The 144,179-nt window shown below is 37.3% G+C and overlaps 2 protein-coding genes, 1 long non-coding RNA gene and 1 other non-coding gene across 4 annotated transcripts; 1 reads left to right on the top strand and 3 right to left on the bottom strand.

Moving 5' to 3' along the window:
• Positions 1 to 833: 833 nt before the first annotated feature.
• On the bottom strand, positions 834 to 62,858 carry WASL (WASP like actin nucleation promoting factor). The gene is given in 12 exon segments (XM_053896633.1): positions 834 to 3,481; positions 5,926 to 6,034; positions 9,765 to 10,285; positions 15,610 to 15,763; positions 16,776 to 16,818; positions 18,091 to 18,259; positions 24,798 to 24,821; positions 28,136 to 28,232; positions 29,464 to 29,550; positions 31,358 to 31,492; positions 62,622 to 62,669; positions 62,671 to 62,858. Coding segments are annotated over 12 exon segments (1,518 nt in total). The 5' UTR covers positions 62,740 to 62,858; the 3' UTR covers positions 834 to 3,419.
• Positions 62,859 to 100,083: 37,225 nt separating this feature from the next.
• On the bottom strand, positions 100,084 to 143,519 carry LOC109268921 (uncharacterized). Its single transcript, XR_002080840.2, has 5 exons — positions 143,344 to 143,519; positions 140,720 to 140,880; positions 115,907 to 115,992; positions 110,230 to 110,349; positions 100,084 to 100,149 (listed from the first exon to the last, which is right to left on the bottom strand). It is a non-coding gene; the product is annotated as an uncharacterized LOC109268921 (long non-coding RNA).
• Positions 112,945 to 113,149, bottom strand: LOC128775827 (small nucleolar RNA U3). Its single transcript, XR_008420787.1, has one exon. It is a non-coding gene; the product is annotated as a small nucleolar RNA U3 (small nucleolar RNA).
• LOC109268920 (hyaluronidase 4) lies at positions 121,163 to 129,140 on the top strand. The gene is made up of 4 exons (XM_019452613.2): positions 121,163 to 121,330; positions 122,030 to 122,981; positions 126,587 to 126,676; positions 128,612 to 129,140. Exons 2-4 carry the CDS (start codon positions 122,061 to 122,063, stop codon positions 129,056 to 129,058), a joined length of 1,458 nt encoding a protein of 485 aa, XP_019308158.2. The 5' UTR covers positions 121,163 to 121,330; positions 122,030 to 122,060; the 3' UTR covers positions 129,059 to 129,140.
• Positions 143,520 to 144,179: the final 660 nt, after the last annotated feature.

Below are 144,179 nucleotides of genomic sequence, written 5' to 3' on the forward strand. Positions count from 1 at the left end.
ATAAAGTAAGTGTGCCAAGTAAAAATTTTCTTTTCCATAGAGTTTTCTATTGTACTATAAATAGACTTTATCTCTATACTTGTCCTTTAAGAACTCCATTTCTAAAGGGCAGTAAGTTATTTCAGGAATTTCTCCTTTGATTAGATAAATATAATGTGACAAGCCCAATTCTGAGGCATTTGTCTCTTAAAAATCTGTTTTAAAGTTTGGTTAATACTTTCCTAAGTATTCACATTGTACGACAGAAAGGAATTTTTAATAGAACATATAAATTTGGCTAAAGCTCTTAGAAGGCGTTTTGTAGCATCCTACACACTAGATTCCACAGCTCAGTTTAATCTTCAGACACCCACTTGTGCCAGAGTCAGCAGAACAGCAAATTCTATTTCTCACAACTGAGGTTCCTGTTTAAAGTACCATCTTTCATCCATTTATGAAGAACCATTGCAGTCCCACGTGAACTGCTACATCTGGCTTCCACCGAAATTACCGGTAAGCTTCAGCATCATTCTGATTTTAGGGAACCTCAACATTTTTGGTGTGCGAAACAGCTGCGGTGTGACCTTGCGATGTGACTGCTCTGTGCCGCACGGCGGTGGCTTCCCGGGAGCTGCTGAGCAGCTGGCACGTTTCCCGGCAGAACAGGGAGGAACATTCTTTTGCTCACCGGTGTTTACTTCACGGCACACTCTCTCAGGGCGTGCGGTCTGCTGAACACTTCGACTGTCATCACTCACTGCGCCGTACCCTTACTCTGATCTACGGTTAAAATTTCTTTTTACCCATTTTATTAATCTCTTCACATAAATAAAGAAAAACGCTTTTTTCGCCTATTTGGGTCAAATTAATTTTATTATGCTCCATGATGAATTGCCACCAGTGCAATATCCTATCACTATACATTTCGAAAAAATTCACATACTAAACAAAATTTCAGTTGATAAATGGAAACGAATGATTGAAAAGTCTTTATGAATCTCACACATACAATATGTGGCTAGCTGAAATTGTCTATCACATAGCACTTAGATATAAAAAGCCTCATGCTAGTCTGTTAAATGCGAAGGCTGTCAGACAATCGTTTAGCTGCGGTGACCGTGGGAGGCTCTCAGACAAAGCACAGGTGTGGTGCCGCCCACAGAGAAGCTGGTGAACAAGCTGGTGGCTGGAACATGCGGCCTGCACACCCGCAGTGGGTTCAGTCTTCATGCCGGGACTGAACCCCACAGCTGCTGTGTTTCAGCCAATGGGAATTTAGACTTTGGGCAACAACAACAGAAAGGCTTTTTTTTTTCTTTAAGAAGAATGAACCTGATTACCTTTGGCAAATTTTATACCCATCTTACACGTTAAAAGTTGTGTTTCCAACTCAAGGAACTGATATCCTTTACTCAGAGCAGCTCCTGATAAATATAGATCACACCAAAGTTTGCCGGAAAACCCTGAATTCCTGGGCCAAAAGTTAAGAGAGATCTTAAATTGGCATTACCTTAAAGACATTTCCAGGATGTTTAAAATGTTTTTTTCAATAATGTCACAAAGAAAAAAAAATGAAAAATGTTGAATATTACTTAAAATAATTATAATGCTCTATTTACCATTTGCACAAATTCCTAATTCTATTGGTTAGTAGCTGTCCAGCCTCATCCACAGCAGACTCGGCGTCACTGAGCTCAAGCCACAGTAAAAATGAGAGTAAGCAGAAAAAGGTTTCCAGCAGCAGAGGGCACTGTTTTTGCAAGAAACAAAAAAGTCTAGAGTCTTTCCCGGGTTTAAATTACTCTTGAAAGAAAGGTAACATTCTTTGAATAACTTAACTATTTTACTGCACCACTTACTGCTTTCAGCAACAAAACCTTTTAAATTATTTCTTACGATAACTAGATGCATGATCACTAGAGATGATGTGATAACTGGTTAAAATTCAAGCCCTATCTTGCAGGTCCAGCCTGTCAAGATCATGCCAATACTAGATTTTGGTCGGTACAATTCTAGAGAGCTTAATTTTTAGTTGGATATTGTGATTATAGTAATGAAATACATTTGGAACTACATTCTGCATATGACTCAATGTGAGAAAAATACGTGTCTGTATTTAAATCAGATCATTTTTCTACCTAAAATTTAAAATAGGTAGGTATGATAATTAGCACTATAAATATGAAAAAAACAACACCTTCAGGCAGATTAGTGTATTGCAGAGAGGCAAGGAAACCCTAATTTTAAGACATCATTTAGTATACATAACAAATGTGCAGGTTGTAAAGTTTTATTTATTTATTTTAAATCTAGCATTCAGTTATGTCTCTCAAGAAATTTGACATTGGGACCACCAATCTTTTAAGAAAAATGCAACTGTTCACCTGACAGTTGACAAAAACCTTGAGAAATTATAAAAAAGAGAAAAATTTTAAATAGTGTACTAAGTTCAGCATTACAGTGTTTACCTTGGCCAGCTCAATTACATTTATATGGTTGGTATTTCTGAATACCTCAACCCATACAGACTACCCGATAATTCCACATCATTTCCATAATGTTCTGATTTTATAGCGTACTTAACCAAAACTGAAGTAACCATTATGTATTGCCTCCTTCAGTTCATGGAGAATATTACCCCTAAAAATTCCCAAACTGCAAAAACTTAAATAACCATCGAAGATTGATACCAAAAATATTTTTAAATTTTTGCCAAAAAGAGCCTGCCACATTTGCTATAGCATAAAAATAATCTCAGTCAAGTACAGGTAAGCAAGGTCTCCTTAGGATCCCAGCCTCCACATACCGCTCTGTACAGGAACAGGCAATATTGCCGGAAGAGGAGTGTTACGGGTTTTCCCGACTAGGGCCTCTGTAGTGGTCTTCCGTAGAGCATCCTGCTATAATTTGAGAACCTGCATCGGTGTAGTGATGTCTAGAGAACCGTGCAATGTGTCTGCTTCAACATTCATGTAGCATGGTGTTCAAAATGGAGGGGCTAAATAAACTAAGGTCTGCATCACTTAAAAAAGAATGTAGTGCTATACTAGATTTTAATAAGAAAATTTAGGTACAGAAAAAGTAGGGTATGAAAATAGTGTTTTCCTTCTGGCATTATAACTAAATTACATTAAGGTTTTTGTCAGTCTCACATATAATATTTAAACTCCCTTGTTGATGGAATGACAAATATTCACAAATTTAAGTGAGCATCCTGGTGTAAACTTGCACACAATGACAGGGAGTAGCTTTGTAGAGGATTTTGACAAACCTTTACAGATTAAATGAGGTATTGCACAGATTAATAAAAAAAAAAAGCAAAAAAGGCAACAAAAATATACAGCAAATTGGTAGAACATTTACATGATAATTTTACAGAATCCATAGACAGAAAGTAGTGTTTAGTATTTCACCTTAAAAATATATATATAATATATAGATCAGTCTTCCCATTCATCATCGTCCTCAAAATCTTCTTCATCATCTTCATCCTCATCTTCATCTAAAAGAAAATCATCAAGTCAAACAATCAAAATATATGTATAAATAAAATAACATTACAGAATTCTTGGGTGATTTCTCCAATCATTTAACTTCTGACACACAAACCATTCCATTGACACACAAACCAATCGAGTGACCAGGGTAATTTAAGAGGAATCAAATAGAATACATATAAAGGGTATGATGGTCAGTTGAAGATTAGAACAGGAGTTAAGAAGTAAGTCCCTTAGTATCTATGTAAGGAATTTCAACTAGTGCTTCTTTATGTGTAAACCCTCATTTGGGTTGGTCTCTCTGAATTTTCACAGATCTCAAATCTAAGAAAGACCCATTTAATTGACTACCTTTAAAGAAAAGTTGTAAAACAAACAAACAAACAAAAAAAAACCACCTGACTGAACAGATTGTTCGGCTAGCAATTCCACTTATAACTCCAGTGATAGGCAGGAAACTCACTGACACTGAGCCACTAAGGAAACAGAGCAGGCAGTCCAAATACTCAGTGTCCCTTTCTACCCTCCTATTCTCTCCTGAACTCAGTGACATTGCTTTTTCCAGATCACCAATGACCGACCATTGCTAAAACTAAAGCTTGACTTCCTGTTCTCATTTTCTTGACCGATCATACTTTTGACCCATATCCTGACTCCATCCTCCTTCAAACACTTCATGTGGCTTCTAAGATACTGCACTCTCCAGCCTTCAGAGCCTACTATAATCTCTTCTTCTCTATTTACATGCACTTCTTTAAGGATCCCAGCCAGTTCTGTAACTTTAAATACCATGCCTGTCTCAATGACATGCAAATTTCTATTACCAGTCCAGACCTCCTCCCTCAACTTCAGGCTCATAATCAAATGCCTGCACAACATCTACATTGAATTTTTAGTAAGTATCTCAAATTTAGTATTTACAAAAACCAAACTCCCGATCTTTCCTCTCAAACCTGCTCCTCCTAAATCTTATCCCACTCCATTAATGAAAATTTCACCCCTTTCATACTCAAGTCAAAAATCTTGGGAGTCATCCTTCACTTTCTTTTTTCTAAACTTCACTCCCAATCCATCAGCAAACCCAATTATTTCCTCATTCACAATATACCTAGTATCCAATCCCTGCTCACTGGGGCTACCAATCTCATTCAAACCTCTACTATCTCTTGCTTGGATCATTGCCATCCCTCTGCTAAGGACCTTCCAATGACTTCCCATCACATTCATGGCCTCCAAAGCCTTACTACTGGCCTCCTGTACCTCTTGTACTTCAATGCCTTACTATTCTTTCCCCCTCTTCCTTACTCAGCCATACTGACCTCATCATTATTCGTCAACCTCAGGAACTTTGCACTTGCTGTTCTTTCTACCGGAATGAACACACTTTCCCCAATTTTCTACATGGTTTACTCCTTGAACTCCTTTTGGTCTTTTCTCCAATGTCACTTCAGTTAGGCTCATCCTATTTCAAAATGAACTTCCCTCCTACAGCTACAAGTCCCTATATCTTCCTTTTCTGATTTATTTTTGCCCTTAGCACATATCACCGTTTAATATCTGTTTTTCTAATTTACTTTATTGTTGTCTCTCACTGAAATGCATGCTCCATGGAGGCAGGGATTTTTATTGTTTTTTAATTATTATCCTACAATAAATACCTACAGAATGAACTAGCCTATTCTATCTCTGTAACAGTGTTGGAATAAATAGGTCTATTTAAAGAAAATAAATATTAGCAATAGATCTTAGATATGACTCATGAATTCTCTCCATAAAACAAATAAAAAAATTGAGGTCCACAGTGAATAAATAATAATTCAATAAGAACAAAGATCAGATTCTAGTACAGCATGCTGGGGAAGCTCTTTAGTAAACCTCAAGCACTACATCAGCTAGACCAATTGCTTTCTCTTTTGAAAGTAACATCTATTTATATGGTGGTGTACATATGCTTAATAATGGCCTCAAAATAGGGAGAACTAGTTTATTCAAATAAACCTTTTAGAAAATGACAAAAAGGAGGACACAAAACACTTCAGGATTCTTTAGCAAACCCCAGAAAACCTAATTTCTCAGCCCAAATTCTTACAAATCAGGGAAACCTGAATTTCTCATGTCACAAGAATGTCACAGGAATGGGATCCAGAATGTCAAGCTTTGTTTAGAGGTTTGACAGGCATTCTATTAGTATTCCCAGCATAGGAAATGAAACTGCTACTTTTCTGAAGTTGTTCTTCCAATTTATGCTTATGGCTTTGGTGTACTAGAATCCATTCAGCATCAGATAGACTAATCATGGTGGCAAAAACTTTTAAAAATTTGCCCTAATATCCACATCAGTGTTATCAATAGCAGGGGGAAAGCGAGCAAAGTCTACCATAAAATAAAAAGAAAACAGAACTTCAAATATTAAAATTAAATATAAATGTACTCATATAAATAAATATACCTGAAGAATGAATGGCTTTGCTCCTTTTCTGCATCACTTCCATTAATGCACCCACAATTCCTGAAGTGGGTGCAGGTGTTGGTGGTGTAGACTCTTGGCCATCAGATACCTTGGAAAGGAAAGTGAGCAAAATTTAGAACTAAATCCTTAGCAAACACTTTTTGTCTCCAGAAAGTCTTACTTTTTTAGAATCACTTCCTATTTAAAAAAAGAAAGGGGGGGGGGGGGGGAAGAGCAAACAAGCCCAGGACAGGATTAACTAATTTAAGAAGAAATAAATTGTGCCTTAAAATAATTATTCAAAATATACATCCTCTCCTTAATGTATAAAGCCATCAACACATTTCCAAATTTAAAATAACAAACCTTTTCCTAAATAATACTTGCCTTTGCAGTTGGATTACTTCTGTTCATTCTAGAACATAAAACCTTAGCTGATGAAACTTTAAAACTATTATCAAGGATCAACATTTTATAAAAAATTAAGGTATATTCAGATTCTTAGAGTTGTTAGGTGAGAAGGACACTTAAGATATCTAAGAGCAACTGAAGAAACTTCTAATCTCCTAGAAAAACTCAGCTTCACCAATAAGCTTTATAACTTTGTATACTATATTTATAGTTCATATGGTACAAACTTACAAATATGTGTAATATATGTAGATATATTATTATAACTCAAAATGAACTTTCCTTCTCATAGCATATAACGTCTCTTCAAGGAGCTCGGCCAGGTAACTTTCAAAATGTACCTACCTCACAAGGCAACCACTATCCCTAACTAAAGTACTTCTATCTAGTATCAACTACTTTTGGGGTGGGGGAAACAATATCAAGGGGTCTCATTAAAGTCGAGTACCTATACAAAATACTCCAATTCCAACTCTCATTAAAAAAGAGAAAATACAGGAAATCTGTAGAGATTCAGGAAAAAAAATACATAATTTGGAAATTACTGCTCTAAGTGTACTTTGACTAAAATGAGCAGTCATTTATCCAAAATAACTCATTTTGTTAATTTTGTCTCTGGACTTATGTGACCCATGTAAAGGTAGAATATTAGTATACTTAAAAATGAAATTGTACAGCTGTTTTACTTGGATTCTTATCATTTCCCAAAGAAAAACTACTTTTTTAGGACAAACTTTTTATTTTGGTCTTTACAGCTCTTCTAATACTACTTGTCTTTCTGGAGACTTAACAGGTCTTTTTCTTTTAAAAATATTCAAAGTAATTCCCCCATAAGATACTGATTCATTCATTACTATTTAGGTTTGGGGAGGCTGGGTATTAACTACTACTAGTATGGAAGTGCCACAAATGAAAAAGACAACAGAAACAGTTTCTGAGGTTTGAAGGTCAGCATGAGGCTCTCAAAGAAGTGTAGCAGAAGTAAGAAGAAACACTTAAGACACCCTTGAAGCAATGCGAGAATACACAGCAGAGACCACAGGAGCACAACACTGACACAAACACGTTTTTGAAGGTACTTACTTGGATGGTGCTATCCAAGGTACTATGAACATGGAACTCAAAATCTATGTAAGTGAATAGTTACACCCTTCCTGCCAACTGTGATCTTATGTTAGTCATATTCATCTGTGAATAAGTGATTTACATAGACTGTTTAAAGAAACATAGCTGGAGAAATTTCAACCACAGAACGGTTTTCTTAAAAAACGAGGTAAAGCTATGGACTCAGATCACATACAACATGCCAATAATTCACTGATTTATTCCTCTAGGATATTACTCTAAAATTAATTTTAAAAAGTGATTATTTAGGGGAAGAATGACCTACATTTAGAATAAAACATACTTTTCTCTCTAAAAGAAATGTAGAGAATGAAGAGAGTTGGGATGGGACGGGGAAGAAATGATGATGGGGAAAATAGGGAACTCAGTAATTTTTTTAATTAAGAAAAGAGGACAGACAAGGAGTGGGATTAAAAAAATGAGAACACAATTTAATTTATTAAAAATAACCCCTTATTAGTAACAGCAAATGAGAGAAAGCAATAAAAGTTGATTGTGCAAGAGAGAGGAAATAGACAAGAGAAACAAAAAGAGAAGTTATGAGTGGCAGATGCAGGAATGAGTGACCCTGAGTCTGAGGTAAAGTCCATTAAAGCCTGCTACTCACCTGGGCTGTGGTCATTTTTTTTTTTTTTTTTTTTTACATAAATGTTTATTTATTTTTGAGAAAGAGAGAGAGAGAGAAAGTGCGTGAGAGAACGCGAGTGGGAAGTGGCAGAGAGAAAGGGAGACCGAGAATCCAAAGTGGGCGGCTCTGTGCTGACAGCAGAGAACTCCATGCAGGGCTTGAACTCCTGAACTGTGAGATCATGACCTGAGCCGAAGTTTGATGCTTAACTGACTGTGAGCTACCCAGGCACCCCTTTAATTTTGCCACTAATTCCTCCCACTAACAACTATTCGAAATTCTTCAACTGTTCCTGAGAACCCTTTAGTCTAAACTAAATGGGGAAAGGGAGCAGAGACAACTGCTCACAGGTTGATCACATGGCAAGAAAAGACCTAGATACATTTTAAAGATCAGAGTTTTTAAAATCTGTGCTATGCCAATGTTCAAGCGTTTCCATTCAGTCAGCTGTGTTCCCTACCCATCGTTCTCCTCCTAGCCAAGCGTCAGAGATTTAGTTACCATAATTCCCTACATCACAAAATCATTTTCAATTAGAATCTCCTTTCACCTTCATTTACTGCACAGAAAAATCCATCACCCTCACCAACCCGAAGCCCTGGAGAGCAAATGTTCCTCTTGGAACTGAGAGACCATAAGTAAAAGCTCAGGAGTATGTGATGTAGGCAATTTAGATTCTAGAAAAGGGGTCAGCAAACTATTGCCCATGGGTCAAATCTAGCTCATCCTGTTTTTGTAGAACTTTTAAAGTGAAAAACGATTTTTACATTTTTAAACGGTTGGAAGAAAATAAAAAGAATATTTGTGACATGTGAAAATTACATGAAATTCAAATTTCAGTGTCCATAAATAAAGCTTTATAGAACACAATCACGCCCAATTTTGCATCATGTATGCTGCTGCATTTGTAATATAAGGGCAAAGCTGAGTAGTTGTGACAGAGACCATACAGCCTGCAAGTCTAAAATATTTACCATTTGGTCGGTCCTTTAAAAAAAACCAGTTTGCCAACCTCTGCTCTAGAAGACTATATGATCACCTCTTCCAATACACAGGATCCAAAATTCTCTACCAACATTATCCAAAATTCTATTAGAACTCTTTCAAGTTTCTGCAGAGTCGGATTGTCTACGAATCTAAATTTCAGAACACAGAAACTTTACAATATTGTTTAGTTTTCATAAAGTTAATGGTATGAACTTACCAAGATGATTATAATTGGTTACAAGCAGGGCTTTTACTTCTCCACAGTTTAAAGATTTATCTTTAAATTCAAATAAATTTTATTCAGAAGTGAAGTCTAGAACACAGCAAACATACTATATATAATACTCTACTTACATGAAGTTCTAAGAACAGGCAACACTAATCTAACAGTGATTAAAAATCAGATTAGTGATTTTTTTTTTTTTTTTTTTTTTGAGAGGGAGACAAATGGAAAGAGGCTGAGGGAACTTTTTCTGGGGTGATATTCTAATTATAGAAGTATGGGCTACGCAGGTATAGGGTATAAATGTGTGTGGTTCTAGTTTGTAAAAACATCAGAAATTCAATGGGTTAAACACCTGCATACCAAGGGAAAGAGCAAAAAATAAAGATTTTCCAAGTTGTCTCATAAATTACTTTAAAATTCGTTAGGACAGAGCGTCTAAACTGAAACGAACAGATTACTTACAGATTTCAGCTGAATACCCTGTCGTATCTGGTCTAAAAGTGCATCCCTTCCGGAGCAGGACACAGGTCGACTGTTCTGTTCCACCTTTTTTAGCTGAGCACCCTCTCTAATTTGATCCAAAAGAGCTGCTTTGCTTCCCGCAGGAGGTGGAACCTGATGGTCACCGTCAGAAGGGAGGCCAGGCGGAGGTGGCGGCCCCGGGGGAGGCGGGGGCGGAGGTGGCGGGGGCGGTGCCGCTGAGCCGGCCAACGACAGAGGTGGAGGCGGCGGCGGAGGCCCCGACGGTGCTGAGGAGGGAAGGGCTGGAGGCGGAGGAGGGTACATCCTATTTGGTGGCGGTGGAGGGGCTCCCACACCTGGCCTGGACGGAGGCGGTGGCGGAGGCGCGGCGGTGGGAGCTCTAGAAGGTGGTGGAGGAGGAGCGCCTCTCCCCCTGGCGGGAGGGGGCGGGGGGCCTGAGCTGTGCGGGGGTGGGGGGGGAGGAGGCGGCCCTCCCCTAGACGGCGGTGGCGGCGGTGGCGCTGAAATAAAAACAGAAAAAAGAAAGCGTGCTTTTCTCCGCCCCAAACATCACACTGAAGAAAAACTTACTTCAACACGTGTGAAAAGACACACGAGGGGGAAAAAAGGCCTCGTCTTTGTATTTTATTTTACAAGGACATGTGAGCACGGATGATAGAATTCTATTTGGGAATACTCCTCTAAAGACCACTTTTCCTGTTTTTCTTGAAAAATATTAGCTGAAACTGTAGAATCTAGTTTTGAGGAATCAGCACCACTTCTGAAGGTATGGGAATAAACACTTCCTTATATAATAAAAACATCACAAAATCAAATACTTTGGTCAATTAGCATTATTTAGCATTTCAATAAAAATTAATGGATACCTTCCCTCTTTAAAGAATTGAGTTTATTTAATTTATAAAATTAATTTACATGCGGAATAAAATAGCTGGTGTTGCATAACCTATCAGAATTTATTCAAGTTAATCTGAGTTAAACCCAAATTGAATTACTTTTTCTTTTAAAATTTAAAACTTTGTCACCTTACATTTATATTATATGGTCTATATTTTCTAAAAATATAGTATATGTTATAATGAAATATACTATAATATGTAATAATATATATAATATTCTATATTTCTAGAAGATGGTCATTAACTCTAGTGATGGCAGTAAAGGGAGGCTGGTTGCTCAAGTGAAATGTTCAACTACTTATTCGGGAGATGCAACCAACTATTAATAAATTAACTGAGAATTTCTACATTGAAAAACTGGACTAAGTTATTGATAAAATATTAATATTATTCTAGTATTAATGATTTTCCCATTCTTATTCTACTTTAATAAAAATAAGGAAAGAAATTCAAAGTACACATTTATTATTTTTGGAAGTATGATTTTACTAACAGTATGTACAAATTTACATAATAATGAACTTCATTATTTCTCCATTCAAAGACTGAAGAGGCAAATTAACTATTTTTAGGAGTAGAGAAATCCTAGAATTCATAAAAACTCTTTGTGTTTACTGATGTCTCCTTGTATACAAACTTTTACAAGTGAAATAATACATAGCTGCAAACAGGAGAGTTACCCTACTCAGATGTCGGCCACCACAGAGGGAAGTTCCTATGATTATATCAAGGCACCCTGGAGGTCTCAGTGTTGCAGGTTCATCCAATTTTCTCATTGGATCCAAAGTGAGGACACTTACACTAACCTTGCTAAAAGCAAAGTCTTTTTCTAACATATTTTGTAATAAAAGAACAAAACCAGGAGGATATGACATATATGTAATCTGTGTACTCTCTGAGTAAGACAGTACCTCAAATCCTTCAAGCAATTTTAATCAGGCTAAGGTTTCTATTTCAAATAGGTATGATTTACTTGTTTGTTAATCAAGAGGAAAATACCCACCCTATTCTACTTTAAAAAGTATTAGTAAATCATTTCTCATAGTCTCTTTGAGGACTCTGAATCCACAATCTTTTATACGTAAAATGATGTATTTCTTCAGTAGAGAGAATAAAAGTTCTTTCAAACTTGCAGTAAGTACATTTATTGGAATAATTTGGAGTCCAGCTATTACTCATTTAAACAGACATTAAATCACTGCCTAGGAAAAGGAAGCGTGAATTGATTGGGAGTAAATTATTACCTGGGTATAGCACAAGTTCAGCATCTCTACTGTCTTGAAAAGTGATGGAAAATGTCTCTATATTTTTGTGAGGAAAACATCTATTACCAACTTTGTTTTTTTATAGTCTGTATTATTTTTACATAAAAAGGTAAGTACGCAAAAGACATGTCATACCTGATGTAAGAATATGAAAGAATTAAAAGAGGGAAGTACGGATGGCACAATAGGAGTTAGGTTTAGATGCACAAAAATGTCTAAGTAGACATCACGCACCATCAAGAGAAAATCGGATGGCCTACAGACTTGCAAAACACTGAAAAGTCACCACAAACACCAGAATCAGAATGATAACAGTACTTAGATTTCTAAAAAATAAATGAAGTGAAACGTATGAAACAAAAGTTACAACAAATAAAACTGTTCTTACTATCAGAGTTTAGTTAAAAAGGAAGAAAGACACGGAAAAAAATCTTGTCTTGATGGTATACTACAAAAAAAAGCTCCTATACTTAAAAATAATTATTATTGCAGATCAATATTAAGAATAATAGGTTAACTAATTTTCTAGATATGTGATATTTATAGGATTGGGAAGCAGAAATTATAAAATATAAATATAACTAAGGTTTAAAAGAAATATAGTATTATATAAAATTCAGGAAACATTCAAGAACTTCTCTCATGCACCCTCCCCAAAGTAAAGCAAATAGAAAACTGCTATCTATTCAACACAAATTTAAACAACTCTGACTAGGCACGTATAGAACTAACTGTGTGTGTTTATGTTTAGCACCCCCTCCTTGACTCAAATTAATGTAAAAATCTAAGTACATTTCACATAGGTTACTGAAATGATGCTAAGTGTGAAAGGCAACCACTAGGAATGAGTATAATAAGCGACAATAAAAACAACAATGGTGCTGTGGTTAAGAGGTGTTTTTTAAAAATCCACAGAATTTCATTAGAATTGTCTAAACTATAGATGAAATATGAGCTCTGACTCATACAGAAATATATTTTTTTAATTTTACCATCTATGTGCCCAAAACATTAGTTTGAGTGAAGGGCAAAAAAACCTCATTGTATGTTTAGATTTGGAAGCAGGATAAATGAACTCTAGCTTCTCTGAAAATAAACATATCAAAGCCTGCATAATTTAGAGCACTGGGTCAAATAACATCCCACATATATACCACTGCATTGTGGTGGACCTACACAGCAGATTATTATGAGTTAATGGCCTTCAAAGAATTGCACAGATACACACAAAATAGATTGGAAATCACAAGTCTACTACTTTTTATAAATCTGATTACATAATTTTATAAAATAAGTTTCAAGAGATTTGATTCAGTAGGTTTTACAAAATATATTTTTAAGACAACTTCATAAATTTCTCCTCTAATTTTTTATACTTCTGAACACATTATATGTTCTGCCTGAAAACATTTCCCTAACAAATCATTAATTTTTATTTTTTTATTATTTTTTATTTATTTTTTATTCTTTCTTTGAAAAATTTATCTTCCATAAAATCATTCTTTGGTGTCTAAAAGGTTCCCCATTGGGAGTTAGGTTCTTAAGTATGACAAGAATTTAACTTTGTTCCCAAAGCATGTTTTGTTTTTGTTTTTTTTGTTTATTTTTATTTTTGAGAGAGAGAGAGAGAGAGAGAGAGAGAGAGAGAGAGAGAGAGCGCTTGTGCAAGCATGAGCAGGGGAGGGGCAGAGAGCGAGGGAGACACAGAATCTGAAGCAGGCTCCAGGCTCCAAGCTGTCAGCTGTCAGCACAGAGCACGACATGGGGCTCAAACCCACAAACCGGAAGATCATGACCTGAGCTGAAGTTGGATGCTTATTGACTCAGCCACCCAGGCGGCCCACCCAAAGCATGTTTTTTAATGTCTGTGTATTTCTTTGGTTTTAAGTAATTCAATTAAGGAAAGATCTTGCCTAATTTGATGCTTTAAAAGCAGCTAGAATAATAAGCAGTCATAATAAAGTTTAAAAACCAAATCAGGGGTTGGGGGGTGGGGAAAATGGGAAATGGGCATTGAGGAAGGCACTTGGGATGAGCACTGGGTGTTGTATGTAAGTGATGAATCATGGGCATCTACTCCCGAAGCAAAGACTACACTGTATACACTGTATGTTAGCTAACTTGAAAATAAATTATTTAAAATAAACAAACATTGATATTTGTAACTTAAAAAAAAACAAAACAAATCCAATCAAGTTAATCTAGACAACCGTCAGTCACAGGTATTCAGGTGTGAGGGCACATATATGGGTAGCCCAGTAAAGGTCAAGAGTCATTTATAAATTTATAAATTCAGAGAGCTCAGAGAGATGCCAAGCAAAATCTGGTAATGTGAGGGTATGTGATAACCATGGAAAAAGAGAGTTGGGAAACACACTACCAATAAACGTGACTTACCCTGGGAGCATTTAAAAACAATAATGGTGCTATGCCCAAGATGTTTTTATTAAAAATCCATAGAGCCTGGAAATGTAATTTTTTCAAAAACTAAAACAAATTAGCATCATACTAATTTCAATGAAACTAACATTGTGTTTCTACAATAGCAATTTCTGACTATATACTTGTCTAAATATCTATTTCCACACTAGACTAAGTATCCTGAGTGGAAATGAGTGCTGGCATAATGTTTACTGAATATATGAATGAATGAAAGACTGAATGAACATCAGTACTGAAAAAGATACAAGTAAGTCAAATACCTAATTTAAAACGACAGTGAAATTCCTCAGAATACTTTGATAAAATGGAACTTTTGCTCCGTACACAAAAGCTAGATAGAAGAAAAGCAATCTCAAATGAATAAGGTGGCAAAGAGATGACTGTCATATTGGAAAATTCAGTTATTGAATTTACACTTTATTGTTCAATTAACATACAACTAAAACACAAGGTGCTTTAAATATCAGATCTTAAAAGGATGCAAATTAGTATACTCAAAGTACTAAATGATAAATTTTATTCTTTACCAAGAAAAAATGTTTGTATTTCAAAATAAATAATTTTCATTATTTATATCCTTGAAAATGCTTATATATTACTGATTAAACAATGATTATTTTTAAATTACTACTTCTGAGTTGTAATAAAAACAACTTTAATGGTGGTTTCTAAGATTTGTTAAATAAGATATTAGGCAACTATAAATTTTTATTCTAAAATAGAATAGCCAGAAGATTTTGTACGGATATTCATGAATTTAATATAAGACTTTTTAGTAAGAAAAACCTTGCCAAATGTTTTATTTTTTTTTCTAATTTTTTTTTTAATGTTTATTTACTTTTGAGAGAGAGAGAGAGACAAAGCACAAGTGGCGGAGGGGCAGAGATAGAAGGAGACACAGAATCCGAAGCAGGCTCCAGGCTCTGAGCTGTCAGCACAGAGCCCGATGCGAAGCTCGAACTCTCAAACTGTGAGATCATGACCTGAGCCGAAGTCGGATGCTTAACCAACTGAGCCACCCAGGTGCCCCACCAAATCTTTTAGTTACATCAAAATAATGTAAAACAATACCAGGTCGAGTTAGTTATCTATAAATTCAAATATTCTGCTTACGGAAGGTTCATAGGAATGTGTATAGCTGTCTTCCATGAAACTGACCTCAAAACAGTCAAAAGAAAAAAAAAAGGATTACAATGCTTAAATGAAAAAATAAATTACCTTGCCTTCGTAGTTCATTTTTAACAGCTTCCACACCTCCTGTTTTTTCAATGAAGTCATATATAACTTTCGATGTTTCTCGGTCTTTAAGTTGTGCCTCTGAGATTCCACACATATCAAAAAGATTCTTCAATTCTGGATCCAAATTATTCAGCTACAACAAATAAAGTAACTAACTGTAAAATCGATCCCAATTTTTAAAAATAAGCATGATCAAATCTGATCCTCATCTTTGCCCTTTATGAAATTATTTTAAGTTGAAATATGGTTATTTATATTCCAACTAAACTTTCTTATTTAAATAAAACAGAAAAGGTAAGAACAAAGAATACATTTTTATTTTGTTTTGTTCCCTTCCTTCAAAAAGGGCATCTCATTTAGAGTTTTACTAACCCATTTATGATTCAAACATTTCCAATGTTCACCTATTCCTAAATAAGATTTAGATACATCACAAATAAACAAAAGAAGCAAATCAATTTGAAAATCTGAGGACAAGGACCTCCTTATAACCTCAGCACCCTGTACAGTGCCCAACACAAAGAAGCATTCAATAAATGTTGTAGAGTTAACACTGTAGTTATAACAAAAATAACCAGAAGGATTTTTGACCCCAATCACAAGTATTTCTCTTCAAAGTAATTTTTCCAAATCCTGATCATTTGGTCAACTGTGAAATACGTATTAATACTTAAGCAACCAAAAATACAGGTAAAATGTTAAAAAAACTTATTTTTGCCAGCAGTTTAACCTACCTTGCTCAGTGCTGTAAATTAAATAATGACGAAATTGCCAAGAAGAATAGAATGAAAAGACCTAGACAATTTAACAACTGGATAATTCAGAAATTGATTATTCTCCACTAATTTGGTATACATTCCCCAAAAACGATCAGCTAGCAGAAACAGTTTCTTTCTCTTGCTGGCAACACACAAGAATTTCACATTACAGTATATAAATCCAAGGAGTATAAAACCTTTGTCTTTAGAGACATAGCCATAAATGACTGAAGAATACGAAGGTTTCAAACCTCAGTAGTATATGTACATAAACACATTCAAATGAACGCCAGAATTCACAAAAATGAATAATAAAAATCTACACACAGGCCATAGCATTCCCACTTATTTAGAGCAATACTGTTTATGACTTGCAAAGATACTTACATCAAAGCCAGTATTTGGATCCCAACCAACATGTCCAATGTGCCTGAAGAAGTAGACAAAAATAAAATAAAAAATAGAAAATGCATAAAGAGCATTTAAAACATACATACATCAAATCCAAACCACCCAATAAATTTTGGCCCTGAACTAATAGTTCTCACAGACATAACCACATTCAGGGGAAAACTGTATGATTCCAGCCCTGGCTATGCTACTGAGTCTTAACACCTTTGCACAATCTTTCTGAGCATCCATTTCCTCAACTGTCAAACTGTCATTAAGAATACGGGCATTTTATGGGGCGCCTGGGTGGGTCAGTCAGTTGAGCATCCAACTCTTCATTTTGGCTCAGGTCATGATCCCAGGGTTGTGGGACCGAGCCCCGCATCATTGGGCTCTGTAATGAGCGTGGAGCCTGCTTAGCATTCGCTCTCTCTTTTCTTCTGCCTCTCTCCCTAGCTGGAGCTCTCTCAAAAAAAGAAAAACAAACAAAAACAAAAACAAAACAACAAAAAAACCCCAAGAATTATATATATGAGAATATAAGAGTTTTGTCACGACCTAATGAAATGATGTATATGAAAATGCTTAAAATACATCAAAGAAATAGCAAAGGTTTGATGCCTACTATAGACTACATGTTTGTGTCCCCTAAAAATTCCTTTGTTGAAACCTAATTCCTAATGTGATGATATGTGGACGTGAGGATTTTAGGAGGTGATTATATTTTGAGGGTAGATCCCTCAAGAATGGGATTAGCACCCTTAGATAAAAGGCCCAAGAAGGCTTCCTTTCCCTCTTCCAAAATGTGAGGAAGACAGCTAGAAGACCACGCACGGTCTATGAACCAGGAAGAAGAATCTCACCAGACACTACATTTCGCCTGCCTCTTCCCAGTCTCCAGAGCTGTGAGAAATAAATTTCTGTTACTTATCAGCTACTCAGTCTATAGTATTCTTTTACGGCAGCCCAAATGGACTGAGACAGTGCCTTCAGGCAATTTCAAATACCATTTATAGAGAAAAAGTGAGAAATCACTATGTCCAACAATTATTTAAAGAAACAACTTCATCTAATTTTTCTTTACTGATGGGTAGAAAAGTAAATAAACAGTTAAGATACAGAGAAAGTCTACTGAGCCTTAAAAAACAAACAAACACCTCCCAACAAAATCTATAGCTAAAAAGGTACGCAAATGATAAATGTAAGGGTCCCCCCCCACCACCAATAAGAAAACTAAATTTTCTAACAAGTTAAAAATCAAGAGCAGTAATGAGTAAATCAAAAGATAAGAAAAACAAAAGAACTCTCTTACTGGAAATTGCTTGGTGTTCCAATATCTGCCTTGGTTAATCTCTTCTTTTTTGTTTTTCCTTTTTTCTTTTCTTTGGTATGGGAGATGTTGTTGACTTGTGGACCATAAAATCTATTGGTTGTGATTTCTGGATTTTTTATGTCAACTGTTGCCATGGGTAGATTAGGACCTGCAAAACAATATGAAAGGAATATAACTTGAGATAACAATTATTACAATCCTAGTTTATAATTTGAATATCTTTCTCTGAAGTAGGACCGCTTCATTAATATAAATTATTTAAAATTTAAACTTGCATGTTAGTTTTTTGTAAATAAAGGATAAAGTACTTCCTAAATTTCAAAAGCCTATAATAAATTCTTAAACACATTAGCATAGATGTTATTTGAAAGCAAACTTGTATTTTTATAATATTAAATCCCTCGGGAAACACGTATTTTCAATAAGAATTTATATTTAATTGATCTAATCCCTTGAATTTGGACTACAATAGCCTGATACACATCACATCACTCCTTGGTAAAATGGTATATATCACATAACAAGGATAACAAAAGTAAAAAAAAAAAAAAAAAAAGTACATACTTCATTTTAAATCTGACAAAGAAATCTAGTCTTACTTCTTTGTTTCAACTTTATTAGCCCATGAGGGAACAAAGTAGTTTTACAATTATTAGTATTTTTTCCAAAACTACCATATTTAAATCCTGTAATATTTTCCCTATCATACATACACTTTGATTACCAGAAGTACAGGGCTCAAAAACAAAATGGGAACATTCGCAGAACACTCATCTTCCACAAGAATCAATAGTAAAAATACCTCGGGCACCTTCAGATACTATTAATAGCATCTTTAGGAGTGACACTAAATATACCATACAAAACCTGTCTGAAAATTCACGAAAATATTCGTGGCCTTAAAAGCACAATAGTCTAAATGAAAATGTATTCAATTTTAAAATTCCTTATAAATTTAACTAAAGAGCTTCACATGTTCCTTAGAGAGTCCATTTTAATATATGATTCTCTGACAAAACCACTTATCAGACTTAATTCCTTTGAGATGAGTAATGACAACTTTCAAAATGTTGTCTACAATGTAACCACTACTGTGCAGAGAAAGAGTTAACACAGTAGGCCTGAGCCTGCCATTCTTAGAGTGACCTGCTTGCAAGGTTGATGCTGAGCTGGCATCTGGAAACTGGGATTCCAAGAGGGTTCTCACCATTTCCTGATAGGATGGGCTCCTTGTGCCTCAACTATTTGTGCTGACAATGTGCTTAATGCTAAACACCTGCTTTCCTCCTGGGAGTCCAGAATCTCGGTATGTGCTAGACAGAGAATGACTACGTGAGTAGCGCCAGATAAACCCCAGGCACTGATCCCTAATCAGTTTCTCCTTTAGTCAACATTTCACATGTGCTGTAACAATTTTCACTGGAGGAATGATGTGCATCCCCTGTGACTCCAGTGGGAGAAGACGATCACAAAGTTGGGTGTGCTTTCCCTCAGACCTAACCCCATGTGTCTTTGTCTTTGCTGATTTTGTTTTATATCCTTTCACTGTGTGCTTGGTCCCGCTGAGTCCTTCTAGTAAATCAGCTAGGCTTTGATCTTGAGGATCCCCAACACAATCATAGAATAGCAACTGGAAATCCCAAGAAATTACAGGCTAATGTATATTCGGTAACAACTAATTGCCAATTTGACTCTAATTCTTCACTTGCAGTAAACAGCTCAAATGTATCCTATTCATTAAAGTTACCTGAAAGAACAATGTTTATCTAAGTGGGTAAATTATATATAACCCATTTTCTCTCTTTCAACTCTACTATTAAAGATAAAATACAGTTAAAATAAATTTATGAAAGCCATCTGCCACCTTATCAGACAAGCTGACAATCTGGAAAGATGCGTATTTTTAACGTCACCAAAATTCAGCTATTTTCCCTTCATATTCAAGGTCTACTTACATTTAGGTGTCTAAAAGTTCTACTTATATTTTCATATAAAATTCCATGGGAAGATGCCCATAAGTGGCAAGAAATAAAGAACTTCTTATTTGAAAAAAATAAAAGCTAGTGAGTAAAATGGATAAAACCATTAAAATAAGCTGATTCAGTGTCAAGGAATAATCTAAAATAGCTGGATCAAAAATTAAAGGTTAGTTAAGCAATTAGGCTTATTAAATAGTAGATAAAGACTTAGGTTTTCAAATTTGTTCAGATAGCAGATTTCACAAAGTTTCACAAGTAGTTTCACAAAGGGACTAATCGAGAATAACCAGAATTTAAGTATTAGAGGTTAAATTGGTGTCATACACAAAGGCTTATCTAATGATGTTTTTATTTCTCATCCTTCTCTTTCTGCCTTCCCTCTTATAATTTGTCTTTACAAGTCAGTATCAGCAATACCATCCATGATAAGCTGTGGCAAAGCGCTATTTATTCTATCTTTATACTTAATACAATTCAAGACGTGACTTAAGACAGATTTAGGAGTATCAGAGTGAGGCACTCTCTTTAAAAATACCACCCCTCCCTGGGGCACCTGGGTAGCTCAGTCAGTTGAGCATCTGACTTCGGCTCAGGTCAGGATCTCATAGTTCGTGGGTTCGAGCCCCACGTCGGGCTCTGTGCCGACAGCTTGCTCAGAGCCTGGAGCCTGCTTCAGATTCTGCATCTCCTTCTCTCTGCCCCTCCCCTGCTCACACTCTGTCTCTCAAAAATAAAATAAATGTTTAAAAAAAATGTTTTTTAATACCACCCCTCCTGAAATAGGTGTTCAAATAGTAACTATAAAGGAACAGCCAGATTCACCATTAAAAAACAACAACAAAACTATTATTACTTTTTAGAAAAAAACAAAAATAAAAATATTTTTATGCTGCTTTGGGTTATATAAAAGTTATTATTATTTTGTGGATATTCTAAACAGTAAGTAGAGTTGGCTAAAGGGAAGTTTAATAGCTTAAATTATCCCAGCTAATAAATTCTTCTCTGGGAATTTTTAAAAAGTTAAGATTCTTGTAAGCCTGATTTGTAAGTCGCTAGAGAAAATAATTCAGCCATCTCTGAAGAAAGTTCAAGGATAAAGACAGGAAAAAAATATAAGTGGTATGTAGAATGAAAAAGTTTAACTCCTACTGTAGTCAGACTGTGTTTCCCCTCCTCTCTCTACCCCAAAATGAGATGTGGATATACTGTTATATGTCTGCCAAGCAGTTTATAAAGCCTTTGAATTAGCTATTTAGAATCATTACACGTGAATCTGATTAGTACCAGTTAAAATATTATTTAGTTAAGTCTACACAGGAAAATCTGAATTATAGCAATGTATAGGAAATTAGTATTAGCTAGGAAATTAGACTGTTTTCCTAAACTTTTCCTTTTATAGATGGAAAATTAAGGTGAAGAGTCAGGTGACCTATCAAAAGTCACACAACTGTGACAAAGGCAAAGGTGAACTCTGCAATCTTGGTTCCTGGTCCACTACCCTTTCTATTAACTACTATTGTACTTCCTACACTAATGTCAAACCATAAGGTGATTGATAATGCTAACTTTACAAATGTCACCGTATACAATTTCCTTACCAATTTATTAGTTCTCTTAGTTTATAAACAGTTTATTATTTAATAAATACTCACTAGTAACTTTCAAAATTTAGAAAAAAGTTTCCTACTATTCAAGGGAATGGGTACTTGGTTCTTTCTGTCGATAATAGTCATTTAGAGTTAGAAGGTGTTCAGAAATAAGTTTAAAATGGCATTCTAAAGCCCAATTAAATATTTGTTTCAAAAGTGACAGACTAAAAAAAGTAAAAACCTGTACAAGGCACAGAGTCATTTTTTAATAAAGGAAGGTTTATGGGAGATTTGGTAAGAGATTACAGAGATACTCTTAAATCACTTCTAGTAAAAAGTAATTTAATTCTTCCACTTACGAAATTATACTCATCCTAAGAACATATACTAAGTAAATATATAACGGAGGAGGCTGTTTCCGTTCTTTTTTTCAAAAAACAGTCAAATGATAAATTACCTTCTTCTGATTAAAGACAACTGTCACAGAAAAGGCTTCTTAATATTCTCACTGAACAGCATTTCTAGTTAATTTTAAAACTAAAAGAACAAACTAAAGTCCTCCCCTTAATTTCATAAAAAGCAGAGAACTCTCACCAAGGTAAAATAGTTGAGAAACACGTGGCCCAGAGGCCTCTGATGTCAAGCAGTCATGAAGCTGAGAACAAATCATTGGAAAGCGTCTAAGCTAAAAGGTGAGACTGACCAATAAAGAAAAAAGAAAGATGCACGGATTAGGAGTTAGTGAAGAAGACACTGAACTGCATTTCAGGAATATATGCTACTTGTACATAAAGTGTCTTTTTAATAGTTACAATTCGAGAAAAGCCTGCTAAACTGATAATCTAAACGAGGGTGGAAGTCAAAGCACCAGCATGGACATCGCAAGGTGGTTACGGTGTCCGCTGCATCTGCTGGTCGGGCACCAAATGCAGAAAAGTAATATGCTGCCTCCAAAACAGCGGTCTCCACAGTGGGGAGAGCAAGACAAGGACTGCACATCAGGAAAAAACATTAAAACTTCTATTAATTTTTATTTCATCCTTTATTATGTAATATATTAATACCATATTATATGTACATTTTATAAAGAAATATACAAATATTGGTTAGTGCAATTTTGCCTTTTAATGGTACTATTTTTATAACTGTCATTTAATGAAAACAAGTTTGGGATCACTGCACCTAAGGGTAAAAACTACAGGTCTGAAGATTTCAAAGCAAGAGCAACTGCAGAGAAAGAAACTATATTTAATTATGAGTATCCTAACTAGAAGTAAGAAAATGGTGAGATACCACTGTCACATAAGGAATATCCAAATTCTTTGTATTCATGGATTAGGTGCCTTTTCGGAAGTATTTTTAAATGTACTGAAAAGATTAAAAATTTTAAAACCCCATAAGGTATTTACACCCTTAACTTATATTATTTGTACAACGTCTACACTTTAAAACCTCAGGTTACTTTCCCCAAAGATGCCACCGTTAGGAAGCCTTCCCCCTGTATTCATACAAGCTGAATGCAGAATGCAGAATCACAGAATGCAGAATAATAAATGCAAAAAGATTAAAGTACTGAGGACACCAACAAGGCAGAGAATTCCAACACTGACGTAAAAGTTCACGGATGAAGGACTTCTGACGCGGCAGCTTCTGCCTCCCTTTGCCTCTGCCACATATTAGCCCCAGGACCTGGGGTACTGATTTATGTCTCAGTTTCTCTTTCAAAATCTTCTGGACATGGCACAGTGGTTCAGGGGGTGGGCTGTGGAGTCAGACTGCTTGAGACTGAATCCTGCCCTACCACTTAACTAGTTCTGTGCCCTTGAGAAAGTTACTCACCTGTGCCCCTGCTGCTCTCCTATAAAATGGAGATAACAGCAGCTACTTCGTAAGATTGCTGACAGCACCTGGCTGGGAGTAAGTAGTCAGTAATAGGAGCTGGTATGATTATTGTTGTTATTGTCTTCATCGTGATAACTAATATTTACTAAGTACTATGCTAAGTACTTTGATTACTTCATTTAATCTCCAAAGAAGTCCTATAAATTAAGATTTCCATTTAAAGACAAAGTATATAAAATTTGGCACAAGATAAGCCCTAAGGCTACCTAAGGCAGCCATTTTTTTTTATTACAATAAGGTAAATAATCCAAACGGTCATACAGCAGTATTTGATTCATGTTTTTATATCAGGAAAACAAATTTAAGGATAAATTCAGAAAGCAATATATGTGTTTAAAAGAAACAAACCCTAACAATCACCAGTAGTTGTCATATATTAAGAACTCTGTATTATTTGTTTCCCTGAATAATCTATCTAAACTCTGATGAGAGGATGTGAGATGCTTTTAAAAGGAAAAAGTAGTATTCTCCATTATAGTGAAGGTTCCTAGAGCAATGGTTCTTTACCTTCACAGGATCGGGGACCCCATTTAAAGGTGATGAAAGCCCTGCATCCTCTCTCCCCAGAGAAAATATATACACTTAAAAATTTAACACACTATTTCAGAGATGCTTTATGGAGTCAAGGATGAGAATCTCTGCCCTAAAGATCTGGGACTTTGTCCTTTTTATTTTAGTATTCTGCTTTTACTTTCTGGTATACATGTTTTGTTTGTTTTTTAAATGAAATCCACAACACTTCAAGTGTTCCTTATCAAATTAAGGAGGGTTAGATACAGCTACTGTTAGCTCTAAACATACCATTAAAGTCAGTGTTCATTCTCCCAGGGGCTAATTTTGCATTACAAGCGTGAAATTATATTTTGAAATTAAAAAAAAGAAAAGACGCATCTTAAAGTACGCAGACTGAATTTATCTTCCTTCTCTTCAAAGAAGATACTAAGTCAAGATTATAGTTTCTCAACTTAATCAGTTGTGAATACAGAATGAAGATATAATATTGACTGTCACCCTATGGAGACTTCCTTCATGCTACAAAAAAGTCAAAGAATAGTACATTTCTAAGACTCATCTTTGTTGTTTTAAAATAACACAATAAACTACAGTAGTTGATCACAGATACTAAACATTAAGTATTAATGTATGATATGTTTCTAAAAAGATTAAACTTTAACCTAAAATCTTCTTCATCAATAATTTGTATCAAAGAGCTTACCATTTGGGGGATCTCGTCTTTTCTCTGTTAGAAAATAAATTAAAATAACATTATTAGGCATATGTAATATAAAAAGCAACATAAAATATTAATTCACCTAAACTCTGTCTTAATTCCTAAGTCAACGTACAGGTAGTTAAGAAAGATTTCTCTGAGGAACTGACATCTGAATAAACTAAGAGAGGGAACAGCATATTTAAAGGCCCTAAGGAAAGAATAGCATGAAGGAACATCATGAAGCCTGGACTGGAATGAGCCAAGAGAAGAGTAAAAGGAGAGAAGTCAAAGGAGACGGAGGGACTGGATCATGTAGGGTCCCACAGGTCAAGGAAGGAATATAGATTGTATTTTAGATATGATAGAAAGCTCTTATAGGGTTTCCAATAGGGCAAGTAACATAACCTAATCTATGTTTTTAAGTTAACTTTGGCTACTACGTGGAAAAGAGATCATAAGGGGCACCGGGTGGTAGGAGAAAGGCCAGTGAGGGAGTCAGGGTAGTCTAGATGACAGAAGATGGTGGCTTAGATTAGGGAGGCAGCAGCAGAGGTGGTGAGAAACAGATCCAGATTCTGTGTTTGAAGGAAGAGACAATGGACTCATGGATAGGATTTACAAGGGACCATGGTAAGCCAGAGTGGAACATTTTACCAAGTTGAGGAAGACTAGGAGAGGAGTCGGAATAGGTCTAATTGGGGTCAGGGAACATGGATCAAATGCTCTACTCAGATATGTTATGTTTGAAAGCTATTCTGATGTCAACTGAAGTAAATTAGTCTGAAGGTTGGGGGGAGGGGTCAGTAATACAGATAAAACTTTGGAAGGTTTCAGCATACGGACAGTTTTCAAGCTGCAGGACTGAGTGAAAGCATAAGGGTAATGAAAATACACAGAGATAACTGAGCACCGGAATAGACCAAAATAATAACAAAGAACTACAGCAGATTAGGAAGGAATAAAACCAGGAGAACTACCAATCCTTTGTATTCATACTCTTACATACGAGGTCTGATATCATTTTAGATTTAAGAAATTCAAAGTGGCTGAAGAATTTTAAACAAATAGAATTTCCAGAGATTTTCTAATATAAAGTTGTCCAAAATTATAAGCGAAATACCCATAAATGATGATATAATAAAAATAATTAGTTTATAAATAGCCATAAACTAAAATTAATAGGATTTAACTGGAGGACAAGTGAGAAAATCCTGGCAATGGGAAACATAAATGTATTAACTCCATCTGGTGGTCTGATGAAGTAACTTTTTGAAACATTTGACGTAATCAAATTCTGTCTATATCAATGAATGTCAATCTCCCATTTCTCAGGTGATGTCACCTCTGCAACCAGAGGAAATACTTCTTAAAGTGATGACAACAGATATGGAAATATACTGAGATAAATATAAAGTTCAGAGTGTAAATTCTAAAAAGTAACTTAAAAATAAGACGGTATCCTGGCTTGAAAGCCATACATATGAAAAAAACGATGGCTTGGTTGAACAATGAATGGGAGGTACTAATGTGAGGTATTTGCTAAAACATTAGCAGGACAGTGTTTAATCAAATCAAGAGATGTGTTTTAGTATCATGGAACCAGTGAAACTACTTTTGGAGTACTGTGTTCAAATCTGAACCATCTGAAGAAGACATAAAAATCTACAGTGGATTCAGAGCTCAGTACTCAGGATGAGTCTATAAACTACATCATGTGATGAGTAAAAAACTGGAACTGGTTAAACTAAAGAAGTGAAGGAGTAAGAACACGATAGATGGCTTCCACTATTAAATGGCTACTGGGAGGAAAAGAAAACAGACTAATTTTTTGTTGCTCCAAAAGTCAGACTCCACGCATCTAAGTTAAAGAGAGGTTAGCTGGAGTTTGACTTAGCATGAAGGACTACCCAAAGATGAATCAGCTGACTCCCTAATGTTGTGGTCTTTCTGCTTGTGAAACACCATGCTTAAATGCTTAGGAACTGCGTAAAAAGAAATTCCTATACCAGCTGAAGACACCTTTAAGTGACCTTCCTATTTCAAAGTCAATTAGTCTATATTTTAAGAAACATTTTTTACTCGCTTTGATTTGGAAACGCCACATATTTTGGCTAAAAGGAACCCCAGAAAGCCCCTGGCCGAGTACCACATGTCCCTGAAATAAGGTACTAAACCATAAATTATTCCATAGCTTTAAATTCTTCCCTAGCATGGAATCAAGTGGTAAATGTCCTTGATCCCAAAAAGAAGTAACAAAAAATAGGTCCCTAACAATTCTCCTATTTGCTCATTACAGTTAAGATATAAGAAGAAGGCAATAGTGAGCAACAGCTTACTTCATTTTATTCTCATTTTTACCTCACTTCCCTCTTGGAAATACATTAAAATACTAATGGAGAAGTATAAAATGGAATACATGATTTTACACTCCAGTTTTCCAGATCCAATGTCTTATTTTTTTCATGGCTTAGTCCCTCTTATTGGTAAAGCACATCCCTGAACACAGTGGTAACATGTACCCCCAGATATACAGAAAACTTTCAAGGAGCATATGGCATAGTTTTAAGGATATCTATTTGCTGATCTCGATACCCATATGTTATTTCTCCTAATACTGATTTGCTTAAAACGATGATTTTGGAGAGGTTCACCTTTCCTAATCACCCTTCTCCCACTTCCTAACAGGAACAGTAGACTGTTAACAAATATTTCTATACCAATAAATTTAAAGTTCTACACTATCTTGCATCATTCTCTAATTATCTTACATATATTAAAGTCTCATGAATTACACTGCGTTTCTCATGGTTTTATAATAGATAACATTAGGGACAAAATAGAGACAAAACAGTGTTTACAGATTATATTTGCAACGTGGCTTATTTGCTTCTAGGCTTGCCTAAAAAGTCTTTGTTCACAAAGTATTAAATATTCTAAGAATGTAAGAACAATGCCATAAAAACGCAAATTTAAGAGTCAGTATATATGGAATATTACCAACAAAAAAAGGTTATCAGAATGAGTTCTTCAGTAAACTGAAAAAAACTAGTTCTTAATATGCCTCTTAAGTAAGGATCATCACCTTTTTTATTTTTATTTTTTTGTAGAGGGGCAGAGAATAAACATTTTAGATTTTGTGTGTCATACAGTCTTTGTTGTAACTATCCAACTATTGTTGTGGCAAACAGGCAGCCACAGACATACTATACAGACAGTATGTAAGCCAATAAACATAGCTGTGTCTCACTAAAACTTCAGGTGGTGGGCCAGATCTGTCCCATGAGCCTTAGTTTGCCAGCTCCAGTTTCAAAGAATTAAAAAAAAAAAAAAAAAAGGTTTACCAGATTTCCTTTGTCGCCGGCCCAACAAGTCTGTAACTGCTTTTCGGAATTTTTTTGCTTCTTCTTCATTGGCAAAATTAAGAGCAACTTGACAAGTCTGAAATATATATATATATATTTTTTTTAGCAAAAAAGGTAAACAGCAAAAAACATGAATTTAGCTTTATTTAATGAAAATGTTGATAGCTAACAAAGTACATTTCTGAAGAAGGAAAGCTGACTTTACTAACAAAGATTCAGTTTACCTTAAAGTTTTAATTTTACCTGAAAAACCTAAGAATGCTAAAAGCACAGAAAAAGCAAAGTAAAAGACTACACTTAGAAAAGCTGCCTATCACAGTGGACACTCAAAATTAAATTGAATACTTTATCTTCAACAACAACAAGAAAAGAAACAAAAAAATTTGATCCTTCAACAGAGCTCTATAAAATAATTTGGATTTTAGAAAAAGCAAATACCAGAAAAGTTGGTCAAATGCAGGCCAGCTCTATCTTTACTAGGCAATGTTTTTATTTTACAGCTTAACTGTAGGTATTATTTAAATTATAACTTTAATTCAGGTAAATTATTTAAAAACGTGGAAACACACTGACATTATTGATTATGGTACTTAATGCATACTTTTATATATTTACATATATTTATATTTTATTAAGAAAAATGTGGAAAACAATAGCTAGAGAAGAAAATATTTTTTGAAAAGATAGATCATCTAATCCAACCATCTTTTTTCTTATTATAGAAAATTTAGGAAATACAAATATGAAAATAAAGAAAATTAAAATCACCTATAATCTAGACACTCAGACAATCCCTGGGAGCATATGGTATGGAAATCCTTCTAACAATTTCCCCAAGTATATGCGATAAATTTTTGAAATTCTGTTCTCCCCCCTACACACATTTACTTTATTTTAGTACTCTCCTAAGTCACGAACTATTCTTTTACAAAATAACTTGAATGGCAATATAATATTCGATGTTTAAAAGATATCATGGATTAGTGGGCAATTCAGACTTCATTTTTACAGAAAACTAAATGCCAGAAAGATTAAGCTATCTGCCCAAAGACAAAAAGATGATGAAAACCAAATTTCTTTTCACGTAGCAAGTTATATTCACAGTACTCTTTGAAATCCTTTTTGTTTTTTTGGCCCTTTAAAATCGTAGCCATTTCCTCTTTACTATCTATGAAGATGCTTTTAAAAGTAAAATAATTCTTTTTATTTTATACAGTGTTTACATGGAAAGCTCATAGATGCTTTCCACAGACAAATGTAAAAACAATTACATTAAACAGGGCAATAAAAAAAAAAATATGACTTACATCTCCAGCGAAGGTATGAAAATATCCTCTAGGACTATTATATACAAAGTTATTGTATAGCTCTTGTTCCCACAATAGTTTCCCATCCTAGAAAACAACAGTTAAAATAAGAGTTAACAAAAAGATAATCTCTAGGAATAAACCAAAATAGATGACTCCTATTAAGCAAATTGTTTTTATTAATAATAGCTTTTACATGCACAGAAAACACAGATATGCATAAAATATATATAACATAATTTAATTGGTGTTTTCTTAATAAGAAAATAGTAAATTCTGGGTATTTCTTCCATAAAAACTACGTATCGAGTGAGCTTAATTCAGTATGCCAAGATACAATCTCCTTAGCCTGTATTCCCAAATACAGTTACCTGGTCAAATACGTAACTAGAACAGTTACTAGGTCATCAATGTCAGACAGAAGGAATAGAATACTGCTGTACATGCACTGATGATCAATGCCTAGTTCCACTGGCAATAGACCGTGTGCTATCAAACATTATAGGAACATTTCATGCTCTTTTCCTCAATTCTGTAAGATGCTGGGAGTGTCAAATATACCTTCTCTGTACTGTTCACTAACAGTCTTTGAACTCCTAAATTTTATACAGTGGCTCCCTAATACTACCAGTAAAAGTAGTGTCAATCATGTGCAGAAAAAGACTGATGATTAAGGTGCACCAAGGGTAAACTCTGGTTAGGAGAGCCATGGGTGACTGGATTGTCATATGTATGGCTGTAGTAGAGGACACAGAATTAACCTTAATACCAAAGGTGGCTAATTGCCAAGCATTCAGCAATGGTTATCTACAATTAGAAATCAGTAGTTAGAGGAAGATAAGTATTGCCCTATTCTGAAAGCAAAGTTCTACCTAGACCATGACTTAAAAATATTCAGAATTCACTATACACACAGGACCACCCATTCCTTTTCTCTTTGTGGAGTTATATGTGCACTTTACTTCTAAATAGTGCTTCTCATTGGTGATGAGAAGTATGTCAAAACAACTATGGGTTTCTTTCAAACTACTGAATGTTTGCCCATCCCCTAGAATCACTGCCATAGTTAAGCCACTGATAACAGGAGTACCCCACATCTCTCAGCTGTCTTGGAGTATGGAGAAGTGGATGCTAAGAAGCACTAAGTTACGAAGTACAGTAACTTAAATCTTACTTAATCTCAGGGAAACACTTTGCAATAGACGCAGATGGCTCTCGCATTTTATAAATAAATAAGCCAAGGCCCAGAGAAATTAAACATACAGAGGCTGACATACAATCTATCCGTAAGTATCATCCAGGAGAGTTCAAAGTCAATGTCTTTTGGGGTTTTTTGGTTATATTTATTGTCACATATAAATATTACAAAAGCCTACTTATAGAAAAGGTTTTAAAAGATAAATGGAGACTTCATCTCTGCAAAAAGGTAATTACTTCTATGGTAACTACAAGAAATGAATACCTGAGAATGGGCATCCAATCTAGAACAATGTGGATTTGTGTTTGAATGTGAGAGATACAAAGCTGTGAAAATGTAAACATACCTACGTTGAGAAACAACATAAGGAAAAATGGGTAGCAAATACATTATTATAGATACTGTATTATGCTTTAAGCCTAGGCTGAAGTAACTAACAGTACATACTAAACTAAAATACGCTTTTATAGTTCCTTGAAAGGACTTTATACTACTCTGTATGGGACAAGATGAAATAGAAGAGTATCATTAGAAAGAGAGCATGTAGGGAAAGCCCAAGATGTAAAAAGTATTAAACCATACATACAGGATAAACAAAAATTACATACGTAACATACATAAATATATGTAAAAATCGTAACTGAAATAAAAAACCTAAGCACCTACAGTTTAAAGTGGAAGCAAAACAAAACTCACCTTAATATCAAATATTCTTAAAAAATAAGATCTCTGTGGATTGTCCTTAACAAGACAAGCAACACCGCTGCACTTCTTTGACCACATACAGTTACGATCTGCTGCATATAACTGTACCACCGCTGAAGACATAGTCTGGAAAATGTAAAATTTATGGCCATTAGGTTCAAAATAACACTCAGATGACCTCAGCCCCTGCTGACATCCTGATTGCAACCTCATGAGAGACATGGAACCAGAACCACCCAGCTATGTTGCTTCTGAATTTGTGACTCATAGGAACAAGGGGATAATAAACATTTATGGTTACTTTTTGAAGAAATTACTTATTCAGTAATAAATAACACAATAACTATGCTAAAAATAACTATGGAAAGAAACATTTATTGCTGCTTAGAATGTATCAGAAACCGTGTTAAGCACTTTTAAATACACCTCCATTTAAATTTTATTACTATTATAATTTCATTTTATGCTTGAGAACCTCAGAGTTAAAGGGATACATAATTTACTCCAAATCACACAGCTAACCGGCAGAGTTGAAATTCCAATCCAGGCAAGTTGTGACTTCGGATCCTGTACTTACTCCTTGCAAAATAGAATAATCCCCAATCCCCCTTTATCCATGGGGAATACATTCCAAAACCCTCCAGTGGATAGCCTGAAACTGCCGATAGTACCAAATCCCATATATACTATGTTTTTTTCCCCTATGGATACATAGCTATGATACAGTTTAATTTATAAATTAGGCACTGAGAGATTAACAACTAATAACACAATAGAACAATTACAACTATATACTGTAATGCACGTTATGTAAATGTGGTCTCTTACTCAAAATTATCTTATTGTACTATACTCATCCTTCTTGTGATGTGAGATGATAAAATGCCTATGTGAGGAAATGAAGTGGGGTAAAGGCATAGGCATTATGATGTAGCATTAGGCTACTACTGACCTTCTGACAATATGTCAGAAGGAGGATCATCCACTTCTAACCTGCAATTGACCTTGGGTAACTGAAACCATGGAAAGCAAAACCATGGGCAAAGGAGGACTACTACACTGTTTTCCAATAAAATGAACATTTAAGTAATGAAGTAGTAGTGTTAGTAAAGGTTGATGTCTGTATAGCAGTTAACTACTTTAGTATGGTACTAAATCAAACGAAAGCAAAATTTGTGGTTACTAAATTATAATGCTGGACACTTTGATCATACCATCCTGGAAGACAGATTCTAATATCACCTTTTTTAAAGATGGTAAAACTGAGGGAAAAAAGATATTAAGTGACTTGCACATGGCCACTTAGCTTGCAAGCTATACTGAAAACATGAAGAATTATTTGAGTGATCGTTGTACCAATTTTTCCAAGGATATAGCTAACTAGTACCCTTTCAGACATGTAAGAAAGAAGCTAATTGTTACATGCAAGGAACACAGCACATTAACTTCTACCACGTTGCCACCTCACTCATGACAGTAACATAAAATAATGGAAACTTTAGTTTAATTCTTTTTTTTTTAATTTTTTAAATGTTTATTTATTTTTGAGAGAGACAGAGACAGAATGCAAGTGGGTTAGGGGCAGAGAGAGAGCGAGACACAGAATCTGAAGCAGGCTCCAGGCTCTGGGCTGTCAGCAGAGCCAGATGCGGGGCTCGAACTCATGAGCTATGAGATCATGACCTGAGCCGAAGTCAGACACTCAACCGACTGAGCCACCCAGGCGCCCCAACTTTAGTTTAATTCTAAATTAAGTTTTTTTTTAGGAGCACTTGGGTGGCTCAGTCAATTAAGCATCCATCGACTTTGGCTCAGGCCATGATCTCACGGTTCGTGAGTTTGAGCCCTGCGTTGGGCTCTCTGCTGTCTGCACAGAGCCTGCTTAGTTTCCTCCGTCTCCCTCTCTCTCTGGCTCTCCCTCACTGGTTCAGTCTCTCTCTCTCTCTCTCTCCCTCTCTCTTCCTCTCTCTCTCTCTCCCTCCCTCCCTCAAAATAAATACACTTAAAAAAAAATCTCCTTTAAGCTTTTAAATAAATAAATAAATAAATAAATAAATAAAGTTTCTTTTATAGTATAATCTAGGAAGTAACTATTCAATTTTAGTTTCTGTCAGAATGATACACCACACTTACAAATCCTCTGAAAGTAATAATCATGTTTTTGGGTCTAAATCTACTGATTTCAGGGGCACCTGGTGGCTCAGTCAGTTAAGCATCCAACTCCTGATTTCGGCTCAGGTCATGATCTCACGGCTTGTGAGATTGAGCCCCGCCACTGGGCTCTGTGCTAACAGAGCAGAACCTGCTTGCGACACTCTCTCTCCCTCTCTCTCTCTCTCTCTCTCTCTCCCCCTCTGCCCCTCACCTGCATGAGTGTCTCTCTCTCTCTCAAAATAAATAAACATTTAAATCTAGTGATTGCACTCCTAAATGGGAAATCAAGGAAATAATTTAAAATACCTCAAAAATTTGTTATTTTTATATAAATATGAAACAAAATGTTTATACGAATATATTAGTTACAGTTTTTTAAATAAAAGGAATTTAAAAACCAGAAGTAAGAGATGATTTAAGTAATTATAGTATACCAGTTCAATGAATACTGGTCATTATAAAAGGAAACAGACTATATTAGATTTAGAAATAAAGTTGTTTTGGGTTACCTAACTATGGCTGGGGAACTTTCAGACTCATATACACAGAGTTTATATATATTAGTTATAATAATAAAGTCAGAAATGTAAGATGAGTGTACTTTTGGGGAATCAAAATTGTATAAAGACTTTCCTAACTAACAGTGCTCCGTGTTATGTTTTTAACTTTTATAGACCACAAACTCATCTTTGAATTTCTGATAGTCATTGACAGCACACAAAGCAGCAAGAAAATTTCCACAAGAGCCATTAAAAAAATTATAAAGATAGTTTGAAACATATCAAATGTATATACTAGGATGCTGGGCTTAAAAAAGGACACTATGCCTTTGGCTTGCTCAAAGCATACTTTGTTCTTCTCCAAGTATAACACGTATCATTTTCTGCTTGGGCTCCCCGACCTCAAACTCCTAACACTGAAAACCTCAACCAAAAACAAATGGATTCTGCATATATGACCCAAAGGTATTAAAGAACAGACTGAAGGATTCAAAAATCAGATGAATAAATTTGTTTTCTAAGGCAAATTCATATAAATTACTGTCCTTTTAGTATGATGCTGTCAAAAGGCATTCATTTCTCAAAAGAAATTAGGAAACTAGATACCAAGAAAAAAATAAAAAAATCCTTTTACTTTTCTTTTTAACCAAAAAACAAGAAGTAACAGCTCAGAAAAGAAAAAAACGGATTATCAAATAGAGTCTGAAATTCCATTATGGAAATCCCCTTGCCAAATGACCAAACATTAACATGTCAAATGTATATGTGAACCTAAAAAAAAGTAACAAAAACTAAAAATCTACATTTAAACATTTATATAAATGTAAAACAAATTCTTAAAACATCTGCTTGAGAAATAAAGACCTGTGAAACAGTTTAATAGCATTCCACATAAACGTGGTTAGCAGAATAAACCTTATTCTAAAACAATTTATAGAATTTTAATACTGAAGAACCCACCTGTAATCAGAAGCTATTTTCAATAACTGGATTTTCAAATTTCTACTACAATCATACTGTCAGTATATGCCTCTTTCAGCCCTTTTTATCTTCAACTAGCAAAGTCTGAAAATTATATAAAGCCCTTTCTGATTAATTCAGGAAAATTATAGTAAATGCAAGAATAGCTTACACATATAAAATTTAATATATAAATGCTAGAAACATTAAAACAGTGACTATCCCTTAAGCCCTAGATTGACAGTGACTTAATTAAGCTTTTGAAAACATTCCTTCCATTCCTTTAAAGAAATTACAGCTACTCAACTCCGTTACATCTGGTCTCTCATAACTGAGAGGTATTATTGAAAAACAACCTGAGGACAAGTGCTTAGGAAAAGAAATCTATTTCTTATTAGCCCAATAATATTAGGGTTAAAATTTGTTAATTAAAAGGAAACAAGTAATATATCAGCTTTTGTAGAAACAGAACCTGTCCTATCATACACAGTCCTGATATTTCAGTACTAAGTTACTGAAATAACACATTCATCCTCAGAACTTTCATTGTCAAGAGCAGACAGAAGATAAAGGATGAACTCTGGGATGTGGATCTCTCCCACTGTCCTTCAATGGTGCACTTCTACCTCTCAGGCAGACTCTGCACCAGTCAAGAACTATTTCCCCAATTCCCTAGGTTAAATGACTGGTTTTTTCCCTCACTTTTCTAGAGCACCTTCTTTCTGAATATCTTGTGTAAATCTTATTGTATCACAACTTATTCTAAAATAGACTAATTTGCTGTATTGATTATCCATTTTAGTGGACTGTAATTCCCTTAAGCACCTGAACGGTTTTGCAAGAATATATATATTTTCACTTCACCTACACTTTGCTCCAAGTAAGCAAACATTTGTTAAATTAAAAATTACATATTCTGATTTTGATACTAATACTATGATAATGTCCTTGATTTTAGGATACACATATGAAGCATTATAAAGGGGTATGATACCGGCAATTACTTTCAACTGGTTCTGAAAATAACTGTATATATATATGTGTACATACATAAGACAGAAGAAACCCTAACGAAATGTCATAAATGCTTGACAAATCTGGATGAAGGATATGCAGGAATTCTTTGTACTATATTTGCAACTTTTCTGTAAGTATGAGATTAAAAAATTCTAAAGCCCAAATGATTCATAAAAGTGGAAGACTCTCAGCCTCCTTCCACAGCCATGAGTCTTGGGACGGTGGTTCTACCTGTACGTATACTAGCTACTACCACACTGACTCAAAACTAAGAAAATCACTACTTCTTCCAATTCCTTCTATACTCATACCAACGTTGTTACAGGGAGCTTCATCCTGAGTAAGAAAGACTTAAATCACAAAGATTCACCACTTCTATAGTTTACATTCTTTTTACATTATCAGAACGATCATGTTATATAACAGGTCAAAATAAGAATTTTAGACTAGGAAAACAGACGTTTCTTTTATTACAGGATCAGCTAATGACAGGGAAAAGACTGGAAGATACTAGGTCTTGTAGATCCTTGCCTGACCAACTGCCTACTTAGTACTAAGATGACTTAATAATGAACAACTGTCTACAAATATTATTTTAATAATCCAATAAATATACAATGTTGTTGAAGGAAATCATTTTTAAAGATATATTTTCAATTAATATCCAAGATAAACAGAGTATGGGGGGGAAAAAAATCACAGGATTGAAAACATAAGTCTTTCCTATGGACATGATAGTCTAGATTAATAGCCAAAACACTCCAGCTTTTGTGTGTGTGTGTGTGTGTGTGTGTGTGTGTATCCAAATTCCTAAAATCTAATCCAGGAAAATCCATCCTAAGTTTTCTTATTATATAAAACTGCTTTAAATGTTCCTAAATACTCTGACGATATATTCACATGAAATGACCCATTAGTATCATAAATATGAAATTTTAATATGAAACATAAAAGGAATTATAAAAGAAAAAGAAAAAATTTGGTTATACTTCAATTAAGAAATTAAAAATCATGTAAACGAGGAATTTGATTGAATTCTTATAATTATTTAATTGTGCAGTGATTTCAAGGAGCAATTTTCTAAATAATTAAAGTATAACAATGCTTTAGTTACACAGCCACCTAAAAAACCCAACACAGAAACCAGCAATTAAAAAAAAATAGAAACAAGACTCCTGATTGCAAAGTATCAGTAAAAATTACCCAGGAAAAGAAAACACCAATAATTTACTCTGGAAAGGGCAGATTTTATCACCTGGTAATTTCCACAATGAGAAATAACCAGAAAGAGAAAGGAAAATAGAAAAAGGTAGAGATTAAAAAAGAATACATCAAAGACAGAAGACTCCACAAGAAACCGTAATTTTTTAAAAAGCAAAGTTGGAGGATTAAAAGAGAAAGTGGACAAAAGCAGTAAGTAACAGAATCTCAAGTGTGTGTGTGTGTGTGTGTGTGTGTGTGTGTGTCTGTGTGTGTGTATAAAAGCCACAAGAAAACAGCTGCTGTCTTATGGATCAAGCAGAAATGGTGTTTTAGGCCTTAGTAGCTACTTAAGAAAACGACCATGCTAGGCATATTCATTTACCAAATGTTTACTGAGCACCTACTATGTACACGGAACTGTGAGAAATGGGGGTGGGGGTGAATGAAAGTGAGGTCAAGCACAAAAATTTATTACAGACATGGTCCTCATGAAATGTGTTCTAATAGGCACAAAGACATTGTTAATGATTACAAATGCTATAAAGGAAAAATGCATCATACAGGAAAAATGTAAAACCTACCCAGCATGGGAAGGCTGCCCAAGAGTAACAATTTACCTGAAGGATGAAACTGAATGAGTCAGGCGAGCAAAGGGGTGGAGGGAAGAGGAGAGGAAATAGCATTCCACTGCAGACAGATCAACAAAGACCCTACCATGGGAAAGTGCTAATCTGAGTAGGTAAGAAAGAGAAGAGTGGCATGGAATGAAGTCACAGACTTCATATTAAAATATCATCAAACATGGCTCACCTCTGTGGTTTAGAGAGATAAACAGCCATGTGCAGTTTGGAGACTTTGTCTAGAGATGTAGTAGAGTGGTTTATCATTCCTATAATGGCTTTTGATGTCTCTTAGTATCTCAGTTCTGGTATACTCTTCTTCCCCACCCCCACACCCCGCCCAAGGACCCTGGGTTTGTCCATATGATTTGCTTTGAACAATAGAGCCTCAACAAATATAAGCAGAAGCTTGAAAACTACTTGTACGTAGTGGCTTGCCCTCCTGGAACTGCTGCCCTAAAATCTTGGGGTGAAAGACCATATGGAGAGCCGGCCCCATCATATTACCTGTCCTTGCCAAGCCTTGTTCCCACTGGACTGCCCACTGAATGCCACTGCATGAGTGAACATAGGTGACAAACTAGACACCCCACCAATCCACAGAATCATAAAATATAAATCAGTACTGCTTTTAAGTCACAAAGTTTTCAGGTGGTTTGTTTGCAGCAACATGTAGGAGATTATTTGAATATAATAATAACATAGTATAGATGGTTCTAGCTCCTTCCTCCATTTCATTTATACTGGACATGTGTTTAAAATTACCAGTAAAGTTTTCAGAAAAATTTTAATGTTTATTTATTTTTGAAGGAGAGACAGAGTGTGAGTGGGGAAGAGGCAGAGAGAGACACACACAGAATCTGAAGCAGGCTCCAGGCTCTGAGCTGTCAGCACAGAGCCCAACGCAGGGCTTGAACCCACAAGCTGCAAGATCATGACCTGAGCCGAAGTTGGACGCTCAACCAACTGAGCCACCCAGCACCCCAGAAATTTTGATCTATAAATCGTAAAAGTTTTAGAGCTCACTCTCACTATCAATGCACTTTCTTTTTTGGAATCATTGTTTAAATGCATTTTACATCCAAAAGCCTTACTAAAAGATATGTACTGGACAAGAGACTAAGCTCACTCACTAAACCAGTCATGGCCACACATCAATCTCATATGGTGTCTGTGATTTAAATTCATACATCAAAAAGCTGTAAATTATGTGGCAAAGATCTTTAGCATTACCTGCAATCAAAATTATAGATGCTAAAACCACAAATGGCAAAGTTTACATCCTCTTAGTTTTCTACTTGAAGGATAATCATATAAAGGTGAGAGGAATAGTGATCTCAATATAGACTGGGTTATGTTTGCAAATAGACAGGACACTGTAGTAGACGGGCAGCAAATAGGTGCAGCTTGCTCTCTTCTGCCTTTCCCTTCTCTGTAGCTTAAGTAGACATGCTTTAGGGAGTTTTTCTTCTTTCCTCTTCTGTGGGTTTCAATTTTTAGGGAATGAAGGTGCAGATGGGAAGGACGGTCCCAAGGATTACCACCTCAGCTGACCAAAGTTTAACATTTACCGGCTGCGCCCCAAGCTCTGGCAACAAGAAAATGCGGGCGCGCGCGTGTGTGTGTGTGTGTGTGTGTGTGTACAAAATACATTATAAAATATACAAAGTATATTATGCTATAATATAAAGTATGTTATATTGTAAGACCTAAGTATATTATACATTTTGTATATTATACATTTTTATTATAAAATATATTTATTTATATATTATTAAATATATATTTTTTATTCTGCTACCACTTTCCTGCGCAAGTAACAGTTTGGGAAGAGAAGGTGGAAGGTTGTTACTTTGGTCACTGATAGGATTTCAGTGTTCCTGAACCCAGTATCATTTCACCATAAATTTATCCAGAGTATAATCCAATCCCTTCATTTTACAGAAGAGGTCAATTTATTTCTCAAAGTTCATATTGGTCAGCTCTGGATGAATTTCACAATCAGATGCTCATTTTATATTCACCACACACTACTCATTGATTTATCCCAGTTACTAATTTGTTAGATTTTTGACCTATCACATCTAAATGATTTCAAAGAACTATATATCCTTAATATAATTTTATCCCTCTATTGATCTCATTTGGTTTACCTTATTTTGGAGGAGGGCAGGGGAAAGTTAGTGGTGGTAGCAAATAGAGGACTACTAGTGCATGAGAAAAAAGGATCTTTATGGAAAGAAAAACTTCAAACAGATGTAAGTTATACGACCTGGGGACATAAGCAGATTTACCAAGAAGCCAATTCATTTAAGTTTCAGAATCTTTTACTTGGAAGTGTCCCTTACAAAATTTGGTTTGTTCTCCTTTGGGGAGCACATGAAGGAGCAGCAACCCCAGCCACATGCTTAAGGGCTCCTCTGTAGCTATTCTTGGAGGTCATCCTGGTACTTCCATCAAGGATGCACTACCTCGACATCCGTCCAGCCCCAGCAAATAACCTGTCCCTCTTGGAACACAAAATGCTCCCAGACCCAATCTTTAACCCCAAGGAAAAGGTATGAATGACTGCTATTTAGCACCCTGCTGGGGGTGGCACACTAAGACCAAACTTTGAACACTTCTGGGGAAAGGAGAGTGGTCCAGCCACCTAAGATCAAGAGCTGGAGTTTTATCCCCAGGCAAGAAGCATCCTCTAAACAAAGTGAGGGAAATTAAAGATGTACCAGTAACTAGTTTAAGGAAACTTCTTTGAGCTTCACAACTATCAATATTTTGATCAAACATACTAGAGCAGGAGTCTTTTCTATAAAATACCAGATAGTTAATATTTTAGGCTTGTGGGCTCTTTGGCCTCTTTTATCTCTGCTGCCATAGCATGTGCAAAAGCAGCCATAGGTAATTTGGAGATGACTATGTTCCAATAAAACTTCATTTACCGACACAAGCAGGCTATAGTTTGCTAAGCCGTGTGCAAGAAGAAAGGATCTCTCTATAGAAAATACAAAATTGTTGTCATGTAAAGAGGTGCTCAATGAATAGATAGCCAAAATAAGTAGGAAAAAAAATATCAAGAAAGTGTATCAATTAATAGTAATAGAAATAAGTTATAATAAGTAATAAGCCATTTTTCTGGATTTTGTGATGTTTATGGTATTTTTTTTGTTGTTATCTTTTCTCATACTAAATCACCATTTTTATATTTAATTTTGGATTCTTTTTTTAAAGAGAACCCTTCCAAATTATGTAAGTTTCAGGCCACAAAACGTGGATCAGCCTTATTTGGAGTAACAATATAATGCACCAATTGCAGCAACAGGATTTTGTATCTAAAAAAAAAAAAAAAAAAAAAAGAGCTAACTCAATATATTCCTTTTGCCAAACCAAACTTAATGTAGTAACTTTTTAACATGCAGTGACTTTATCAACAGAAAAAAACTGCGGCTGAGCAACTTCAAAAAACCACTCAATAAAAAAAAGGTTTGAAAGGTCACTGGCAATGTGTGGGTCTAATGTGGATGGGTTGCAAGAGTCTTTATAGTTAACTTTCTACCCAAAGTAAGAATTCTTCACGTGATATTGTTAACAGACAATTAAATAACATTTGCTTGAATGCTTGCTCCAATGGAGAATTCACAACTTGAAGGGAAAAACTCTTATTCTTGAGCAACTCAGAAAATAGATACTGAACCTAAACCTGTTTTCCTGGCAATTCCCACCCACAGGTATTTAATCTTTAATCGTTCATTTAAATATCTGTTGAACATTTGCTATGTGACAGGCGCAGTGCTAGTTACTGTGGCTACAATGCTACAAAACTGGAGATGTAAACTATTCCCCCACTAATCACAGCATATCATATATGAGTAGTGGCAATAACATTTTCATTTTCATAAAGATGTGCCCCAACAACCCTACTTCTCAGGTCATCTCTTTTTCAGCAAGAATTTATTTTGGTCATTTCTCGTCTGACCTGATTTATGGATACCTTATCAGTCTGGTTGCCCTTATCAGTCTATAGGTACATGTGGTCTGACCAGTGCAGAATATTAGCGAAATGATGGAGGTGATAATTTGTTCCCAATCACAGAAAGAAATGCATGTGCCACCTCATTCTCACCTCTCACACTGTATACTGAAGACACAGGGCACCATCTTTCACTAATCATTATCCTCTCTCATGTCCTGATTTTCCATTTCAGTTCTTTGCTCCCAAAGGCAAAACACCCTCTCTCACCCTCCCTTTACCTGGCTAATTCTGTTCACCGTTCAAACCTCAGTTCAGATGTCATCTATCATATCCCTTCCCTGACTCCCTCAAAAAGTGTTATAACTTAACCTACAGTTAATATCCTACTATTTATGAGAATAAGCAACATGAGCTTGCCTAACAAGGCACTTTAGTCCATTTCAGGAGGAAGCAGTTCCTCTTTTCACTAGGCCTTACCAAGAAGATTCTCTTCAAAAGTCAGTGGACTGGTTAGGTAATTAGACCCTCTCAAACTACACCAATGGTTAGGTTAAATATTTTTTAGTGGCCAGGAAATGCTAAAGAATAAAATGAAATCTAGAGTTAAAAAGTCTACAGGAGGGGGGCCTGGGTGGCTCAGTCGGTTAAGCACCTGACTTCGGCTCAGGTCATGATCTCGCAGTTCATGAGCTTGTGCCCCGCGTCGGGCTCTGTGCTGACAGCTCAGAGCCTGGAGCCTCTTAAGACTTCTTTGTCTGTCTGTCTGTCTGTCTGTCTGTTTGTCTCTCTCTCTCTGTGGCCCACCCCGGCTTGCACTCTGTCTCTATCTCTCTCAAAAATAAACAAACATTAAAAAAACATTTTTTTAAAGTCTATAGGAATCAAATATGCTGAGAAGTTCAAAGTTCATTAAAAAAAAAAAAAAAAGCACAGAGAACACAGGGGCACCTGGGTGGCTCAGTCCCTTCAGTGTCCGACTTTGGCTCAGGTCATGATCTCACAGCTCGTGAGTTCAAACCCTGAGTTGGGCTCTGTGCTGACAGCTCGGAGCCTGGAGCCTGCTTCAAATTCTCTGTCTCCCTCTCTCTCTGCCCTCCCCTGCGTGTGTACGCTCTCTCGCTCTCTCTCTCGCTCTCTCTCTCTCGCAAACAAATAAACACTAAAAACAAAACAAAACACAGGGAACATAGTCAATACTATTATAACAACACTGTATGGTGACAGATGGTGACTACACTTTTGGTGGTGAGATATGTTGTACACTTGAAACTAACGTAATGCTATGTGTCAACTCTACTCAACATAAATGAATACTTGGAACAGGAAAAGTTACGATCTCTGACGTAACTAGTACCAGAGTTTCCCCACTAGTACACATCGCATTGGTACTAACAAAAATTCTCTGAAAGGAAGCCCACGTGAGCGTTTCCTGGACAGATCTGCCATAAGTCCGCTGCAGTAGAGCCCACATACTCAAAAAACTACAGGCAAAATATCTAAAAAATACTGAGATGAAAGGATCTAATAATTAGCAGGAATGAGAAATATTACATAAGCAAAGATAGTGTGACATACAGTATGAAAGAAGAGCTATAACTGATTCACAATAACCCCAAAAAAGTTAAGTCTTAACCATAATCAAAATGGATAAGTTCATCAGATGAAGCATGATAGGCAATTTGCATCCTGTAATAATGATGTATTTCTTTTGGAGCAAGAAAATATAGCAGAGTAAAATATATGGTACCTCAAATATTCACATAGGGACCTACTTTATCACATAGGAGTTAAAATAAGTTCAGTAATGTGTTTGTTCTGTTGTACTAAACCACAGTAAAGCACTAACACATTTTAGAAAGACTTCCATCAAAATCAACAAAATATTTCAAATCTTACATTTATTAATTCAGATCTTCAGAACCTTAATATTATCCAAAATTACTCAGGCAACTCGAACTTTCTAGGTCATCGAGAAAAATACCCACACAACTCATTAAATAAACTACAATTTAGTTATACAATGAGATACAATACAGCTGCTAAAAAAATAAAAGAATGAAGAGGTTCTAAGTAATAAGGAAAAATCCTCAAGATACATTGTTATGTGAGAAAAAAGCAAGATGTAAAATGAAAGGTGTAGTATGTTAACATTTGTGCACAATAGCAAGAATCAATATTTGCCTAGTATGCATAAAACTCAAAATGGACACAGTTGCTACCTATTTTGTATATGCAAAGGTTTTTTGTGAGGGGAGGAAGGACGAGGCAAATGTAAGATAGCATGGAAGAGAAACTTTTCACTTTCATATATTTTGATTTTATACCATGTGAGTATTTGAGTTTTTCAAAAAATTAAATATTGATGTGAAAACACACAAAAAAGAAAAAGACCCACTCAAGTCATATCATGGTAGAAGTCTGGGTGAAAAAAAGATCTTTGTGATCTAAAAACTGTAACCCAGGAAGAATTTCTCGCAGCTTTTAAGAAGCCTTCCTTTTAAAAAAAAAAAAAAAAAAAAAGTCATTTTTGAGAGAGCGAGAGAGCACATGGCAAAGAGAGAGGCAGACAGAGGATCCAAAGCAGGCTCTGTGCTGAAAGCGGAAAGTCCCACATGGGGCTTGAACTCACACACTGTGAGATCATGACCTAAGCCGGTCAGATACTTAACTGACTGAGCCACCCAGGCACCCCAAAAAGCCTTCCCTTAAAAATTAAGTGAACATTGCTGAAAATAACATACTATAATATCTAAAGGCATAAAGTAATAAAAAGGCAAACTTTGGCTATTATAAAAAGATAGCCTATGTCTGTAATGAAGGCCAAAGTCTATGGCTTCTTTCATAAACTTTCCCTTTGAGTCTTTTGAACTCTTAACATGATTAATCAAGACAGCAAGTTTAAATAAAATTCAGTCGGTTTTGTCTTCCATATTTGTTATTCTATATGCAGCAATTCATAATTATCCAAGCTTTTAAAGACAGTAATAAGGATGTGTATACATATTACATGTATTATATAATATAAATAGAAGTATATAAATTATGTGTAATATGTATACACATTTCTTTTGTACACATTATATATCATATATTATATATACACATATATATATACACACATTTAATTTGCTTGACTTCCATATGTACAATCAAGGTGGGGGAAGAACATGCAAAGAAATTAATCTGAAAGTAAATGGAATTTAAATTCAACATACAACCTAAAGACTTTAGATTCAAAATTTGAGACTCATACATGATGTATAAGAATTATTAGAAAAGAAAAAAAAAAAGAGAGGCAAGAATCTTTCTTATTTTTTCAAAGATTTTATTTTTAAGTAATCTCTACACCCAGCCTGGGGCTTGAATTTACAACCCTGAGATCAAGAGACACATGTTCTACCGACTAAGCTGGCCAGGTGCCCCAAGGACCTTTCTAAGGTTGTTTTTAAGGTTTACACTTTACAGTAACCAGATCTATTATGGTGATCCTTTTGCCATGCATATAAATGTTGAATCACGATGCTGTATACCTAAAATATGATGCTGTATTTCAATTATGTTTCAATTAAAAATTTTATCCCTTGTTAACAACTTCAGACTTAAAATTATAGTGTTAAACATCAGTAATGATCTACTCAATAATTTGAAATCATTTAATAAACCAAATTTCATATACTTCCTCAGAAAGCTTAATGTTGCTAGTTTCAAAAGGCATTTTTTATTCAAAATGCATGAACCAATATTTCTAACTCCAGTTATCATTACTGAAACTGAATGAACATGCCTAACTAGATGTTCGATTGCAACCACTACAAAGGAGTAGGAAGCAGACTGTATTAAAATAAATGGTAGATCATGTTTTTTTTCTTTTAAAAGATTTTTATCATTAATAAACCATAAACTTGGGGGGCAGGGTTAAATGTTAGGATTTTATATAATTTAATTCTACTCTATAATGTTACACTCAGCACTATAAAGGCAAAAACAGCAAGCTAATAATTTTCTCTCTAAATGGAATGGGTGACTGGATCCCATGTACATATTTGGATACTTAAATGTTCTATGTTTTTAATGCATAAATTATTTGGGAAGAATTAATTTTGAGCCAAGGTGAGTGACTTAGGCAGGAGATGCCTAAGGCAGGAGGTGAAAAGATGCTACTAGACTCCTTTTCCTTCTGCTCTTTGGAGCTGCACTGTCTAATAAGGAGCTCACTAGCCACACACAGGTATTTAAAACTGAAAATTCAGTCCCTTTGTCTTACTAGCCACATTTCCAATGCTCAATAGCCATGGATGACTACTTATTAAATGGTACAAATGCAGAATACGTCCACCATCATGAAAAGTTCCATTGGATAGTACTGCTCTGGAAAATCCAAGGGAGAGATTTTATATAAATACTTTATTAGAATATGACATAGAATTTATAAGGTCAGGAGTGGAACAGAGTTGGAATCATTAGACAAAGGAATATTCATAATAAAAAGAATAAAATCATATTTATTCCAAAATGTCTGGCTAACTAGAGACTCAATTTGAATACAGTATTAAATTCAATTTAACAGATATTTATTATATACTGAAAACAGAAAAATAATTAAGGGCTAGTCTCTGTCTCCAGTGACCTAATTAGGGAGATATGTTTTAAATGAATGCTACAAAATGAAAATGTACCAAATGAAATGTACCGAAATGAAAACAAAAATAAAGTGCTCTAGAAAGGCTGAGAAGCAAATGCTGAATTCTGACAGGGGACAAAGTAAGGGTAGAGAATCACAGATATCAGGGAAGAATAACGTGAGGACTAAAGCACAGATTCTGGGGTGGATTCCACCACTCACTTGCTAAGCGATTTTAGGTAATTATATACTCATCTTTCCAATCCATTTCCTGATCTGCAAAATGGGGATACTATTACTAACTTAATTTTGTGTTATAGAGTAAATTAGTTAATACATGTAAAGTGTTCTGAACAATTTCTTCATCATAGGGTGATTAAATTTAAATGAAATACAGAAAGTACTCAGAAAACTGCTTGTCATTGTATGTACTTCTTGAATGTTAACTATTATGATACTCACATTATCAGTTGCTATATTTCCAATCAGATCATTTTAAAGCTCTACTACTAGCTTACAGAAACTAGTAATTAGAGAACTAACATTTCCTGTTTTCAGCAAGTTGGTCAATTAAAAAATAAGGAGAACCAGAAAAAAAACCCAAGCCTGCGAAAACATGAAAGAAACCCTCACACCTCTACAGTCTGCAAATCTGGGATCAGAATTGTAACTAAAAACAACACCTTAGTACAGTAAATATTTTTTACAATGGCATCTAAAGCAGGTTTAGGTGAGTGACAGACCAAATAAATAATCATGTACTATATCTTAATAGAATTTTCACTAACTTTTATACACATGATAAACAGAACATAAGCAGGTACTGCCTGTCCCCCAACCCTAATACTTCTGGTATTAAAGACTCAGTTCCTTTCTCCAGGGACAAGCACCTGTGCTTATGCTCAATTAAGATTCTCTCCCTAAAATTTAGAATTCCAAACTGAGTCACAGGACTAACGGGTTGAGGGAAGAGATGACTGGAGTTGAGAGAAGTTCCACCAACTCCTGCTGTTGTTCTCAGAACTTCCCAGCCTCCTGCTGCTCCTGAAGTTTTATTGTTCAATTCTGTCCCAGATTCCATGGGATCCTCTGATAGCCAATAAATTCCTTTTTGCTTAAACCAGCCAGAACCAGTTTCTGTTATTTGTGCCAAAGAGCTTTAACTAACAATTGGTTTCTTAAAGTAAATATTAAGTAATTCTCATACCTCCAAGTTCTTAATGGAAATCAATGAGAAAAGACACTTTATTCACTATACATATATGCTATTATATGCAATCATATAAATATGGAGCTGAATTCATACAGTACTTCCTTTGGCCTGATGTATTTTAATAGCCTGAGAGGACACTATTCTCCATAAATTCTTGACAATTATCTTTTAATATATAGATTCATGCTCAAAACGGAACAGGTTTCTCTTTGGTAAGAATAAAGGGCAACTTTTTGGCAAGGATTCAAACTCTTTCTTAACCTGCGGCAATTAACAACTTCACCTTTGCCTCCTGCTATTAACCCAAGATATAACAGATGGCAGCCAAATAATCTACAAATGCCCAAACATACTATATTTCTCATCTTAACTCATTATGTTCACTCTGCTGGAATATTATGTTTGAAACTTGTCAAACTCCATATACCTAGTTCAAATAGCACACTCTTAATCAAGTTTTTCCACTATGTCCTCAAACACTTCTCCCTCTGCATAATCCCATAACGTTTCATTTACACATCCAATGAAGGACATATCATTGACTGACTTGTGACAGGTCCCTACATAGGGTGTTTCGCCAATGCACCATTCATCCTCTGAAAACAAGGGCCATGTATTCTCCAATTATGTACACTTAGTCCCAGCACAGTATTTATATGCATTTTGCATTCATTCATTAGCTCAACTAAATTGAAAGGAGTGTCTTTCTTAGAATCATATTAATTATTGTTACAGTATTTTTAGAAGAATGACAACAGTTCTCTTCTTGGCACTTCAATTAATCATAAACATCTATATGACATGGTGAAAACCCCAAGTTAATGCATCCCCATTACTAATATTTTAAAGCCACCAATCACAGGAATTTGCTTCCACCTCAACCTCCATCCACAGAAGAGGGAGACAAGCCTTCCTTATCCTCCATCACTGAATTGACCTGGAACCTTTTTCATAATACCAATATAACACTGATCTGATTATTATAGCTTTACTATAAACCTTAAAAATCAGGTATGGTGGACCAACATTTTTCTTTTGTGGCTATTCTAGCTCCTCTCAATTTCCATCTAAATGTTATCTATTTATTAAATTTTTAAATGTTTATTTATACTTTTTTTGGGGGGGGAGGGAGAGAGGGAGAGGGAGAGGGAGAGGGAGAGAGAGAGGGAGGGAGAGAGAGAGAGGGAGGGAGAGAGAGAGAGAGAGAGAGACAGACCAGACAGACAGACAGAGAGAGAGAGGGAGACGAATTCCAAGCAGGCTCTGCACTGTCAGCACAGAGCCTGACGCAGGGCTTGAACTCCCACACTGTGAGATCATGACCTGAGCCAAGGTCAGAGGCTTACCAACTGAGCCACCCAGGTGCCCCTATACTTCAATTTTTTAATGTTTATTTATTTATTTAGAGAGAGAGCACGCATGAGAGAGCAAGAATGGGGGAGGGGCAGAGAGGGAGAGAGAGAATCCCAAACAGGTTCCATGCTGTGGCTATGAGCGCAGAGCCCAACGCAGAGCTCAGTCCCACAAACCATGAGATCATGACCTGAGCTGAAATCAAGAGTCAGATGCTTAACCAACTGAGTCAAGCACCTCTACCTCAACTGTTTTAAAAGTGAAAAAAATACCTTATTGTGATGAGTTTTTAAAACAAACCACCAAGCTAATTACTTCTATGTTTGATACAATCTTGTTTGCAAGGTGGCTAAATAAAGGGAAAGTTGCTACTAACAAATATTAATGCAACCTTCTTACTTGCTTTATTTGAAAAAACAAACCCGTAATATCCCACTTTATAAGGAAGATACATAAACTCTGATTGTAAAGTACCTTGTTGCATTTATCTTCTCATTCATTAACTTTCATTTTAAAATTGAGAAATCTCTAAACTTGGAAAAATAATACCTGAGATTCAGGAAAATCATACTTAAGAAATCACAACATTTTTTATGGAATTAAATTAATAATTATTGCTATTTGTATTTGTTTAATGTTACTTAGGACTACAAAGAATATACTAGATTGTCATAATAAAAGGCACAAATTATTGGTCAGTGCGATCTGACAAGATAAAATCCAATTTTAAACGCACTTATGCCAGGGCACCTGGGTGGCTCAGTCGGTTAAGCTTCTGACTTCAGTTCAGGTCATGATCTCACAGCTCACTGAGTTCAAGCCCTGCATCAGGCTCTGCGTTGAAGCTCAGAACCTGCAGTCTGCTTCGAATTCTGTGTCTCCCTCTCTCTCTGCCCCCCATACCCCCATTCGTGCTCTGTCTCTCTCAAAAATAAACATTAAAAAAAATTTTTTTTAAATGCACTTATCCCTTTAAGCAATTCTATTTCTTGGAAATTATCAAAGTAAAATAACAGATCAAGTGTGTGAAGATAGATGGAATATATGTATACACATACAAATGTTAGGGGGAATGTTAGAATAAAAAGAAAGAAAAGAAAAATAACTGTCTATTTCTAGGGAATTGGTCAAGCTTCTAGGATGTGCCCACTGAAAACAGTATACTTACTGACATGAAACAATGTCAATAAAAAAATAAACATCTGTGTTTGTCAGGGGGTGTTTGTTGAGAATAAGTACACATGTTCATTTACCATTCAATAATTCATGAAAACCAAAAGCTAGGAGGATATACACAAAAACATTAATAAGAATTAGTTCTGGATGATGGGGTTCATAGATGATTTCCATTTTTATCAATATTATTTTGAAAACTGCCTGAGTCTGCACTTAGAAATATAATGTGAATCACATAAGCAATTTCAAATTTTCTACTAGCCAATATATAAATTAAAAATGTGTAGAGGGGTACCTGGGTAGCTCAGTCAGTTAAGCGTCTGACTTCAGCTCAGGTGATGATCTCATGGTTCATGAGTTCGAGCCCCACATCAGGATCTGTGCTGTCAGTTCGGAGCCTGGAGCCTGCTTCGGATTCTGTCTCCCTCTCCCTCTGCCCTTTCCCCACTAGTACTCTGTCTCTCTCCCTCTCTCTCTCTCTCTCTCTCAAAAGTAAATAAAACATTAAAAAAATTTTTTTAAATGTAATGAAATTAATTTTAACATATTTAACTGAATATATTTCTTAATTTGTAATTTCAGCATATAATCAATATTAAAATCTTTTTTTTTTTAAGTTTATTTATTTAAGCAAACTCTACACCCAACATGGGCTCGAACTCACAATCCTGAGACCAAGAGTCACATGTTCTTCTGACTGAGCCAGCCACATGCCCCCACATCAAAATCTTTCTGTTTTTAAATATTTATTTTTGAGAAAGAGAGAGAGAGAGAAAGAGAGAGGGCGGGAGAAAGGGAGAGAGAGGAGACAGAGGATTGAAGGCAGCCTGCTTGCTAACAGCACAGAGCCCTATGCAAGGCGAAACCCATGAACCGCGAGATCATGACCATGACCTGAGCTAAAGTCAGACCATTAACCGAATGAGCCACCCAGGAGCCCCTCAATATTAAAATCCTAATGAAATATTTTATTATTTTTTTGTACCAAGTCTTAGAAATAGAGTGTGCATCTCACATTTACTGCACATCTCAATTTGAACTAATGACACTTCAAGTGCTCAACAGACACATGTGGCTAATGGTCACCAGGCTCCATTATGGGACAATGCACTGTATTTTTAATGGGAAAGAAAAGTCATTTTTTAAATAATAAGTCACTTGACTGCTATCAGAGATCTTTTTCCAAAATCTAACACCTGAATATTACATAATATTTTGAGTTATTCAAACTGTTTCCTCGCATTCTGTGGAAAAATTGTTTTTAGAAATAAATAGGTTGGTCTGAGCTCAAGGAAGAGATACAACAATGTAAGAATTAAATAAAAATGTAGCACTAACAGAGCCTTCCAGGATATAGGTGGGTGTATGTATGCATAAAGCCAATTCCCTGATTTCCATATTTTCTAATAGTGAATTCCTGATGGTGAAATTGAATAAATATTAACTGATTAGCTATATACTGTCAGCATTATTTTCAGGTCTTTCAATGTGAAATTAAGATCATTCTGAGTATGTTTAATCAAATAAAGAATTAAAATAACTTATGCTTCTCAAACTTCTCTAAGTTCTCCTCAAAAATAATAAAAAGACCATAATCATTAGATGCATCAAACTTAGGCTTGAAAAATTAAGGATTCATTCAGGATGATTTCAAATAAACCTAAGAATTCTTATTGGAGGAATTTCCTCCCTCTACTGGAGGTAAGAATTGCATCAAATTTCTCTTCAAAAAACCACACAAACAAGAAGAGAAAGGTGTAAAACATTTAAAGTGCTAAAAGAGAAATGCACCAATCTACAATTCTGTATCCAGCATAATTATCCTCAAAAGTGGAAAAGTATTTTTTAAGACAAACAGAAATTGAGAGAATTTGTTCCTACTAGACAAGTAGTCTACTTGCAAGAGGTGCTAAAAGTTCCTTACGGTGAAGCAAATGATATAGGTCATTTGAATATACTTGAAAGAAAAAAGTTTTAGAGAAGGAATAAATGAAGGTTAAATAAAATCTTTTATTTTTCTTCTTTTTTTAATGTTTATTTATTTGTGTGTGTGTGTGAGAGAAGAGAGACAGACAGACAGACAGAGCATGAGTGGGAGAGGGGCAGAGAGAGCGGGAGACGCAGAATCTAAAACAGGCTCCAGGTTCTGAGCTGTCAGCATGGAGTCCGATGCAGGGCTCGAGCCCACAAATAGCGAGATCATGACCTGAGCCAAAGGCAGACGTTCAACCAACTGAGCCACCACAGTGCCCCTATTTTTCTTCTTTATAAATGCTTTAATAGGTAACAGCAACAATGTATTCAGTGATTATGGCTTATAGATCAGTGAAATGAATGACAGCAATATTATAAGGAATGACATAGAAGAACTGGGAGTTTTATGTTATAAAGTACTTCTACCACCCACAAGGCAATATAGTGTTACTGGAAACTGAACTTTGATTGATTATAAATATATATTGCACAATGGAGGAAAACCACTAAAAAATTTTTTAAGAAGTAAAAACGATTATGTTGAGAGGAAAGAAAATAGAATCATATAAAATGCTCAATTAAAACCAGGTGTGCCTGGATGGCTCAGTCGGTCAAGTGTCCAATTTCGGCTCTGGTCATGATCTCATGGTTCATGGGTCGAGCCCCACATCGGGCTCTGTGCTGACAGCTCAGAGCCTGAAGACTGCTTTGGATTTTGTATCTCCCTCTTTCACTGCTCTCCCCTCTCAAAGATACACATTAAAAAAAGAAAAAAGACAGATAAAGAAAGGAGAAAAAAAGGAACAAAGAACAAGGGCAACAAATAGAAAATTAACAATATAGTAGATATTAATCTAATTATATCAATAATTACTTTAAATGTAAATGGTCTAAATATGCCAATTAAAAGACAGAGACTATCAGAATGGATTTAAAAAAAAGAGCCAAGTACATGCTGTTTACAAAAAAAATTTTTTTTTTAATTATAAAGACACAGGCAATTAAAAGTAAAGGGATAGAGAAAAATATACTATGCTAACCCTAAATAAAAGAAAGCTATATTAATATTGGGCAAAGTGTGTTTCAGAGCAAGGAAAATTATCAGGTATAAGAGGGACATTATATAATGATAAGGAGACCATGTCTATAGGGAGATATAACAATACTTAATATGTTGCATTCAATAACAGAGCATGAAAATATGTGAGGCCAAAGCTGATAAAACTGCAAGGAGACATAGATGAATCCACTATTTAAGCTGGAGGCTTCAACTTTTAAACATAAAAGTACTAAGAAAACTGAGTAAATATTTTTGTAATTCTAAGCTAGCACATTATTAAATAAAAACTTGATATAACAGAAAGACTATTATATTTAACTTTACAAAACTTTAAAACCCCTGCAATGACCAGGAATACCAAATATGCTTTGTCAAAAGATAAATGACAAACTGCAAAAAAAAAAATACTGTAATATACAATTACCATCTCTAAAGAATTCTTCAAATCACTAAGAAAAAACCCAATAGAAAAAGATTGTCTAAAAACAAAGAACAAACAATTCACAGAAGAAATATCTATCAACAGACATAAAAAGATGTTTAACTTCACCAAAAACTACAAACCAAACAGATATATATTTTTTTTTTTTGGACCCGTGAATCTGTCAAAATGAAAATGAGTTTTAAATCCTAGTGTTGATGAGAATATATGGAGTTTAGAAACAACTGTTTTGGAAAACAATTCAGCAGTATATATTAACATTCTTAATGCTCATGCCCTCTGACATAATTTCTTAAGAATTTATTCAATAGAATTACTTCAAAAGGATACATAAAAATATGTATTTGAATGTTCATTGTATGTTTAGAAACACATATGTTTCTAAAGGCAAAAACTTGGAGAGAAAAAAAATACCTATTGCTCTGGGCTGAATTATGTCTACCTAAAAGATATGTTGAGGAGTTCCTGGGTGGCACAGTTGGTTAAGCGTCTGACTTCAGCTCAGGTCATGATCTCACAGTTAGCGGTTCCAGCCCCACGTTGGGCTCTGTACTGACAGCTCAGAGCCTGCAGCCTGCTTCAGATTCTGTGTCTCCCTCTTTGTCTGCCTCTCCCTCCACTTTCTCTCTCTCAAAAATAAACAAACATTAAAATATATATATATATATATATATATATATATATATTTATATTTTAACACCTGTATCTATGAATATGACCTTACTTGAAAAGAGGATCTTTACAAATGTAACCAAGTTAAGATGAGGTCATTAGGGTTGACATTAATCCAATGGCTGGCATTCTTATAAGAGAAGACACAGGTAAAGAACACCATGTGATTACATATGTAGAGATTAGAGTCGTGAGTAAAGCCAAGAAACATCAAGGATTGCCAGCAATGCCAGAAGCTAGGACAGAGGCATGGGATGAAGTCTCTCAGTGCCTCCAGGAGGAACCAACTCTGCTGACACCTTGATTTCAGAATGCTAACCTCCTAAGTGAGCAAGAATAAATTTTGCTTTTTATAAGCCATGCAGTTTGTGATACTTTGTTATGGCAGCCCCAGAAAACTAATACACCCACCAACAGAGATTAGTAAGTTACAAGAAACTCACAAAATAGAGGATGCAGTAATAAAAAGTATGCAACAGATACAAATGGACATGGAAACATATGAAATATATATTAATATACGTGAAAAAGTTAAGTTTCAGAACAGCATGTACAATACGAATTTTATGATAAAGAAAACATACCTCTCTGCCTCCAACTCCTCAATGAAACCCATCCTTCTCACGTGCCGGCCAAGGCAAATATGGGTTAGACTACTTCCCTCTGCAATCTTGACCTGCGCTGACACCTTCACAGACTGAATTCACTCCCATGGCCTCAATAATCAACACTCTGCAAAGGATTCCAAAAGCTCTACTCCTACAATCTCTACTATCTTGCTATTACCATCAGGAGGTTCTGTTGTCATCTGGAATTCACACAGCCAACTGAATATTGCCATTCTTTCCTTCACAACATTGCCATTATATAACCTTGGGATGGCAACTAGATGTCATTCATCTATGTGAACCTGGACTGACTGGTAGTGGCTACCTGTACGATGCACTGAGTATTCAGAGACCGCATCTGGACACAGCAGAAAAAGTGCTATCAGCAACAGGTAGTGTCCACCATGTGCACAAAGACCATGTTACTATCCCTCATAACCCTTTTTTTGTTCTAGATGCTGCTACAATTCCGGTTCCTTAGCCAGGCCAGCTGAGAGAATGAATAAGATGTTTAGTAAACTTTAAACTGTTACTTAATTATTCCCATTATGAATGTAATTTCTAATTTTCCCCATCTCTAGATCCTTCCTATCTTGATACTTTTTAATGAAAAATCTTTTTTTGCCTCTTTACTAGTAACTTAAGGACTAAAGTTTAACCTCTACGTCTGAAGTTCAAGTTCTTCCAAAATCTGGCCTCAATTTACCCTTCAAACTTATCATTATGTTCTGAAACAAATACTATTCTCATTTCTAGCCAAGCCAGTCTATTCAATATTTCCTAACACTCCATGCCAATTTTCTACTCTAAACTTACACGTTTCCCTCTACTTGAACTCAGGTGGTTCCTTGCTTCTGACAAATTGTATACCATTTAAGGTCCTCATGTTCAAGGCCCACAATGATGCAGCAAATGCCACAGTAATATATCTATCTTTCCTATTATTTAATTTTTTATTATATGCTGGCTAGTGAAACATATCTTTTTATACAAGATTTTTGTCCTCCCCAGCTACTTAGAAAACAACATAGTTGTAAGAACTGAATCTTCCTACTCCCTCCATGTATTTGAAGATACTGGGGGAGTGTCAGCATCTCAATAAATCCTCAATACTTGACGATGATATTTCATTAATAAAAACCGTGGAAATTTGGATTTCTGATTAGCTTTATGTGTTGCATACAAATCAATTAGCTCCTTTACTATAATGAAAATTTCTCAAGTATTTAGGTATCCTCTGATATTTTATGGCAACATAAATTCACCATAGTGGAGGGAGAATTTCACTTAAATTTTTTTATTTTGGAACCAAAGACATGACAAATACACAATTTCACCTCTATTTTAAAACTTAAAAATACTACATAGTTTTAGCTTCTCCAAATCTAATATAAGGGTTTAACTGTAAAATGAAACTTGAAAAACATTTCATTGTCCAAAGATTACTGTGTGCTTGGCTTATGATAATTTCTGAACTCATATCATTTTTAACAGCAGTTTATATTCCTAGATGTCTTTCATATTTCCATTTTGTTTCAATTTATCTGGTATTTAATGAGTTCTCCTTTTACAAAGACATATTTCTATAGTAAATCTTCAGGTCAAGTTAAAAATAAGTTTAAAAAATCACTATAGCAGAGGAACCCCGGAGTCAAGGATACTGAGAAACTAAGTAAACTATCAGAAAGCCATAGTAATTGAACTATGAAGTTACTACACATCTTTCAATTGCTTCTATTTTCTAAAGGGTTTTTTTCTAAATATGCCTCTTCAACATTACTCTACACCCAATTATTTGGTCTCTTTAAAAAAGGGTCACAATTGGGGCGCCTGGGTGGCTCAGTCGGTTGAGCGTCCGACTTCAGCTCAGGTCACGATCTTGCGGTCCGTGAGTTCAAGCCCCGCGTCAGGCTCTGGGCTGGAGCCTGCTTCCGATTCTGTGTCTCCCTCTCTCTCTGCCCCTCCCCCGTTCATGCTCTGTCTCTCTCTGTCTCAAAAATAAATAAATGTTAAAAAAAAAAATTAAAAAAAATAAATAAATTAAAAAAAAATAAATAAAAAAGGGTCACAATTCCGACATAACACATAAACTCCAAAGTGAAATTAATATTGTCTAAATAATCTCACTCTCCTATACTGATATTATAGTCACTAATCCTCCACTAATTTTATAATACTGACAGATACAATAGATAGAAACAGGATATATTTCTGTTATACTATATATACGAACAGAGTTAAGTATACTAAACGTTTCCTAATTACTAAACAATACTTAACCACTTAAAAATATTAGATTGTTCAGTCACACACCGATTAAGAGTTATATTTACAATTAACGATATATATTACTGTGGACAAGAATGTATGAACTTGTTTTGCTTCCCATCTTTACAGTGAAAGTGACCTCTATACTAATGCTGGGTTCTATAAAGTCCTAAAGAGACTAATTTATAATGAAGCCCAACTCTATCTACTCTTTTAAACCTCAACTTTGAATCAGTCTGTAAAATAACCAAGTTAGTTCACTATAACTGTTAAATCTAACACTTAAACTAAAAACGTTTTAAAAATCTTTATACCGTTTTTTCACATGCTTCTCCAAACAGCCAGAACACTCTATATACATTATAGCATTATTCTCTGAAACCCTTAAGCAAGCCCATCTTACAAATCTAAACACTAAGGCTCTTACTGGTTAAGAAATTTCCCTATATTATAAGCTAAGAATAACAAGAAATAGGGGATTTATAGCCCAGATCTGCTGTATTCTTCTAAATCTCCTCCTATTTATAGTCTACCAGACAAGACACTTTTATACTCACCTTTTTCCTCTATACAAGGTTGCCCTTTCAGTTTTGCATATTCCAAATCCCAAATGTTAACCTTTTTTCTCTTTCCATACTCAAGGTGAAATACATTCTCGGCCCTAACTTCCCAGCAATGCTGTCTTAACTCAGGCCTTCATCAAAACAATGATCCATCTAGGCACCTCTCCCTGTAAACCTATTTAAGAATTTAGAACAGAAACAAAGTAACAGTTGGACAGCTACTCTTACCACCTATATTATTAGTTCAGCAGCTGACTTAAACCACATTGTTCTTATAAAGGAAGATTTAAGTCCAGATAAAACTTGCATCAGAAATTGAAGATTTTAACAACGTGATCAAGCAATGAGAAATGCTGAATGAGCTCGTAGGGAATAAATGAGTTAGCAACTATAATTAATAAGTATTCAGTGATCTGTATGCTAGATATTATAAAAATCATAGAAGACTACGTAGGTATAAGATCTAATCTTCCATAATTATATATAGGGTGAGAAAATAAAAAATCTAATGAAAGAATATAAGTAGGTTAAAACAAGTGCTCAGGAATCAAAAGAAATAAAGATTAAAGATGGTTAATAAAAATGGTTTTTTATGCACCACTAAATCTTGAAATAAACAAACTAGTTGAATGTGTCAGAGAAAAGCATCAGTCAACATTACCAACTTAATCCATTTGGACCACAGATGGTTGTAGAGAGGTAGTATGAGGTTTTATTTTTCCCAATCCTTAATTTCTTACTTATTCAGCACTATATATATTAAACTCCACTTGGCAAGATGGCATATACTCTAGAGAAAGTAAGCTAAATCACAGTACATGAAAAACAACAAAACTAACTACAAAACAAGACCTGATCTTGTTTTTAACTCTTCTTAACTGTTCTAAGAAAATACTACCAACTAATGAATTGCATCAGAACTATTTAGGTAAAAGTATATAACATATATTGACATATCACATATAACTCAAATGAAACCTCAACTTTCACAAAATCTATTTTTTAAACTGTGGCAAAATAGATTTACTTAAGATTCACTTCTTCCATGAAACCAATCACCAATCTAGAGTTTAATATACAGACATATTTCCATTTAGTGAAGTATGTATGTTTCTGCATCCTTTTTCTGCTGGTGGTTACACCTGTCTTTAACCCAATTCTCATCCCTCACCTGCTATATGCAAGGGGAATGAAATCCTACTAGAGACTTTTTAAATGTCCTGGAATTCCCACCAGCAATGCCTTAATTCAGGCCCTCATCATATCTTATGTGGACTGCCGTAAATACCTACCCGATCTCCTTTGTCTCCACTGTTACTACCTTCAATCTGCCTTCTATAGTGCTTTCACCTTTCTCCCAAACTTTCTAAAAGTCGTATCTGATCTTGTGGTCCCCCACTAACTAGTGCAATACTTCCTCAACTGTATCTCTCTGACATCTATGAAATACACATTGATATCTTAACAGGTTAGAGAAAATCTGTAGTAAAACAACAACAAAAAAACCCAACTTCGTTTTAATTTAATCTTAACTCACAAAATATACATCCAAGATTGAAGGGAAACATATTAACATGTCAAATGTGTTTCAGGAATACCCTATCAGAAAACAGTAAACTTCAGCAGTGAGTCTCAAACTGTGATATATGTTAAAGTCTCCTGTTGACCTTACTAAAAATAGAAATGCCTGAGTTCCACCTCAGGCCTACTGAATATTATCTAGAGATTCGACCTAGCAGTATTTGCAATCTCCACAATATTTCTAATGCATACCTAAGTTTGAGAACCTAGGCAGAAACTCTCCTTGCTCCATAACAAACTATTAGTAGGTCCCAACTTTCCAAGCTGTTTCATTCCTCTCATCCACCTGGGAGTTACCTACCAATCTTAAATATTCAGGTATCACCCATTCTAAAAAACTCTTACTCATCCGCTCTCCCACTATTCTCTTTTAATCTCCTAAACTTTTACAAAAAATAACATCCATATACTTACGTATGGTCCTTCTAATCCACAAAACTACTCCATAAGACAGAATCCCTATTTTAGAAATAAGAAAACCAATTCTACCACAGGGAGTTAAAAACAAGACTTAAAAAAAAAAAACAAAAACTTGTTGTAAGTGACCATCTGAGTTTGAACTCTGGTGTGCTGACTACAAAGCGAAGACATTTTCCATTGAGACATGCAGCCTCCTACACATCCCTCTGAAGTACTGACTTACTCATCAGCTTACACATTTGTTTCCCTTTTTACACACAGTAAGCTCCTTGAGGGCAGGCATCAACCCTGATTTTGACCTCAACATTTAGTTACTCAATATATATGTGTTGAGTCACAGAAGGAATGCAGCTCCTCCAGAACTGGGACTATAACTACTGTTTCATTTCTTGAATTCTTAGTTAGAGCTCTAAATACACTTCTTCCCTAACAAATTTGGTCTGACTTTTGACTTTTTCTTTTTATAAGACAATGTATTTCACTATTATTTTAAACTACAAAAAGCCACACAGTGGGCAAAGAGGAAAAAAAGGATTGTTCAAAAAACAATCGTTCGGGGGCACCTGGGTGGCTCAGTCGGTTAAGCGCCCGACTTCGGCTCAGGTCATGATCTCCTGTTTCATGAGTTCAAGCCCCACGTCAGGCTCTGTGCTGACAGCTCAGAGCCAGGAGCCTGTTTCGGATTCTGTGTCTCCCACTCTCTCTGCCCCTCCCTCCCATGCTTGTGCTCTCTGTCTCTCAAAAAATAAATAAATGTTAAAAAAAAATTTTTTTTTTAAAACAATCTTTCTTACTTTACTCTCAAAGAACTGGAGACTTCGAATATTAATCTTCACAAAAAATTTCATATCACAAGAGCAGGCCACTAAAGAGTGTGATTTTAAATGACAGAAATTCAAAAGGTAAAGGTGACTAGTAAGAGACAACATAAGGATATTGGGCACTGAATACGGACAGCGTATTCAGCAATCCACTTAAGCTAACCAGAAAGAAAGCTCTCTTTCTCAATCACAGTATTCTTTCAGATCTTTCATTCTGAAACGAGGAAACATTATAGGTAAGCATAAAGCAATCAGTCGGTGTACTCACGTTTAAATGTAATGTCCTTCCTGCCTAAAGTTAATGTGTCTGGTATGTCAAACAATACAACTACTTCCTTTCTGACACAGATTTCATAGCAAATGTAAATAAACTGGCAAAATTTAAAATTTTTCATTTGCAAATAATGTAACATTTGAAAACCTGGAGATTTTCATAAATCAAAAATATACAAAAATTGGTGCTGCTTTAAGAATCTTACACTCTAATTTTATCAGGTTTTGGTGGGGAAAAAAAGTGATAATTCCTTTAGCACCACTTTTTGAAACAAATCAGTAACAAGGGAAGAAACCATTCTGAAACAACATGATGTAGTGGAAAGCACAAGAGACTAGGCATCAGGAGTCCTGGTTTCTAGTTTTGGTTACATTCCTAAATTGCTGTGTGACTTAGGGTTCACTGGCTCCGTTTTCTCATTTGTTTAAAGGGGGGGGGGGGAGGGGGCTTGGTTATCTTTAAAGTTATTTCTCAAAATACTGATATTAATAAGCCAGTCGTCTTATTTCATTCTTATCAGTAAAATGTAACACACATTTGAATTAAATGTAATAATTCAATCTCCAACAGGATACAAGAGGTTGATTCCTATAAAGTTAACGATTAACTCATAGGGTAACTTTCCAGAAACTGTCCAATCCTAACCTCTTAAACAAGCAGGTGTAGCCCAGTTGGGCACTGCTAACAACAGTTGTGACTTTGCACTGCTCTGCTGACATTTCAGTCGGCGCTCCCCGGGTTCCTGTGGCACATGCTGTGCAGGTGCTAACACGCAAAGAGGGGAGAAAGGAACCCCAACAGCGTTTCAACAAAATCAGCCAGGGTCCAACCCAGCCACCGCAGTCAGATGCAGCCTGACAAGGCCTACACCACAGAGCAGAACCTCCCCACCCCCAGAAGTGCCAGCAGCCAATGTAATGAATGCTTCCGTCAACAACACACATTCCCCTTCCCACAGCAGAACTGCTTGCTCCCAACCAGCCATCTGGGGTTGGAACAGGCCGCACAGCACCAACCTAAGAATCACTCTCAGGCCCCAAAAGGCCAAGAACTACTAGAGATTGCGGTTCCCCTGCGCATGGTTGTGGGGAGAACAGCACCTCCTCCCACCAATGCAAAAAAAAAAAAAAAAAAAAAAAAATCAGTGGGGAGGAGAGCAGAAACCAGGCCTGGTCGAGATTGCTGGAGAAATAAACGCTGTTTCTCTGCAATGGGGAGCAGTAGCATTTCCTGCTCTCATTCTGAACCGATGCACTAGACTTCACCCCCTCCTGAGATCCTAAACGGGGATTAAAAACAACATTCCGGTCCGCTTCATTCATATTTGGGCTTCATTCCTCGACCTACTCACTCCTGAAACCTCTGCCATTGTGAAAGGAGGTCCCCCCCCTCCCCAGATCAAGCGGCAGGAGGTGAAGCGAGGGCCGGTACAGAGGCCCGGTTTTTAAGATCGAGGAGCTCGTGCAAGAATAAAATCCCCTTGTGGCCTGGGAGCAAAGTTTGAACCAGTAGCTAGGGCGCAGACCTGGGCCCGGCCAGGTAGGGTTCCAGGGCAGGCCTGCAGAGGTGACACTTCCCAGCTCACGGGCAACTTCGGGAGGCGGTGTCCGGCCGCCCCGGCCGGCACTGCCCAACACCCGGGGAGCCGGGCTGGCTGGAGGCCTGGCCGGGAGCCGGACCCTCCCCGCGCCGCTCCCGCCTTCTTCCCCACTCCCACTTCCCGGCCCACAAGCCCGGGCCCGAGAGGTAACGTCAGGGGTGGCGACGCGGGTCTCGGCCACTGACCACACATTTCTTGCCGAGGAAAGTGAAGAGAGACTCGTTCTCCTGCGGGTGTGAGCAGCAAGGACCCCACATTGGTGACCCTCCGCGGTGGAGGCGGCTGCTGCTGGCCGGAGCTCATGGTTTCACCGGCTGGGTTGCGAGTCCAGGGCCGTCTCCGGAGAGTAGGCGAGTGCTCTTTCCCCTCTCGGTGACAGGGGCGGGAGGAGGGGAATCAGAGGCGCAGCATCTCGCAGCTCCTCGGGCGCGGGGAGGAGGAGGAGGCCACGGGGAGGAGGAGGCCACGGGAAGGAGGAGCCAATGGCAGGCCGCACAGAGAAAGGGAAGCTCCCAGCTCCCGCCCGGCGAGGCTCTGGCCGGATGGTCGTTGTCCTTGTACTCCGGCGACTGCGCTAAACTCCCAACTCCTCCTCCAACCCTTCTTCCGCGGCGGCGGCGGCGGCGGCGGCAGCGGCGGCGGCGGCGGCGGCGGTGGCGGCCGCACAATCCAACATGGCAGCGGGGGCGGACGAGACCACAGGACGCAGGACGCGGGGGAGCGCGCCGGAAACGCGCGGCTGCGGGCCGGGCCCCGGAGGAGCTCCCCCCGCCAACCACGCCGCGGCCGGCCTCGCCGCGCCGGGCCAAGGCCCCGCCCCCTTCCGGCCGAGTCGCGGACCGCACGGTGAGACGCGGACTCCACGGTGAGACGCCGGGCGGGAGTTTCGCGTACCGGCCCACGGCTCTAGCCTCCTTCCTGCGGTGCTTGCGCCCGGTGGCAGCTGCCTGCACAAAAGAAGAGCCGCCCGCCCCTGTCCGCCCCTGTTCTGTGGACGCACACCTTTGCGAAGCGTCAGTGCAGACCCAGGTCCCCCTTCCCCGAATAGCTCTTATTTCTGGGGTGCGGAGGCCGGGCGTCTACACTGAGGGTTAAAAGGTCTGGAATCTGGAGAGAGAAGTGACGCTCTCCCCTGTGCTTTTCGGTGGTTTAGGTCAGAGCCGCAGGTGCCTGGGGTTTCTCAAACTTTGTCCAAACTTCAGCAGTGGAAGTGGAGGAACAAACAGGCCTCTCCCAGTATTGTGAAAGAGAGATCTTGCTGATGGATGCTACAAAAACCAAACGCACTTGGAAAAAAGATTTCTACCCTTCGCCTAGAGTGTTGCGTGGGATACATGTATTTGTAACATTTAAATTCAAGCTCTTTTCTCTGAAGTACCCTGAGAATATTTTTCCCCGTTTTGTGAATTGGAAAATATTCTTTTTCCCCTTCTCATGTTTTTTTCTCAGACCCCAAAGACCTTGTTTTCTTTTTATCCAAAACGAATATGCCCATTCAGGGATATTTCACAAATGGAAGTACGTTGTCTGATTTAATCCTTAGAAGTAAACCTCAAGAATTTTTGTTAAATGTGTATGCCTCAGAAAGTTAACTAAGATAACCCCCTTTGTTCAAGTAAATTAAGTACTAAACAAATGTAAAATGAAGTTTTGGACTAAGGAAATGATAAAGAATACCCCCTGCAGTACTAAGCATCTGACTTTGCCACTTTAAACTTTATTCATTTATTGTATAATCTCCATCACCAGGTTTACTAATGAATTTACATTCAATTTCAATAAACAAAAAAGTTACCATATGTTAAACTTAACATCCATGCTATGCCAAATGAAATTTGGTAAAACCATTTAATTTTAACATCTCTGATAGCTTCCAATACGAATCATCTATGTACTAATGAGACTTATAAGCAATTATCAACACACTTTGAAAATATAAAATTTTTAAATTATAGCTGCCCTTATGAAGCTAGCTAATAGGAATAAATCTAGAAAGGAAAATGAGATCTTGTAGTCCTGGGAGCCCTCATATAAAATATGGATATTTCAAAATTAAACTCTATTAATAATGTTAAGGGGAAAAGTGATTTAAGAAAATCAAACTGTAGGGATGCCTGGGTGGCTCAGTGGGTTGAGTGTCCGATTTTTGATTTGGGCTCAGTTCATAATCCCAGGGTCCTGGGATCAAGGCCTGCATTGAGCTCCACAATGAATATGGAGGCTGTTTAAGATTCTCTCTCTCTCTCTGCCTCTGCCCCTCTTCCCCCATGAGGCTCTCTCTCTCTCTCTCAACTTAAAAAAAAAAAAAAGCTGACTTTTTATAAAATAATCAGGTTTAGGAAGCAGCAGAAATGTAAACCTGGAGTTGCCTCAGAATTACGAAGCCAACAAAATAAACCTAGACACTAAATCAGTTGTCTCTGGCATCAAAAGTGAGATTCCTATAAATTAAAACCACAGTGACAGCAGAAAGCACTACATATTCTTGACAAATAAGAGAAATTAGAATCTTAATATTGTCAAAACTGTGAACCAGGGTAGTAACAAATATAGGCTTCAGATCGGCCTAATTGTGAATTCTTGTTCTGCCATGCAGATATGTAATTTCATAGGCCTTAGACAAGTTGCTGCTCTGAGTCGGTTTCCTCATTTGTAAAATGAAAATAATTTCTATTTAATAAAGGTGTAGCATAGAGATAATTAAACCTACTTCAAAGTTGTAAAAGTTACCAACAAAGCGTATGTGAAAGACTTGACACGCAGTGGTTATTCAAATATTACTTGTTCATCATTGACCATCCTTACCTGTGGTCTCCTTGCTTTCCCTTTGCCTAGGGTCTGCTTGCTTTCCCTTAACTAACAATCAAGAATTGAGGTGAAATGTGTATTTTTATCTTTGTTCCGTCTAAGCCTAATAGGTCAAAAACTGTCCTTTGCATTTAGAACTCTATGCAGTTCTCCAAACATAGTGGTGAGTTGGGGGCATAATTTCTTTGTTCGCAGAATTTCTAATTAGGCAATAGGTTATGCCACATGGACGATATATGTGCCAGTATGCCAAATTTACAAAACTTTTTAAAACTATCTAGAGACAGAATCATATTAGTTTCTGTAATTCTCTTTTCAATAGATAATATTTTATGCTATTACATTTTCTAATATTAATCTTATTAGTTAATAAAAGCTAAAAGCAATTTTTATGTGGGAATGCCAAATTTTAAAAGCTTATAGACCACCAAACTGTTTTGAAGATGGGGGAGAGAGATGTGGAAAAGAGCTATGGGAAAAAGCAGACGACTATGAGAGGCTAGTTGAAAGGACAGCAGCTATGACTTGAAGTATCTATCCCACGCTCAGACCTCCTAGGTTCTAATCATTTCACAACCTCTTGGTAGCCTAGACTATTGTTTTCATTGTTTTTTTTTTTCTTTCAGAAAATATTAAATGTCTTATCTAATTCTAGATGCAATTTTCCATTTGCCCTTGTTCTTTTTTGTTTAGAAATGATGATAGAAAATTATCACCACCCTAGACCTTTTTTTTTCCCAAGTCCAAATCATTTCTTTAGCTTTGTCTCAGAACTTAAAATGTGGTTATTTTGTCCACAAAATTGCAACCTAAGTTCTTATTTTCTACTCCTTCATTGTTATTTTTTACTTTTCTTTGACCCTTTTCCAACTCCCTGTTTTTAAAATGTGGAAAATGCTAGTGTGCACATTACCTTGGAAATATGACTTCCTTACTCTTAGGAGCATGTGAACAAGCAATATTTGGGGTTTTCCCTTCTGACCATGCATACAAGGATTTTACTTTTCCATGTTCAGCCTGAGACCAAACAGCACCAGTTTGATTTGTTTCAAAGTCTTAGCAAGTTTCTTCTTTCATTCTTGATAGCATATCCTCTATTTGGCAGAACACAAGATATCTTTCTTTCTATTTTCTTTGGCAAGTTATTTTCTTATCTCAAATTCTTTTTACCCAGTTTGAGAGATTGGATTTGGTCCAGGAAATAAGGAGGATTCTATTTCCCTTCCACTAAGTGTCTTGAAGTTTATCAGCTAGGTTAAGAAGACCGTAAGGATTTTATTTTCATATATATACAAAATGCATATGCTGTATTAAAATGACTATGAATGTAAGTAAAAAGAAGACAATTCTTTAATTTCTTCCATTTGACTTTCCTTGACTCAGAATCTATTCTACTACTTTTATTTTCATCTTTCTTTGCTAGGATTCTTTAAGGTAAAGTCCTCACTTTAGCAGAAAACATTAGGGTAGCTTATGTATGGAAATGGAGGCGTATTTTCAGATAGATTCCCTGCCATTATCTTTATACTTTGCAGATTTCTCCTGTCCTGGTCTTTTGTTAATCCACTTTTATTCTTTACAATTATCATTGTTTATGTACTGTTACAAGTCCTCTGAAACACCCTGTTCTCCTTGCTAATGTTAATAATTTAAAAATGTAGTGACACCCATCATTGTAGGGGTATGTGGAGGTAGCTGCATACTGGGATCAGTCGCATTCAGCAGCCAGCATAGCCATAATTACCAGTACTGACGTCCTGCTTGAGTTGGCAGACCTGGGTTATAGAGACAGAACAACAGCAAATCGGAATACCGCAGAGCTGATGAATGTCACTTCTACCATGCAACCTCCAAGTGCATTCGGTTTAAAATGTTCACGTTGTAAAATGTCTCTGTACATTTTCATGTAAATGTTGCATATAGCAATGTTTAAGAGAATTTGTCCTAGTACATCCTCTCGTTAGATGTTGAATGTTTTGTTTCTCATGAACTAAAATTATCTACTAAAAAATCTTAAAACAGTAAGCTAGCAAATGATTTTCCCTTCCCTCTTCCTTTTATATTCATTTTGAGTACAAGCCTCTCTGGGGCTTACTTTTTAAGAAATAGATAGCTTATTTACAATTTATTCTGATTTCTTATTGATGTTAGTAGAAAATTGCATTCTTATTCATGCTAGTAAATTACCAGTGATAGTCACTACCACTACATGGCATAGTCTCCACATACCTAATACATACCTTTATGGCAGAAATTATTTGAACAGCTAAGTATGTTATAGTTCCCAGGTTGCCGCTTCCTGGCTTTTTCACCATGGTTCTCTGACGTTAATGAATATTCAATGGCCCTCGGTTTAATTATTTCAGATGAGAAGGGAAGAACATTGGCTCCTTTATTATAATGTGCTCAATGTCAATCTACTTTGATTGAATTAGTAGGCAGCTTGGATACTTGTGATGATTTGACAATGTCATGTATCCCTATTACCTCACTAAAAGTATCAGGGTGAAGGATATGGTCTTCTCTATCATGTAACGCGTTGTTGTTGTTGTTGTTGTTGTTATATTGGTCAGGTTTATTTGATTTTCTATTTCAATAATTTTTGTATTTTATTGCTCTCTTCTACTTCAGGCTTAGTAATTTGTAGTTCTTTTTCCATTTCAGAGTTGAAATCTAGGTTTGTTTATTTTTTTATGGAGATATAATTGACATTGATGCAATTTATGAATAACTTCTTTGCCAATCCATTAAAATTGTAGTATGTCATTTTAATATATCATAGTATGTTGTCAATGCCAGTGATATACAAATTTTCTATTTGGAAAATATAATTACTTTGTAAATGTCTGTCTCCTCCATTATTAGCCTGAAGGCTCTCTGAGAGCTGAGATCATGTCTTATTCATTTTGATATCTTCTTATTCTCAGCACTGAACCTATACAGTAATAAATGTATATTTCTAGATCAAATGATCACCTCTGATTCAAGGAACAATATATGAATACTTCTCATAAGTACAGAGATAGTTATACATGCTCTGAAATCAAGACAAGAAAACTCATTGCCTTATCCAAACTCTTCCACACAGTAATAATTATGTAGCATTCTAAGAGTGTCTGGAGAGAAAATACAATACCCAGAAATCTGCACACAACCTAGTGGGAGCAGGAAGAGGGCTTATAGCTCACAGCAATAGACAGAGGCGAACCCCATTGTAGGTGGCCCAGAAAACTAATTCAAGTCCAGAGCATGAAGTGATTTTTTTTTCCCCCTGAGCAGTATCCAGGAACCTACCTAGTTCAGGAGAAATGTGGAGCCTGTTGTTAGGGATTTCTGAGAATAATAGGTTTTAGCATGAATCAATTGCTGGAAAAGTAAATCAAGGCCTGACCTGGTCTAGGAAGGCAACTCTGGAAGCAAGGAGAGTACCCAGGTGTCCTAAAAACTAGAATACGAACAAGGACCAGGACAAAAGGTCAGTAGACTGGCCATCCCTAGGGACTGGGTGAGATAGACCAGTAGTTCCCAAAACGTGGGTCCCTCAACCAGTGGCAATAAAATTACCTGGGAACTTGTTAGAAATACAAATTCTCAGGCTCGGTTCTTGAGTTAGAAACTGAGCCAGAAACAATGGGGGTAGAGCTCATCAGTCTACATTTTAAAAAGCCCACCTGGTGTTTATGATGGACTGACCTTCAAGAGGACATTCAGAGGGTTAAATTTACTTCTATCAACAACTACTTCCCTCCCCCTCCCCCAGCACATAAGAAATACAGCATTCTGTACACCATATCTGAATCCCATTCCTTTTGGGGGAGGGAACTATAAAAACCACTGGAGTTTATTCTCATCAGTTTAAGGCATAGATAGTGTAGTATCTGTAGGCACAATGTCTTTATTGTTCACATCTGGCAAAACAGCTGCTAGGCCAAATGAATTAGTTATTCTAATCTGAGTTCTGATATTAACTAGCCATGTAATCTTAGTAAAGTCACTCGACTTCTGTATGCTTCCATTTCTGATTTATGAAATGAAAGGAATGAATTAATGATTGCTAAGGTCCTTTATAGCTTAAAACCATATAAAAAATTCATATTTTTGGTTTGAAAAGGCATCCAGCTTTTTTATTTATTTAATTTTTAAACATTTTATTTTATTTTATTTTTTTAATTTACATCCAAGTTAGTTAGCATGTAGTGCAACAATGATTTCAGAAGTAGATTCCTTAATGCCCCTTACCCATTTTGCCCATCCCCCCCCCACAACCTCTTCATATTTAAGAGGCTCTTATGTTTTGTTCCCCTCCCTGTTTTTAAGTTAATTTGCTTCCCTTCCCTTATGTTCATCTGTTTTGTATCTTAAAGTCTTCATATGAGTGAAGTCATATGATATTTGTCTTTCTCTGACTGACTAATTTTGCTTAGCATAATACCCTCCAGTTCCATCCACATAGTTGCAAATGGCAAGATTTCATTCTTTTTGATTGCCAAGTAATACTCCATTGTATATATATACCACATCTTCTTTATCCATTCATCCATCAATAGACATTTGGGCTCTTTTCATACTTTGGCTATTGTTGATAGTGCCGCTGTAAACATTGGGGTGCATGTGCCCCTTTGAAACAGCATACCTGTATCCCTTGGATAAATACCTAGTAGTGCAATTGCTGGGTCATAGGATAGTCCTATTTTTAATTTTTTGAGGACTTCCATACTGTTTTCCAGAGTGGCTGCACCAATTTGCATTCCCAGACTTTTTTAAAAGTAATGGATGGGGCACCTGGGTGGCTCAGTCAGTTGGGTGTCTGACTTCAGCTCAGGTCATGATCTCACTGTTTGTGAGTTTGAGCCCCACATCAGGCTCTGAGCCTGGAGCCTGCTTTGGATTCTCCCTCTCTCTCTGCCTCTTCCCTCCCCTGCTCTTTCTCTCTCTCTATCTCCTTCAAACATAATAAATAAACAGTAAAAAAATTTTTAAAAACTCTCCCACCCTTTAAAAAAAAAGTAATGGGTAAAAAGGCAGTGTGTAAGAGAATATAAGCAATTTTTTGCATTATTATAAATGCCCTTTGGTGGTATAAAAATGAATATAGAAGCCCTATTATATGTCCTCCTCTACTGCAAGAGGGGCTGGTAAGAATTTCAATGACCTGAGCATAAAAATTCTACTTTTAATTATTTCAGCAAGAAAAGAGTAGCTAATTAGTGACTATGGTTTCATGGAAATAGCACTCTAATATGTATCATTTATATTCAAAACTGGATTGCATAAAACTTGATAATTACTAAATCAGTCATGCTTCTCAATTTCCCATGGCTGGGAGTTAATATTACTAGTTTTTTGTTTTTGTTTTTTTTTTTAATAGATCAGGAAAAACATTGAATACTCACTAATTTAGCCAGAGTCAATGGTTATATTAGAATACATTCCTGATTCCCTGTTTGGAAATCATGCAGCTCAAATCATTGTGTTAGAGATGGAGGGGACCTTAGCAATTACGTTTTTCAAACTTCTCATTCATATAAACCCAAAAATGTAAAAAGCAAAAAAGTATAAGAGAATATGTGGATATACCAGCCAAAGGCAATACCAAATTTCTGGAGAAGGGAGCAAAAGTGAGTCATTAGCAGGCAACGCTTTCACCACTGGGAGCTATGTGCATGGACGGGCAGTGGGGGGGGGGGGGGGGGGGGGCGGGCAGGTACACCAACAGTATAGTTCCTTCCTGGAAAGTTTCTAAATCCATGACTTTTCCTTTGCACTCACAGCATGCCAGATAATAATTTCTAGATTTGTATGAGCTGAGATCTAGTTCACACTCTGTAGCCATGTCATGGGCCCTGACACCCAGAGGAGACGCTTTTTGCTAATTCCCACAAAAGCACCGAATGCACTAGTGACAGCCTAGAAGGTGCAAGTGAAAGGCCTCGGTAACTACTGCTCAGCAGGACAAGGAAGGCAATACTGACAAATGTTTAAGAAAAAATAACACTTGGGTACCAATTTTCCTTTCATCAAAGCCCAATCATTGTTTTTCTCTGTTTGGTAATCCATCCCCTAATCTTGATTTCACTTGTTACAGGGATAAGTAAAAAACAATCATTTCTTAGTCTCTAAAGCATCTGGAGGCTTATATTTTGTTTGGGTTTCGACTCTTGCCCTAGGCTCTGACTCTATAGTACTGAAACCTCAGGGAAACTTCGGCAACCGAAAACCCACAGAGGGGCTCACATCTGTCATGGTTCAACTAAGGAATCATAAATTAAGTAATTAAGACAGAATGAATTTTACCCAGGATATTGTTTTCACAGGTGCTAGGAACACTGAAAAACCAAATAGGGGACAGCAGACACAGAGATTAGCAGTAACAAAAAGTCACTAGAATTTTGAGAGTGGAGGGACTAAGGGAGAGGGAAGAAGCAGAGATATCTAGAGGGAGCTGGCTCTTCAGCTGGCCTATTCAGTGGAAGCTCTCTACTGTCAGACAGGCCCTCTCAGGAAAGAGAAGGGAGAAATTTCCTGACTTCTCTCTTTCTCCAGTCCTCCAGTCCTGCAAGTGCCTTTCAGTAGCCAAACCAAGCTGAAAATCGGCTGGGTTGGAAGCCAGGAATTGTACCTTTGTAGGAGTCACCCCCTCACAGTACAGAACAGAACAGAACAGAACAGAGGAAGGCTGAGAAATTGTTTGACAGCAAATTCTCAAGAACAGGTATGATGTTATTTGCTAAAATAACCTTAGAAGGTTGCATGTAGACTTCTAAGTTCCCAGTCTCTGGGTCTCCTTCAGAGATAGCACGATATACATATTTCTAAATTCATTTTCTCCCGACTGGACTTTTCTCACTCAGAGTTTCTGCTCGTTACTAGCTTTTACATAATTTACTGATAATCAGATTCCACATACTATCTTTATTCTTCTATATTTTCCCGTAATAGGTAACTGTTCTTCTTCAAAAGCTAATGTCCATACTGCTAAGTAGTGGTAGCTATTTTTTATATTTTGTGACCTTGCCCTTAAAAGGTCACGTCTAAGGTCTAAGACCCTTCTGAACATAGACAATTGGATCACAGCAGAACACCTAATCTCAGCTGGGCCGATCGAATTTGTTTCCTGAGATCTGGGAATCATATGTTCTAGATGTTAGTATGTGCGGATTGCATCAACTTAGGGCATATAAATGCAAGGAATGTGGGGAGGTCGTTTTCTACTGTGTACATGAAAGAAGAGAAAGCAATTTGCAGGGAGAAATCAGAATGAAGCCAACTTACAGAGAGAAGCACAGATGGGAGCTCGTAAGACCCCCAGAGAGGGAGATCCAAGGAAGAGTAGCCTGCTTCTCTGTTAGTCATCCAGTTCCTAGTTGAGGCCCAGGATGGCTTCCTGCTCTTGGATACTGAGAGATAGGCCATTATCCTATATAAATAACTCTTTTTTGCCTTATTCGGGGGTGCGGGGTAGGGGGAGGGAGTGGGGGGTTCTATTTCTTGCGACTAAAAGATGGCCTAAATTAACATTTTAACTAGTTTAAACAAGGAGTTTAAAAATTGTTACATCTTTTCTTTTTCATGTTTCCTTTGCTTCTCCTTTAAGGTACTTAGGAAGATATGCACATGGAACACTGGTACTTTTTTTTCACCTGGTACGCTTCACACTGAAGCTATTGTATTTATATTCAGTTAAACTGGGGCTTTGAACCAGTGAAAGAGGAAAGCTCTAATAAGCATCAAAACTGACTCGGTGTGTTGATTCAGTTCCTACATAATGACGGTATCTATATGCATGCACATTATAATGTTCTGACACACACGAGAGTGTGTCTCCCTGTCATAATTTCCTGTTTTAATGAAGGTCCACACAGCATCCCACATCTTCCCCAGGCTTTCCAAGCACCATTGGATGTACTGTGTTAGAAGAGACCATTGGCAGACCACCTCAGGCTAAACTTACTGGTGAGCCTTCTGTTACTCTTGGCTCCACTCCAAGATAGCAGTTTGCAACCACTGGATAAATAAATCGAAACGAGACGCTCAATTATATCTACTGGCATAACCATCCAAAGAGGTCCACCAAGCCTCGTTTTCTACTGGAAAGACGCATTAGGAATGGCAACATGTTCTTTATTCTGAAGGAGATATTTTTACATGTCCTCCTGAGATGTCCCGGAGGCATCAGGCTTCTGTATTTGGTGGTATTCATTTCCCCATCACATTCATTAATCTGACCGAGGCACCTGGAATACTTGAAAACTCCCAATCTACAGGTCAGTTTCAGTGTCATGTTATTTTATGCAGTGAACTAGCACTCGCAGGATGAGGCAAGAGGCAGAGAGACTGTCATTCATATTCTAAATTGGGAAACTAGCAGTGAAACAGCACTACCTTATTGCCTATGGTTACTACAATCTAGAATCTATTGTGATTTTAGAAAGCTTTACAGCAGGGGTCAGAAAGCTATGGCCAGGGCTCAATCTGGCCTGCTACCTGTTTTTGCAAATAAGGCTTTATTGGAACATAACCATGCTCATTCTTTTAAGTATTATCTATGACTGCTTTCATGCTATAAAAGCAGAGCTGAGTAGTTGCAAAAGAAACCTGTATAACCCACAAATCCTCAAATATTTACTATCTGGCCATGGACAAAAAAAAAAGTTTGTCAACCCTTGCTCTGGGTAATTAAATATGTATATTTTTGCCATCAAATAATAGAGGTATGAAGAATTCAATAACTGTGAGATAGCATTGAATAAATTAACCAAAGAGAATGACAAACTCTAGTCTATAAATTCCTGCCTCAGAGCACAGCCTGATACTTGGGAACATTCTGTGATAATTCTTGGGGGGGAAATCTATCTTGGATCATTATAGGACTGAGTTAAGCAGAAGTGAAGTTCATAATTTCATCCAGGGTTGCTGAACTGACTTATGGATTAGACTATCTTAAATACTTTGTATTAAGATAGGGATGACCATTAAAATTACTTATGACAAAGAAACTCACTGGTTATTCTATTCTACATTTCTTATAAGAATCATTGAACTTAGGATGTTACCCCCTTTTTTTTTCTTTTTTACAACATAGCTCAAATTCTATCCTTCAAATGACAACAGAGGTAACTCAATACACATTATGTCTGGCATCTGTATGCTCAGTGAAGCACAGCATTTTCTTCCTAAAACCTTCTGCTTTGTCGCACTCTATACTTCTCTGTAAGCTTACTCCATCAGTGATTTACCCTCTTTCCTGTATTTTAAATATTTTCTTCTCCATTGGCTTTCTCCAATGAATGTATAAATAGGCTCAAACATCTCCCAAATTAAAATTAAGATGACTTTGATTGTTTAGTTACTAACCTGTATCTCTCCTCTTCACAGTCAACCTTCTAAAAAGAGTGATACACATTCATTGCCTCCATTTCTTCCTTTCTCCTTCACTCATCGAGCAATGCGAGCTTGTTTCCACCCCTAACATGCCAGTGACTAAATTCACCAATATCTTAGTAACTACTAAATCCCCCCAAACATTCTTTAGTTATGTGACACGTTGGTAGAATTTGACATTTTCTCTGCTTTGCAGGCTCTCTACCATCAGCCAGTATGTTATCTCTCTCTCCTATTTGTGCAATCACTCTATATTCTCTGTGGGCTCTGTGTCTTTTTTTTTTTTTTTTTTTTAAATTTTTTTTTCAACGTTTTTTATTTATTTTTGGGACAGAGAGAGACAGAGCATGAATGGGGGAGGGGCAGAGAGAGAGGGAGACACAGAATCGGAAACAGGCTCCAGGCTCCGAGCCATCAGCCCAGAGCCTGACGCGGGGCTCGAACTCACGGACCGCGAGATCGTGACCTGGCTGAAGTCGGACGCTTAACCGACTGCGCCACCCAGGCGCCCCTCTGTGTCTTAAAAATATTGATCTACCCAGGGGATGCCTGGGTGGCCCAGTCGGTTAGGCGTCCGATTCTTGATTTCTGCTCAGGTCATGATCTCCCAGTTTGTGAGTTCAAGCCCTGCGTCGGGTTCTGTGCTGACGGTGCAGAGCCTGCTTGGGATTCTTTCTCTCCCCTCTCTCTCTGCCACTACCCTGCTTGCTCTCTCTCTCTCTCTCTCTCTCTCTCTCTCAAAAATAAATAAGTAAACTTAAAAAATATATATTGATCCACCCAGAATTCTATCATTTTGCTTCTTTTCTTTGGCCTTGAATATTGTAGGAATCCAAACAAGACCTGGTGAATAGATTTTGTTAACCCTATTCACCTGAATCATATAAGCAGGCACGTATTGAGCATTTATTACATGCCAGGCACCTTATTGAGTGCTTTAGATACATTCCCATTTGATTTAATTTAATTCATTCCTGGCTTATGGGAAATATTTTTAACATCTCTTTTCACATTTAGACGACTTGCATGAGTCAGTGAGAGTAAAAGCTGACTCAAAGCTGGCTATTTTGACAGATGGCCTATGCCCTTAACAGTGACACTATGCATGTCCACGGCTTTTCACTACATCATCTTTGTGATTCCCATATATCTCTCCAGACTTCTCTCCTGAGGCCTAGATCGGTAGCTTCAACTGATAACCTCCTCCAAGTCATCATGTGCAAATCTGAACTCATGATCTTTGTTCCAAATCTTTCCTCTTCGGGTGTTCCCTATCTTAGTGAACAGCAACTGCCATCTACTCTTCCAGTCAGAAACTTCAAAACCACCCTGTTCTGTCCCTCACCCTGTCCCTGTCCCTGTCCTCTACACTCCAGTCACTGTAGCGCGTCAATTTTACCTTCTTTTAGCTCTCTATCCATTACCCCTTTTCGACCTCTTCTGCCTGGGTCCCCCATCAGGCCATTCTTGACAGCCTTACGAATATCCCTGTTTTCAGTCTTCTGCCCTGCCCCCAATTCGTCCTGCAGGGTATTGCTAGCAAGCCAGCGAGAGAAGCTGACCATGTTCCCCTCCCTACTAAAATTCCTCAGGGGTTCCTCATCGCTCGCAGGGTAAGATATAAGTTCCCTCACTCAGATGCAAAAGACCCTTTAGCGTCTCTCCCTTCCCACCTATCCAGCGTCATGCTCCTGTGGCTCCCCCTCCCCCACCCCTCACACCGCATGCTCAGTGCTCACAGCTGCCTAAACAGGCCGCGTTTCTTACACCCTATTCCCTCCGCTTGGAATGTCCTCTCTCCTGTTTCCTTGTTGGTCTGCGTGGCAAGCTTTCCTTCAACAACCAGGTCGAGTGTTTACCACTTTTGTGAAGCCTTTCCTGAATTTCCCAAGGGGAGGTGCCCCTTTCTCCTCTGTGCCCACATTGCAACTTGCATGCAATGCCAGTACAGCTTACAATGAATTAAATGTGTTTGTACTTGTTTCCTCAGTTGATTCGAACAACGTGGATCCTGTATTTTTACATGCATATGTAGATTTTTTTATATGCACGATCCCCTATTGCCTGGCACAGATCCTTAACAAATATTTGTTGATTAATGATTAAAGAAACATAAAAGGGAAGGGAGGAAAGAAAGGAAGGAAGAGAGAAACAAAAGGAGGACCCTTCAGAGTTGTAAGAAAAGACTCCAGATTCCTTGTAATTCTCCATCGCCTTTTCTTTTAAGTAATCTTGGCTCTGGAGTGTTTGGGTGGCTCAGTCGGTTAAGCTGCTGACTTTGGCTCAGGTCATGATCTCAGGGCTTCTGAGTTGGAACCCTGAGTCAGGCTCTTTGCTGACAGAGCCTGGAGCCTGCTTCAGATTCTGTGTCTCTCTCTCTCCTTCTCGCTCTCTCTCTCTCTCTGCCTTTCCTCCACCAGCACTCTCTCTCTCTCTCTGTCTCTCTCTCTCTCTCAAAAATAAATACACTTAAAAAAAAGTTTAAATAATTTTGGCCCTCCCAGTGTTAAGTATCTGAATCATGACTAAGACTTCTGTTCTCACCCATTTGGATATAAATACTGAAGCCACCCTCTACAGCCAGGTAGGCTCCTTCTAAATTTTCCTCCTTATTGGAAGATCTTTTGCCAGCTACCAGCTTCTTCTCCAATCTTACTTCTTTTTCTCAACACTCCTGATTACATAACAATTTCATAAACAAAGAAAGCAACATTTTCGTTTGAAAGTGGCAATGACTCAATAATAGCACCAGACTGACCAGGAATCATGTATTATATTTAAATAATTTGTCTGAATATATTTCTATTGCGTAAAAACACAACATCAAAGACTTAGAAACTAACCATTCTGAACAATTTATTCATCATTCAAAATATACATTAATCCAAAAACTTGTCAATTTCTCACGGAAATTTTGGCATTTTGTTTCCTTTCAATTTTTTTTAACGTTTATTTATTATTGAGAGACACAGAGACACAGAGCGTGAGCGGTGGAGGGGCAGAGAGAGAGGGAGACACAGAATCCGAAGCAGACTCCAGGCTCTGAGCTGTCAGCACAGAGCCCGACACGGGGCCTGAACCCACAAACCACGAGATCATGACCTGACCCGAAGTCGGTCGCTCAACCGACTGAGCCACCCAGACACCCCACATTTTGTTTCCTTTGAATTAACAAAGCTATATGTGATAAATAAAGTGAGTCGTCACTCTGAGGGTGAATGGAGACGATAACCAAGTGGTGATGTTGCCCATGTAAAACAATCTTTGGCACGTTGGGGTAGGGGTAGGGAAGACAGACCACATCTGTATAGGTAAAGAGAGAAATTGACAGTATACAGTTGTCAAGGATGCAATGTGTTAGGCAGTTTTGCAAGTCAAGGGGTTAAAACGTAATCACTAGGTGGAGAAATCACTGCTCTTAACATATGACAGTACTGGGAATCCGTTAACTCGATGGGAAATACGGTCAGAAAGGAGATTACAGTCTCTTCCTCTAATATTTTGCACTTAATTCCCTTGTTAGTTTTCACACATTTCTCAAAAGTAGTATCTGCTAATGAAATAGTTTGTCTTTTCAAAATTAGCCCATGAGATAGCAAATATTTATGTAAGTAGACGAAAACATAACTTTTCAATATTTAAACGATCAAAAACTAAGACTTAAGGGAACAATTGCTTTTGCAGTCCCTCTTTCTGTGGTCAGCTTTCCTTCAGCTAATTCACTTCCAAAATAGAGCAGGTCTTTATCTTAGTCTTCATATTTATTTAAACCAAGGCTATGACTGAAACAAACAATATTCTCTTCCTGTTTCCTTAGTGTAACAAAACATTGTCCCAAGGAGGTTTATTCTCTGGACATGCTCTCTCACTCTCTCCTGTAAGGTCAGGCTTCTTTTTTTCTTCTTTTCTTTCTTTTTCTTTTTTATTATTCTACTCTTCCTTTAGCTATTTTCATTTCCTTCCGGAGATACGCTTTCCAAGGCCAACTCCTGATATTTCTCTCATTTGCCTGTTGCTGTGGTTCCATGACATTACTTATTCTTCCTTCGACAGATTAAGTTTCCCACTCTCCAGCTTCTGTTCCTATAGTTCCCGAATGCAAGTATAGTTTGGATTACTAATAACTTTTATTCTGTCCTGAGGGAGGTTATGTTGATATCTTACCTATTATGAAAGGGTTCCTCATTGTAGTTGCTGCAGAACTCTTTGAATTACAAAAAGACTTTTCTCTTTCTTATCAACAATACTTGCCTTCCGTTCTTTTGATTTTCAAAGCATAGGAGTCTGTCCTCAATTAAAAATATAGAACATCAGTACTCCAAAACCACCTCAGGCAGCACAAACCATAATTTTTTGCTATATTCAGCTACTCTCAAAACCCAGTAAGACATGTGAGATTTAGAAAAGTTTTCACTGGAACTGCTCCCCATTAAAGTCCCTAGGGAACCTAACTTTTATTTTTTGCAGTAAATTCAATTCCCGGGAGGCTACATAGTTGTACCATATTAACTTAAACCTCTTATGAGATCAGAATACACTAAGTTACAGTTTCAAATGCATTAAGTTACAGTTTAAAAACTCCTGACTTCAACAGAAGATTGTTATAAGAAAAAATATTATGAATCCACTTTTATATTGATTATAGAATTGTTGTTTGGGATATTTTTCTCAAGTAATAGGAGTTCGTAGCCTCTCTATAAAAGTGCTTACTGAGAAATTTCTTTTGGAATTTAGTTGCAGGGAATAGGCTCTTGGGAAATGTGGACACAATTTCTCTTTTCTGATAATAGCTGTAATGTATTTCTACCCCACCCTCAAAGTCCCCATCTGCCCCACCGCAGGCTAGTAGGATACTCAGGGGAAAATTTGGTACTCAGTCATATGCACTATCAATGTCTTTAAAATTTCTGACATGTGTATGATACCTTCATGATGTTTGCCGTTTGTTTCCTCGCCCTCCCAGAAAAATTTATATTCTCACCTTAATCAGATCATCTTTTTTTGCTTTAACAAATGTATTTTAAAAGAACGATTGAGTTTAATGTGGTAGGTACATTTTGAATTCATATTCAAATAAATAGTAAGCTATTAGGATAAAAAGTTATTATATGCCTCATGCTTACAAATCATCTCACATGCTATCAGTGGTATAATTATCATATATTGGAAAACATCAAACTGTGTTAAGTTCTAGGATTGACTTATTTTGGTTCTGATTTTCTATTTAACAACTTTATTGTAGATGTCTTTCGTTGCCTCAAAGTAACTTGCCAAAAGGGACTTGACCACAGATGGTAGAATTCTAAGTGCAATAAGTTTATGCAAAACAAAACAAAACAAAACAAAAAAAGACAAGTAGAAGAAGAAGGTGAAGTAGAAGGCGAAGAAGAAGGAGGAGGAGGATTGGGTTTTTGGTTCTCATAGTTGAAAAGTCTAAGATGGACTTCTTTTTTTTTTTTTTTTCCTAAATGTTTATTTTTGAGAGAGAGAGAGAGAGAGAGAGAGCATGGAGAAGGGGCAGAGAGAGAGAGAGAGAGAGGATCCGAAGCAGGCTTTGCACTGACAGCAGACAGCACGATGCAGGGCTTGAACTCATGAACTGTGAGATCATGATCTGAGCTGAAGTCAGACACTTAACCTACTGAGCCACCCAGGTGCACCAAGATAGACTTCTTAAAGCTTAGCTGGATCTAGGGCTCATTGACGTCAGTGGGTCCCAGCCCTTTGTTATCCACGTTTCAACTTTATTCTATGTAGCTACAGTTCACAGGCAGGTTCTATCCATGCGCTGGCTCCCTGCAGCTCCAACACTTAGCACCTACCAGTTTAACGATTTCAAGAAAAACTCAACTGCTTTGTTCCTACAATCTGAACAGAAGTCTTCAGTCTGACTCTCATTGCCCCCAGGTTCATGTGCTCATTACTTAACCAATCACTGTGGCATGGAGGGTGCAGTGTTCTAACTGGTAAAGTTTGGACCAGGCACCCAGGGGAGATGGGTCAGTTCTACCCACACCATATATTCTTATAGAAAGGTAGATAGTTTCTGAGGTAAAAGAGAGGTGTGGTAAAAGAGTGATATGAACTCAGTGTTTGTATTGGCTCATCCCAGGAAGACTTCTGGAGTTAAAATGGCTCTTTAGGGGCACCTGGGTGGCTCAGTTGGTTAAGCATCCAACACTCGATTTTGGCTCAGGTCATGATCTCACGGTTCATGAGTTTGAGTCCCGTGTCGGGCTCTGCACTGACAGTGTGGAGTCCGCTTGGAATTCTCTTTCTCTCCCTCTCTCTCTGCTCCTCCCCTGCTTGCTTGCACGTGCTCTCTCTCTCTCAAAATAAATAAATAAACCTTAAAATAAAATAAAATAAAATAGCCATTTAGAGTATTCCCACAATGACATCAATTAGTCACTGGATATAAACTACCACAGAAGGGACATGCCATTGGGTAGGATTGCTCTCTATAGTGGGAGCAATCCCTGGAGAGGCTGGCAGCTGAAAGCTGTCTGCCAATAGCCCTCCTAGGGGCTGGGGTCACAAGTCCTCCTGGGAGGAGGATCCGAGTGACTTGTCACAATGTCCCCACTGTCCCCACTGCACTTAACTGTCTCATGAAGAAGGTCATAAGATACAAATATACAAATATCTATCTACTTCATAGCTTATACAGTCCTTTTGCAAAGAATCTCATGGAGTATTATAGTTACCTCAAAACCTTAAGGGGAAGAGATCTGAAGGGAAAAAAAGTGACCATTTACTAAAATAAGGTAAAATGTGATAGGCAGATTTTTGGATTTCATAGACCAATGAAATTGTCCTTAAAAATTGAGATGACAAACATAAACTTACCACCTTCTATATTTACCAAGTAGGAATTTTTTTTTTCACACAGTCATTAAAGAGATAAGTTATTTGAAACTAAAAGTTAGGATGTAACCAACACCAGAATAAAGGACAATTTATGTTTAAATTAATATACCTTCATAAAAATGTACTACATTGTTATGTATCTTATTCATCATGGACAGGAGAGAAGTATGTCACCAGCTGTATGATTGTGGACTGGTATTTAGGAATCATTATCATATGTGAGATTAAAACCAACAAAAAACAAACAAACCCAAACAACCTACTATGGAGGTTCCTTGGTAGCACATCCGGGAAAACTTTGTAGGAAAGGTCACATTAAATCTGGACACTTCTGGAAAGCCAGGTAGCAGGGTGAGTCAGGGGAGAGGTTTCAGGTTAAGTGAAGAATGTGGGCAAAGACAAAGAGTAGGGCGCAATCACATAATGAAATGTAGTCATCCTGCTCAGGAGGGACATTAGTCATATAGAATAGGGTTGAGCAATGAAACTGAAGTATGTTGGGACTTGATTATTCAGTAGGCAGTCAGATATATTAGAGGTTTTTGAACTAGGAATTTACGTGATTAGGTTTATGCTTTAGGAAAAATAACTTATTAGTAAATAGGTTTTACTTATGAAATATACTTAAAGTGGACCATATGGTAGAGAGTTTGTGTCTTGTTACAAGACTGTTGTTGTAGTCTGTGAAAAGTAAGAGGAAGAAGCAGATTAGGAATTTGGCCTTGAGAATATTAAGGAGGAAATGGATGTGGCAAATACGGTAGGAATAGAATCAACAAGATTTGGCAATGTATGGAATATGAGAGCTTAAGGAGAAGGAGGAGAATGATAGTGGTAGTTTCATTAATAGAGAAAGAGAGTGAGCAAGAGAGAGACTTTGAAAAAAGATAAAAAGATCAGTTGCAGGCATCATAAATCTAAATATTCTGTGTTTAGAGACGGCTAAGAGACGGCTGGAGAGAAAGTCTATTTCTAAAAAAATGCTTCTTCTTTCATGCTATCATATTGTGAATTGTTCAGTGTCAACCAACGATAAATGAAAGCAGCCTTTGCTTTGCATGTTAACTGCATCTTGTGCAAATCAGAACTGCTTCCTCACTGCTCACTGAGATTGAATCTCCGTCAACACGGTATCATGCAAAGTGAGAGCTCCCTGCACATAGGTGAGCCTCCCTATTTTTTCTAACGTTTTATTTATTTTTTGAGAGCGTGCAAGCAGGGGAGGGGCAAAGAGAGAAGTGGACAGAGGATCCAAAGCGGGTGCTGCACTGACAGGCTGACAGCAGTGAGCCCGATGTGGAGCTGAAACTCACGAACCGCAAGATCATGACCGGAGCTGGAAACGAGACGCTCAACCGACTGAGCCACCCAGGTGCCCTGGGCCTCCTTATTTTTAATCCATGTTGTGATTATTGGCAAATTGCCCAGTTGATGTTTCATGACCACTGATGAAATGTATTGAATTTATTGCTTGTGCATCTGTGTCATTACCTCATAGATTCCTAGTTACTTTGCTCTGAAAAGGAGAGAAACCAAAGTGGCCGAATAGCAGGGGACTCTGTCACCTGCTGCCCTCACACATAATTCTATAGCCATTACTTATTTTGAAACTGTATTTGATTTCAGTCTACCTAAGTTTGCCTCATCATTCACAGATGTTTGTAATGCTGTATTTTTCCTCTATATGAATTCCAGAGGTAAAGTTATGCTATCATGTTTCACCTTTCCATTAGTATAGTAGTTGTAGTTTGGAAACTTTTGGTTGTTATAGTATTTTGGCGTTTTTGTTATGGGTACTTTGTACGTAATACCAACTACCTGGATTTAGAGAGAAGTCAGTGAGACCAGAAGCAGAGTGGGTTAGTGGGTAGGAGCCACGGTAACAGCAACATCCAGTCAGAGTGAAGGCAACAGTGGGCACCAACATGTAAAAGTGGGGCATCTCGGTGGGTGGCAAGAGCATAATGGGACATGTGATATCTGACATCTAGACGCAGTTGCCATCTGAGAGGCTGGTGCACAAATCATAGGCCTTCCAACAATGACAGTGATGTTTCTGGGACAAAATTTCAAACCCAGAGGCTTGAGTGTTAGGAATGGGCAACTAGGCAAAACATTGGGACTGAAGCTAAGGATTCAGGACAACACAGAGGTCCAATTATTTGAATTATGTGGTGTAAACATTGTGACTTACGGAATAGTAAATGAAACCAGTGGTGTGGTATCTTTGGAACAAAATCATAGAAAATTGGCCTAAAACCAGGCTTTGCCTAATGAAAGCTGCTTGGGTACTTACTGCCTGCAGTCAAAAGGAAGTGCCATGGGGTGGGCAGATCGAAGGGCCTAGAGGATGACCTGCCATGTGATGGCCTGATGGAAGCTGATAGCCGATGTCACAGTTTAAGAACTAGGTTTGATGGCAGGCTATACAACATCTGTGAAAAAGAATTAACACCAACTACTGATGACACGCCATGACATCCCTCAGATTCATTGGTTGTCTTGATTTGGCTTTCTTCTTTTCTATGTCATTAGAGCCTATATTCTCTCAGTAAAATATTTTTATGATGGTCTAAGTCTATTCTTGATTACGGACGCTACTGGAAGTCTTTAGTCTTTCTCGTGATTCTTGCTCAGACTTGTTCTTTGCTTTCTTGGATTGTACAATCAATTAAGAAGTTTTTGCTGTTAATAGAACAAATGGTCCATGTGCTCTCCTTGGATGAATTTCAGTTTGTTAACTTGCACAGGAAAGAAATTACACAAACTGTGCTTTATCAGATTTGAGTCTGGTTTTACATTTCATTTTTTATTTTAAAAATTTTTAACATTTATTTTTGAGAGACAGAGCATGAGTGGGGGCGGGGCAGAGAGAGAGGGAGATACAGAATCTGAAGCAGGATCCAGGCTCTGAGCTGTCAGCACAGAACCCGACACGGAGCTTGAACTCATGGGCCGTGAGATCATGACCTGAGCTGAGGTCAGACGCTTAACCGACCCAGCCACCCAGGCGCCCCTAGTTTTACATTTTAAAGACTAGGTATCTACTATTTCAGTTTCTTAGTAATTGTATTTAAGAATAATAAGTTTGCGGGGCACCTGGGTGGTTCCGTCGGTTGAGCGTCCGACTTTGGCTCAGGTCATGATCTCAGTTTGTGGGTTCAAGCCCCGCATCAGGCTCTGTGCTGACCGTTTGCTCTGACCTGGAGCCTGCTTCGGATTCTGTGTCTCCTCTCTCTTCCTCTCCCCCACTCACGCTTTGTCTCACTCTGTTTCTCAAAAATCAATAAATGTAAAAAAAAATTGTAAGAATAATAAGTTTGCTTTGTTATTCTTTTTAATTCTTTCCCTCTTTTAATGGAAAATTAAGATAAATATAACATGATTACTATGTGAAATTCCATTATTGGTTTGTAAATTTCATATTAAGTTGTACTAGTTCAATATTATACTAGTGCAAAAAAAAAAAAAAAAGACAACTACAGTGGGATTTGTATGCCCTGGGGGTAAATTTCATCACATAGAATGCTTTTACTTAGCATGTACTTTTCACATGCAATTAGCTTTCAGCAACTCAGTTTTACCTGTGTGTGTGTTCTTTTACATCAACCAACTCGTTGTTTGAGTCGGATCTTTACTGTTTGCTTTACTTAAATCTCCCAAGCTTGTGATTCAGAGCTCACCAAAATCTCAGTCTAGATGAGAGTTTTTAATTGTTCAGATTGAGCTTTCTTCTTCTTTAGCAATGTTCATTCTTTGTTTTAACCTCTCTCCTCAAGTTCTCTGCTCTTTATTAGTCAATTCATTTAGTCAGTCAATCAATAAATCTATATCCATCTGTTCATTCATCAGACACTTGTTTCAGACCATGCCATGTATGGCAGTTGGCTAAGCAGAGGAGAATCAAAGGTGAATGAGACTTGGCCTCATAAGCCGATTCTTGCCTCTATGCTTTGCTCACTCTGTGGCTTGCCCTTCAACCAGTGAGCGAACCCTACCAATTCTGACACTTTTCCTGCCAAATCTGTTCCTTGCTGCTCCTACCAGTCTCCATTAACATCACCTTAGATCAGATGTCTATTCTGTCTTTGGGATAACTGCAATTGCTAATTACTTGAACTCTCTTCCGATTCATATTCAACTCTGCAGTCAGAAGATCTTCCTGAAATGCAAGTCAGATCTTGTCACAAGCTACTCAAAATCCCTTCAGTAGCTTCCAGTCCCCTTACAGTGACGTCCAGATCATTACTGTTCTTTTCCGGATCTGGCTCAAGCATCTGCCTCATCCCTTGGCACTTCCTCCCTGAAACTCTGCAGTAACTTGAGCATGTGCTCTTCTACCTTTGGGTCTTCTGATGAGCTTTCCCTTCTAACTCTTCACCTCGACATTCTTCATCTCCCCACTTCCTTCACCACCCTTTTCCTGGCTAATTCCAACACATACTTAATGTCTCAGCTTTGGTATCACCTACTTCTGGGTTAGGTATCTCTTCTATGTGTACCTTTGCCATGGCACTGAAACTGCTTCTCATCTTTTTCTGTTGCCATTTATATCCCTGTCATCTTGTTGGTTTTTTTTTATGTTTATTTATTTTTGAAAGAGAGAGAGAGCAGGGGAGTGGCAGAGAAAGAGGGAGACGGGGGATCTGACGAAGGCTCTGCTCTGTCAGCACAGAGCCCAATGCGGGGCTCAAACTCACAAACCCTGAGATCATGACCTAAGCCAAAGTCTGATGTTTAACAGACTGAGCCACCCAGGTGCTCCCCTGTCTTCTTGTTTTTATGTCTCTTCTTGTCTTTATAAGAGACAGGGAAATGTCTATACCACTCCATATACCTGGAAACTAGCTTAAGTGCTTGCTACATCATATGCACTAAGTGCTTGTTGAATGAGTGGATGATTGAACAAGACGACACCCCATCAAATATTTCAAGTGTTTTAAGAAAATACTTATAGGGGCACTTGGCTGGCTCAGTCAGTGGAGCGTGCCACTCAATCTCAGCTTTGTGAGTCTGAGCTCCAGGTTGGGTATAGATTACTTAAAATATTTTTTTAAATCTTTTACAAAAAGGAAATACTTATAAATATTTTTAAAAATGCCATTAGAGCCCATTTTTTATACTCCATACTAGGACAATAAATAGAAAATAACCAATGACTTGGTTGTTAGTTCTCACATCTGGAATAAGAGAAAAAGTAAATGTGGGAGCGGAGTCACTATGCTTTGTGTCATGTATAAAATGCCGAGTGCAGCCGATTTGTGACACGGACTTAGATTTAGACTTCTTAACTCGAATCTCTGGATTTCATTTTCTTTTTTCTCCCCATTAAATGACCCACAAAAGCAATCTCTCTCCCCCCTTTTAAAAATCATTCTCCACACCAGTCTTTAAAATAGCATACTTCCCTAGGGAACTGAAATAAATGGAAAGCCACTAAACCAGGGGTGTAGAATCTGAAAATAGAGGGGACCACATTTACCTCAAGTTCAGGTGCATACTAGTCAAGCCACTTTATTGATCTAGAAAATTAGAGGTGTTGGATCACCTAGCACTTGGCGTTCTATAATACATTTTAAATAGGAGTTAATTTCCAAATTTTCAACTTCTATAAAAGTTGCACTAAAATACCGACTTCATAAAGTAAGGTATATTTCTATATGCCTCTGCATTTGAATTACCTTAGCTTGCATGTAAATCCTTCTATGACAGGAATCTCTGCTTTAAACTGGACTGGATCCACTGCAGGAATTTAGGCATAATTGGACATTTTTGAAAGCTAGTGGGATAAGTGTAAGAAGATCCTGATTTTTATGGATAGATTGTCATGAGGATTTTTGTTTTGCACTATCAGAAGTCGAGGAAGTTTTGTGCCTGGGTGCCTGGGAGCTAGAAATAAATGTTATGGTGGGCAACATGTCTCTTTCCTGACCTCTTATTAAATCAGAGCCTCTTGGGGGAGATGTGCTTTGGGTGGAAGCTGAAGAAGCATTTTCATAAGAGAAGACAAGGTTTGGGAGAAGAACATTTTCTACAATTCGTGGCGGGACACATTGCCACACAGGCACAATGAGTTGTTACCGGAATGTGGTACCATTTCTGATCCCTAAACTGAAGATTTAGGACACACTGAGAGACACAGCTGTTAACAGTGTGATCACATGGCCCTTCAAAGGGCTTCTCAAGGGAGATTGGAAAGGGGACTGGTGTGAACACGGGCAAAACACCCCTAGAGACTGAAAAAATACTGTGGTGAAGAATTTTGCAACAGACCATTGTTGCATGACGTACAAAGGAAAACAACAGGCTCATTAAATTTGATTAATTGTTATTAATAAAAACTCCTTTGTATCCCCAGGATGATGAGACCAAGGAAAACTTGGATTAAATTTACAAAAGGGTCACGTGGATGCAGTTTCTAAGCCATACGCTGCTATTGTGCTATTTTTATGGAAGAAACTTACCCATCATTCTCCCATCTCCTATGCATGCTCTGTGCAAAAGTGTAGCCACAGGCCATAATGGTCTGTTGAGTATTTGAAATGTGGCTGATCTAAATTGAAACGTGCTATAAATGCAAAATACACACTGATTTCTGAGACTTAGTATGTTTCTTTTTACTTTTTAAAATGTAGCTACTAGAAAATTAAAAATCACATATATGGTTTGCATTATATTTCCATTGGATAAGGCTGCCCAATAATTCACATTTGGACACTAAATCATATGCCATTTATTTCACTTTTTAATTCATTCATGCAAAAATGTTTAGCTTGATAACATTATAAGGTCCTGGGAGGATAGGTTCTAAGTTTCTAATTTGTATTTTTCCAGATACTTAAAACAATGGTAGCATGTGATAGTTTTTACTTTATACTTGTTGATTTAAATTGATTTAAGAAGACTGTTTATTTCCATAAATCTGTGAACTACTTTCAGATTGTGCCCTAGATAAGTGCATTTTGATTATAAACAGAACTGTATTATAAAAAGTATTCAGTTCAGAAAATGTGCTAATGAATAACAGAATTATTTTAATTCCATCATGAGCTCATTTTTCCATTTCTTGTTTTATATTTTTTAAATGGAATTTCAAAAAAGAAATTAGGACAATTTTCTTCATTAATGTATTTATTTCCATAAGCTTTTGATAATTTAGTTTAAGTGAGAGGAATGTTAGTTGAATTTCTAAAATTCCAAATTATGATTTTTATTTTTAACTACTTATTTGAAAATAATTTTCCTGCAGAAGACTTGTAAGAACATACCCTTCTATCAGACTCATCATTTATATTTGCCACATTATATTATTGTATTTCTTTTTTTTTTTTTTTTAATGTTTATTTATTTTTGACACAGAGAGAGAGAGAGAAACAGAGCATGAGCAGGGGAGGGGCAGAGAGAGAGAGTGAGACACAGAATCTGAAGCAGGCTCCAGGCTCTGAGCTGTCAGCACAGAGCCCGATGGAGCTCAAACTCACGAACTGCGAGATCATGACCTGAGCTGAAGTCAGGACGCTCAATCGACTGAGCCACCCAGGCGCCTCATATTATTGTACTTCTTTATCCCTCCCCCCCCCCCCAAATACTTCAGTTAGTATTTCCTAAGAAAAAGAATATTCTCCTATAAAATCATAGCACAATGACCAAAGCCATGAAATTAACATAATTCAATGCAATTATCTATCATACAATGCATATTTAAATTTCACCAGTCATCTTTCTGTTATTCCTCCCTGCCCCACCCCAGTTTAGGGTCTGATTCAAGAACATGCATTACATTCAACTGCCATGTGTTTTTTAGTTGCCTTTAATTGGGAACAGTTCCCATGTCTTTTTTCCTTCTTTCAAGGCAATGATATTTTTAAGGGTCTAAGCCAATTGTTTTATACTGTGTCCTTTGATGTGAGTTTCCAAGTGATTCGAAGCAGGTTATGAGTCTTCGGACAGTAGTACAGCATAAATGATGCTGTGATTTTCTCAGGCACCACATCAGGAGAACGTGGCAATGTCCCACTTTGGTGATATTAGCCTGGCAAATGTGGTGTCCTTTAGGTTTCTCCACTGTAAAATTGCAAATGCAATTGTAAAAAAAGTTACAGCTTTTAAAATTAATTTGCAATTCATAAATAATGAAGACAGAGATACTTCATCTATATATCTTGTTCTTCTTCAAATAGTCACCCAATTTTTAGTCTACATTGATGATTCTTACCTGAACTAACTATACTTCAAATTCAACCAAAACAGCATATCACGACAGATTTAATGCAGAAGAAGATAATGAGGATCCAGATGAATTCTTTCTAGCAGACACTAAGAGATTTGTAAAAGTGTACAATCATGCCACTCTTCTCACTAGTTTATTTGTGGTTAGAAAAATAAAGCTATTTCCATCCAAATATGTTATTCACATTAACAAGTTATGGGTTTATGATTCCACATTTCAACTAAACTTTATTGTTATTTAAAAATGGATGAAACAAAGGATACAGGAGTGCTGATACATAGGGGCACATGTACCCCACTGTTTACAGAAGCACTTTCAACAATAGCCAAATTATGGAAAGAGCCCAAATGTCCACCTACTGGTGAATGGATAAAGAAGATGTGGTTTATATATACAATGGAATACTACTTGGCAATGAGAAAAAATGGATTCATGCCATTTGCAGCAATGTGGATGGAACTGGAAGGTATTATGCTAAGTGAAATAAGTCAGTCAGAGAAAGACAGATATCATATGTTTTCACTCATATGTGGAACTGGAGAAACTTAACAGAAGAAGACCATGGGGGAAGGGAATGGGAAAAAAATAGTTACAAACAGAGAGGGAGGGAGGCAAACCAGAAGAGACTTGTAAGTACAGAGAACAAACTCAGGATAGACATAGGGGTGGGGAGGGGGAGAGGGGAAAATGGGTGATGGGCATTGAGGAGGGCCCTCACTTGCTGGGATGAGCACTGGGTGTTGCATGTAAGCAATGACTCACGGGAATCTACCTCCAAAACCAAGAGCACAGCGTACACACTGTATGTTAGCTAATTTGACAATAAATTATATTTAAAAAAAAAAAAAATGAATTGGAAGGGGTACGTGGGTAGCTCAGTCAGTTAAGCATCCCACTTCAGCTCAGGTCATGATCTCATGTTAGTGAGTTGGAGCCCTGTGTTGGGTTCTGTGCTGAGAGCTCAGAGCTCGGAGCCTGCTTCAAATTCTGTGTCTCCCTCTCTCTCTGCCCCTCCCCTGCTCATACTCTGTCTCTGCCTCTCTCTCAAAAATAAATAAATATTTTTTAAAAGATTTAAAAAAAAAGAAATAACATATTTCTAAATTTCTCGCTATTAATTTGTGATGTAGTAAACATAAATATACCTCATAAACCAAAGGTCTAGGAGATCCTCTACAAGTCTGAGAGTGTAAAGGGGCCTTGAGAACAAATCTAGTCTATCTTTTGGGGAAGGGTGTCTTCAGTATCAGCCGAAGTTTTTCCATGGAAAATCCTTATCTTTTAGAGGTGTGTAATGTAATATTGAGAGGTAAAATAATTCGATGTCTGAAATTTGCTTGAAAATAATACCATGATGATAATGGTAGGTGTCATAGTGATGTGGACAGTTCCAGCAGCGGTGGTGAGGAGGGTATAGATGAAATGAAACTGTGCTGTTAACTGTTGAAGCTGTGTGATTGCTACACGGAGGTTCACGATAAAGTCTTATTTTGACCAGGCTTGAAGATTTTCAAAACAAAAGTTGTTTTTAAAGGTTTCATCTATGGATAAGCTTTTTAATGCTATGAATTTGGAGAGAATCAAGCTTAATTGCCTGAAATGTCATAATTATTTAAAACATGTTAATTATAGTTTCATAGATTTATGTAATACCTTTCTTCTGAAGGGTTCAAGCTGATTAACTTTGGCTGGTTTTTGAAACATGAATACTCATTATCTATTTCTTTGACATTTTGAACATCTTAGGGAAGTTTGAAAAGTAAGAACAAACACGTTGAGTACACATCGAACACTGTCGTTCCATAAGTAGTTTTGTATGTCTGAAATTAGCTGCAATAAGATAAATGCTGCTTGCATGAAGATTGTATTGTTCTCCTCCTAAAATGAGATAGATTTCAGTTTGGTTCTTGGTTCTGCCACTTTATACTACTTATCATGACATTAACAATAATAGACATAATATATAAACAAAGCCAAAATTTACTGATCTTAATATGTGACTGGTTTTGTGCTAAATCCTTGCATTAGTTTATTCATTGAATCCTTACAACAATACTGTAAGTTACTTTAAATTTTTTTTTTTTTTTTTTTTTTTTTTTTAGTGATCTCTACACACAACATGGGGCTCGAACTCACCATCCCTGAGCCAAGAGTCGCGTGTTCTTCTGACTGAGCCAGCCAGGAACCCCACTTTAGGTTACTTTTGTTTAGTAAATAACGTGCCAGTACATATTTGCTAAGGAGAAGAGCAAAAATTGGAAGCTAGGGCACCAATCAGCATCTCTTCAATCCACTGCATTAAGTTGTCCTATCTTACCAGCTAACTGTCTTGGGTAAGTTATTTGACCTCAGCCTTATTTTCCTCTTTTATAAAATAGGGATACAAATAATAACTACCTCATAGGCACAAGGATTACATCAGATAAACAGATAACATACAATTGTACTCTAACCCCCTCTTAGAAATTTGTAATGTATACTAGCACTTGAGAAGTCATGTAAGAAAGAAAGTTGGTTAATTTTGTTTAACTCAATGTTTGCTAAGTTTACTTCATTATGGAGTTTCTTTGCTCCTGTAACACATACTAACATCCCACAGAACACACTTAAAATTAAACTATATGCAGAATTTTTCAAAGCTAGATTTTTGACTAATTGTTGCAGTTATTTTTATCATATTTAAATAAATAAACACAAAAGTTTTATGTAATAAACTTATTTGCCTTTTTCTAGAGTGTAAGTGACATGAGCAGATACCTGTTTAAAGAAATATTTTTCTTTTATTCATGATCAGAAAATCTGAGTTTCAGTTCTGAAATTCTGATTCAATTCAATAAATATTTATCATATGTCCTTTTTTTAAAACTTTTTTTAATTTTTTTTTTAATTTTTTTATTTTTTTAAAATTTTTTTTAACATTTATTTATTTTTGAGACAAGGAGAGACAGAGCATGAACGGAGGAGGGTCAGAGAGAGGGGGACACAGAATCCGAAACAGGCTCCGGGCTCCAAGCTGTCAGCACAGAGCCCGACGCGGGGCTCAAACTCATGGACTGCAAGATCATGACCCGAGCCGAAGTCGGACGCTCAACTGACTGAGCCACCCAGGCGCCCCTAAAACTTTTAAAAAAATGTTTATTTATTTGCCTTGAGAGAGAGAGATAGAGAGAGAGAGATTGTGCACATGTGCGAGCAGGGGAGGGCCAGAGAGAGAGAGAAAGAGAATCCCAGGCAGGCTCTGAGCCAGACAAGGGGCTCAATCCCATGAACCTTGAGGTCATGATCTGAGCTGAAACCAAGAGTCGGATGCTTAACCAACTGAACCACCCAGGTATCCCTTTTGTATGTCTTTTATACATCAAGTGCTGGACTAATGCTGATAATCCAAAGATGAATTGGACGTGATAGTTATCTTCACATTGCACATAAATATATGGATTGATTTGCCTCCTCTATACAGGCACGTTCCTCTATTGTTGTTTGATTGGTTGTTTCTTTAAATAGTATTTCTGGGGGTGCCTGGGTGGGTTAGTCGGTTGAGCGACCAACTCTTGATTTCAGCTCAGGTCATCATCTCACGGTGGTAAGAGGTCGTGAGATCGAGCCCTGTATCGGGCTCTGTGCCAGGTGTGGAGCCTGCTTAAGATTCTCTCCCTCTGCCCCTCTCCTGCTTTCTCTCTCTCTCTCTCTCTCTATATATATATATAATATATATATATATATTATATATATATATATATAGTATTTTTGGTTAGTTCTTGCCACATTTCCAAAAGTGTATAAATGTTAGTGGAGTTAATCTAGTGGTAGAGCACAGATGATTGCATTAGGTGCTATAACACATAATGCATCGGTGCTCCCTCGAAAGGGAGGTATATGTAAAGTGATTTCCAAAGGTGGAAGGAGCTGTAAGACCAAAGACAAAGGCTGAGAAGTCCCGCTTGATAAGAAATAGTTTATTAAGAAGACTTACAAACAGAAGCGTGTCTTTCATGGCCACAAGATGAGATCTCCACAACCCCACCTCCCATAAGACATACTTTTATAGCCCTAGTGAGTACATACTGGGGGGACCACCTTAGAGGGGAATGTTTGAGAATAGGTCATAGTCATGTGTGTCATAGTCATATCTGCAGAGTAGATCAAGGACATTATGCTTTAAGTGTGTACTTAAGGGTGTGGTTAAACAGAAGAAAAGAATGGGGTGGGGGCGGTGCTGTGCTCAGAAGGCTTCAGGTCATAGAGCAGTCATTATCACAGTGGATTTGTCCAAGATGGTGTTAGTCTGGTTCACAAAACAGGTATAAATAAAGTGTCATTAAAAATCAGAGTAACTGCTCAACTTTACCCAATGTCACTGAAAAGGATTTTATTGAGGATGTGTTATGTGAGTGGAGAAAATTAAAATGCTGACAGACACAAGAGACAGAAGTACTTCTAGGCAAAGAGAATTGTACAAAGAAGTAATGCCAGAAAAGTCCACGTTTTACGCCAATAGGAGTAGGTAAGGGTGTCAGGCAAACAAATAGAAATATAAGAACATAATTGGGAACAAAATACGAAGGCTCTTTAAATATCATTTAAGGATTTTGAGGAAATTACCTGTGATTCTCATAAGTATGACTTTATGACATGGGTGAGGACACTTCAGTGTCAGAAGGCCAAATCTTTAAGATCCTGAAGAGGAACTTTCATGCGTGTGTTAAAGTTCTACCAAAGAGATAAAATATGCTTAAATCACTACTGCGCACAATAGCATTCGGCCACTATCTTTCAATAAAATACTTGTCATAAACTATGTAATTATCCTGTTTTTTTTAAAGTATGTCCAGTTTTGATTTTTTTCAAATTGTTTAATTTCAGTCTATTTCTTAAAACAAGACAGCAAAGAAAAACTCAAAGAAAGCACACACACAATGAAAAAAATAAAATTAAAGTGTTGCCAGATGCATGAGTCCAACATATTAGTCAGAAACTTAGCAGAGTTGTGCACTACATAACGGCAACATCATAGGAGGTTTTAGAGACTCTTGGCGTGTTGGTAATTGAGAATCTTACATTTTTCGCCAACAGAGAAACTGCTTAATTCAACTAGAAAGTGTGACATAAACCCAACACTGACCTCACTTAATGACTAGCCAAATAAAAACAGAAGTTTAGAGGTTTCACAGCTGCTGACAGAGTCCATGGAAAGAATTATTTTGGAATATTCTTACTGTTGCTAAAGAAGGAAACTAAAGAGGCCAGAAATAAGAAACCAGGAAGAAAACAAGCCTGTCAGCATTCAAAACTGATTACAAGGGAATTACTTTGTGGTTAAAAATCCACAGTGTTTCAGCAACTTTATTTAGGAATGTTTATCCCAGAGGACTTTCATTGCATGTATTTTGCTACAAATAAATTTGCTTACCTTAACTCCATAAAGAGCTTTATAAACCACAACTGGTTGGATTTGAATTTGCTAGCTTTCACAACTGCTACCAACTCCATTGAAAACCAAGAGGCTTTCAGGATGTGGGAGGGACCCTGGCAGTCACAGGGTCCAATTAGGTGGCTGTCCCTTTTGTTATGGTTCATATCTTAGAAGAAGTCAGATAATGAGCCCCAGCGCCCACCATTAGCAAGTAGGACCCTGTTAATTGTGTAGAGGGCCCTTATGATGAGTGTGACAAAAGGAAATATGGTGTTTTTCTAGCCTACACCAGTTAGACAGTTTATTTTCATTCTATCTTTTGCTTTAATACTTGTGGAATAAATAATTATTGAAAAATTTAATATAATGATTTCTTTGAACAAACAAAAGAATCTCTCACTTGGGTTGGATAACCAGATGCCTGTAATGTGGGGTAGTGGGCGGTACATCAGATGAGATTCAGGGGGCCTATGCTCCATTTTCTACTCATTTACTATTTGATTACCCTTGTCTAAGGCTAATGTCCTCAGTACCAGCTTCATCATATTTGTTTATTATTATTATTTTTAATGCTTATTTTTGGGAGACAGAGCAGGAAAGGGGCGGGGGTGGGGTGGGGTGACGGGGACAGAGGATCCAAGGCTGGCAATCTGCTGACAGCAGACAGCCCAATGTGAGGTTTGAACTCACAAATCGTGAGATCATGACTTGAGCCCAAGTCGGATGCTTAACTGACAGAGCTACCCTGGTGCCCCAGCCTCATCATCTTTAATATGGAGGTGATGATGACATATCATAATGATGTGGGGATCAAGAGAGATTATGTATCCCAAAGTAGCTCATTAAAGCAATAATTTGCTATGTTGCCTCAATTCTCCACCTTCCCATAAACACATCTTAACTTCTCATAGCTCCTTGAACTCAGAGTTAGATTAAGGCATGGCATGGACAGATTAAGCTGAGTGCCAACCTATAAAATTGCTGCACAGCCCTGGATTACATTGGAAGTATATTGCCAGATAATGCAGGCTTTGACCTGTCATCCTTGGCAAAGTGTACATTTCTGGTTTCCTTTCTGCCAAAAGAGGCATGCCTTCGAGCAGAAATAAAAATACAAAACTCCCCTTGCTAGAATTAGCTATCTATGCTGAGCTTTCTTTCAAACAAGCAGTTACAAACCAGCTACAATTCCAAGGACCAAAATGCAGGTCACAATGCTGCTTAATGGGGACATAATTCATCTTAAAAAAAAATTAATCTATGGATATGTATCCCACTAAGTTGTCACTTATTTTCAGAATATTGGCTATGCTTTGACCGGTAGAAGTCAATCGGTGAAGAAATTTGTTTCTATGTAAAATCTTTATAACTCTCCATACTCTCTAAATAGATGCTCAACAAGAAGTTTTTGTATATTAGTTAAAAGGGGTGCCAATTTGCCTGCCAACATTGCTTGGGTTTTCTCGCACTCGCTATACTTTTCCACATATTTCCATCTACGTGCATGCTGTCTTTACACCACTTTGTTCACTACTCACCTTTTGAGTCAATTAAAAAATCAATTCCTATATGATACCTTCCTTTCCCCCTTAGTTCCCTAGAGGGAATTATGATATTTTCGTAATTCTAAGACATCAACTTTTTTTGGGTAAATCAAAACAAAACCAATAGAATATTAAAGATATGCATCAGTTAAAGACATGTTCCATCAGAAAAATGCTAAGGTGGTCAAACAAATTTTAACATCTAGAAAATACAGTAGTTGCTTATTCCTACGAGTATCTCTAGCACATAGAAGTATTTTAGTACTTCTCACACCATATATATTATAAGGGATGTAAATTTGCCACGTGAGACTTGGGTAAAACAAAAGTTGTATTACCTTATTTTAAAAAATCAAAATAAATCTTGCTCTGAAGTCTCTTCTCAACTCCTTTTATATAATGACTACAGAGCCCTTCTTTGAAATTGTTCATGATTCCTGGGGATATTATATAGATCATTCTACATCATCATAGAAGAAAGTATTTTTTTCCTTTCTTTCTTTTTTTTTTTTTAAGTAGGCTTCATACCCAGCGTGTAGCCCAACAGGGGCTTGAACTCATGACCCTCAGATCAAGACCTGAGCTGACATCAAGAGTTGGGCACTTAACCAAATGAGCCACGCAGGTGCCCCATGGTGGAAAGGATTCTTGACTTGAGTTCATTCTAGTTACCGGGTTGTCTTGGCCACTGCTCAAGCCCATGGGACCTACCTGAAGGTAGGCTACTCTGTGGCTTGGGTAGTAACCTTTCTCCATGCTCAACTCAGACCCAAGGCCTGCAAGGCCGCAGCTGTAGAGACTGAACCACCAGTCACTCTGTGCATTCCTTATCAGTGATCCTGACACCTACTGGGATTCTGAATGGGAATAGGACCCTTGTCTCTACCCACCTCAGGAATTCAGTTCCAAACAATAATTCAATTCTTCTATCCGCTCCCCTTCTGAGATAACCCATTATAATCGTCTTCAATTGGCTTGAATCCCAAACAATTGAACTTCCTGAACAGTTCTCTTTGTGTTTATTGGGTGGGGGAGGGGCAAGTGCCATATAAAGAGAGAATAGACCTTACCTTTTGTGAGTTAGGAAAGGAGACCATTTATTTTACCATGGTGAACTGGCAGGAGAGTACACTAAAAGTGATATTAAACAACAATCAAGATTTACCAGTAGGTTCGGTGTGTACCTCCATCACCTCCCAATAAACAGTGGTTATTTGGAGGGTAGGAGCTATGTTTTCTTCATGGATGGGTCTTTAGCATTCCACATAGTGCTACCATATGTTATCAGTCAATATTGGATCGATGAACTGCATATAGTGTGAGAATCAATGAAATGAGAATAGTGTGTGAATTCTTGTCTTCTAGAGTAATTCTGGTTTTAGGAACTTTTAGCTGCATTAAAATGTAAAACTAGTTGAATAGAACTCGAGAACAAGGCTCTGTCCTCCAGTCATACCATTTTGATGAATTTCCCTCCAGAAGTACAAGGAATTTTGAATGTCAAACACACTAAATTGCAATTTTAAAATTCGTGGCTCTAAAATTGATTTCAGCTCAGGGCACCTGGCTGGCTCATTCAGTGGAGCGTGCGACTTGGGGTTGGGGTTGTGAGTTCAAGCCTCATGTTGGGTGTAGAGATTAATTAAAAATAAAAAATATTTAAGATAAATAAATAAGTCAAAACAGATTTCAGCTCTGCTTTTCCCCCCTAAGAAGTCACTGTATCTCTGTGCCACTGTGTGTATTGACACAGTGTCAAGTTAGTAAAGTGTTCCAAATTTGCATGGAAAGTACACACTGTTCACTGAGGGCACAGAAGTATCTTTGAAAGTGAAATATTTGATGGGCACACAGACACTTGTACTTTGCTTTCGTTACATATTTAGCAGGGAGTTCATATCAGTGACAGGAACATGCCATGGGAGAACAAGGAAGTACCTTGGTTACTGTACAGTCACTGGAGTACCCTTTAAAGCCCAAGTGACTTTACTACCTCTGCTCATAAAATTCCCTCATTTAAAATGTCATTTTAAGCCAACTTTCAAGCTTGTACCTAAATCTCCATGCAGCTACTGCTCATTCCTTTACTACCTAGTAAATTCTCAGCACCAGACCACTAACCATACATAAAAGATTATAGTCACTCTGATAGAAGTTTCTTATAGGACTTGTTATTGCACAAATTGGAGAGAATAACTTCAAGTCCAGAGACCAAAATGACCCACAAAGTTTTATTTATGCAGCATGTATTTATCAAGACACTTTAGGCAAGGATCTAGAGCAGGCTCTGATGAAAACCATGATTTATTAGTGACCCTCAAGAAGATTGTTATTTCTAGAGGTGGGAACAACAGAAACACAAATGACTATAATTCAGGACATAGTGTGATGAATACTAAAAGAGGAACGGAGTTCAAAGGAGGTAGTAACCACTTTCAGCTAGAGGAATTGGGCATTTCTGCATAGAAGGGTCATTAAACTGTGCCAAAAAGAATGGGTTACATCCCATTTGGACAAACAGTGATTGGGAAGGCAGGTCTAACGCAGGGAATGCCTTGAAGAAAGACACACACTCAGTCCCCGAGAGGCAAATCAGCTACTGGAACAATAGCAAACATTCTTGTTTCATCATATTTCCTACTTGGGTGTATTAAATGTTTATATTTCATATGAGTAATGGAAGATATTATTATGAAATATACTCTATATTTACTCTATAGTAAAAAATTGACCAACCAACAATATGCAGAGAGTAAAATAGTACATTCTGAAGTTCCTTTGATTGCTTTCCACATTTTTCTTGTCAAAGTAAGTTCTTCATTCAGAGCAGCTATTTCATTAGTCAGCAATCTCCACAGAAACAAAACCAGTAGGGTATGTGTGTGTGTGTGTGTGTGTGTGTGTGTGTGTGTGTATGTGTTTATGTCAGATATACACATATGTATGTATACACACATTATGTATACCCCATATTGGTTGCAGAGAGAGATTTATTTCAAAGAATTGGCTCATAATAATGTAGGGGCAGGTAAGTATGCTATTTGAAGTGTTGATGGGCAGGCTGGCAATTCTTGCATGGGTTGACTATAACCCATATAGTCTTGACTCTGAAGTCAGTGTGGAGCCAACATTACCTTTTTTGGTGGGGTAGGGCTTCAGTTTTTTTCTTAAGGTCTTCAACTGATTGGATGGCCTACCCATGTTATGAAGGGTAATGTGCTTTACTCAAAGTCTACTGATTTAAATGATAATCACATCTAAAAACTACCTTCACAACAACATCTAGACTGATGTTTGATGAAACAACAGATCACAATAGCCTAGTCAAGGTGATGCATAAATCATCATAGTTAACATGATCATGAAGATATTCCCACTAATGAAAAGAGGGAAAACAGTACCTTTCATTTGTTTACGGGCTTCATTATAGTTTTACAAAGATTTTTGCACATGTAATTTTAAAAACCCTGTAAGGAAAGAAGGGAGCATTATTACCAACAATTTCTAAATGACAAATCTGAGGCACAGAGAAATTAAGAATCTTGGAGGTTAAAGAGCTGGAAGTGGCTGGTGTCAGAAATAGAACTGATGTCTTCTGACTCATTACCCAATGGTCTTTCCATTGCACCATCTGCTAGTGTTCCAATCCAAATTCCTATAGCATTTACTATCTGTAATACCCTCTCCAAACTTAAAGATATCATTATTGATATATTCTATTTCTCCAACTAAATTTTAAGACATGCCTCTTTGTAAATAACCCTGTTATAGCCTACATATAATTAAATATCAGTAAGTATTTTTTAAAAATAAGAATGAATGGTGCTACACATCCTATTTATGCTGGGAGACAATCTGTTTACATAATGGATAAAAGACTCTTTGAATTAGTTTTCAAGTCATGCAGATGAAACTGTCACAGTGCTTTTTATAAGGTTGGCAAGTCTGAAAGGCCTAAATTCTTCATGTTAAGAAAGACTTTGAGTTGTATCAACACGGGCAAGTTGCTCAACTTCTAGGTCTAATTTCTTTATCTGTAAAAAGAGGATGATAATAGAACTTCAGGAATGTGTTGTGGGAATAGAGAGTTACTGCATATATAACAGGTATGAATAGTTCTGTGACACTCAAGGTGCAAGAGATGTCATGGTTCTTTATTTTCCAAATAAAACCATCTCCAAATTACAACTTAGCAACATCGATGAGTCCAATACCAGTTATTAACTGGGGTTTTCCTCATTGGAGCTTACGAAATGGCTTACATCTTCCTGGTTCTTGGTCATAGGATGGCTATTTCCCTCCTTGGCTCCATTTGGCTGCTACATACAGGGTTGTATCTACATACAGGCTGTTATCTCCAGAATGCAGAGTCCAGGCACTTGAGAAATCCACAACCCTCCCCATGTTTCAATTAAGGAATAAAATCCAGTGTAGGGCTACCTGCCCAAAGTCTCCATTTTCACCTCCCTTGGGACAGTCCAGTTTAATCCCTTTATTGGCTGAGAACTTTGCAATGAATCCTATTAAAACTCTCTCTCCGAAGATAAAGGGAATCTAGATTTCAAGGGCAAACAGCCATCTTGTCATCATTCTTTGGTGACAACAATAGAAAAAATTAAAATACTGATCAGTTTCTCAGTAAATCACACAGTTGCACAGGCAAATCACTTAGCATATATTAGCATATGTTAATTGCTCAATGTACGTTGCTTTTTATCATTATTGTTTGGAGTATTACAAATGCATAGTGACTGCTCCATTGAATCTTTTATATCTTGAGAAGCTTTAAGGTATAGGGGAAATTCCTGGCTTTTAGAGTCAAACAGCTCTGGTGTTGATTCCTGGCTCCGTCGTCTCTTATCTCTGTAAGCTTAGGTAAATTATTTTACCCAGCTTCAGTTTTTCTTTTGTAAAGTTAATTGTGTAGGCTAATTGCACATAACCCATATAGCCTTAGGCTTCACCTGCCAGGACATACAGTTGATATTCATAATAATATCCTGATTCTCAAGGCTTTGAGTCCACACCTGAGTGACCAGTAGAAAATTTGGTCTTTTGGTGGCAGCCCTTCCCATTAATTTATTCTGTCTGGGAAGCCCCGTGGGTGAAGGATTCTCATGTCCTTCATTCTCATGTCAGACCACTAGACTGCTGTTCTCATGCTTCTCTTTCCTTCTGAACAGTAGGGAAAATTCTTTAGAGTCCCATGATCAGAGATATTTCAATAGTTAGGTCCCCTGTGTCCCTGCATTTTCCTTCCATAGCACTCTCAAGTTTAGGAGGAGAGGGGAAATGTCAGAGAAGATCGAGTACAGTCTTCTGCTGCCACTGCTCGCCTTGACATTCAGGCAAACTACCAGGCCTGTTCTTCCATATCTTCTCATAGTTTCTAAGGTCCCTTTCTCTAGATCACCCTCCTTTGGGGAAGCTCAGTCCCCTAGATTGGTTTCTGGATGACTGAACACAACATGTGGACCAGGTTTGCGTTCTCTTCTACAGATATCCTGGGCCCGTGCAAAACAAGATGTGTGTCTAGACATCTGTTTCAGTCCTTAGGAGCATTCTGTGATGGTCACAAAGCCCCTGGAACATTTTGTCACACCAAGTTGTGCTATCAGGGGCAAAGAACCTTATGTCATGCTCCAACCTTGACCTACTGCAGAATATTCCTTTAAGCAACTAGTGTATGGTACACAGTAAGCTCTTAGTAAACATAATCCCCCTTTTGTCTTCTTTGCCTAAAAATGATTTGATGTATTTGCCAGATAGTTGACTATAAAACACATTTTATCTTTATGTCAAGCTAATTGTTTTTTTAAGCGTATTTATTTTGAGAGAAAGAGAGTGTGAGAGAAAGCAAGTGAGTGGGTTGGGGCAGGGGGGGAGAGAGAGATAGAGGGAGAAAGAATCCTGAGCAGGCTCCATGTTGATAGCACAGAGCCTGATGCAGGGCTTGAATTCACAAACCATGAGATCATGACCTGAGCCACAAGCTAATTGTTTTTATAGTGAAAAAAATCTGTGACCCAAAGTCCTCTGGGTCATGTTGTTAAGCAGAGCATCTCAGGACTTGGGAGCTTATTATCAATGCAGCCTACACATTGTAAGCATGACTGGCTTAATCAGAAAAACTATTAGTAGAATGTATAATGGCTACTGGGGAAGAGTCACGGCCTTGTACCCTGGTGGAAGCCATTTCAGTTTGGACTCCTACAAGCAAATGGAATAAACCTAGTTCTTCAACTGCCTGTGACAGAGACACATAGGGTAGGATGCTCAGGTGAAGAATAAAATACCAAACAAATAAATAAAAACCTCCCCCACAGTTTATAAGTAAAGCAGGAAGTCAACTGTTTGCAAACTATATTGCAGGGAAATGAAGCCTCTATAAAGCCTTTATTTAGGTGAACTTTGAACTTTTGTCATTGCAAAGAATAAGTACTATTTAAAAATCCTTAGAAGGCACTGAAGAAAAGAAGTAACACACAGAATGGTGTGGGGGAGACATCATGGGAAAACAGAAAATGATTTGCAGAGCTGGGACAGTTGAGGAAGAGGTGTTCAGATCTGACCAAACCTGAGACTATTCCTTACATCATTCTGGTTTAAGGATTCTCACAAAGTCTTTAAGGAAGAAAATCTGGAAATTAATTTAAAAAATACACTTAGATGATGTTTATGGATATATTATGAGCCTTTCACATTATAATTTAGTTAATCTTTAAAACAACCACATGAAGTGCTATTGGTCCCATTTTTATAGATAAACAAATTGAGGCATAACTTGCCTCCAAACATAGGGCAAGAAACAGAGCCAGAATTAAAAGTCAGGTAGTCTTGATTAAAGATAGTGTTATCATATGATGTAGCAATTTCACTCCTAGGGCCTAGTAATTCTGTTCGGAGAGAAATGAAAACACATGTCTGCATAAAAATGGGTGCACTAACATTTATAGCAGCATTATTCATAATAGCCAAAAGGTGAAAATAATTCAAAAGTCCACTGATGAATGAATGAATAAACAAAATGTGGTATATCCGTACAAGGGAATGTTATTCAGCATACAAAGGAACCAAGTGCTGATCCATTCTATAACATGGATGAACTTTGAAAAAATACTGCTAAATGAAAGAAACCAGTTACAGAGACCACTTATTATATTATTCCATCTGTATGAAATACCCAAAATAGGCAACTCTGTAGAGACAGATAGTAAATTAGTAACTGCTTAGGGTGAGAGACATGGGACCTGGGAGCGATAGTTGAGGGATAACAGAGTCTCAGGGGGGGAAAAAAAAAACCCACCCAGGTAATCTGGTTCCAGAGTCTGGCATTTCAACCCCTGGGCTATGCCATCTTTCTTGACCCAGAAGCCGGCTGACCAGAGCTTTTTGCTGTGTATGCTCAGACATTTTAAAATAACTTATGGTTGGATACACAGGGGGAGAAAGTCAACTAAAAAGAGACCTTAAAGAAGATTGGCTTGAGGAAGCTCAATGATAAATGGGTGGGTAGAGTTTTAACATCTGTCTGCCATGACTACTCCTGTACCCTTCCCTTCCTATTTTCTGTTGCTGCTTACCATCACAGAAAATGTGGGGTGAAAGTGTCAAGGTAGGATGCCAGAACAGATTTGCTACATTGCTGGTCTATTTCACTAAGTTAACCTTTTGAAAATGGCCAAATAGAACTCCAAACTTGATCTCTCAAGGAAACAATTTGCAAGTTGTGAGACAATGTCAGCTAAGTAAACGGAACACAGATACCTCAAAACTGAAAAGCCGAAAATTTTTCTCCTGCCTTTGTCAAAAGATCTCACCTTTGATTTCTGGTACTGGCCAACAAACAGGTGTGAAGAAGGGCCCTCTGCTGGCCCTTAACTAATAAATTCTAAGTGAATTGAAGGCCTATACTCAGTGCCTTAGTCTGGCACGTGTAACTGTCTAAAATTACCAAAACAGGAGGCTTGTTGATGATGATAGTCTCAGGTTATAAATAATGTTCTCATCATTACCAAAGGCTGCTTTAATTAACCTGGGTTTCATGTGAACAACCACCAATCAGAAATGGTAATATGAAAAGTCACACACCTTGTATTTGTCCCTCTTTTCTCAGAAGAGGATTTCATTCCTCAAGTCTCAATTCTAAAGCTCCCAAAAAGCTTTCATTTGAAAACCTGATTATGTCTATGGTAATAATAATACTTTTCCAAAGTGCCCACACTTACACATTCAGTAATTCTCCATATTCTTTCCTTCTCACCCACCAGATGGTGCTACTTCCTTACATTTCCTAAAGATAACAACTTCCTTCTGAAGGAAGTTACTGCCGTAGGTTTTAGGTACCCTGGGTTCATATTCCAAAATTTGCAAATTTCTCTTATTCAACATCTCGTAATGTAATAAAGAATTTTGTAAATGGAAACCTGTTGGTTGTAATTGGAAAAAAAAAAAACCAAAACACCTAGATGTTTGACTTTTAAATCACTGTTGTGTATTTAAACCAGAAGTAAGGTCAAGTGGCTACAGGAAAGTTGTGGTGACAGAAACCATGCGATCACCAGAGACACCCCCCACACCTTCTACTTGCATGGTATCTTATTCCTAATGGGAATAACGGGGGTAAGAGTAGATGTGTTCTTATCCCACAAACATTGCTTCATTAAAAACAAAATATATTACCCGCAATGATCTTAGAACTGTAACTTAGTCTTTAACAAAGGTTTACAGAGATCTTAGAATGTTCTTCCCCAGTCACAAAACGTAAAGCAGTCTCTAAAATAAGGATAATATTTATCCTGAACCTACAAACAACCTTGGGAATGAAAGATCTGAGATTAGGAGGGGGTAAGCATCTGGATGTGTGGATCAGTTCATAGGGCTGTGAAAGAGACAGATCAAACATTCCATTTGCTCTCCTCCATTTCCTGGCCTTCTTGCAATTAGAATGAGCACAAAGAACTAGTTCTGACCAGTGAAATAGTAGTGGATGTAAGTGTATTACTTGCAGGGTGAGGGAGTCAAAAGCCCATGCAAATTTCTCAAGTTTCTCTCTTCCCTTAACAAAGTACCTGAGGAAGCTGCATGTTCCGGATGGTGTAGCTAACAAGATGGTGACAGCTCCATTGGCCTGGATCCGTGTGTGGAGCAGAAAGTCTGCCAACTCATATGGGAGATGTGATGTGAACAAAAAATATATTTTTGTCGTATCAAGCTACTGAGATCTTGGGTTGACCGTAATCCTTGAGCATATGCCCAGAACAATGCTAGCATGTTTTTTGTTTTTTGTTTTTTGTTTTTTCTGCTCCACTGCTTTCTTCTATCATGTCTAAGCAATACATTACTTGATTCTGTTTCAGAGTATTTGCTTTTTGGGCTTTTGTTAGAATGTAGATTTTAAGTTGATCTGTGTTCATTTGCATTACCTACTGTGCTGAAATCCTTGACTGTTATTTTCCTCTCTCTATAAGGATTAGCTACAAAAATTTCAAGAGAAGGCATTTTAGCATGAGCTTTGTAGATAGAATGGTTAGAGTCCCAATAATGTAATTCGATAATTTGTGTTATAAGTTAAAAAGTAAAAAGGTCTTCATAAGTACCCATTTCTTCTTCTCTAAAATGGGAGGAACAAGATCACAGAACTTGTAAGTTTGATGCGATGATTGATTGAATCAGAAAATTATTATATTTTGAGTACTTTTTAAAAATTAATAATATAGTTTTCTTTTTGCTTTTCTGAGCCCATGACTTTCATCTTGGTTTTAAGGAGGCTTCCCTCTATGAATCTAAAATTTATCGTATGTGGAATACAAATAGAATAAATTAAAATTCTGCTTCTGATATCTAAAATGAATTGTGCAGCAAGATAACAGCCATGTTAGCTAAGTAGTTCTCTGGCGATGGAGAGATGTCACTCCTACCTAAGGCCGCCAGGCCTTCCCTGGGGTAAAACACACTCCCTTTTGAACTAAGGGGAACTGTGGCAAGAAGAAAAGAGTAAGAAAGCGGCAGTGAAGGGAGCAGATGTCTCTGTACTTTTCCCTCTCTGGGCTTTGGCTCTGGCCTAGAGCTGAGCACACAGAGAGTAGAGAGGTACTCTTTCTTCCTCTTCATCATTTGAGACTCTGGGAGGAAGCAACCATGCTGGCTGCCTTACACCAAGTTGAAGCACAGTCACCTAAAAATGAACTACGGTCAGGTAGCTTTCCTGGGCTGCCTTTGATCCTATGTAGTATATGCTGACCCCAAGTTATTGAGCATCTGACTGGAGAGCTTGCCAGGAGTCACCTTAGCAGAACAAGAGGCCTAGTGGCCAGGATTTTAGAGAATACTGGGACCAAATGAGAGGCACAGCCAGACCCAGAGCAGTGACCTGGACTAGTGGGAGATAATGAGACTTAGCCAGCAAGGGGTCACTACTGTGAGACCAGAGAAGCCAAATCACAGTTGCACCCAACTTAAACTTCAGCCTTAAATACCTCCAAAGGTAAGCAGTATCCTGGTAGATAAAGAATATTGCACTACAAACCAGAAGAAGCAAAGGACATTACCCTCAAGATCCTTGATCCTTCCTGGCTGCCGTGAGGTTGTTTAAGCTCCCCTCATGTAATCCCACATGAATGGACTCCATTCTTAGTGAGAGACGAAGAAGAATGAAGGAGGCCGTATGAGAGACTGAGCACTTTTATTCTATAGAAAGGAATATTACACTTTTAAAGATGTTGGGTTGGATTAAATTTAAATGCAACTAAACAATCAACTTGTTTATTAATTCAGAAGTAGGGGGTTCAAACTGAAGACCAAAATAGTTGTACACAAAGTAAAGTAATTACATCATACACACACACACACACACACACACACACGTATATACACACACATATATTCATATATAATATATACATATACATACATTAATATATATAATATATACATATATACACATAAAACACATGTTTTATGTGTATATATTATATATATTTACATTATATGTAATTAATGTATACATGTAATTATGTATACACAATGTAATTACATACATGTAATATGTATACATATTTTAATAAATATGCATATATGTGTGTGTGTATATACACATATACATAAAATGTAATTGCTTTGTTTTGCCTACAACTGCTTTGGTCTTCAGTTTGAATCTCCTACATCTGGGTAGGAAAAAAAATACACAGCATAGTATGACTTAAGCCTATGACCCTGCTACACAGTGCTCATAATAAGTGTTTAATACATGTTGAATTAATGTTAAAGCTTCCAGAATACACAGCATCGCTTCTTGGATATTTAAGAAGCATATAAAATTTATTATGTAAAACAAGGAATTCCTGATTCCCACAATTCCGATTTACTCTTTCTCTGCCTTTTCCATGTCAGTAAATGGGCTCACCATTCAGCTAATTTCCTCAGTCTTTGGGTTTTTCCTTTTCTTTTATCTCCACATCCAACCCAGCAGGAACTCTTATTGGCTTTCTCATTAAGTATGTGTTGACTCTATTCCTTTCTCTCCATCTCTGTTACATAAATTTAATCAAGACCAACCAGATTTCCGTGTTTAATTTCTTAACAGTTCCCCTATCCATTCTATTTTCCCCCCAGAATATAGTCTTTTAAAATGTAATCTTTTAGAAACATAAAAGAAATCTTGTCAATCCCCTGCTTAAAATGCTTTCGTGACTTTTTATTACTTTTAAAATAAAATCTAAGCCTATTGCCTTTGTCAACAAAGCTCTGCATAGTTTGGTCTCTACTTGGCTCTCTAACTTCATCTCTCACCTCTTTCCTTCCTCAGAGGTTAAAACTGTACAGGACTCCTTGATATTTCTCAGTCATGCCAGAACTTCTGCACATGTCCTGTGTGTCTAGAATCCTCTTCATCTGGATCTTTGCAAGACTAGCTCCTTTGCGGTCTATATACATCTCATCTCAAATATCACTTTAGAATTTTCTGACTATCCCAGTTATTCTTTATCAAATGTTTATCTTCGTTATAATGTTTTTCACAATCTATAATTCTTTTGATTTTTAAATTCTGCTGACCTGTTTATTGCCTGTGTTCCCCCAATAGACTATAAGCTCTGTGGGGGCAAGAATCTTGTCTATTCACTCTTGTATTCCCATCACCTAGAACTATTATCTGTACACAGAAGGCTCAATAAATATTTGCTGAAAGAAAAAGGAGGGATGGAAAAAAGGAAGGAAGGAAGGAAGAAAAAAAAGATGTGCAAAAAAGAATGAAATGAAGTCCAAAATAAATATTTGCTGAAAGAAAAAGGGGGGATGGAAAAAGGAAGGAAGGAAGGAAAGAAAGAAAAAAAGATGTGTAAAAAAGAATGAAATGCTCCTAAGTCCAAGGGATTAATAAAGTTCATTTTGATAATGTAATATATCTTATTTTCTGCTATATAAATCAAGGATAAGCCATTTATTATTTATAATGAAACTTGAAGTTATTTGCTTTTTATAATCATTGTATATTCTGAAGTAATTTCACAAGAAATTTTATTAATCTTGGTTATTGAGTTGCTTCACCAAATTGAAACACAATCCATCATGTAATAGTGCTGTTTGTCAAATATTTTCAGCTTCCTGCCTTCAGGTACATGGTAGTAGGAATGTACTTGTGGTCCCTTTTTTGATTGGGTGGGTCCATGTGACTGGTTCCAGCTAATGAGTAATGAGTGGTGATGGATGTGGTGTGTATCATTCCCAGACTGAAGCATAGAATTACTGATACAAGATGTTTCAAAGATTCGCTTTCTTCTGCCATGGGTTCACTGGATAACGTTGTAGTCTTTATGCTACTTTCATTATTATTTGTTCTTTAGATGTTTTTCTCTCAATAATTTATTAAATTTTGATGAATATAGGCATTTTTGCTTTACTTTGTAAAGCCATTACTTTGATATGCCTTGGAAATACATATATTTTAAATTTTTATTATTGAAGTATAGTTGACATATATTAGTTTCAAGTATACAGTATAGTGATTTGGTAATTCTGTCCATTAAGCAATGTTCGCCACAAAAAAGTGTATTGGAAATTCGATTCAATTCTTCATCACTCACTTATTCAGGAAACATCTACTATGTATCAGATACTCTCCCAGGCTCTTGGGATAGGTCAATGGACAAAACTGACTATGATGTTCACCCTTTTGAAGCTTGCATTATGAAGTCAGAGAGACAATAAATATGTTATTTAAGTAAATTAGATAGTATGTTGTAGGTAATAAATGCCATGAAAAGAGAAAATGTACAGGAAAATGGGAAGTCTAAGATTTGGACTAGGTGGTCAGGGTAGACCTCAACTGGCAGAGTAAAGTACACAGGCAATGTCTTGAAGAAGGTACAGGACTGAGCTGAACAGATAGATATCTGAGGCCAGGGTACTCCAAGCTAGAGTGGAATAGCTACAGCGACGATCCCCAATATTTTGGTCTCAGGACTCTTTTATGCTCTTAAAATAATGTTAAGGACTCTTTTGTTTTATTTTTGACCATTTAGTCCCATGAAAGGGTCCTGAGGACTTACAGAGATCCCTGGGTCATCCTTTGAGAACCACTGAGCTGGAGCAAAGGCTCTGAGAGAGTCTGATCTGTTGCCTGCTCTGTTGCAGGGACCTTGAGGATGCCAGTGTGACCAGAGAAAAGCCTAAGGGACAGAGACAGGAGAGGAGGTCAGAGAAGTGACTGTGATCAAATCACATAGGGTCTTCCAGGATACTGTAAAACCTAAATCTGTACCCAGAGGGACATGGGGATCATTTAAGAACTAGGAGCAGAAGAGCGGCATGATCTGACAAGTTTTTAAAAGGACATTGGGGCTGCTGTCTTGCAACTAGATGGGAAGAAGCAAGAGGACAAGATGAGAGACTTGTAAGAAGAGGCTACTATGGTGATCAGGTGAGGGCATCTACATTTGACAGTTAGCTCTAAATGCATCAATAAACCGATCACAGGCTCCTTCAGTACTATTAGATAATGCTGTTTCCCTCTAACTGGTTCACATTCAAGGTACTATTCTCTTCCTTTCCCTCATAGCCTTACATAAAGACATTGTTATTCCTTTTCCGTATTTTTGTTTGTTTGTTTTTCAAGTTTATTTATTTATTTTGAGAGAGAGAGGGAGAGGGAAAATCCCAACCAGGCTATGCGTTGTCGCTTGGAGCCCGACATGGCTCAAACTCACAAACCATGAGATCAAGACCTAAGCCAAAACTGAGTTGGACACAACCAGTGAGCCACCCAGGTGCCCTGACATTGTTATTCTTTAATCGCACATTTCCTTTCATTTTCTTGTTAAAAAGCAAAACAAAACAAAAATATTTATTTTTACAGCTCCTTGTTAGCCAATATTTTCAACCCCTACCGTTGTGTCAGCAGGCTCATTTTTCTGGATCTTTAAAAAAATATAATACTTTGCAAGGCAATTATGAACCCTTTTGTTAACATTTTTGTCAATCATTTCATTTATTCATTTGGCTCCATGCTTTTTGTTCTTTTTGTCAGACATATTTTTCTACAAATGAGTGTCTTGCATTTTAAACTAGGTCTGTCTTTGACTTCAATTCTAATATGAAATTTTTTTTCCTCAATTCATTTTTTGGTATGTGAATTCATTATAAAATAAAAATAAAAGTTTCCTTTCTTCTGGTATTTAAAAAATCAAATAATGGGGCACCTGGGTGGCTCAGATGGTTAAGCGTCCGACTTCAGCTCAGGTCATGATCTCACGGTCCGTGAGTTCAAGCCCCGCATCGGGCTCTGTGCTGACATCTCAGAGCCTGGAGCCCGTTTCAGATTCTGTGTCTCCCTCTCTCTCTCTCTGCCCCTCCCCTGTTCATGCTCTGTCTCTGTCTGTCTCAAATATAAATAAACGTTAAAAAAATTTAAAAAAAAAAGCTTTTAAAAAATCAAATAAGTCTTATCTGTTATGATTTAATTAGAATGTAGTCACTCCAGTTCTCTGCATTTAAAAAATTATTTCTAGTGTAATATTCACCCACTTTAAATCTCAATGTTATTTATTTTTTTTAATGTTTATTGGGGCTCCTGGGTGGCTTAGCTGGTTAAGGGTCCGACTTCAGTTCAGGTCATGATCTCATGATTCATGAGTTTAAGCCCCACATCAGGCTCTGTGCTGACAGCTCAGAGCCTGGAGCCTGGTTCAGATTCTGTGTCTCCCTCTCTCTCCCTCTCTCTCTCTCTCAAAAATAAACAAACATTAAAATAAATAAATAAGTAAATGTTTATTTTATTTAAGGGGGGAGGGCATAGAGAGAGGGGACAGAAGATCCGAAGCAGGCTCTGCACTGACAGTAGCGAGCCTGGTGCTGGACTTGAACTCATGAACCATGAGATCATGAGATCATGACCTGAGCTGAAGTCAGATGCTCAGCTGACTGAGCCACCCAATTGTCCCTCAATGTTATTTTGAAATGTAATTTATTATGCCACATTGTTCTCTATGCCTATTTCGTCCACTAGATTATAAACTCCTTGAAAAATGGGCTTCACTAATCTTCCTTTACACACCCTTATTTCCTTATCCCTTGTTGACTCATAAGAATATAATCAATTATGATATTTATTCATATTATTTCTCATTCATTTCTGGCTTCCATACTGAGGCACTTGAAAAAAAAAAATTTAAGCAATCTCTATGCCCAATGTGGGGCTAGAACTTGCAACCCTGAGATCAAGAATCAGGGTTGACTGAGTCAGCTGGGTGCCCCTGCACTTGAAAAAAATTCATAAAACCAAGGAACATTTTTTAAAACTAAATTTTTAAAACCTTCTCAAAGTTAAGTGAAACCGAGGAGGGATGGAAATAGCATTGGGAATTATTAACCCAGAAAAGGGATTTTGGTCTATTTTCTATCTGTGGACCTTAACATTCTCTCAAAAATAGATGAAGTAGTCCAGTGCACTCATTAGCTTGAGCTCATGATTGTGTGAGGCCTTTCTCTCATGGGAAGAATGAATAAAGAAGTACAAATCGGTTGAATGAAGATGGCTAACAATTCTACAATTAAAATTTAAAAATATACAAAAACTGCTTATTTCTAAGCAGTTTAAACTAACTCATATATAAAGTTAATCATACTATCAAATCTAATTGATGTCGTCAATTTTATTGCATGTCTGATTTTATATTTTTTTGTGATTTCATATTTCTCCATTTTGTAGGCTGAGCAGAAAGTATTATAAAGCTTCTTCCTTCCTTCCTCTCTGTCTCTTTCTTTCTTCAGACTGCATCCTCTCCCTCTTGCTCTCCCAAAGAAGAAAAGAACCAGTATCAATGGTGAATGGCAGTTGCAGAAACACCGAGAATCGGCTCTAGGCTCAGGAGAGATTGCTGTGTCTCCTGCTGGTGGTTCCCGGAGCTCTACACTTTCAGAGAAACTTCTCTAGTAACAAACTGTAGAAATGATCCTTGAAAGTATAGTCTTGGAAATTTATGGGTCTCTTGAATTTACACTGGGTAATTGCTACATATGTAGAGTGTCCATATAATTTATTGTCTAAATTGGGCCATTTTGAGAATTAAAAGGTGTCACTACTAATGATCGCCTGAGGACAGTGGGTATAAACTGTGACTGTCCCCAACAAACAGGTCACCCTATAGACGAGGTGTTAGGGGAGCACTTTTTTTCCCCCCAGCATTTTGTATCCTTGAGGGGAAGGAATTTCCAGAATAGTATGGGAGAAATACTTTTCTCTCTTTCTGCCTCTTCTCTTATCCCTCCCCAGGGGATGGGGAATGATTTTGCTGATTGATGAGTTTGGGAGAGGAAAACTGAGCATGTAATTTCCAAGTATGACTACTGCCAAAGCAACCAGTGTAATGCTCGAAACTTCTAAAAATAAAGATTTCTCCAGATGCTTGTTGCAGAAGTTTCTGACATTATATAAAATAATATATATATTTTGCTTGATAATTCTAATTTTAAATGTCCATATGGACTTTTGGAAAAACTAAATTTAAGCATATCCCTCTCTTCACCACAACTCCCTCTACTGTAAACCTTTTCATATGTTCAGGTAATATGTTCTTTTTAAAGGAAAGCTTTCCTATTTTTACACATCACCGAACACCTTCTCTGTTTCGGAGAATCCTCTGTTTAATTAAATTTAAATTGAACCCTTACTTTTTGCATCCACTACCTTTTTGATTTAGGCAACACATCAAGTTTCATCTACTTTATTTTGTGTATTCTTGAGCTACATTTATTATTAATCTACATTTTTAAAAAGATTTTATTTTTTTAAGCAATCTCTGTGCCCAACGTGGGGCTCAAACTTACAACTCCGAGATCAAGGGTTGCACGTTCCATGGACTGTGCTAGCTGGGCACCCCATCTTATTAATCTAAAATTTAAAATGTAACCCAGATTGTGGAGCCTAGGTTGGGAAGATTGTTTTGTTTTTTTCTTTTTTTAAAGACTTCCCTGTAAAAGAGTAGAGCTTAAGTGTGTTACTTTTGAGTACCCTATAGATCTTTCTCTGATACTGAACCTTTAATGCTAAAGACAGAATCAAAAGACACACTAAAGGCAACACTAAATATTAACAAATACCTGTTTTTCAACTGCTTGAAAAAGTGAGATGGCTTAATAAATAATCATGAAAGATTCAGTGCTCTTCCAAATATATATCTTTTGGATTAAGAAATGTCTACAATTGTTTATTGCTATATTACGCCTCTCTCTTAAATCTGTCAAAACCGACCTTGCTCTCATTTCAGGACTAGAAGACATCAAGTACTAGGACTCTGAATCGAGTGTCAGTCTCTTCCTTTAGCTCTTCAGTAAATTCATTTGAGCAGCCCGAAGTTGAGAGGCTGGTACCATTCGAGCTTTCCTTCTTGAGAAGGAATCCTCCCTCCACTCCAGCTGAAGGAGCTTGAGCAAGAGGTACCAAGAGGGCACAGAGAGACCGACCTTGAGTCTAAGGAACAATATGCCTCCACTCAACTGATTTAGTCAGAAACCCCTGCATAGTTTGAAACTAGTCAGCATCTAACTCCCCCCAGCAAGTTGCCTTTTCTTGGTTTTCATCTTCCACAGCTCATCACCTTCCTTAAATGCTTCTGGCCCCTCATCTTTAGGTCTGCGGTATCGTCCTTTTTGTTTTTTCTTTCTGTTGTTGGATATTTTCTCTCCTTCGATTTTGAGGTGATCCTCAAATTTCTATCTTCAGGTCTCCTCTCTTTCCTGTAGAGATTTCTCTCCTCACCACCACCTCAACAAAGAAGATTCCCAATTCTACACCAATAGAAAAATTCCCAACTGCCTGCTAGATGTCACCAACCTGAGATATCTACAGCTCAAAATGCAATGTCTGTTGCCATTTATATATGCCTTTTGTCTCTCTTCCACTGTGTCTTTCTTTTTGCCATCCCCTCCATCCGGACTCCCTTTACAATTTCAGCCTGCTAAACTCTTCTGGTAAGTTAAGCCTTAAATATCACCTCCAGCTCCAAGCTTATTCAGATTTTTTAAACCACATTTGATGTCTTCATGTTTTGAACTCACATGGCATTCCGGGTATGACTCAATTCAAAACTGATTTTCTTCCACATAATTTGTAGGTTATTTATATAATCATCTTATCCTCATACTATAGGTCATAATTTGCTCCTACTATACTATACACATGTTAAGACAATATAGCTTTTCCTTCTCTATAACTAGCTGATTATCCTCACAAGCCACCACCTACCTGGCATGAATAAAGCACAGAAATAAATGGCATATATGACATGACATTGTTTCTCTAAAGAAATGCATGAGTAGGGTTATATGCATATTTTTCCTGACTTCATCCACCACTGAGGATAAATGTTTCACATGTGAAATAATACAGAAAAATGCCAATGCTCCGAGATCCCTCATGTAGATGATCAACACTTCACACTGATTGCCCTCTCCAATTTTTACCTGTGGCTTCCTAGAGGAAGGGACAAGATTCTCATATAATCAGCACTCTGCACTCCTTCTGTTCAAGGTCATGTGCTTTTACTTTATGACTTATTGTGTCAGTTTGCTCAAGGTTTTTTGCCCCTGCTCTTTTCTGTGTGGCCAGCAGTCTACTCCAGACCACTAAATACTGTTCCTTTTATCTCTCCCCAGGTAGCTGAGAAGCTTGCCTGAATTCCACAGGAGAATTGTAGGTCCTAAGCGGGAGGAAACAGTGCTTCCTCTTACCTCACAGCTCTTGTATCCAGAACATGCAGGCTCCTGAAGGCAGGAGTCAATGAGAGCCCAGGATCACACAATGACTTTGGATGCACCTATGGAAAGGGGCAAGAGTAGAGAAATCATAAGTCCATTTACTTGGGTCTCCTATAATATATTTTAGTGAAGATAAATAACTTTCCTTCATAGCAGTCTTGCACAAGTTTTGAATCTTCTCTTTAATTATGTTTTCTAGCTGTTTCTTGCTGGTGAATAGAAATACATCTGACTTATATATTAATCTTATATCCAGCTACCTGATAAGCTCTATTTTTTCAATAACTTATATACCCTTTTGAGTTTTCTGCATAAGCAATAATGTCTGAGTGTGGCGGTTTCACTTTCTCCTTTCCAATTATTAGGTCTGTAAAAGCAGGGGAGTAAATGGAATTGCACTGTTGTAAGGTTATTACATTTGTGAAGCGGGGAATGTAAAAAGTCAAGTGGAAAGTGATAATTGAAAAATGGGAAACAAACTGTTGGGTATAAAATGTAAAGTGTGAATAGCGACAATATCGATAGTAAATAGACACTGATGAGGTAAGTGATCCTAATGTTAGTCTTAGAACAAACATTAGCAATATAATAAAAAGAAATACAGTTAAGAAGCCAGTAGATGAAATGGAACGACAAAAAAATATTAAAGGAACCCAAAAGAAGGCAAGAAAGTCATAACAGATAAAAAAGATAAGATATAAAAGGAAAGCACGTAGCAATATCAGAGGCTTAAATCAACTATATTGATAATTACATTTTGTGCAAATGGGCTAAATGATGAGGTTTTGGGGTGATAGTGGGGTTTGTGGGGTCTGGAGCCGATGACCGAGAAAGAATTCTCGAAGACGTCTTTGGTGCAAAAGGGTGATTTTATTGAAGCACGGGGACAGGATCCGTGGGCAGAAAGAGCTGTCCTGGGACCATGAGGAGAGACTGGTTATATACTATGGGGTTGGGGGAGGAAAAGTTCAGAAGTTCAGAGATTTTAATATGCTAAGGAAGATTCCCAAGGTACTGGAGGCCTAGCTACTGTCAAGCTAAGGTAGTTTTTCCCTCTAGCAAAGCATTAGCATTAAGACAGCAGGGAGTTCCTGGAGAAACGTTTTACTCTGCCAGCCTCAAGTATTTGTCAATGGGCCGCAGGTTCTAAGGAGATTTAATACTAACATTTCCTCCTGCTTTGTTTCCCACATCATTATGGAGGGGTGGTGGAAACAGGTCCTGCAGACTGAGATCTCTATCAGTTAAAGGTTTGTTTTCCCCCTTTTCCTTTGTTCTTGGGCAGCCAGGAGTGCCCGAGGAATATCAACACATCTCCCACCTGGGGGTGGGGGCGTTTGCGGCCTGTCAGCTTGCCTCAGGCTCCCTCCTCACTAAACACACCAGTTAAAAGGCAGATGTTGTCAGACTGGGTTAAAACAAGTCTCAACTGCATGCTGCCTGCAGGAGAAACATTTAATTAAATTAATTAATTAATTTGAGAGAGAGGGAGAAACGGGCAGTGGGGGGGGGGGGGGGGGGGGAGCGCAAGCAGGAGCGTGCACCAGAGCAGGAGAGGGCAGAGGGCGAGGAGAAAATCTAAGCAGACTCCACGCTCAGCATGAGCCAGATGCTCGGCTCCATCACGACCATGACATCATGACCTGAGCTGAAATCCAGACTTAGATGCTGAACTGACTGAGTCACCCAGACACCCCCGGGAGAAACCTTTTAAGTAAAAAGACGCAGAAAGGCTGGAAGTAAGAGGAAGGGAGAAGATATAGTACTTGGAGAACAGTAAGCAGAAGAAAGCTGGACTAGCCATATTAATATGAAACTAGGCTTCCTGACAAAGAGTATTAAAAAAGATAAAGAGGGTTGTTATATAAAAAGAACAAAAACCGGGAAGACTCAGCCCCAATCCAAAATATGCACCCACCTATGATGTTATGATTTATAATAAGAAATATGTTTGATCTTCATCCTGTTTTTGTTACAGAGCTCCTAAAACCCTTGCAATTTCTTGGGGTGCCTGGGTGGCTCAGCCGGTTAAGGGTCCCACAACTGACAGAGAGGAGCCAGCTGGTATCCTTTCTCTTCCTCTCAGCCCCTCCCCCACTCCTGCTGGTGTACTCTCTCTCTCTCTCAAAAAATAAATAAGTAAAACCCTTGAAGTCCCCCCCCCCCCAGAGGGATAAAGGTGTCTCTTGCTATGTCAGTGAGGTGACCTCAGACGCACCTCTGGAAAGGGGCTGGTGACCTGGGAACCAGCCACTGTGCTCAGAGGGCTGGAGCTTTCCACCCAGTGTTTTTTAGAGACCAGTTCTCAAGGCTTCAGTTTGGTTTAAAAGCCTCAGCCAAGTGCTCCTTGTGTTTAAGAAATGGGAAGGGACAAAGTTGGTCCAGCTCTTCCATGGGCACTCCTTTAGTTGGTGGTCCTATGGCTGTTCTATATGTACCTCTGCCCCTGGACATTTTGGTGGGAGAATAATATTAGTGTTGTTCTAAAGTGGCTCTAAAGCTGTGGTGGCCTACAGGCCAAGCAAACCAAAATCTAACGCCTCAAGATAACAAAATTGAGACCTAAAGACAAACACATTACAGCCAGCTAGACCTTTAAGCTATAGCCAATCAATAATTGCCTTGCTCTGGGGCTCCTGGGTAGCTCAGTCCATTAAACATCCGACTTTGGCTCAGGTCATGATCTCAAGGTCTGTGAGTTCCAGCCCCACATCGGGCTCTGTGCTGACAGCTCAGAGCCTGGAGCCTGCTTCATGATTCCATGTCTCCCTCTCTCTTTGCACCCCCCGCCCCACTCCCTCTCATGCTCTGGCTCTCTCTCTCTCTCTCTCTGTCAAAAATAAATAAACATTAAAAAAAATAATTGTCTCGCTTTGCTTTCACCTTTTCCCTATAAAAGTCTCTACCAGAGCTCCTGTCAGTAGAGTTCTCCGTAAGCATTTCTGGCTTGGTGCTGCCCCATTCAAATTGGCTTTTGCTCAAATAAACTCAAACTATTTAATATGCCTCAGTTTATCTCTTAATAGTTCATGTAATATCTTTTCCCCAAATTTAAAGCCTATATGATAAAAAGCAATTTCCCTACTTATTTCTGGAAAAATTATAAAAACTCATAAGCTTTTTAGAGAATTTGTTACTTCCTTTTCTTTGGGTACAGACATTTAAATAATTTGAAATTGACCTAGCTTGTTGTTTTATTCAAAATTGGAAATACAGGTGAATTTGAGCAAAAGACTCTAGTGAGTCTAATCTGATTTAATCATCCTCTTTCTTTTTTGGAAAACTATTACTATTTCTCTGAGAAAATAAAAACCATAAATAACCTGCAGGTAAAACAAAAGCAAAAACACAAAACCAATTTGAATGCCTTCAACAGGGCTCCAATTATCAGGCAAACAAGACCCTGGCTTGAGAGAAAATTTCATCTTTGCTTGGAATCCCCCACAACATATTTTAAGAGGCTCTATAGTATAGCTATAAAACCTTGTGGTTTTTAAGTTTTTAGTTCATTTATTTATTTACCTATTTATCTATCTATCTATTTATTTAAAGTAATCTCTACACTCAACGTGGGGCTCAAACTCACAACCTGGAGATCAAGAGTCACATACTCTTCCAACTAAGCCAGCCAGGCGCCCCTAAACTTGTTGAAGTTGTAAACCCCAAAGAGATTTTTTTACTGGATCCTAATAATGCATTGTCATAATAAAGAGTGACTGGTGATTTTATCGTATGTTAAAAAAAAAAAACACAAGATTTTCTGTCATTGAGTGCAAAGAATGAAATGCCCAATCACACATGAATTTGGACTTTAAGTACACACACACACACACACACACACACACACACACCTATATTTAGAACCATCTTAATAAGTTTACATTTCAGTGGAAGAAAATGTATAACAAAAGCATGATAAAACCACATCTTTCTCACCTTTGACACAGTTCTTGGCAGAATTGAAAAAGAGGCTCACAGAACTTTGAATGCTATTGGCAAATGATGCCCTGTCCCCCTAATACTTTTCACTGCAAAAATCTAAGATACCAATGACAAGTAGGTTACCATTAAAACGGATTATTTACTTCTCTTTTAGAGTCTATCAGAACTCACTCCACCACCCCTTTGATGCATAAAACCCCACTCCCAGGTTATTTTTATCACTTGTACTTTTCTCTCTGTACCTTCACATAGAGCCAAATTCACATCACTCCCTGAACCTGGCCAACTTGTCCGTCATGTCCTTTGTCACTTAAAATCTGTAATCAAGAAAATCCCCTAGATCATAAAATGATCCGAGCAGCCTCGGATCCGAGCTATCCTCCACCTAGTCCAGACCTTAACCCACGGCTTTTATAGAGTGAGGGGCATGGTGGTGAGATCAAAAGGTAGTTATCTAAAGCGGCACCACCTGTGCATGATAGGCTTTCTACTGATTCTCTAACGAGGAGCCTTCTGTGCACCATTTAAGGGGAGATCAGAGCAAGTCTTCCCACATTCCAGTCAGGGCTTACATTAGCATCCATGGGGCCTGGAACACGTAGCCCCAAGGGAGGTCATTGCATAGGCATGAACAAGATGGCGGGCCAAAGATGGAGTCTGTGTTGTCAGCGCACTACAAATTCAATGAACAAAAGCCAAAGTGTGTGTATGAATGTGTATGTATGTATGTATGTATGTATGTATAAATAAATAAATAAATAAATAAATAAATAAATAAATAAATAAATAAATTTAGGTCAGATTTATATTCTGAATGATAAAAATGGCTAGAAAATGGAATAAAATCTCAGTAAGCATTATGAAGAAACAATTAATTATATTCAAAAATTCACACTGTTTAATAATGCACAATTTTGTTACTGTAGTAGAAGTTCATTATAAAATGCATACTAGGGACCAAGATAATGCCAAAGTCTTTACAATCTTAGGGTGCGATTTTATGAGTTAACACATGATTTTGGTTGGTAACATTTCTTGTGTTTAATATATTAAAGAGAGCAAGAACTACACAAGAAGTAACATATGACTCTCAAAAAGATACTGAGTTTAATTACATCAGAGAAAAATTTGTGATTCCTTTATATAAAAAATATGTACATGATAAAATAATTTGGATATATAACTTCCAACTCTGCTGCTTGCAGAATGAGATCTCATTGGCTGGAATGCATCATTTATTAGGCAGTCCTTGTATTCTGGGAAGATTCTTTGGCAGTTTTTGGTCAACTGACTATTTAGAAGGGGTTTAGAGAGCCAGGTTTCATTTGAGATTTAACTGGTGAAAACACAGCCCAATTTCTTCAAGAGAAAACCATGAAGTTAAAGAACTAATAGGTTTTTAGGCTTCTTTATATACCTGAGAGAAGATAGCACCAAATCCATTATCAACAGCAGGTAAATGCCATGTATGTTTTCTATTTTAGCCTATGCTAATTCCAAAGGTGATTGCTATCTTTTACAAATAGACAAAATGAAGCAAAACCAATGGATAAACAAACGGACAAACACATCTTTGAGGCCAGTGCATTTCCAATAGCAAGCAAGGTATTGCTTACTGCTGGTACCATTTGTTATTTCTTTTATTCTAGTTAATATTTGTTAAAATATCAACATTTGTTAATTTTCAACAGGGCATGTCCTTGCTCACTTTGCCAGTAATCAATAAGGAGATAGGGCAATCCATTCCTGGCTCCCCTTACAACCAAAGTTATGTCTGTACAGGATGGTGTAGATCAATGTAGTCAGAATAATAGGAAATTAAAGCCAGAACATCTAGCATGTAGAGTTGGCATAGCTGAGAATATGTGTGAAAACTTTTACTTTAGTTTTTATTCACTGGATTTTGTTTTCATGTTTTCAGTGTTTTTTTTTTTTAAAAAGCCTCATTTTTCTTCCCTTGGTTCAAATGAAACTATAAATTAATCCTAGAGAGCAATAGACATTATAAGTCTTAAAAAGAAATTGTTCTACCATTTAAAGAACAGCTTGAACACCATTGTGAGTTTACTTCATTTGCTACTCCCTGTGTAGTGTAAAACTAAAGGGACATTTGACTCCATTGTGTCTGATTTTTTTCCTCTTCTTGTTTTTAAGGAGACTGCTGTAATGGTGAAAGCTACAAGCCATGTATAACCTGTGGATGGCATGGTCGGGAGTGTTGTTGCCCTTGATCAAGTTCACTCATTCAGTCCTCAAACCAGTACTGCCCCCAGTGATCAAGAACCAACCTTTCAACATGTTCTGGGCTGCCCCAACGATGCAGTGTCAACATTTCTTCAACGTGGATTTGAATCTCCCATTATTTAATATTATAGCAAATCCTGTAGAGACTCAGAGGGGATCAACAATTGCCATATTTTATCCAAATGAATTAGGGTATTATCCTTATTTCTCTCAAGATGGAAAACCCTTTAATGGAGGGATACCACAGAATATGAGTCTTTCTAAACACCTCAGGAAGACAGCTGATGACATTGCAAAAGTTGTCTCTTGGTGGAGATCGGAAGGTCTTGTTGTCATTGACTGGGAAAGCTGGAAACCCCAATGGGATAGAAATTGGGGCAAGAGAATAATATATAAAAACCACTCCTTAGCCTTCACTAGAAACCGCCATCCTGATTGGTCAGAAATGAAAGTGAAAACAATTGCCCAACAGGAATTCGAAAGTGCTGGAAGGAGTTTTATGAACACCACTCTCACATTGGCTTTAGAAATGAGACCAAAGTGTTTATGGGGCTTTTATCTCTACCCAGACTGCTACAATTATGATTATAGGACAAACCCACAGATCTACACAGGTAAATGCCCAAATGATGAAATTTCCCGCAATGACCAACTCCAGTGGCTATGGGAAAAAAGTACAGCACTTTATACGTCAATATATTTGGATAAAATATTGAAGTCAAGTTTAAATGCTTTGAAATTTGTTCATTATCGAGTTAGGGAAGCCATAAGGATCGCTGAGATGGCTAGACATGACTATATTTTGCCAGTTTTTATTTTTTCCAGACCATTTTATTTGCATAGTCTTGAAGCTTTGTCACAGGTAAGAAAAAGTATAGTCACTCACCTAAAAAATGGAAATTTGGTACAATGAGTATACAAAATCTGTGAAAAAAAATGTTTTAGGGTAATTATTTTCCCTTAATAACAGAACACTATTTTATTATTAAAGGTACATATTTCTTTAAATGTCAATCCAGTTCTGAAACAATATCACTGACAATTAGATGTTTACTTAGTTTTTATGTGTGTATGTATGTATGTATGTATGTATTTTCAAATGTTTATTTATTTTTGAGGGAGGCAGGGGGCAGGGAGAGGGAGGCAGGGGGCAGAGAGAGGATCCAAAGCAGGCTCTATGCTGATAGCAGAGAGCCGATGTGGGGCACAGGCTCACTAACTGTGAGATCATGATCTGAGCTGAAGTCTGACACTTAACCAACTGAGCTACCCAGGTGCCCCATGATGTTTACCTAGTTTTTTGGATGATGACTCTTATCAGCTTAGCATTTTCAGGGTTTTCCTGTAGAATAGTTGTCAAGCTTGAGTTAAATGATGTAACAGATTAATTTTAACCGTGGAGCAATTTCAGAATCAGCTTTTTAATATATAAGAGTAGCACCAATTTTGCAAATCTAAAAGGTATAGAATAAAGCGTGGGTAAAGTATTAATCAATTATAGTTTTTGTTATATTTCATTTTTATGTTTTAATTAAGTTCACTGAAAATAACATAGATTCTATTAATTTTATATTTAAGAGTCTACAATGTGATCTAGTGGCTAATATCAAGGCATTAAAAGTGGTTTATGCAAACAGACATTGCCTTAGAAATAACACAAAGTAGGAAGAACAAAGAGGTGGGAATGAGCTTGTTTGGAAGATAATGAGTTTGCAGACACTTGGAAGTGTTCAAGCTTTAGCTAGATTGTCATTTAGATAGGACATTATTGTAGGGATTCAATCACTGGGTAGATGACTAGATAAGAAAACCCTTAAATCTCCAGCCATACCTGTGGCTCACATTTCTGTGATTCCAGTGCCCAATACAGACACAGGGCCATTGGATAGACAATACACAGCTCATCTTATTAGACCACTTATGTTTGAGATGAGGGCATTTAAAAGCAGTATCAATTATTCCTCAAATATTTTAGAATAAAATCTATTGACCCAAACGCTATTGATTAGACTTGACATTTACATCGTTGAGGATTACTCAGTAATGGGTTGTTTATTCAATATGTTTAGGAGGAAAAGAGTATTAGCGTCTTGACAAAAAGTTGGAAGATTTCAGAGTTATCTAATCCACCTCTGACCCAAACATGGATTCTTTCTTATCTGGCCTCTGCTTCAACACTTTTTGATGGGCTCTCCCTATTCCAGAAGAAAAATTGCCGTTTTGGGACGATGTTAATTCCCAGAAAGTTCTTGAGTATGTTGAGTCTACTCTGCCCCTGGATAATTCACATCATTAAGTCTAATTCTACCTTCTGGTGTAACCTAGAATAAATCAAATCCTTCTTTGAAAAGTCAGTTCTTCAGGTATTTGAAGACATCAGTCATACCTAGCAGTCTTCTTGATAAGATATTCCTCAAGTAACAGATCTTTCGAATCATGTCACTTTCTCAAATCCTTTTGGGAAAAGACTAGGTTACATTTATTCATTCCAAAATTATTTATTGAGTGACTACAATGTGTCAGACATGATATGTTATTAATAATAATAATAGTAGAAACTGATAATAGTCCATACAGTGAGGTAGTTTCTCTTGATAGAAAATGAGAGAATGAGATGAACCACATTTTAATAAAAGTCTTTTTCATAACTGTCCCATTTTTGTACTACTAGACATCTGCCATAAATTATGGGCTACGTATCATCTCTGAGCTCTACTTTGGAAATCAATAGACCACATACTCGACTCATCAAAAGCTATAGAGCGGGGGCAGATGGGGAGAGAGAGAGAATCTTAAGCAGGGCTCTATCCCACCACCCTGGGATTGTGATCTGAGCCACAATCAAGAGTTGGACACTCAACCGACTGAGCCACACAGGTCCCCCTATATTGAAGCATTTTAATCCTATCCTGTTGCCTTCACATATCAAAAAATGAGATGGGTCTTTCTTACCTATTGTCTATATAACATAACTTTTCAATGAAATAATTTAAAATATCAGCTTTGCTTGATATATTCTTTCAGAGGTGTCTCAATTTAAGTGAGCGACTTGATTTATATTTAAAGAATGTGATATTAGTATAAGAGTGCATTATAATAGAAGGATGATTTCCTTTCTATTGGTATTACCTAGATAAATTGCAGACCACAAGCACTAGTGTTACTGGAGGTTTTCCGTAATGCAGGGAAGTTTTGCTGTGGCGTGGTCATCTTCTCAACCTTGTTTTTGAATACTGTGTCTTTGCACTGGATCTCTGGCTCTCCACACCTCGGAGGGAAGGGAAGAATGCAGGTTCCTTCATCTATCATCTCTCTGTTTCATCCTCCTTTATTCCCTGTTCCTTTGCTCTTGGTCTATAAACATGAACATAACCTCCTCTGTTTCTTGCCTTGGTGAATTATAATCTACTTAGTCACCCAGCTTGAGAGTCAAGCTCCTTTCTCTTTTCATTATCTAATAGGTATCCATCCAAATCCCTCTTCAGTCTGCCCCTCTGCTTTGCAAGGACCGACATGGCCTTTGTTGAGACCCTCATCATTTCTCATTGAGCAGTGTCCATCATCTCCTAATGGATGCCCCTTGCTATCTTCTTGGCTTCCCCTTCCAATACATGTGTTATGTGACAGCCAAAAGAATCTATCAAAGTTGCAAATTGGTGGCTTTCCAGTACTAAAACTTTTTTTGTAGTCAAGTCCTAATAATTTAAAATAGCCTAAAAGACTTTGTATTTAGATCCTATTTATATACAAAGATTCAGATGCCTTCCCTTCTTCCCCAGTCCCCTGTGCTTTACCATAGGAGTTATAGCAGTTCTCTGGGTGGACTATGTTTCTTTTCTACATGTGAACCTCTGCCCTTATTCTTCTACTGTACACCAAATTCTGCTCTCTCTAATCTATCTTATGAATTTGTACTCATTTCAAAAGACATATCTGAAAACTCACCTCCTGAAGAAAGATTTTCCAGACTCTTCTATGTAGCATTGAGCAGTACCTCTAATCTATATGTCTAATAGGCCAATATAGAACTTAATTTGTTATACTATACTGACTTGATTTTTTTTATCACAGCAAACTTTGTTCTTTTTTTTAAAATTATTATTGTTTAGTGGTTAGAGGTAGTATAACATCAGAGTTGAGAGTTCCAGCAAATTATAATTAGTTGTCTTTATGTCTGTCTCAACCATCACACTAAAGTGCTTCCTTGAGGACAGGAACTAGAATCCATTCCATTTTTACATTCTCAGTGTCTAGTATATTGTCTGGAACATCATAAATATTTATCAAATAAAAGAAAGTCACCAAGGCAGAATCGCCTTTTCTAATAATTCTCTACAGTGCTTTGTTTCAGAAACAAGGATCACATTATCGATGTGTTTTTTACCACAATTGATGGGTTAAGTCTTATCACTGAAATGTCAATGACTAAGTTTGGCAGAAACTACTTGTGATACGTCTCTTTTTTAGGAAGATTTAGTACATACAATTGGCGAGAGTGCCGCATTGGGAGCGGCAGGAATAATACTGTGGGGAGGATACGAATACTCTGATTCAAAGGTAAGCAGTGATCTCTCCGTCAGCATCTTGAACATTTTCTAGATACTGTTTTTGCTTCCATTTTTCACATTAGAGCCGAATGGTTATTTGCTCAGATGACTCTAATGAAGTTCAAAGAGTATGGGGACGAACACTGTTTGAACACCTACTCTATAGCAGCCACCGTGGTAAGTAGTAGTGTGGAAAGAGCACACGTTTTTGAATCAGACAGCCCTAAAGGAGAATTCTATTTTTACATTCTAGAAGTATACTCTTAGGCAAGTTAATTCACCTCTCTGAGTCTCAGTTTCTCCATCTTAAAAAAAAAAAAAAAAGAGGGGCACCTGGGTGGCTCAGTCGGTTGGGCGTCCGACTTCAGCTCAGGTCATGATCTCACGGCTGGTGGATTCGATCCCCACATGGGGCTCTGTGCTGACAGCTCAGAGCCTGGAGCCTGCTTTGGATTCTGTGTCTCCCTGTCTGTCTGCTCCTCCCCTGCTCACACTCTGTCTCTCTCTCTCTCTCAAAAATAAATAAACATTAAAAAAAAAAGATACTGAAATAAAGCCTACTCTGCAGGGATCAGTAGATGCAATGATACAATCTATATGTGAGAAAGATATAAATAATAAATTTAAAAAATAAGTATTTTTCATCCATACTAAAGAGGATAGATTTTTCTAAAAATGGTATTTTATTGCCATTTTCTCCATGATAGAAATGCTCATGGGAGGAAAAATATATGTATTATATTAACAATCTGCTCTTGTTAGTAATGCATACACAAAATAACTATTATTTTTCACAACCGACTTTTCGCATGGTCTATTGGTCGCCTGTTACATTGCCTAAGTGAAAACTCTGAACCACAGCTTTTCCTCACTTCCAGGTATTAACAGATAGTCTCATTTTTGGTTATTAAAACATCCAGTCTCCAACATACAAAAACAGCCAAACATCATTTGGCACGGAATGAGTTAGGACGATGGGGCTGTTAAGAGCAGGAGACGTGAAGTTGGGTCGTTTGGGGTCCAGGGCTCATGTTTTGTCACTTACTAGCCATGTGACCTTGAGCAAGTCATCGACTTTACAATTTCTTTATCTGTAAAATGGGGGAAATAATAGTATATGTCTCACACAGTACGTGCCAAGTACGTTTGCTATTATTATGTGGGTAAACATTTCCTGCACCTCCTCCCCACACCGCAAGCTTAGGTCTTAGGTATGGGGAAGAGAAGTATGGGGCAAGTTCTTTGCTCATTTGCTTTAAAGATGGGTGTGGGAGACTGGGTCGGAAAGGAGACAAAGTGGGCAATGTAATTTTTATTGATTTGGGGCATTTATGATGATTTTTGTCTTTTGAAGTTCTTCCCAAACAACTGCCACATAGGTACTGGCTCTTTCTTGCATGAGGGGTCGCTGGCGTTTGGTTAGAGACACCCTCCCGCCTTGCACGCAACTTGCACCCCCAGGGCTCTGCTCCTCAGGCATTGGAAAGCGGAGGCTGGGATATGCTCAGATGGGGAAGGCCGCCAGAGTTGCAGTCTGGGAAGAGGATCAGGAGATCAGATTGGAATGTGTTAAGTTTGAGATGCTTATGAGACATGCAGGTGGAGACGTCACATCAGTAGGTGGCTATGCAATTGGTTCAGGGATAAAGCCTGGGAGATACACATCTGGAGTTCTATTTAAAGCAAGGAGATGGGGTGAATTCTTCCAGCGAGGGTATAGCTATACGCAGTCTTAGCAAAGTCTGACCTACAATGTTTCTGCATATTAAGTATCAGTGTTGAAGATATTTCACAATTAAAGTTAAATTTAAAATAACCATACCATATTAATGCTGATGATCTTCCTCCTCAGCCTTACCAAATACAAAACTCCAAGTATTAATACCACCTGTATAAAAGAACCACATTTCAAGAGTGATCTAAATGCATCTCTGTTTTATTACAGAAGGCCTGCTTAACCGTGCAAAAGTCTATCCAAGGGCCATTGGGCCATTATGCAGTTAATGTGACATCTGCAGCCAAATTCTGCAGTCAAAGCCTATGTAACAATAATGGAAGGTGTGTCCGAAAAGCACCTGAGTCCTCCGCCTATCTGCATATGCCTGAAAGCAGCGCTAAGAAATACATCCTAAATAAGAGTTTCAGATTCGTCATTTCTCCAGCCGATAAACTGAAGACAGTAAAGGTCATGAAGAACGGGTTTGTGTGTCACTGTTATTACGGCTGGCATGGGGAATCCTGCCGGCAACACTCTTCAGATCTCTTGAGAGAGAAGAATAAGGCTCCTATGACTAACTTTAAATTTTCAGTGTTTCTCAGCATGACCTTATTTATCATTCTGTTGAATTTTGTTACCCCCTATTGCAATGCCAATTTTTCCTTGAAATACTGAAGAGTAGAAAATGCTGCTTTTTTCCCCTTTAATCTACTTCTAAATATTTATTGGCTTTAAAGTAAAAAAAAATATATATATTTTTTAAGTGATCATTGGTTCCATTCCTGGATAGAGTGATTGTTTATTGGGTGCTTAGTTCATGCTGGGCACATGTGATAAGGAAGTGAACAACAAAAGTCCCTGACCTTGGGGAGCTTAGATTCTTGTAAGAAATTGAACAATAAATAAATACGTATATATCAAATGGTGATAAGTGCTATGGAAAAGAGTAAAGCAGGGTGAATGGATTAGGGGGTGTCAGGGAGCATGGAAAATTATATATAGAGTAGACAAATAAGCCCCTTGATGAGATGGCCTGAAGGCAGAAGAAGGAGTTGGCAAATACATCTGAGAAGAGCGACCTTGGAATGCGGAATAGGAAAGAGTAAAGACAAAAACCTTTCAAGGCACTTTGGTGGCTCAGTCAGTTAAGCGTCTGACTTTGGTTCAGGTCAAGATCTCACGCCCTGTTGGGCTCTCTGTTGTCAACACAGAGCCCCCTTGGGATCCTTTGTCTCTCTCTCTCTCCCTGCCCCTTCCCTGCTCGAGTGCTCTCTCTTCTCTCAAAAATAAATAAACATTAAAACAACAACAACAACAACAACAAAACAACAACAACAACAACAAAACCTGTAAATGGGAGCAGATCTGGAGTGTTTCAGGACATCAGGAAGGCCAGTGTGACTGGTGCAGGAAGAAAAGCAAACGGAATGGAGAGACAGGTCATTAAGTTTATTTGAACTAAGAGTCTGAGCGAAGGTACTTCCTTTTTTTTTTTTTATTAATAATTAATGAGAAACTTCTGGAGGAAAGCCAGTCAAATAAGATATAATATCTACATTAAAAAAAATAAATACACACTTAAATTGGATAGAAATAAGAGTATCTATTAGGATTAGATCGATATTGCTACAATGTTATTGAGAACTCCAATAATGTATAACAAATTGGAAAATTTGTAGTAAGGTCATATGGGATATGGAACAGACAATAACATGGGAGCTAAAGAAGCAACCACTATGTTCTAGCTTTTGTGTTTCATGGATTGGGAATTTCTAAAAAATTCAAGTGAACCCAGGATACTAAGTCATAGGGCAAAAGGGAATCTATACTGAATGCTGTAGGGTTCAATTTTATGAGAAATATCACTAGGGCTCTTAGTAATTGATTTGGCAATCATCCTTATCGGAAGGTAAGCCCTGTTAGATTCCCATAAAATGGAATTCATATAGGAAATTCTTTGATTTGATATTTGTTGGTTTAGTAAAGTATACTGTATCTAAGCAATTCATTTCCCTTCAGTTCTCAATGCATGGTAAGTCATTTGAAAAATTCATGGGGTCGGGGTGTCTGGGTGGTTCAGTTGGCTAAGTGTCCAGCTCTTGGCTTAGGCTCAGGTCATGATCTCACAGTTCTTGAGATCAAGTCCCACGTCGGGCTCTATGCTCACAGTGCAGATTCGTTCTCTCCCTCTCTCTCTGCCCCTCCCCTGCTTGTGCTCACTCACTCTCTCTCAAAACAAATAAATGTTCAAAAATTTTTTTTGAAAAAAGAAAAATCTACGTGGTTACTTGGGCTGACCTCGTTACAATCCAGACCAATTTCTTTCATAAACAAAATGGGTTATAGTATCCCAAGTACTATTTCCCTTAGCTTAGAGAAAATATTTTTCTGTCTGACGCTCTCCAAATATTGCACTTTCACATGCACTTCATCTTGGTGTACATAAAGAGTGTGGATGGATAGATCACACTCAGATTCAGACTTCACTTGTTTGTGCATTTATTCATTCATTCACTTTCAGGAGAAGTAAAAGTTAAAGAGGCAGTGAAATAGAGTAAGTTAAATTTAGGGCTATTTGCTAAATTCCTCTATTTTGTTGGTATCCTGCTGCACCAAGGCTGACATTACAGTAATTGAATTCTTGTGCCTGAACAAGAAATGATTTTTACAACTATTCAAGGTGGCACTAAGCCCTGATAAGGAAAAGGGATGGCTCTTATCCTTTAGTGATAAGTTTTTCATCTTTATGATATCAGGGTTTTGATAGGCAATGAATTCCATTAAAGAAGGAAAAGGCATACATTAATAAATATCACCATTTGAAAATGAAGAAAATAAGATACGGAGAGAACGAGAGGTATAGCCAATTTTACCCACTAACCAGTGACTGCATCAAGTATAGGACACACATCACTGGTCTCTATTGTTTAAATTTGCAGTGCCTCCAAAATAATTAGGGCATAAGAAGAAGAATTAAGGTAGATGAGATAAAAAGGGAAAACATATAGAAAATACCTGGAAGAAAATAGGAAACATCCCAATCCTAGAACCCACAGATAATCATTTTATTCTTAATAAAAAACATTACACTTTATGTCACTTAAATTTAATAGCAAAAGAAACTAAAACTCAAGAAACTACCACATTTCTAATAGCCGATTCTTCAAAACTTTATTTTGTAAAAAAAAAAAAAAAAAATCTGCACAAGTTAAAACAGATTAGGAAAAACATTTAATTTTGTTGTAATTTATTTTGGCTTGCATAATTTGGGTTTTCCAGACTATAACACTTTGTCAACTGTCTCATAAAAATGGGAAGTCATCAATCATGTCTGATCCAAAGACAAATAGGCACACCTCTATTTTTCTTCTTCTTCTTTTTTTTAAATTTAAATTCAAGTTAGTTGACATACAGTGTTGTCTTGGCTTCAGGAGTAGAACCCAATGATTCATCTATTACATAAGACACCCTGTGCTCTTCCTGAAAAGTGCCCTAGTAAATGCCCATCACCCATTTAACCCATCCCCCCACCCCACTTCCCCTCCAGAAGCCTTCAGTTTGTTCTCCATATTTAAGAAAGAGTCTGTTATGCTTAAATACAGAGAACAAACTGAGGGTCGCTGCCAGGGTGTTGGGTAGGGGGGAATGGGCTAAATGGGTGAGGGGCATTAAGGAGGGCACTTGTTGGGATGAGCACTGGGTGTTATATGTAAGTGGTGAATCACTAGATTCTATTCTTGAAATCATGATTACACTATACGTTAACTAACTTGGATTTAAATTAAAAAAAATAATTTAAAAAGAGTTTCTTTTGGTTTGCTTCCCTCTCTGTTTTTATCTTATTTTTCCTTCCCTTCTCCTATGCTCATCTGTTGAGTTTCTCAAATTCCAAATATGAGTGAAATCAAATGTCTCTGACTGACTTATTTCACTTAGCATAATACCCTCTATTTCTATCCACGTTGTTGCAAATGACAGCATTTCATTCTTTTTTTATCACCGAGTGGTATTCCATTGCGTGTGTGTGTGTGTGTGTGTGTATATGTGTGTGTGTGTGTGTGTGTGTGTATACCTTATCTTCTTTATCCATTCATCGGTCGATGGACATTGGGCCCTTTCCATAATTTGGCTATTGTTGATAGTACCGCTATAAACATTGGGGTGCCTGTGCCCCTTGAATCAGCACTTTTGTATCCTTGGGATAAATTCCTAGTAATGCAATTGCTGGGTTGTAAGGTAGTTCTATTTTTAATTTTTTGATCACCTCCATACTGTTTTCCAGAGTATCTGCACAGAGTATCAGTGTTTGTATTCCCACAAACGCTGAGAAGAGGGTTCTCCCTTTTCTGCATCCTTGCCAACATCTGTTGTTTCCTGAGCTGTTAATTTTAGCCATTCTGATGGGTGTGAGGTGGTATCTCATTGTGGTTTTTGATTTGTATTTCCCTGATGATGAGTGATGTTGAGCATCTTTTCATGTGCCTGTTAGTCATCTGGATGTCTTCTTTGGAAAAGTGTCTGTTCATATCTTCTGCCCATTTCTTCACTGGATTATTTGTTTTTTGGGGTGTTGAGTTTGGTAAATTCTTCATCTGATATGTCATTTGCAAATATCTTTTTCCATTCCATCGGTTGCCTTTTAGTTTTGTTGTTTCCTTTGCTGTGCGGAGGCTCTTTATCATGATGAGATTCCAATAGCTCATTTTTCTTTTTATTTCCCTTGGCTCTAGAGACATGTCAAATAAGAAGTTGCTGCAGCCTAGGTTGAAGATATTGCTGCCCATTTTCTACTATAGGATTTTGATGGGTTCTTGTCTCACATTTAGGTCTTAATTTTTTTTTATATTTATTTATTTCTGAGACAGAGACAGAGCATGAGCAGGGGAGGGACAGAGAGAGAGGGAGACACAGAATCAGAAGCAGGCTCCAGGCTCTGAGCTGTCAGCACAGAGCCCGACACGGGACTTGAACTCACAAACCATGAGATCATGACCTGAGCCGAAGTCGGTCGCTCAACCGACTGAGCCACCCAGGTGCCCCATCTATTTTTCTTATAAAAGATCAAAACTTAAACTCTATTCCTGTGCTATAATGCTCTAAGAGACATTAATAAAGGATACATCTGTGAGCAAAACAGCGTATAAATTCTATAAATCACATTAGTAAATGAAATATGTTTTCCAGGATGGTTAGTAGTCACTGTTAGAAACCCTGAAAGTGACCATCCCTCTACTGAATTGCCTAAACAATGACCCTTTGTCTGATTAGAGCAGTGTTATGTCTTACCTCCCATTAATTGTTAAAAAATCACAGTATCTTTTATTTGGACACAATTTTTTGATCAGACACTTGTTTTTCCCCCACTTTCTTAATTGTTTCACCTCACAATCAGAAGCAGCATGTCATAATTATACTGGGTGTTAATAAATTTTTGTCATCATCTTTATTTAAAAAAATTTTTTTTAACATTTATTGAGACAGAGAGAGACAGAGCATGAACGGGGGAGACTCAGAGAGAGGGAGACACAGAATCTGAAACAGGTTCCAGGCTCCAAGCTGTCAGCACAGAGCCTGACGCGGGGCTCAAACTCACGGACTGTGAGATCATGACCTGAGCCGAAGTCGGCTGCTTAACCGATTGAGCCACCCAGGCACCCCATTATCTTTATTTTAAATTGGATATATTCTTTATTTTTAGCTTTCTCTTTTAGAGTCTCACCTTCAGCTCAGGATAATTTTCTTTCATTATTTTTCAGTGGCTTCCTTTCTTCCATACTCTTCTATCCACTTATGAAATTACTATTAGATGGATCTTAGTTCTAGATCTGTACTCAATGTTGTTTTCCTTTCGTGTATTCTAAGTCTTTGTCTTTTTTCTTTGTATTATAGATTCACTCACCTTTTCTTCTAGAATACTAGTTTAATTTTCATCATATTTTGACACTCAAATTTTTAATTCCGAAGAACTCTTTTTTTGTGTGTCTGTAATGAAATTGCTCCTTTTTCATAGCAGCCTTGTTTTGGTTTGTGTATTTGGTAGCTTCCTGGATCTCTCTGAGAATGTCAATTAGATTAAAAAAAAATTTTTTTTTTAATGTTTATTTTTGAAGGAGAGAGAGAGACAAAGTGTGAGTGGGGGAGGGGCAGAGAGAGAGGGAAACATAGAATCCGAAGCAGGCTCCAGGCTCTGAGCTGTCAGCACAGAGCCCAATGCGGGGCTTGAACTCACAAACCGGAAGATCATGACCTGAGCCGAAGTCGGGCGCTCAACAAACTGAGCCACCCAGGCGCCCCAATTAGATTTTTTTAATTGTTGCTCTTCTTATACACTTTATTCTGTTCTACTTTCCCTAAGATCAATTGTTCCTTTTATTAATTTCATATTGTTCATGTGTATCAAATGTTTGGTGGTCTTTGATCATCTATTTATATTCATGAAGGACCAGAGCAACTGAAAGACTGTCATAGGGATTTCCCCTCTCCGTGTGTGTTTGGACATATTTACTCAACAGGGTTCTTAGGTTGAATGGGAGGGTGGACTGTATGCAGACAGTTAAAGGGGCTAAGGCATGTTGACAAGTCAGATGCCATCTGGAGCATGTGAAAAGAAAACAGGCAGGTTGGTAGACCCTCACAATGATCAAAGTAAGGAGAAACTTAACATGAAAGAGGAATGTAATTCTTCTTGGGTTGAGCAGCCTTTCCTTTTTTTATCCCCTCCATGCCCACTGCGGAGACCAGTTCGGCTCTGCTTTTGTATTTGGTCCAATTGCCAAACTCTGAAACCTTCCTAGGAAGATCTTTCTTTGATTTTAAATGTCCTGGGGTCAAGGGGTGCCTGGCTAGTTCCTTTGGAAGAGCATGCGACTCTTGATCTCAAGATTGTGAGTTCAAGCCCCACATTGGGTGTAGAGATCGCTCAAACAAACAAACCTAAAAAAATAAAGTCTACATAGTCTGGGAAGTTGAGTGGCCTCACCAGTTCTGCTATACTGGAAGAAATATTTTATTGATTGCTCTGATAATTAGTCCTCAACATGCTTCTTTTTTTGGATCTGTTGTCACTGTACTTAGGGTTTCTCTCTCCAATGGAAGGAACAGCTCATACCTCTGCAATAACTTTCTACTATTTTTTTTCTTTTAATTTAAATTTCTGATTCAATTCAATCTGTTTTCAGCCTTTGGGTCATGTCACCATTTCTTGTTTTCAGCTTTATGCGATATTTTTTCTTTCTTTCTTATTATTTTTTAAATGTTTATTTAATTTTGAGAGAGAGAGAGCAGGAGTAGGGGAGGGGCAGAGAGAGAGGGAGACACAGAATCCGAGGCACTCTCCAGGCTCCGAGCTGTCAGCACAGATTCCGATGTGGGGCTTGAACTCACAAACCGTGAGATCATGACGTGAGCTAAAGTCAGATGCTTAACTGAGCCACCCAGATGCCCCATATAATATTTTTTTTCTAAGGACGTATGCTGAAAATGATGCAGTAAATATATGTGCTTAGTGCATCATCTTGAACCATTTGTTCTAGTAAATTCATGTTATATTTACTCAGGATGATAGTTAATGACTTACCAAGAGTTAATTATTCCATTATGATCAAAGACAGCCCATTAGAATCTATTTTTTAAATAATATACATTGTAGTACACAAAGCACTTGATCTCCTATTTTCTCTTTAATCTGGAAATCTTTTAAGTATAGTTTTCTTTACCTCTCTATTTTCCAACTAAAGTTTCAATCAAAGGTTCTTCTTAAGTCAGTGAATTTAAGTTGGGTATTTTCAGAAAGCAATGGTCATTTATACCAATATGCTTTTAAGACAGTCTGAGTTTGGTTATAAAGAGATTTAATGCAACCCTCCAGTTTAACTTGGAGGACTGAGTCACCCCTGTAATGACATGTTTCTCTGAGCCACCACAGGCATCCTTTGCCACTCAACCTCTGCTTGGCATCAGGTGACTAAAGGGCCAGCAGCAAACAAAAGCAAAGGTAAAATATACTTTTTGTTCTGTTGGAAAAAATTTAAGGACTGTTTTTAAAAATATGCTTTCTTAGGGGACTTAGAAGAAAACTGATTTTGTTTTATTTCTTGGAATACCCCAATTTCTTTTCTGGCCTAACTTTATTTACTTTTCAAATATTGTACCTTTCAAAATGTGAGCTTGCTTTTACGAACCTAACACTGTACAAAATACATTTGTCACTGACAGTTATAAGTTAAATTTCAGTTAGTTTTTTATTATACACTTGTTTTTGAAAATGATTGTCATGTTAATGACTATTCAAGGCTTGCTTCATTTCTCCTCTACATGCATAATTTCTTTGAAAAGCACCTTTTTGCAATATGTTGGGTTATCATAACCTAATACTTAACTCACAATAGCATCAGAATGTGTTCCTCAGAGTAGATTAGAAAACTAACTGTAAATAAGGCACAGGAATGTATGGCTTTATGACTGAGCTACAATTTTAATATTTTTTTATAACTGATAGCTGTGAAGGATTCCTCAAGCTAACTTTATATACCTAAATGGTTTTATTTAGACTATAAGAGCATTTCTTTATTGGATAAAGATTTTATTTTATTTTATTTTTTAAAGATTTTATTTTTGCATAGTTTTTAGTGAAGGATATTTTTAAAGATCTGTTCCATTGTTATCGTATCTACACTGATGGGCAGTATTAGAGAACTTATTTGGAAAAAGAATTCAGTTTTAAGGAAATATATGACATTTAAAAGGGTTCAGAAAATGGATTTTTTCATATAAATAGGTTTTTTCTTTCCAAATACTGATAAAGAGAATGAATACTTAGAGATAATAATCAAAAGATATTTCCAATAAGGAAATCTCTTAGTAATTGGGCAAAGGATATACACATAGATAGACAGATTAGATTTTCCAGAAAAGAAAGAACAAGTACCAAAACAATATAAGAAAGATAAATCATAAACCATTTAATGTAGAGAGAGAAAGCTTTAAAGTCAAGAAATTTCCTAATGATGAAGAAAAAATTTGTCTACTTCACTGGCTACATATATCAAAGGTAAGATAAAAGATTTGAAGAATTATGAGCTGAATAACATAGTGTAATAAAATTTGGTATCTCTAACCTCTTTGCCAGTTCCTGAATCTAGATACTGATGTTGATTTATTTCAGCCTAGTTTGTAAATCAGAATCCAGTTTGATGATGGAGGGAAGATATCATGTTGAAGTGTTCACAGATTTTCAACATTTAAGTGGAGTCATGAGAAAAGAGTTGAAAAGATGCTAAATGGAAAAAGTTAAAAAAAAACTTTAGAAAATAACAAGTTATAAAAAATTCATGTGCAGAGATTCAGAGTTCATATTCTTTATGATTTTTTGAGAGTTATGATACCTACCATATTTTCTTAGCAATAAACTTTGTGAACCTGGTTCTTTCTCGGAAAAAGCTTCATCAAGTTCAGTAGTTATACTTACATCATCATCTATAATTACTTGTTTGTTGAACTGTTAGTCTCCTTAGGGTAGCACATTCCTTGAATTTTTCAACATATAATAGAAGTGTAGATGCTGCGAATTTCTGACAGGAACAGTTTCCAGTTGTCTTTTTTTCACAGAATGAAGTCTTTTAAGTGAGCACAGGCCCAGTGCCCATAATTGGTCCAAATAAATGAGTTCCATGTTCCGTCTTATCAAGAATATTTGAAAACAACACATCTCACTCTTCAAGGAGCTCTATTTCTTAGACCTATTATACTGGGTGGCTCAAGAATTGGTTGGAATTGCTCTACCTCTGTCATAGGCATTCCAGAACAACCTCACTTGATCCTTAGTCCAACCCAGAACCTGCAATTGGAACATTTCTGAATTTCCTCATTGTAATAGGAGACCCTTTCAAGGTTACATTTGGAAATTAAAATCTATTTCCAAACATTTTCAAGTTATATGGTTTGCAAAATTAGATAGCAATTGATGGCTTTCATTAAATAAACTTATTTTTAAAAAATTAAAAAATCTTTGTATGAAAAAGTATCCATTTATCATTAACTACCATTAATGCAGAAACTCAACTTTCTTTACCTATATCCAAATGTAACACAGTTCTCATATCATGTGAATGGATAACCAAAGTAGAGGACACATTCTCTAATGATCTGTTTAAAATGCATGCAAATTATTGATTAGTTAGATACTGTATTTGGTGTTTCAACAGTTTGTTATTATTTTTTTAGGAAACAAAGCATAATCCACTTGGTTGCACAATAATTACTACATACTATCTGTTACTTAAACCTGATGGAGATTAGCCTAACTGGCACAGCCCATTGCAACATCAAGAGTTTCATCATCATCCAGCAGGTGTATCTGTAGTGAAAGCCTAGTGCCTTGGAAGAAGATAAGAGATAGCTACATAGCTGATCATACAAGATCAAAACCTAAAGAGTAAAGAAAAATACATGCAAACATGATTTCACAAGCTCTTGCTTTCCTCATGTGCCACAATCTTTTTAGATAGCTTAATTTTAATGAGTTTGACAGTTTGTGTTCAGGTTTACCAAAGGTTGATGGAGATATTTCAGGTAGGAAACATTAGTTGCCATGTCAGTGGGCACTACAAACTCAGGTGTGATTCAGTTGAGTACCAGGAGATCAGACCACAGTGGTGAGAAGTCCAGAGAGCAATTCAATTCAGAGAGATCTTGGGCAGAAAATCTGTCCTGTGTGGCAATGTCAGCAAGAGGGTTACAGAGTTGCAGAGAGGCATGAGGGGAGGGGTGGTGGGCAAGATTCCAGCCCATATTCATAAATTTTAAAGATTAGAATTTAAGTTCATAATTTTAATTTTCAACAGCCAACACTTTATGTAGCTCATAAGCAGAAAACAGACATCTATACTGTGTTTGGATTTATAATATACAATCATTATTCGTCATCATCATCCCCCCAAAAGACAGTATTGTGACACATTGGAAAGACTAATTGAAACAACAATAGTAAAAACTGAATATGACAGACAGTGAAACTTGTTCTAGTGTGTTGATAATGGTAACTAGCCCTGGAGTCTAAGATTTTGAGCTCTGCTTCATACTGGCTTCTGTTATACGACCTCTGAAATGTCCTTATTTTGTGTTGTAAAATAGCCCAAAAGGATATTTGGACAAAATTTTGTAAAAGCAGTAAGATTTGAGAAAGTATTTATTAGAGAGAAGTGTGAGGAAGAATAAAAAGGAATAAAAATAATGCCAGGAACATTTGAAGAATTAGAAAAAAAACTGTCAGAATTTAAGCTTTGTCAGAAAGGTATAACTGGATAAAATACAATGGAATTAAAGTGCTTAAGAAATCCAAGGAAAAATGACCTGAAGTTGAATAGGTAAAATCCACCCTCCTGAGTTATTTATAATTAGGTTGGATAATTTTCCAAAACTACAACATAGTCAAGGAAAGAAGAAGAACCAAAGCATCTTTTTCATATTCAGTCCCTCCAAGTACTTTTATGGTTGTGACTGGAGTTTTGCACTGTTTACAATCAGAGAAGTCCTATTTCTCTATAGCATCTTTTTCCACTTGTAAGAAATAATGTACTCATATTGTGCACAGCATTTTGTGGTGCGTAATACTACTAATCAATTTCTTCAAGCCAATCTTCTATGTTTCTACTGAACATCTACTAAACCATTAACCACCATTAGTTTTTCTTTACCATAGATAATTAACCAAGCTATAATTAGCTCTTAATACCCACATGTCAGATACAGTGGTAACTTAAAGTGTTGGCTGATGGTGTTTACCTCAACTACAAATAAAGGGGGGAGGGGACTTTCTTATTTCCTAAAAAGGGCTTTTCTTGCCAGATTTCAGAAAAGCATACCTTTTCTCAAATAACTTGATAAAAAAATGATCTATGTAATAAAATCCAACTCAGATGTTAACTTTTCAGGAAGCCATGCCTGATTCCCTATAATCAGAATCAGTTTATATCTTCTTCTTTTTTTTTGTTTCAAGAGAACTCTATTATTTTTTGATTCAAATAATGGTTTTGAATAACTGCTTCATCAACATAGGACAAGAGTCTCAGAAGTTGCCACTCAAAGAAATATCATCCACTTTTTCCCCTCAGCCACCAGCTCTCCTTTCTGGAGACAAGCAACATAACTAATCCTTGAGTGTCCCTCCAGATATATTTCTTAGTACTCAAACTATATACATATACATGAACAAATAAATATAAATACAAATATAAGTATATCCCTTTCTCAGAAAAATAATGGCAGTATTCTATACACATCTTATTTCTTAAAAATGTTAAATATATGTATGAATATGTATATAAAACAAACATATACCTTAAAGAATAATTATGGTATCTGGTGAATATCCATGTCAATATGTAGAAACAACTTCATTCTTTGTATAGTTGCATAATATTCCATTGGGTAGAAGCCCACAGTTTCACAACTTCTGAATAATGGACATTCGATTCCAAACTTGATGATTATGGGCAATGCTGCAATGAATAACATGGAAGCAGAATTTCTAGGTAAAAAGTTTTGTGCATTTGTAATTCAGATAGAAATTTCCAGTTTTCCGTTTCCTTTGGGAATGCACCATGGTCATTTACTCTTTCCTCATTACAAACAATTTGGAGTCTGTGCCTGCACATTTTACCTTGCTCAGATTTTTACCGTGTTAAAATATGTATGCTATACAGAGAGATGGGTGCCATTTGTAAAAAAGCCAGTCCAACCTTAGTTTCCAAGACATTCCTGTCACAACTCAGGCAGGATATAAAATTAAGCCATTAAATTAAATTAAAATATTGTGATCTGACTACAACCTTTGGTGTCTCACATGCCTGCAGCTTCCACTCCAATCTTGTGCCCTGACATTCAGACCTAGTATGTGAAGAATCCAAGTCAAACTCTCCTGTGTAAGTATGGTTCCTGTCCCCAGGCCTGGGGTTCTGCCTCAGCTCCCCTTCCCTAGTTTCTGTTTGTTTACCCTGCCTAATATCCCAGTTCTTCCAGTCAATGACTTGGGTCATATCTTGGAGGAAGGGGGTGTTGTAAGTTATCATCTTGACTATGGACATTGAAAGGACTTATGTAACATTTCACAGACCACTAGATTGATTTACCGTTCACAAACATTAATTAGAAAGCTGAAGATTCAAATTAACCTAATGTTATTTTAAGGAGCTTAGTTAAAAACAGGTTGACAGAGGGAACATTTTATGCAAAACGTGGTCCTGAGACTTTGTGTGCTTTTCCAAGAAAGCTGTTGATCTTGGCTGCAAGAAATTTCAAGTCCTAAAGGAAAGTAATACTTTTTTGACAAAGACTAAGTATATACACTTTTGCATAAGGACAATTATACTCTCTTTCAGATAACATTTCATAAAATGCAAATCGTTCTTGCTTCATAAAAAAATGTGGCCTTTCCCACTGAAGAGCGAATTTTCCATGAGCAAGAGTGACACTGAAATAGTCATTTTTATATACTCACAAAACTTAAGTTTATCTTTTAGGAATGAGGGAAGAGAAGGGAAGTGGTTTTATACAATCAAGATAGTCCAGTAGTTTTAAATTTTGTTCAGACGGAGGGACATCAGTGCTCTTTGATGTAACACAAAATAGAGTTATAATAAAACTCAGTACCTAATGATGAATTGTGGGACTTACAGGATATCATCATAGAGTGGATTCTATTTAAATCAATGGCACTGAGTTTTTAAGAAAAATGTAGGGGAAAAACTTAATTGAGAAACTTCTATCCATCAAAGTGTATTTTTTCTCCTGCTGGAACAGCCAATTTTCACAATGTTGATATTTCATGAGAAGAATTTAAGAACCATCAGGATAAGACACCAGTTGACAATCAGACTAAGGCAGGAACATCCTTCAGAGGGAAAAACAGAAGCCTATTATTGGCGTTTGCTTTAATAAGCTTTTATTAAAAGCAGATTAACAATTAGTTCTGCAGAGCTGAGGGTACAGCTTTGAACTCAGTGGCCGTGCTGTAGCTTCCATTCTGATAAATATTTATGCTTATAGTTCTATTATTAGCAAAATATCACTTTGGCCAACCCTTTCCTCAAAGGTTTGGAAATAAAACATTGCATTTTTAAATTTCCAAAAAAACGGGGTTCATTGGGATCCCCATTTAGGGATTAGGACTTTGAGGATACCTTTTTAAACCTTATGGATTTAGAGGCAGACACTTGGCACCTTAAAGGTTTTGATTAAAAAAATCTCAATATCGGGGCGCCTGGGTGGCGCAGTCGGTTAAGCGTCCGACTTCAGCCAGGTCACGATCTCGCGGTCCGTGAGTTCGAGCCCCGCGTCGGGCTCTGGGCTGATGGCTCGGAGCCTGGAGCCTGTTTCCGATTCTGTGTCTCCCTCTCTCTCTGCCCCTCCCCGTTCATGCTCTGTCTCTCTCTGTCCCAAAAATAAATAAAAAACGTTGAAAAAAAAAATTTAAAAAAAAAAAAAAAAATCTCAATATCATGAAAAAAAGAAGAGTTGTAGATTTGGAAAATTAATTCCTTTCACAAATACATTACTGGATGGGTGTGTATGTTTTTCAAAGCATTCCCAGAGTATTCCCCTCTATTTAGAATTTGGAGTTGCAATCCCAATTAAACGCAAACTAGCAGGATTAATTTATAGATTTTTAATATTATTAGTTTTCATTGTGGCGATCATTAAAAACACCGTGAACTTCCGAATATCTGGATTCCACGACATTCATCTGTGTTCCGGATTATTCCAAGAGTCTCCTTATCGGCTTCTGCTGCTTCTCTCTTGTGCCCTTTCCCTTTCAGGCTGGCCTCAACACAGCAGCCAGAGGAATCCAGTTAAGCCCAGTTCAGACCAGGTCGTTCTTCTCTCAAAACTTTCTAATTCTTTCCCATCACACGTAGAGTGAAAGCCAGAGTCCCAACAAGGCCCTACAAGACCCTGTCTCTTACCTCTCTCTTTTATCCAGTCACCGGGTTGTTTGAAGTTTTTCAAACAGGGCAGAGATCCTCCTGCTTCAGGGCCTTTGCATTTGTGTTCCTCCCATGCTTTCCCAAACTTCCAGGCTTACTCCTTTTCTCTTTCAGATCAGTGAAGCCTTCCCATCTAAAATGAATCCTGCTTTATTTTTTTCTCTGCCGTTACCACCTTCCAAGGTACTATCTACTTTATTTACTCATCTTGTTTATTGTCTGTCTCCCCTGCAAAGATTCAAGACTTGTAGGGCAGGGATTTTTGTTTGCTTTGATCAGTATTCCTAGGACTTAGGGTGGGAACCTGGTTTATAGAAGGCGCTCAATAAAAATTTCCCGAATGCTCAGTAGTGTCTTTACACAGGTGTCAATGCCCCGAAGACTGCTGGGAACGCACCTACAGTTAACTGGGTTGGGTTTATTACGGGTTCCAGCAAGGGAAAATGCCCAGCATGAGAAACTGTGAGGTTGCTCAGTAAGAGGGTTGTCAGCAAGAGCCTATGACAGAACTCAGGATTTAGCTGAGTGACCTGGCAGAAGGTCTAAGAAAATGGAGATTTTCTCCATATTGGATGTTGTCAGAAAGCAAGCACATATCCATACTTGGGTAAGGAATAGCAGTCATTCCGGCAACAGGAGAGAAGGATGTTTGATATTTTATGGGTTGCACAGTGACCTTGTTTTTATGTGTGCTTGGACAAAATGAAAAAGTGGCCTTGCTCTGTCTCATTTTATTACAGTCTGAGATTAAACTTGTGTGAGGTCGGTATTCTGTGAAATTGTTTGTCTAATAGGGGAATAACACGACATAGTTC

This window comes from Panthera pardus, unplaced genomic scaffold (genome assembly GCF_024362965.1).
Source record: "Panthera pardus isolate Hobbes unplaced genomic scaffold, ASM2436296v1 HiC_scaffold_8, whole genome shotgun sequence".
Taxonomy (NCBI): Eukaryota; Metazoa; Chordata; class Mammalia; order Carnivora; family Felidae; genus Panthera; species Panthera pardus.

Bases quoted from the DNA above. Each gene is read 5' to 3' on its own strand.
- LOC109268920 (XM_019452613.2), top strand. From the start codon at position 122,061: ATGTATAACCTGTGGATGGCATGGTCGGGAGTGTTGTTGCCCTTGATC. The intron at 122,982-126,586 runs GTAAGAAAAAGT...TCTCTTTTTTAG, and splicing joins GTCTTGAAGCTTTGTCACAG to GAAGATTTAGTACATACAAT. The intron at 126,677-128,611 runs GTAAGCAGTGAT...GTTTTATTACAG, and splicing joins ACGAATACTCTGATTCAAAG to AAGGCCTGCTTAACCGTGCA.